This window comes from Nicotiana tomentosiformis, chromosome 7 (genome assembly GCF_000390325.3).
Source record: "Nicotiana tomentosiformis chromosome 7, ASM39032v3, whole genome shotgun sequence".
Taxonomy (NCBI): Eukaryota; Viridiplantae; Streptophyta; class Magnoliopsida; order Solanales; family Solanaceae; genus Nicotiana; species Nicotiana tomentosiformis.
The window spans coordinates 114,696,939-114,841,117 of NC_090818.1; the positions used below are offsets into that span (position 1 = coordinate 114,696,939).

The window sequence follows — 144,179 nt, forward strand, 5'->3', positions numbered from 1 at the left end:
GCGTTCGAATTGCTCGTCCGTCTGAGGGTGAAATGTTGTACTGAACTCTACCCAAGTACCCAACTCACGTTGTACTGCCCTCTAGAACCGTGATGTAAACTGCGTACCCCGGTCAGAGATGATAGATATCGGTATACCGTGAAATCTGACAATCTCGCGAATATAGATTCGAGCCAACTGCTCGGAAGAGTAGGTAGTCACCATAGGATTGCAATGAGCTGACTTGGCCAATCTATCCACAATCACCCAAACTGCATTGAACTTCCTCCGAGTCCGTGAGAGCCCAATAACGAAATCCATAGTGATCCTCTCCCATTTCCATTCTGGAATCACTAACTTCTGAAGCAATCCACTCTATCGTTGATGCTCATATTTCACTTGTTGACAATTTAGACACCGAGCTACATACTCCACTATATCTTTCTTCATCTTCCTCCACCAATAATGTTTCCTCAAGTCCTGCTACATCTTCGCAGCACTCAGATATTTGGAGTACCGCAAACTTTGAGCCTCATGGAGAATCAATTCACAAAAACCATCTACATTAGGCACACATAGCCTGCCTTGCATCCGTAATACATCGTCATCTCCAATTGCGACTTCTTTGGCATCACCGTGCTGAACTGTATCCTTAAGGACAAGAAAATGGGGGTCATCATACTGACGCTCCCTGATACGATCATAAAGAGAAGACTGAGAAACCACACAAGCCAAAACTCGACTCGGCTCGGAAATATCCAAACTGACAAACTGGTTGGCCAAGGCCTGAACATCCAAGGCCAAAGGCCTCTCTGCTACCGGTAAATATGCTAAGCTGCCTAAACTCTCCGCCTTATGACTCAAGGCATCGACCACTACATTGGCCTTCCCCGGATGATAGAGAATGGTGATATCATAATCCTTAAGCAACTCTAACCATCTCCACTACCTCAAATTAAGATCCTTCTGTTTAAACAGATGCTGTAGACTCCGGTGATCAGTGTAGATTTCACAATGGACACCGTACAAATAATGCCGCCAAATTCTTCAAGGCACGAACAATAGCTGCTAACTCAAAGCCGTGGACTAATTTTTTTATTTTTTATTTTTATTTTTTTTTCTCATGTACCTTTAACTGTCTGGATGCGTAGGCAATCACCCTACCGTCTTGCATCAACATCGCACCGAGACCAATACGCGACGCGTCACAATACACAGTATAAGACCTTGAATATATAAGTAATACCAACGATTGTGTCGGAGTCAAAGTGATCTTGAGCTTCTGAGCTTAACTCACACTCGTCTGACCCTGTAAATGGGGCACCCTCTTGGATCAATTTGGTCTTAATAGTTGTTCATAATCAATTACAGAATCGTCATTTAACCTCATGTTAACAAAAATCTCGTTGCAAACCTTCACAATACTGATAACTAGATGCGAGGCATGAAGACTTCATAATTATTTACCCGAATTAACGAGTCACATTTAATACCACCTAGGCGGACACCTACCTCGTAGGTTAAAAATTAATAATTACCACACGAATTTGACAACTATGCACAGAGAATTTCATATAAGAATTTTCAAATAAGCTTAACAGGCATGACTCCCTATTAGTACTATAGTACAAATTTAATTTCACAAGGGAGAACTTAAACACAAGAATTTTCCTCACAAGGATCTCGTCCTTTTATAACTTCCACCGCAGCTCGTAGCCCGGTTTAAACATATCAGTTTATATTAAAATGCGAGGATCTCATCCTCGGTTCTGAATCACAAGTAATATGCACATTGTGCCAATTGAAAATTTCCATTTTCTCCTTTTAAATAATTTCGGTTACACTAAATCACAACACATAATGAACCCCATACCGGTAAGGCATATAATTCACAATTTGAAATTATATATTCGGAATTTGCATCAAAATTTACCGAAATGAGTAACAGAAAGCCACATTTAGCCTCGCAGCTCTTATTAGTGACCAACACGAAATGATAGGCGTAGTTATCTCCATAAAATCTCCCAACAGGGGTAAACACATAAGTAAATTATAGAATTATGAAGCTCACTCATAAGTGGAGCACAATAGGAAGACTCGTTTCGATATTGAGAACCGAATCAACTTAAGGAAATTATTCCTTTATATTAAATCGAGGTCGTACCTGTAACGACACCATCTGATGTAGCGACCTCTGCCATACCGTAAAATAAATATATTAACGGCTGGGTCTCCACCTCTAGGACGCCTTTTACCCGTCTGTCCTCCACCCTTAACTGGTCGTGTGGGTGGTGTAGTAACTGCAATGGGGCACGTAGCCTGAGTGCTTTGATGAAATATGTCTCTCCCAAGTTTGGGATAATTTTCTCATGATGTGCCTAGTATCACCGTATTCATAATAACCCTTTTGCGGGTTAGGCTGCTCATATTGAGTCTGTGCAGATAACTGGAATAACCATTGTAGGAACTCATGTCGGTGGTGCATTAAAAGAACTTACTGGAGCACCCCGAGTAATCCGATGTGCAGACTGGGCTGGATGACTGCCTGAGCCCCTGCCATAATGATTTATACTTGTAGAGTAGAATCTACTGAATCCCCTAGAACCTCGAGACGTCTTGGTCTCCTCAGTTTCCTTTTTCCTTACCCCGAACACGTTCTAATATCTTGGCAATTTGTACAACTAGCAGAAATAAAGTATTAACTTGTAGCTCCCGAGTCATACAAAATTTTACAATCATAATTGAGTTCTTTAATGAGTCTGTGGACTCGCCCTCTGGCTGTAGGAAGCGAAGTAAGAGTATGACGGGCTAACTTATTAAACTTGATGGCATATTCTAACGTCGTTAATGGTGACATGATGCAACCGTTCAAACCCTATGTGCCACACATTACGGAGAGTCTGGGAAACAAACTCTTTCAAAAGCATTTCTGAGAACTAATCCAAGTGGGCGGTGTTGCATTGGCTGGTCTGCCCTCTTCATAGGCTTACCACGAACACCGGTGGTGAATTATCTCTCCCAAGGCAAATCTCTTCTTTTGTTATGCTGACTCAACACTGTTGAGCTGACCCATTTCTTAACACACTCTTCGACTCTTCTTTGGGGTAACCCTTACCCCTATTTATACACAACGATCATAAAAGTAGAGATCCATACAGACAAATCTTGTCATGAACCACATAGTCCAGACTCTCGTCAACAAGTGTACTTACTCCGAAGCACCCCAAAATCCGCAACAGTGACGTCCACGCTGAGTAGACCTTCTACAAATTTAGAGTTGTCCTTTGCTATTGAAGTATAGGATTATTAAGGAGGCGGACATACCGCAAGTCCCAACCTTATCCTCTACAAAATCCCAGGTCTTAAACATGTGTAAATTTTAGGGAACCTTTCAGTACCACATATATACATTTCAGGCCAAAATTGATATAATACATGACCCCGCAATCCACCCATTGGTAGTGGACTCCCTCCACTCGGCGCGAAGTCATAGGTCACAACGTCCAATGATCCTCAATAATAACCTTCACAGCTTGTATAAATCAACCAGAAGACAACGTTCGTTGCACCCCCACATGATTCACTAGGTGATCTCTCAATACGTCCGCATCTTCAGTCGGAACCACACGTTGAGGTAATGTTTGAGCATCTCTGGCTCCCTCATAGTCCATATACGGCATTACGAACCGTCAACGCACAACTGATATCGAGTGCGCAATGTCATACACGAGCGGATACAAAGGAATATAAGATATATGTTTCAAGCTAAATCAATGCCGCACGATAAGGAGTCAAAGAAGTGAATATTTCCTAACAGTTCCATAGCCTCTCGAAGATAAGTACAGACGTCTCCGTACCGATCCACAAGACTCTACTAAACCTGCTTGTGACTCATAACACCTATGAACCTAGTGCTCTGATACCAACTTGTCACGACCCCAAATTCCCTCCGTAGGATGTCGTGATGGCACCTAGTCTCTAAGACTAGGTAAGCCTATCAATGCGGAATAATAATAAATATCTGAAATAAATAAACTACAATTCAAACAATTTCAACTCCCAAAACCCGGTAGAAATAAGTCACAAGCTTCTAAGAATTTATTCTTAATGTCTCTATATGTCAAGGTCTAAATAAAATATAAGGAAGCAACATAAAATGATAGAAGGGGACTCCGGAGTCTGCGGACGCTGGCAGATATACCTCGAAGTTTCCGTGCACAAGTAACTCACTGACGTCTAGGCTGGTAAAATGTACCTGGATCTGCACAAAAAGATGTGCAGAAGCGTAGTATGAGTACACCACAGCGGTACCCAGTAAGTGCCAAGCCTAACCTCGGTAGAGTAGTGACGAGGTCAGGTGAGGCCCTACTGGAATATAATAATGGCATGGTAAAATATTTATCAATGTAGTAAAATAAAATGACATTGAAAATGAATCAAATAGTATGTCACATCTAATGACATCAAATAATTACAAATAATATCTCGTGGAATCAAAACATAATTTCCTTCAACTTTATGAAAATCACAACAATTAATCGAAAGCAACTATGGCCATAAATCAAAATCAACAAGGGTACTCCCGAGGTACCGCCTCGTAGTCCCAAATCATAAATAAATTCACAATATCTCATTTTCTTATATCACCGCGGGAGCCTTCACAATTTATTTAAAGAAAATATTTTTCCCGAAACAGCATCCCGCATTTTAGCCACCCTTATCACACCGCATGACTTCTAGTAGTCACCCCTACTAGCCACGCGTATCAAGCCACCCTTATCTCACCGCATGCGTTTCAACACCCAGACCTTATACCACCGCATGTGTATCAATATCACAATATATCACAATTTGCACCTCAAGTGCTCAAACAATTTAACTTGCCAAAATAACTCAACAACAATATTTTTTCACAATAAAGAGCTCACGGCTCATGCCAAAATAAATCATCAATAATAGTTTTCCACAATAAAGAGCTCACGGCTCATGTCAAAATAATTCAATAACAATATTTTTCCACAATAAAAAGCTCACGGCTCATGCCAAAATAATTCAATCATAATAGTTTTCCACAATAAAGAGCTCACGGCTCATGTCAAAATAATTCATCAATAATAATTTTTCATAATAAAGAGCTCACGCCTCATGTCAAAATAATTAAACAATAATATTCTTCCAGCTCCCTCACAATGAGTATAAAAATATTCAGGAGTAAATAATTTAGGAAAACAATATTTCAAAAGCTTTACTACATTGCTTCAATATCAAGTTTAAAAATGTCAAATACTTCATATTAATAATATTTAATTTTAAAAAAATCAACCTTCAAATAATACACATAATAAAAGAAACCAAGTTTCAACTAGACAGGTAAAACAATTAGTAAGAAAAGATCAAACAAATTTGAAGTATATATCTCAGATCAATGATGAAGAATATAACAAGATAAAATAATTTAATAAATGCGCAACAATGATCTACACAATTTAAAAATATAATCTTTCGCAAATTAACCCGTGTACACACTCGTCACCTCGTGCACATGACTTTCAACACATTTCAATAATCACATCAATACCAATTCTAGGGGAATTTCCCCCCACACAAGGTTAGATAAGTCACTTACCTCGACTTGCTCCAATTTAACCAAGTATTATGCTTTTTTCGACTCCGATCGACTCGTATCTAGTCATAATTAATTCGATACAGTCAACAAAAATTATAGTAATCAATTTCATAAGAAAATATTATATTTTCATTAAAATCCGAAATTAGCTCAAAATTTGCCCGTGGGGCCCACTTCTCGGAATCCGGCGAAAATTATAAAATCCGACAACCCATTCAATTACGAGTCCACCCATACCAATTTTACCAAAATCCGATAACAACTCGACCTTCAAATCTTAAATTTTCGTTTTTGGAAGATTTTGCAAAAATCTTGATTTTTCTTCCATAAATTCACGGATTCATGATGTAAATGAGTATGGAATCATAAAATATAATCAATATAGGATAAGGAACACTTACCCCAATATTTTCCCGTGAAAATCGCCCAAGAACCGTGCTCCAAAAATCCAAAACGAAATGAATGAAATGAGCATTTTTGGTCCTTAAGTTTCTGCCAATCCGTCACTAAAAGTCCATTTTTCGTCACTAAAAGTCTACCAGAAATAGCTCTACCAGTCTTAATTCAATTGATCATAACTTTATGTACAAATGTCCAAATGATAAATGGTTTAACTTTCTGGAAACTAGAATCCACCGACTACAACTTTCATGTTTTACACATTTTCTGATTCCTTATGCATTGCGAGATATAAGCTTTCAAACTTGGCTCCACGCATAGAATTTCTGCAATAGAAATTTCTGCAAACAGAAATTTCCAGCACTTTGTCCGAAATCCATTCCGTTTACCTTCCGAAATCCACCTGAGACCCTCGGGACCTTAACCAATTATTCCAACATGTCCCAAAATACTATACGAACTTAGTCGAGGCTTCAAACTACATCAAACAACATCAAAACGACGAATCGCACCTCAAATCAAAATCAATGAACTTTAAACTTTCACATTCTATATCTTGTGTCGAAACACATCAAATCAATTCGGAATGACTTCAAATTTTGCACACAATTCATAAATGACAAAACTGAGTTATGAAAATTTTCAAAAACGAATTTCGACCCCGATATCAAAAAGTCAACTCCTCGGTCAAACTTCCCAAAAATTTAACTTTCGGCATTTCAAGCCTAATTCTACTATGGACTTCCAAATAAAATTCCGATCACGCTCCTAAGTCCAAAATTACCATACGGAGGTGTTGTAATCTTCAAAATTCTATTCCGGAGTCGTTTGCACATAATTTGATATCCGGTCACTATTTGAACTTAAACTTTTAATTTTTCATCAAAATTCCATATCTCGGGCTAGGGACCTCGGAATTTGATTTCGGGCATACGCCTAAGTCCCAAATCACGATACGGACCTACCAAAATTATCAAAATACTGATCCGAGTCCGTTTGCTTAAAATATTGACCAAAGTCAACTCAGTTGAGTTTTAAAGCTCTAATTCACATTTTAATTCATTTTTCACCTGAAAACTTTCCGAAATTTTTTTACGGACTGCACACTCAAGTCGAGTAATGGTAAATAGTGCTTAGATCACATAATTAATTATTAAATTTAAAGATGATATTTTGGGTCATCACACATGAAAGGATAAAAAATAGAGGACATCAGAGGAAGAAAAATTGGGGAAAGAACAGAGAATGAGAGATTGAGAGACACAAAGAGACGGAGAGAGAGAGAGAGAGAGAGAGAGAGAGAGAGAGAGAGAGAGAGAGAGAGAGAGAGAGCATGAGTGAGAGAGAGAGAGAAAGAGAGAGAGAGAGAGAGCAGGAGAGAGAGAGAATAAGGATGTGGAATAATTGATTCCTTATTCAATTCCTAATATAAAGGGATACTCATTTAATTCTTAAAATGTATGTAATTGGTAAATTATATATGTCTATGTAATTAAATTAAAACTTGAGTAGGGAGGGTAATAAAGTTTTAAATAGTGTATAGGAAGGTAAAAATCCCTTTTTTCTTCTTCTTCTTCTTGTTTTCTTACTTTTAATATTTCTTGGTCTGTTGCTAATTACACACTTTCTACGCCTTCAGGGAAATAAGAAAGATAATAGGCTTTTGTGTAATAATGTATAGAACCACGATTACATGTATTGTTATTTATCTTTTGCATTATGTGCATTTTAATTTTTCTGAAATCGTATTACTATACCAATCACTTTGTAATACTTGTCGAAGTTTGATACTTTATTATACAATGATTAGATAATAATTCAAGTACAATTTAAATTATTTCTACATAGGGTCTACACTTTTTTATTTTAAAAAATATTTGCACCACCAAATTTAAAATTAATTACTATAAAATAATGATTAAAAAGTCAGTTGAAAAATAAGTCGTGTTGTATTTTTCTTATTGTTTAGATTGAAGGATATATGGTTGTATTCTTTTAGTATTTTCAGTTGTGTTAATGTATTGCTTTTTCTTTTTATATTAATCAAAATTTGAATAATAAAACATATTAATTTTATTCCCAAATAGTTGATGAAAAGGTAATTTTTTGGTTCTTTGAAATAATAATCGTGACTTTTAATTATTAAGATTTTTTAACAAGAAAATTTGTATTTTGTTCTAGTTTAATGATATAATATTAAAAATAAATTAATCTCTCGATCACTCTAAATACTAATCAAATTGACCTTAAATTGAAATATTGCAGTTTTTTCTAGTTTCATTTGATACGATTGAGATACTATTTAGGGTATAATATAATTTTCATCACAATAGTTATTTGTTGAGATTTTTTAAAAATAATTAATTGTATATTTATGTATTTTGAAATTTATATAATGTTGAATTCTTATTGAATAGAGGAAGTACCCAACTAATTTCGATCATAGAGGGAGAAGTATAATCATGTATGACGATACTTCTTATACTTCCTAATATATAAAGAAAAAAATTCCACAAATTAATTGTCTTAATTTTTACTTCAGATATTCTCAAATCATATTTTAGAGAGGGGATACTTATTATACAATTTGAACAAATTTCAATATTCTATAATAAAAATGGGACTTGAAACTATATTTTATTCTTAAATATTTTTTCCTAATTTTATAAAGTATTCCAATTGAAATTGCAATTTAATGAGAACTTTGTATAAAATGATATCAATTGATAATAATATAAGAACATCTGAAAGTAAATCTACATAAATTATGACTATTTTTTTAAAATAAAATCTTCTTTACCTGAAATAGTTAATAAATAAAATAATATTTCTTAAGGAGATAATAGAATTGTCATATATAAATGTATGTTATCATAGTATTTTTAATCAGGTGAACATTTGAATTATAAAATTACCAAAAAGATAATTTTTCTAGTTAAAGTATTTATTGAAAAAATAATAATAACATTCAAGTAATGCATTTAATGAATATAGGAAGGTTGAATGGAAAGTGGGGTCCACGTAAATAATTTAATAGCTTATGGCCACGATAGTTTTGGTTGTTCGTGTTATTGAGAACTCACAACCAAACTTTTTAGCCTAGTATACAAGCAAACGATGCACTAATATATTTGAGATGACCATCATGTCCTTGGCCGACCTCCTCTTCTCTCTTCTATATAATAGAATAAAAATTGAAAAGTAAGTGGTGATTTGATAGGAACTGAAATACAATCACATGTACTCCTATTATATATTTAATAATTTCGCCAAATATGTTTGCAAGCCAGAAAATTATTTTCAAAACATATCTATATACTTTTCCCGAGACATTTCAAGCAATTATAAGAATAACATAAAAGGAGGGGAGCTTTGGCGTAATTGATAAAGTTGTTGTCATGGTCACAAGTTCGAGCCGTGAAAACAACTTCTTGTAAAAATATAGGGTAAGCAGGGACGGACCCACATTGGTTAAAGTAGGGTCAATTGAACCCGCTTCGTAAATTTTTTAAGCTATTTTTATGTGGAAACTATTTTTCTTAGAAATTAACTCATATAAACTAAAGGCCGTTGAACCCGCTTGGCCCGCTTGACAAAGGTAGTTTCTTGCTCGGATGGTTCAAGCGGGTTCATAATATGTAGATGATCGAGAGATCGAAACCGGGTCACGTATTGTTCTTGTCTTTGTACTTTTCCTTGACTATTTTGTCCTTTCTGTTTCTTTATTTTCGCATGTGCTAAACAAAGGAAAGCCACATAAAGTCATAAACACCATTGGATCCCCTCCAGTATTATCTTCAATAGAGTGTTTGATATGTGCCATGTGGACAAAAGATAATCAATGGTTTGTATTTTGTTTAATTATTCAGGATGATTTTTTTAGTGTAAATATTCCTTTAAATTTCATACCATGGAAGTTATCGGATTCTATTCCACTTTACCTTAATTCTTTATTTATTGGGCCATTTTCAATACTTTATTTTTTATTTTAATAATGTCAAAATTCATCTAAAATTCTCTCTTCCGACTGAAAATTTAACCAAATAATGAACTTCATTACTTACCAATAAATTCAAAAGCATTAAAGTTAATCAGAATAAAACTATACCCCATTAGTACATCAAAAAATCACATGTTATTTTAGGAGGCGTCCATATCAATTATACAACTAAATTACAATTAAAAACTACTTGGTAATGCATTATAAAAGAAATAAAAATTAAATTAACACTCTTGTCATTTAAAGTTTAAGTTTGCCTTCCATGTTTTATATAAAGTAAGGACGATATTATATTATTCCTTCACTTTGTTAGAATATAATTTTTGATTTTTTTTGTCGTTAATAGAGAGGATTAAGGGGCCATGAATAATAAAATAAAATCCAAACCATTGTTTATTTTTTGTCCACGTGGCACATATCAAATACTCTATTGAAAATTAATGAACAAAAATAGTACTAAAGGGGATCCGATCCCATTATACACCACTTTAACATTCTATTTCCATAATTCTTTGAAAGAATTATATCGTGATTTTTCATGTATTTTTTGGTTTAAGAATGGAGTTATGGAGCTGTTGAGAAGAATATTTTAAAGGACCCCAATATACATAAATTATTCAATTTATATAAATGTATAGTTATATACATAATGATTTTCATTTTTGATTTTTCCTTCAAATATTATTCTATCCAAAATTGACAATCTTTTTGTATGAAACATTTCATATTATTTTAAACTATTTTACTTGCCTCTGTATTATCGAATTGCATCGCTGCTGCTTCTTCTTATTTCTCTTATTATTTATTTTATATTAATTTCTTTTCATAGTTTTGGAACTTTTTATATTGAAATTATTAATTTAACTTAGTTTATAGCTCTCTTATATTATTTTTGATTTATAGTTAGCGCAAATTAAATTATGAGTTTAATATTTTAATATAGATCAAATTGATATTTGTTCTGGTAAAATTTATAAAATAAGCTCTAATAAGTTGTAAAATTTGTAAGATAAATAGATCTGCTGTTAAAATTTAGGTAATTGTTTAAACAAAATTAAAACAAGGCGACTTCGAAACGAAATAAAAAGTAGCGAGCAATTCTTTTTAACGTTTTTTTAAGAACCAAAATAAAGGGAGCAAGGTAAACCTTGTATGTTAACTTAGTGTCGCTTTTACTATTGACTGCTACCGAGGATTTAGTATATATCTGAACCCGCTTGCATAAAATTCTAGGTCCGCCACTGAAGATAAGGCTGCGTACAGTAGACCCTTGTGGTCTGGCTCTTCCCCGGATCCCGCGCATAGCGGGAATTTAGTACACCGGACTGCATAATTTTAGACAAATTATCTAACCCGTGGCCGGTGAGATTCTATTCACACCAGTGTACTGGTACTAATGTTGGTCGTGATCAAGATTTCAACAAATGAGATTCTGGGATGTTTATTACAGCCATATTTTCTAATAGGTTAACTTCTATAACAGCAGTGTAAAAGTATTTTACATGATATAATTATGGGTAACTACTTACAATAAGTGGGACTGATTACATGATTTTTGAAGCTTGGCCAAACAAAATATAACCAAATACAAAATTTCATTAACACAAACACCATTTATGTATATTTAACCGATTGATTATCTTTTATTTGACAACATTTGGCGAAGAATTTTATATCTTTTAGAGGTTACAACTATATTTTGGAGTCAACTAATGAATTCTATTCCTTCCGAAATTGATTTATCAATTATCATTGATCGCGACGTTAATAATATATGCGAACTGTTAACGCCTGAAATATTAACCTTTATGTATATAAAATAGGTTCGTTATCTATAAGTTAACAATATTATGCAATAAAATTTATTTCTTTAGAGGTGAATTAGGACTAGATTATAGAACCAAATGATAAAGCTTATTCCGTTCAAAAATTATGTATAAAAGTAAAATTTGAATCAATAGCATGCTCTGCTCTGGGTCGGGAATCTTTGCTCTTTCTCTTTTGCATTTCCGCTGCACCATAACACTAAGAGGTCGTTTGGTAGGGTGTGTTAGAGAAAATAATACATGCATTAACTTTGTGTATTAGTAATGCTTTGTTTGGTACACCTTTTCGACCTATGTATAACTAATACAAACATTAGTTACACACTTTATTTGGTATTATCCTATGTATAGCTAATGCATAGAAAACCATGGCATTAGCAATACAAAGGCTATTAATGCATGCATTAGCATGGTTAAAGACAAAATTATCCTTAAAGTCCCTTAAGTTAAAGAACATGGAGGGCATTTTTGTAAACAATTAAATTTCTTAAAAATTATGCAATGCATTTTAATTTTTAATACACCACACCAAACAATGCATAAGAAATAATCTCTGTATAACTAATGCTTGCATTACTAAAACCTGCAATACTAATACACCTTATTTAGCATTATTCTTATACGCCCTACCCAGAAGCGGATCCAGGATTTAAACTCTATGGGTTCAACTTTTAAATTTTTTAGCATTGAACCTATTATATTTTTAAAGTTATGGGTTCATCTCTACTATTTTTGTAATTTTAATGATTTTTTACATATAAATTTTACTCCGCATCGAAAGTTATGTGTTCAGTTAAACCCGCGGAGTATATGCTACATCCGCCTCTGACCCTACCAAACGAACCCTTACTTTACTTTCTATTATGTTAGTAAAGCGATAGCAGCCTGCGGAAAAAGCTCTAGAGCCCCTACTCCTAAGTTGGATCAAGAAGCAAGGGATTGAGCGCATCTTTCCCCTTTCTATTAGTAGTGAGGTTATCAAAAGTTTTTGATTGCAGGGAAGCAATAAATAAATTATCCTATCCTGAACTTACAACAACAATCAGAGTGGCGCAGCGGAAGCGTGGTGGGCCCATAACCCACAGGTCCCAGGATCGAAACCTGGCTCTGATATAGACGAGTAGCTTCCCAAGCCCTTAATTTTTCTTGTTTTAAATTTATTTTCGACCTTCACTTTTTGGGCTCAACAAAATGGGCCCGTAAACCATGAATTTTGGGCCACAATATTTTTTAACCTTCGGATATACAACACTAAATCTGGACCGTTCACTTTCTGTCGGTTCAAGCAAGATAACGCTTGATAATAAATAGGAGGAGTATGTTATATTACACATAACTAGAAGGGTCTCGTCTTTTTACAAACAGGGTTTCAAAGAAGCAGCCAGCAGTTTTACAAACGAATTTCGCCCTTCAGGTAATTTTTTCTTTCTTTTATTCGTTAATTCTAAGCTTGTTTCACTCATCGTTTTAAAGATTGTTAGAAAAAAATTGTTTCTTTTTATTCATTATTATGTGGTGTGCCCTTAAATTGTTGTTTGAAAACTGATTCTTGATTTGTATTAGCGAGAACTTGTGGTGGTTGTTTCTGAAATACTTTATTGATTTTTTTTTCTTGGTTTGTTTGTTTTTGATATAGGTTAATTTTTTTGTTGTTGTCAATTTTGTTGAATTTTGGTTAAATGTTAGGTCTAGGTATTTTTTTAGAGGGAAATCTACACAGTGTAGCAGCCCCCCCCCCAAAAAAAAATAATAGCCGTTTTGTATATTGATGTATAATATACATAATCAGTGTATATGTTTTGTTATTGGGTTAGCACCTCTAATTAGTTTTGGCTGACCTGTCAAATGTGTTAAAAGCTCTTTTTTAAACAGTTGATGATTTCTAGCAGTAATATTCTTCTTTTTGGCTGGATGCTGATGTTTCTTGTTGAACTCAATAGAAAAGCTGAAGTTTTTGGCCTTGTGCCCTTAAAATTGTTGATTATGGTTTTTGATTGGGCCTGAATTGGAAAAGACTCATGATTTTCGAGCAATGTGAATTTGTGGTTGTTGGTTCTTATTACTTTGTGTGTTCTATTGGTTGTTTTTTTGGATAGAAAATTTGTTGAGTTTCAATTTAACATGAAGTCTGCATGCTTTTCTCCATTCGTCATGACACAATTTAGTTTTTATTTTCTTTTTTTCTTTTTGGCACTGTATGTACGTTTTGGTGGTGCAAGCTTTCTTTTTGGATAAAGAAGTTATAGTTTAATCTTTTCTTTATAGTTTATACATATTGTGAGCTACTGATTTCAGTTTCTGGGAAGGAGAAATTTGCTACAAGGAATATCTTAGTATCTTTTTATATGGAATGGTTTTGGTACTATGTCTTTTCTTTTTGAGGGTGGGAGAAGGTATCACTTAGGCTCCGCAAATCGGTTGAGAAAATTCAGTATTGTACCTAACTAGTTTTGTCAGCCTCTGCTTGACTTCTGCTAAGTTGTCAGAGTTGGATTATGTCAATTGAAAATGTCAGGTTGGACAGAGTTGATTTTTTCAGTCTTTTTTTTTGGAAATTTTGAAGAGCTTAAACAGACTTGTTTATGTATGATTTATCTCTGTGGATTGGACTTTATCCTTCCAAAAGCGTGTCAGTGAATTCAAGTCCTTACTGGCTCAAATAAGTTTGCCTTTTTGGGTTTACATTAGTTTTCCACATTTTTTTAAAGAATGGCTCAATGTACTAGTTTTGATTTCTTGTTTTTTTTGGGGTTATTAGTCAACAATAGTGCTTCTTTAGATTACCTTTTGGCATGCTTGACTTAATCATTAATCCTCATTTTTTGTTTGTTTTCAGTTTGGGAATTGTGCTGTAAAGATGCCTCGTTATGATGATCGGTCGGGAAATAGCACCCGTCTCTATGTGGGCCACTTGTCTTCACGGACCCGCTCACGTGATCTGGAGCGTGTATTCAGTAAATATGGGAGGTAATCTTTTTTCCAGATTCTTGGTGCATCATGCATTTCTTTGATAAGGTCATCACACTGCCATTTGCTTTCTTACTGCATGTTTGATGTTAGCTAGTTCTCATTGAGTAACTGAAATTGCAGAAATGCTGGGGTAAATAATTATTACAACCATTTTATGTTGTTTGTTGATGTTCCTAGAGAACCTTGGGTAATCTTTTCCTTGTGTTGTTGTCTAATGGAGACTTTGTCCATCTAGCCTAAGTGCAACTTATTCCTACCCAAACTGCTTCAGTGAAGGTGCTTCATTAACTAGAGTGAAAGGATAACTTTCCTTTTGTCCTCGAGATTCTTGGTTCCTTAGTGTTTCAGTTTGAGATCATCCATGGATAACCTTTGCTTGCTAATTTGGAAGAGGGTGCAGGCTGAGATATTTCTGCTCTACTCCTTTTCTCATTTTTCTCGTTTATTTCTTTTCCTTCATTTTTCGCATTGGTCTGTTATATTTTGATCAATTTATATGATATGCTAGATCATAGTTGCCTGCTCTCTGTTCCCATATATTTTTCTGTCATAAAGCTCTAGTTCTGATCTTGGACAATAACTAATGGTCCTCTGTGGGGAACTCCTTAGAATTGCACAACTGGTTTAGCACACCAGCAGGAGTCGGCAGAGGTTTACATTTTTAAGTCTCCCATCTCTGTGTTGGAATTTCCTTCCAAACATATGTATTACTCGGGTATCTTATCAATTATTATATATAAAGGAAAATGTGTTCCAGATGCTTGTGAGTTTAACTTGAATGATCTTGTTGACGGTTTATAGGCATTTGCCTGGCCCGAAGGTCAATCTTGAGAGGGTGGCCTTGGTGGAATTGATGGAAAGTTTTGCCGGGTTTTAGGAGACTTCGGTGATTCTTTCTATAATGGCCTTGGTGGAGTCTTGCCCGGTTTTAGGAGACTTTGGTGGTTCTTTCTATAATGTCTTTGCGTATTTTTATGGAATTCCCAACAATCTCAAACTGGTGTTTAGTTCGTCTTGAGGGGCAAGTGTTCATGCACTTCCTGTGCTTAAGTAAGTAATGATGGCCTTACTGTTTCTGGCAACCATTTCCGCAGAGTACGAGATGTGGATATGAAGCACGACTATGCCTTCGTAGTATGTATCATCTCTCTGATTTCTCTCTCTAATGGTGTTAATGTCTTCGTTACTTTCTATGTTTAACCCCCTAACCATCCCTGCCAAAAAAACTTTTGTTTGCCACACAATGTGTTTCGACAGGAATTTAGTGATCCTCGAGATGCTGATGATGCAAGATACTATTTAGACGGCCGTGATGTTGATGGCCGCCGCATAATTGTGGAATTTGCCAAGGGAGTAAGTATTCTATACTTGTATTTCCTGGATATCTCCTCACTGTCAATTTGCTGTTTCTGAGAAGGGGTCTGGTAAAGCTGCAAGATAACCCCCCACCCCACCCCACCCCACCCACACAAAGAAAAAAACTGAAAAAAGGAATGAGGTAGGTTTTTCTTGTTTCAACACATCATCAGATTTCTAAGTTGTTTAACTTCGCCTCTTATGAATTCTTCGAGCAATTAATTTTCATGAAGTAATCTCTATGATTCATTTGCCAGTTCAGTCTTCTGATAATGGTTTTTCCTCTAGGTGCCACGTGGACCTGGTGGTTCGCGTGAGTATCTTGGCAAAGGACCTGCTCCTGGGTCAGGCCGCTGCTTCAACTGTGGCCTTGAAGGTCACTGGGCTCGAGATTGCAAAGCTGGGGATTGGAAGAACAAATGTTATCGGTGTGGAGAAAGAGGTCATATAGAAAAAAAATGCCCAAATAGTCCTAAAAAACTCAGGTACTTGAACTCTTGGAAAGCATTGCTTCTGTATTTTCATTCCCCTAATATTTTTTCCTTTCTGCTTCTTGACTGTTATGTTCATTGCAGTCGACGGGATCGGAGCTACTCACGGTCACCTGTCAGGTCAAGGTCACGTTCACGTTCTCCTCGTCGTCGAAGTTACAGCAGAAGCCGCAGCTATAGGTGAGTTCTGAGATGTGTTCGCTTTTTGCTCGTTGTTTTACTGTACTTTGCAAGCCTTTAACACTAGTGTTTGCCCATGACCTCACTTGCAAAACATCAGTTTTTGCATGTTGAAGTTTGGCTATCAGTATTAGCAAAATATTGGAACTTTATTAATGGTGAAATATTGAAAATTAGTTTTGAGGTGAAATAACTCACAATGCTTCGACTTTTAAATGATCTGTTTCGACTTCAACTTAAAAAGTTTTTTTTTTCAACTCCAACTAAATATTGTCTACTTAGAAATGTTTCTGAGCTCTTTGCTTTGTTCTTTCAGTCCATCAAGATCTCCTCCTCCAAGGAGAGGAAAAGCTGACCTAGAGAAGAGGTCAAGAAGCTACAGTAGGAGCCCTGAGCCAAGGAAGGAAAGTCCAAGTCCTAGTCCGAGTCCTCCACCGAAGACAAGGAAGCACAGCCCAACACCCGAAGAGGGAAGCCCTATGGAAGCAATGAGGACGACCACCGGAGAAGAAGGTAGCTATAGCCAAAGCCCCAGAGAGAGAAGTGCAAGTCCTTTAAGTCCTAGACGAGGGGATAGCCCTGCACCTGAAAGGGATGAGGACAGCCCTGCTGAAGCTAACGGTGGAAGTCGCAGCCTGAGTCCCAAGTACCAGAGGAACCGTGCAGATGATGACGAGGATGAAGGTGAGTATAATAATCAACGCTCAGGCAGAGAGAGCGAGTCGCCTTGACCTGTGTTGAGGGATTCGTAACGAAGCATCTTCTTGTGGAAATTACTGTATGCAAGCACCTTGGTTGATCTATCTGAATGGATTTTGTCTAGGCTGGACCTTGTGAAGCCCAAATGAGATATACTTAAAAGAATTGGACTCTATCTATATTTGGTATTGTTAGTACAATAGTTGATATTTGATGATTTCCTGTCTCATATGTCATGCAGCTGTTACTGGTGCTGGTACTTTTCATAAAAAATAATGACCTCCTTAACTGCACCATTTGATTGAAAGAGTTTGTCCTTTATTTAGTTATAAGAAATCATGCATATGGTACCTTCCGTGCAGCTTATTAGAATGTTTAGAATTCGATGTTAACATTTACCTTTTACATTTTACATGATATTTACACTCTGTAGTGTAAATATACACTACAGAGTGGAGTTGTGATGAAATTAAACGTTTTGATACTCCTAGAGTCCTCTTTCAATTTGTCATTCTTTCTGAAAACAGTGGAAACAAGAGATTCAACGGTATAAAACCCGTGCAAAATCATATCAAGTCAATTCGCCGTAGAAGTAAAATGGAATAACAAATCCTTTGGTGATTTTGCTAGTGTTACACAATACTCGTTAGTAAAACCTACACTATGCGCCAAAGAGGAGAGCATAAAATGAGGAAATAATTTGCTATGACCAGCTACAATTTAAATAAAAGAAAATAATTTTACTAATATTTCTTGTGTTTTATTACCGATTTTCATCTCCCCAATAAAAATAACTTAGAACATTTAGCACACAAGATTCTCTATTGTTCAATAGTATGTTCAAAATTTTAAAAAATCTAGAAATTGTACTGGATGAATTTTTTTTTTATGACCACCGTTTAATTTTTGAACCAGTTAAGAAAATTCTTGACAAAATAGCCTCCGACTAGAATTTTGACTCACGCTGGTCAGAATTTTGGGAAGCGATCAATGCAATCAATATAATTTTGAAGAACTAAGAATAAGGTCACAGTTAGGGGTGTACATGAGTCGGATTGGTTCGAATTTTTTAATTACCAAACCAAATCAATTATATCGGGTTATTAAATCTAAAGACCAAATCAAATCAATAAAAGTCGGGTTTTTAAATCTCGATTTTTCTCGGGGTTTTCGAGTTGTTTCGAATTTTTTTCCATAAAGTCTTCATAGCACAAAATATAGAATTTGTGTTCCAAATATTTCTTTAATCCTAGTAAGACAGAACTATATAAGGTATTTTTTAATAAAATAACATAAATATGAGATGATTCATAGTATTGTACTAAAATATTCAATAATAAAGATGAGAAAATCACATAAAATAAATATTATTAATAAGCCATAATGAAAACAAACATAATTTAAAATTACTAATAAATTGCTAAAATAAATACGACTAATAAGTACTATTATTTACATGAATAAAGACTAAAAGAAAAATAAGTTATGCATTTTATCTAAACCACGAAAAAACTAAAAAATAGATATCCAACACTATTTCATTTATAGTACAATTGAATTGAATGTCTTTTATTATCATTACTATTGATTTGATTTTGGTTTAGGATTTATTTGAGTTACTAACATTTATAAACTATAAAACTTATTGGAGCATCTAAAAATTATAAGTCCAAGCTTGAAATAATATGTTAAAAGATAAAATTATGAAAAAGTATAAGAAATATTTATAAGCTACACTACAATAAATATTTTCATGTATTAAATATATTTAAAACTTCTACACATATAATGTCGGGTTGGTTTGGTTTTAGTTTGACTATTTTTAGTTAAAACCAAACCAAACCAAATATCGCCGGATTTTTTTTTTTCCAACACTAAACCAATCAAACCAAACTATAGTCGGATTTTTTTTTTTGGTTTAACTCGGATTATCGGGTTGATGCGGGTTGTCGGTTTCATTTGTACACCCCTAGTCACAGTGCTGAAAACATTTGGTGATCATTGTGGCTGAAAATTCTGGTGATTCAGGATTTTGCTACAAATCCTGACAATTATCATATCTTGCTGAAATTTTGGCGAGCGTGCTTTAAAATTTAAAGCCATATTATTTTTGTAAAACTTATGTTATCGCGGTCAAAAAATTAACAATACCACAAAAGTATCTTGTTTTTGTCGTTCTCCCTAAAAAAAAAAAAGACCTATCACCAATTTCCTTGCAATCCAAGTCTACCACAAATATATTGGGCCGATATTTCCCAACATTCCAAGGCGATGATTGTTTAAGAAATTTTATGATATAATTTTTATGGGACAGTCTATCAATATTTGTACAAAATTGTTAAATTGTTCATATTCACAAAAAACAAAAAATGAAAAAAGCACATTAATTTGGACGCTCGCATTTAATCTATGTCAGTTTATTAAAAGAAAATTAATTGGTCGTCAGTGCAAGCAAACTTCGAATAAAACTGTTCCTCCTTCGTTTTTCTTCTTCTTAGCTGATATATAATACGACAGTGTCTTTCGAATTTGTTGGAAAAGCTTGAAAACATTGCAAATCATCCTTATTGTAAGCTTGAAAAGTAGGTCTTGAATTTTGAATATAAAAATTAAATTTAAATCAAACAGGTGTTGTTGAAGTGGTTAGACTTGTAAAAATTTATGAACTTAGGCCATAGTTTAAATAGGGGTCCCAAAATAGGCTATTTATGTACTTCCCCCGATTTTATGTGGCGCCAACGGACAGTCAATCCATAAGAATTCCAATGTCTCATTCGCTAGCTGCGGTGGCTCTGCCGCGTTTCGCCACCGTTCTCACGGCGGCGAAGCAGCCACGACTCAGACCAAACCCTAAACCCCAGAATGGTAAGCAAAAGATAACCACCACCAATCCCAGCAGGAAAACAACGTCAGGCTTTAACAGCAGGAATAAAGAACTCACGTGGCAGTGCATCCAGAACTGTGGCGCATGCTGTAAACTTGATAAAGGCCCAAACTTTCCTTCCCCTGAAGAAATTTTTGATGACCCTTCTGATATTGAGGTTTTCTCTCTCATTATTTTGAGTTTAAATTATGTGGGTTTTATGTTTTCGTAATTTATATAGTATTTGTTTGAATACATTGACAAAATGACAACCCCTTAAACTTGTTAGTATATTTTATTTAAACACTCGATCTAAGGACTGTTCCATTTGAGCATCTGAACACATGATAAAGTGTTCCTATTAGACACTTGTTGGGGAGATTTTGAGAAAAATGGCTCTTGGTTTTTTTCTTTTAACGAAGCGAGTCTTTTGTCTAATGGAGGGAGATTTTTTTTAGTTAATTGGGTTCTTTTTTAACTGAGTTGTCTTATTTTTGTTTGTTATAGCAAAAGGCTTATATCCGATTTGTATAATTAAAGAAAGTAGCATATTTTTAGTGGTTAAACATATCCACATAATGGGCGCTTGAGAACACGCACCAAAGCTTTTCCAAAGTTTGAGCTGGAAGTGTCTAATAGAAAAATTTATCATGTGTTGAAGTGTCTAATATTGATGTATTTTGTCTATTTATTTTTATTGTCCCGGACTTCAAAGGCCGATTCAGGATTTAAACTCTATGAGTTCAATTATAAATTTTTTAGCATTAAACTCATTATATTTTTAAAATTATGGGTTCATATCTATTATTTTTACAATTTTAATGAATTTTTATACATAAATTTTTACTCCGCGTCAAAGTTATGGGTTCAATTGAACTCGTTGCTAATACAATGCATCCGCCCCTGCCGGACTTTGGTGTAGTGGGAAGAGGGTAGCACATGATGTATATGTTAGGCACATACAAAAACTTGGTATTTACGTTGAGAATGATAGAGGGGGCTCATTATTCACCAATTTCGAACCGTGCCCACTGACCCTCGGTGATTTTTCAGCTATTAAAAAATTGCTCCCGGATTTGGTATAGTGGTAAGTGTGCAACAAGTGATGTGTGTATTAGGCGCATGCCAACGGTTTGAACCGTGATGCAGACAAAAACATGGTATATAAGTGGGAAATGATAGAGGGATAGGTCATACCAGTATCGAACCCTGTGACACTAACACTCAGGGATGGCTCGGTTAGTTATGTGGCTGTTGTGAATATGATGGTTTATACTACATTTGTCATATTTTATACAGTATTTGCTTTTATTGTCCCGGGATTTTGATCTAGTGGTAAAAGCGCTGCACGTGATGTGTGTTAGGCACACGACAACTGTTCGGACCATAAGCCTGATATTTAAGTGGATAAGGATGGAGAGATAGGCCCATTATTCACCTGTTTCGAACCGTGCGCTACCAGCCCTTGGGGATTTCTCGGTTATTAAAAAAATAATGTGGGGGTCATGAATATGATGGTTTATACTATATTTGTCATATTTTATATGGTATTTGTATGGACATGGATTTGTCAGTTCGATTTATGTATAATATTTGTAGTAGTAGTAGAGAAAAAGTGCTTAGATATGATTGAATTTATTTAGACAGAAACGTTACAGTTGATTTTAAGAGTTGAATGAGTTCATAAAAGCTGTTAAATTTACATAGAATACGTTATCAGTAGATTTGTGTAAAATATTTTGGACCGTCCAAAATTGAAAGATTGTTATTATTAGTACATTTGTGTGAATATTTTGGGCCATCCAAAATGAAAAGACTATTATATAAAGTTTGGAGCTATATATGTGAATTTTACTTCTCAGTTATTTGAAAGCATGGTGGGTTCTGATGGATGGTGCATACATTTTGAGAAGAGCACAAGAAAATGCTCCATTTATGCAGGTGAAACCATCTTTCCCAAAAGGATTTTGGAGATTTCAGTATTTATCTCTGATGATTTAGTTTTTCCCTTTGTCATATGAGTGGATTTCCTGAATCATTTGTTTTTCTCTTTTCTTTAGATCGTCCATATTTTTGTCGGGTGGAACCTGCCATCTTCGAGACACTGTACGGGATTGAAACGAAAAAGTTCAACAAGGAAGCTTGCAGGTAATCCATTGATGTTGCTCATTTACTCGTTGCCTATAGACTTCGTGAAAGTCTAAGTCTTGACTCTTGACCACTGAATTTCTGTCTGAGACTACTGTTTTAATTGAAAGGATGTCTTGATTGCAGTTCTTGCGTAGACACGATTAAAGCGATATATGGATCAAGCTCGAAGGAGTTGGAGAATTACAATGCTGCAGTATGGAGTTCAACTTAGTTCCACATTCCTTTCTCTGAGGTTGCTTTTCTGTTTCTTTGGAACACTAGATTTTAGTTAAAGGTGCTTAAGTCAGCAGTTGCTTTTATTGTTTGTCTAGATAGGTCTGTGTTGAGGTTTTATTTTTTAAGATGTAATATTCTTAAAATGAGGGTGAATGGGAAATGGAGGGAAAATGAAATTTTGAGTAAAATTTTAAGTTTCCCCCTCTTAACAATGAGACATTGTTCCATATTGGAAGTGGAAGACATTTTTGGTGGGTATATATATAATTGCTCTTCTTGTAGCTCTTAAAGAGTTAAGAAGAAAGCAAGCCTCGCGCCGTCGTCGCTCGCTCGGCTCGGCTTCGGCTACGGCTTCAGCTTCGGCTTCGGCTTCGGCTTCGGATTCGGATTCGGATTTGGATTTGGTCAAATGATCGATTGATTGATTAATTTTTTGGACCAAATTTATTTGTTAATAGTAAATATTAACGTAAGATTATCCGTATTTGTAAACGGATATTTTCCAATCCGTGTATTGATAATTTGGCAGCCGGATAATGGTCTTCCCACCATGAAGTGCTTGCTCCACAAACATGAAGTGCTTGCTCCACAAACATGTAATGCTTGCTCCACCATGAAGGGTGGACGTTTGGTCTTGCACTCCTTCTTGGCTGCTATATATATGAGCAGCAAATGTTGAAGAAAGATACTCAACTCAACATACAATTCGCTCAACAAATTGGCTATACATTGCATTCCTTCCTCTCAGAACTTCCATACGTTTTTCTGAGTATATACTCCTTCGTTCTGCATTGTTTTTTAACTTCAAACAAAGCAACTGTAAGTGTGATTTGCTACCGAACTTTGTGTTCGCCGAAACACTGGGGTTTGAAGTACCGCTACACCAGTGTGTTATTCGTTCTATCCTGGGAGGAAATAATCCATTACCTTGGGTACTAGGAGGGGATTAAATTCCTTAAGGAAACACTGTGAATTCAGTGGGCTCGAATTTATTATTATTGTTTCATTACGTTAACTTATATTTTGCAGAATTAATATTTACAAATACAGCAATATTGACCGGGAATAACAATCTTAAGGAATTTAATATTTATTTCTGTACTTGTGTTATTCTTATTATTCTGCAAACTAAAACCTTTGTGGTTTGTGTACTCCCGTTTTGGAGAGTTAAGCCTTCGTGGCGTTTTGTTGGATATTAAAATCTACGTGATTTTTACTCCAGTTTGAAAACGTGTATTAAACGTTTGTTTGTGTCATTCTTTTCTGAAAAAGATGATGACTGAAAACGAAAACCAAGCTGTTCCGATGGCGACTGCCAACGCAACGACAAGCCGAACACCGGCGTTGGCACCGGCAGAAAAACCCGGAAAATTTTCCGGGATTGATTTCAAACGCTGGCAGCAGAAGATGTTCTTCTACTTAACTACGTTATGTCTACAGAAGTTCATCAAGGAAGATGTTCCTGATCTGCCGGATAAAACTCCAGATAATGAACGCTTTCTCGTGATTGAAGCGTGGAAGCATTCTGATTTTTTATGCAAGAATTATATTCTTAGCGGACTGGATGATAATCTGTATAATGTATACAGTAGCATGGAGACATCCAAAGAATTGTGGAATGCGCTTGAAAAGAAATATAAGACTGAAGATGCCGGGATGAAGAAATTCGTTGCCGCAAAATTTCTGGACTACAAAATGATAGATAGCAAGTCTGTTATTACTCAAGTCCAGGAATTGCAAGTGATTATTCATGATCTACTTGCTGAAGGTCTTGTAATCAACGAAGCATTCCAAGTAGCAGCAATGATTGAGAAGTTGCCTCCGTTGTGGAAGGACTTCAAAAATTATTTGAAACACAAACGAAAGGAAATGTCCCTTGAAGATCTCATTGTTCGGTTGAGAATCGAAGAGGACAATAAAGCTGCTGAAAGGAGAGGCCGTGGAAATTCAACAATAATGGGAGCAAATATTGTTGAAGCTAACAAAAAGAGGAAGAAGGCTTCTGGTCCGAAATACAACCCAAGCAAGAAGCGGTTCAGTGGAAACTGCTACAACTGTGGGAAAACCGGACACAAATCTACGGAGTGTCGTGCTCCGAAGAAAGACAAGAAAAGGGGTCAAGCAAACATGGTAGTAAACCATGATGATGTTGATAACTTGTGTGCCATGCTCTCTGAATGTAACTTGGTGGGAAATCCTAAACTGTGGTGGTTTGATTCAGGAGCCACTCGCCATGTTTGTGCAGTTAGAGAGGCTTTTGCTACCTATGCTCTTGCTGAACCCGGAGAGACAGTTTATATGGGAAATGCTTCAACAGCAAAAGTTGAAGGATATGGGAAGGTATTTCTAAAAATGACTTCTGGCAAGGTCATGACTTTGAACAATGTCCTTCATGTTCCCGAAATGAGAAAGAATTTAGTCTCTACTGGACTTCTTGTTAAGCACGGTTTTAAGTGCGTTTTTGTATCCAACAAGGTTGTAATTAGTAAGAATGGAATATTTGTGGGAAAAGGTTACCTCACCGAGGGCCTTTTCAATCTAAATGTAATGGTTGTTGAAAATAATAATAATATTTCAGCTTCTTCTTACTTACTTGAGTCAAATGATTTATGGCATGTACGTTTGGGTCATGTCAATTATAAAACCTTGCGGAAAATGATTAACTTGGAAGTACTGCCCAAGTTTGAATGCGAAAAATCAAAATGTCAAATATGTGTGGAATCTAAGTATGTTAAACATCCTTATAAGTCAGTTGAAAGGAATTCAAATCCTTTAGACTTAATTCACACAGATATTTGTGACATGAAGTCAATACCATCTCGCGGTGAAAAGAAGTATTTCATAACTTTTATTGACGATGGTACTCGATATTGCTATGTTTACTTACTGAATAGTAAAGATGAAGCAATAGACGCATTCAGGCAATACAAAAATGAAGTTGAAATGCAACTTAACAAGAAAGTAAAAATGATAAGAAGTGATAGGGGTGGTGAATATGAATCTCCTTTTGAAGAAATATGTTTAGAATATGGAATTATTCATCAAACAACAGCCCTTACACGCCCCAATCTAATGGGATTGCGGAAAGAAAGAATCGCACATTAAAGGAGATGATGAATGCGTTGTTGATAAGTTCTGGTTTGCCACAGAACTTGTGGGGGGAAGCCATTCTTACGGCTAATCGAATATTAAATCGAGTGCCCCATAGCAAATCACAATCCATTCCTTATGAACAATGGAAAGGAAGGAAGCCCAACTTGAATTATTTTAAAGTGTGGGGGTGTTTGGCAAAAGTGCAAGTTCCTAAACCCAAAAGGGTAAAGATAGGACCGAAAACCGTTGATTGTGTTTTCATAGGATATGCGACAAATAGTAAAGCATATCGATTTCTGGTTCATAAATCAGAAAATCCCGACATTCATAATAATACGGTTATAGAATCAGATAATGCTGAGTTTTTTGAAAATATATATCCGTATAAAAAGGAATGTGAATCGTTTGGTGAAGGATCTAAACGACCTCGGGAAGAAACAAAAGAAAGTACATGTAATCAGGAGAATCCAAGACGTAGTAAACGTCAAAGAACGTCTACTTCATTTGGACCAGATTTTGTGACTTTCTTATTGGAGAATGAGCCTCAAACATTTAAAGAAGCTATGACTTCTTCGGAATCATTGTTTTGGAAAGAGGCAGTCAATAGTGAAATAGAATCCATATTGAACAACCATACATGGGAATTGGTTGATCTTCCTCCTGGAAATAAACCTTTGGGTTCTAAATGGATTTTTAAGAGAAAAATCAAAGATGATGGCACTATTGATAAATTCAAGGCAAGGCTCGTAGTCAAAGGGTATAGACAACGAGAAGGTCTAGACTACTTTGATACATACTCTCCAGTTACAAGAATTACGTCCATACGGATGTTAGTAGCATTAGCTGCAGTGTATGGTCTTGAAATTCATCAAATGGATGTTAAGACGGCCTTCTTAAATGGAGAGTTGGAGGAAGAAATTTACATGGAACAACCTGAAGGGTTTGTGGTTCCAGGTAAAGAAAAGAAGGTATGTAGACTTGTTAAGTCTCTTTACGGACTAAAACAAGCACCCAAACAATGGCATGCGAAATTTGACCAAACAATGTTGTCAAATGGTTTTAAGATAAATGAATGTGATAAATGCGTGTACATTAAAAATGTTCCAAATCACATAGTCATTGTTTGCCTATATGTGGATGATATGTTGATAATGAGTAATGACATTGCCAACATAAATGCTACTAAGCGTATGCTCAATAGCAAGTTTGATATGAAAGACTTGGGAGTTGCTGATTTAATTCTGGGAATTAAGATCAATAAGACTCCTCAAGGTCTGGCATTGTCACAATCTCATTATATTAAGACAGTACTTGAAAAATTCAAGCACTTGGGCTTTAAAGTTGCAAAGACTCCAATTGACGTGAATCTTGCATTAGCAAAGAACAAAGGCCAAAGCATATCACAATTGGATTATGCTCGTGTATTGGGATGCTTAATGTATATCATGAATTGTACACGACCAGACATAGCTTGTGCTATAAGTAAACTGAGTCGATATACGAGCAATCCAGGCCAATCTCATTGGATGGCAATGAAACGAGTTTTGGGATATTTAGAACATACCCAGAACTTTGAATTGCACTACAGTAATTTCCCTGCGGTGATTGAGGGATACTGTGATGCAAATTGGATCACCGGTTCAACTGATTCTAAGTCCACGAGTGGATATGTATTCACTATTGGTGGAGGAGCGGTATCTTGGAAGTCGTCCAAACAAACATGTATTGCCCGCTCTACAATGGAGGCTGAATTCATAGCCTTAGATAAAGCCGGTGAAGAAGCTGAATGGCTCCGGAATTTCTTGGAAGACATTCCATTTTGGCCCAAACCGTTGGCACCAATATGCATACATTGTGATAGTCAAGCGGCAATTGGAAGGGCTGGGAGCGTCATGTATAACGGTAAATCTCGTCATATACGACGAAGACATAAAACCGTTAGGCAATTACTCTCTAGAGGAATTATCACAATTGACTATGTAAAGTCAAGTGATAATGTGTCGGATCCACTTACAAAAGGCCTAACTAGAGAGGTAGTTGAGAAATCATCAAGGGGAATGGGGCTATGGCCGAGAACAAGTCATTGTGGCGGTAACTCTACCTAGAAGACTGGAGATCCCAAGATCTAGGTTCAAAGAGATCAAACAAAGTCATTAATGACGGTTCAACATTGTCAAATAAAATTTTAGTCCATTCTCGTGATGAGACAATGTTCAGTACCAAGGATAAAGCATTAAGGCTTTTTAATGATTTCTAAATTTGATACGGGGTATATCAAATAGTGTATCTACAGGATGACACGTTTAGGAATCACCTATTTAAGTGTGAAGTGTGAGCCGCTTCAAGGAGAACTTTGTAAGGCCAGTTCTCTACGCACTTATGAAACCAGGCGGTGTTCATGGCTGAAACGAACACAACAATGAGAACCAAAGACGGTTAAGGGTTGATTGTGTGACTTATGGTTGTCTAGGTATACACCAAAGATCGACGGTTCAAAGATATCAAATCTACCGATTGACCGAGTATATCCGACATAAGTTTACTACGGAAAGTTCAAAGGGAAACCTACTTATCCAGATGCAATTAATCCTTGCTTGTAAATCACACAGTTTTTCATGCATACTTCCGTGATATATAGCCATTCCCCATTCATGTGGGGGATTGTTGAGGTTTTATTTTTTAAGATGTAATATTCTTAAAATGAGGGTGAATGGGAAATGGAGGGAAAATGAAATTTTGAGTAAAATTTTAAGTTTCCCCCTCTTAACAATGAGATATTGTCCCATATTGGAAGTGGAAGACATTTTTGGTGGGTATATATATAATTGCTCTTCTTGTAGCTCTTAAAGAGTTAAGAAGAAAGCAAGCCTCGCGCCGTCGTCGTCGTCGCTCGCTCGGCTCGGCTTCGGCTTCGGCTACGGCTACGGCTTTCGGCTTCGGCTTCGGATTTGGATTTGGATTTGGTCAAATGATCGATTGATTGATTAATTTTTTGGACCAAATTTATTTGTTAATAGTAAATATTAACGTAAGATTATCCGTATTTGTAAACGGATATTTTTCAATCCGTGTATTGATAATTTGGCAGCCGGATAATGGTCTTCCCACCATGAAGTGCTTGCTCCACAAACATGAAGTGCTTGCTCCACAAACATGTAATGCTTGCTCCACCATGAAGGGTGGACGTTTGGTCTTGCACTCCTTCTTGGCTGCTATATATATGAGCAGCAAATGTTGAAGAAAGATACTCAACTCAACATACAATTCGCTCAACAAATTGGCTATACATTGCATTCCTTCCTCTCAGAACTTCCATACGTTTTTCTGAGTATATACTCCTTCGTTCTGCATTGTTTTTAACTTCAAACAAAGCAACTGTAAGTGTGATTTGCTACCGAACTTTGTGTTCGCCGAAACACTGGGGTTTGAAGTACCGCTACACCAGTGTGTTATTCGTTCTATCCTGGGAGGAAATAATCCATTACCTTGGGTACTAGGAGGGGATTAAATTCCTTAAGGAAACACTGTGAATTCAGTGGGCTCGAATTTATTATTATTGTTTCATTACGTTAACTTATATTTTGCAGAATTAATATTTACAAATACAGCAATATTGACCGGGAATAACAGTCTGTAGATTTCAATTAGCTTATTGATATACTCAAGTGGGAACAGTTTTATTATCTGCTATAGTCGTTTCTGCAAGATCTAGATTGTCTGATGTTTCGACAATATGATTCACCTAGTTGTAGAACATTTTAGGACAATCAAATATTTAAATTCCACCCAAATTGATAATTTGCTAGTTTCTTTTGTGAGCGTGTCTAATTTGCTAATATCTCTAGTCTCACTTTCAAGCTACTGATATTGACATGAGAATTGTAGGCTCTAAATCAGGTTTATATGCTATGAGTTTCAGGTGAATCGTTTTGATTGTTTTTCCTGTCAATCAAGTTGGTGGCGTTTGCAGCCTGTTGCAGTGGCTAAGCAGAGTTGATGAATCGTCGTAGTTGTCAGATGATATATAATGTTCTATCACGAACAGTTCTATGCATGCAGAATGAACTGGTGCTGCTGCAACTGAATTTGGAACACTTAAAATCTGACGGGGAAGCACAAATCAAAGACTTGGGATCTTTTGGTTGGAAGATGTAGTTACTAATTTATTGTAAAGTGAGAAATATGGACTGTAGTTAGTGAATTATTACCTGATAATCTTCTCTAAATAATTAGAATACACTGATACATTAGCTTCTATGAGTAGACACTTATGTTTTCTAATGTCAGATTTCATTGTATGGCTTATCTTCACCAGAATATGTGGGAGGAGACATGATCATGTTTCCTTTGTATCATAAAAATTCAGTTTATTCATCTTTGTATTCTTTATACATCTACATTGCTGCTATCTTTGTATCCTTAGCAGGCTAAAATGTTTTTTGATCATTGTGTTTCCTAAATTCGGCGTCTCTTCTGATTAGTTTGAAGTTCTGTACAATCTTAACCGTGTTTATGCAGCTTTTGAAGACAACTTTCAAACAAACAAAAAAAGTGTTTGGGACTGAGGCATAATAGTTGTTTTTTTCTGCGGTAACGATCTTTCTACTAAGTATAGTGGTTTTCAAGAGACTTCTATTTCTCAGTTGAATGACATCAGATACTTATGGAACAGGTTTTACCACAGCGAACAAATACAGGAAAGCTCATCCAGCCAGAGGAGCCGATGTACAATTAATCTGTTTTGACATGAATGGATAAATCTATATATCTGTAACTCATGTTTTAGCCAAGTGTGAGATATTGCCTTTTGATTTACCAGAGAAGGTTCCTACTATAATTCTTACATGTATGATTTCAATATAGTTGGAATTCCGTTCATAGTCATCTTTGGTCTTAAATCTGTATATTTACTTTTATTATAAGCGGTACTGAGAATTACTGTGTTGGTTTATTTACGGTGGGTGGAACCAGAGGCGAATCCAAGATTTAAATTTAGTGGCTCAATTTTTAACATTCTCCGTATTGAATTCATTGTACGGTTAAAATTAAGGGTTCAGATCTAATATTTGTTGAGATTTAGTAAATTTTTACATATAAATTTACACTTCAGTTGAACCCGTAATCTAAAGGCTACATCCGCCCCTGGGTGGAACCCGAACTGGGTATCGATTATGCAGATCAATGCTGATGACGTTTTGGTTGTGGTTTTCTCATCTTCTGGTGCTAAAAATGAGAAATGGTCAGGACAATTCCCATACTATTGCCATTTTCCATGCGTAGGATTCGTTTTCGTTCGAATAAGATGCTTTTGCAAGCTATTCAGCGCCTTTCCGAAATCAGATACCTAATCCTATCCTTCAACTTTTCCCTTTTCCCTTTCATGGTAATTTGCCTTTTTTTCATCTTAAACAGATACCATACAAAAAGAGTAAAAGTAGGTTGCAGTTGCTTGACCATGTCATCTTCATTTTTGCAAAGAAATAGTCCCACTCTCATTTTTTATTTTTTTTGGTTTCAGAGGATTCAGTATCTCAACCTAAACTAGTTCAATAAATAAAGAGACTGTTTTCAGAAAGAATGATTCATGGAGAAAGCAATATCCTCCTCCTGGCCCCAATTTTCTTCAAGAAGGTCTTATTCCAGGCAAAGCTAGTACCATAATACTAGTTTCATCAATGTAGCTGGATAGCCTTCTAAAACCACCGAATATATATATGTCAAGGCAGCATCAAGAACACAATGATTCTTCTGGTATCTTATCTCACCGTCTTCACCCTGATTTTTCTTGACTGTAGAAAAAGGGGCTATCCATCAAGAAGAGAAAAAGGGGCTATAATGTATGTAACATTATAGGGACGGGTTCAATTGAGATTGACTGTATTGTAGAACAAAACTAGATCTCCTCACTAAGTTCTCCACAATTTTAGCCATTTGTATCCCTGTATTGGTACTATAAAGTATGAATATCTGCTTTCTGATGGAATAGGATCATCTCTTTGCACTCATACAGTTGTTCTCAAAATGGTCATCCATGATGTATGCCAAGAAGAATCTACTTCATATCAGTGCAAGAATCTCATATCTACTACACATTACTATTCTCGGGGTGAATACACTTGGCAGATAGGATTATCCCTGTTAGACTGTTCCGCAAAGGTTGAACAAATGACCAATTGTCTCCTACTATGGTCTTGAAAACCCTTAGCTCATGAACTAACTTTTGGAGTTGAGTTAAGACTAAGATCTATTTTCTTAACATGGTATTAAAGTCAGACTCATCTCTGTTCTTGGTTTACCCAATGTTGGACCTCCATGTTATGTTGTGCACGCTCCAGATGTCCTGGGTATGAGGGGGGTGTTAGACTGTAGGTTGAGGGAATTACCTGTTGTCCTCTTATATGGTTTTCGGCAATCTTCGCCTAATGAGCTAGTTTTTGGAGTTGAATTAAGCTCAAGGTCCATTTTCTTAACAATCTCTTTGCACTTATGCTGTTGTCCCAAGTCAAAATTGTTATCCTGACATATGCCAAGAAGAATCTTAGCTCATATCAAAGCAAAATTGCACATCTACTCTACATTACTATTCACTGGAAAGTTTCTTCTACACCAAAGCTTCTCATGTGATCCACCAAAATATCCACCAAACTAACAATTGATTTAATATGTCCCATAGATATGTCTTCAGCAGTAAAGCGAAAAACTTGACTTTTAATCTCAATCCAACTATAACCAGGATCCCTTTTAAGTCCATTGTCTTTCATCAACTTCTGCACTCTCGCTGCCTGATCCCAGTATCCTAAACTAGCGTATAAATTTACCAGCTGCAAGTGGGTAGAGGTGGACCATGGTTCCAGCGTAAGCCTATTCTCTGCAGCCTCGATGCCCAACCAAAAGTTCCCCTGAAGCCTGCACGACATAAGCAATGAACCCCAGATGACACCATTTGGTTGAACTGGCATCTTCTTGATAAACTCCCATGCCTCTTCTAGTAACCGTGCTCGTCCGAGAAGGTCTACAATACATGAATAATGATCCAGCTCTGGCTTCACACGGCAATCAACCATTGAATTAAAGTAAAACATGCCTTCTTTAACAAAACCTGCATGGCGGCAAGAAGATAACACCCCAAGGAAAGTAATGGAATCAGGTCTCACTTTTCGCTGCTTCTTCATTTCCTCAAAAAGTTCAATAGCTTGAATTGCATGTCCTTGCTGTCCATATCCACAGATCATCGAGTTCCATGACACCAAATCTTTGCTCTTCATATTTTCAAAAATGTGAAAAGCATCCTTTACTTCCCCACACTTACAATACATTGATAAAAGAGCATTTGCAACATGTATATAGGAATCAAAACCCATATGAATTATTTGGCAGTGAACACTCCTGTCATGACCAAAACACCCACTACCCATACACGAACTCAGCAAGCTCGTAAACGTGAACTCATTTGGTTTCAATGTCAAGCCCATCATACCTTTATACAATTTCAAGCACATATCGACCTCATTCTCTTGTGCAAAACCATTTATCATAGCACTCCAAGACACAACATTCCTCACAGGCATTTCGTCAAACATCTGGTAAGCATCCACCACTCCTCCAAAATTACCATAAAAGGTGATCAAAGAACTGCCAATATAAACATTGGACAAAAACCCATTTACAATCACCAAGCAATGAACTTGAATCCCTACCCTAAAATCTCTCTTTGACGCACATAAACTCATAGCATTTGACACTAAACTCACCCCAATTTTAGACCCTTCTTTATGAAACTTAAAAAGCAATGAGATTGAATCTTCCATTGAATATGGAAAAGACAGTTCTTTATGCAATGCGTGTTTTGTACAATTTTGTTCAGAATTTGTTTGAAGAAAGTCCTCAATGAGGTTAAGATATTTTTGATGATTCTTGGTCACATTTGGCTTTGGTGCTAAAATATCAAGGAATTTCTGGCCCTTGAATTGGCTCTTGGTTTTGTTGACCGTTTGGAAGGGAAGTGATGACTTTTTTCTTATGCCATAACGAAAAAGGAGCTTGCTCATTTCTCCACCAAGTTTTAGGACGACGCAAAAATTTACGTACTTTTTTTAAGTGTCAGCATATCCTTCAACAAACAAAACAAAGTAATAAGCACGAGATCATAAAAGCTGCTTTTTCTTTTTAAGTGTCAGCATATTCTGTCTATGTAAAGTTCAGTTTTTAATGACAAAACCCGAAGCCAGAACTCTGACATACTAACCTTGTGACAAAACTTGATTAACTGTTATTTCGAATCAATAAATGTAAAATATGTACTTTCTTCGTTTCACTTTATGTAAAATATTTGATTAAATAGTTTAAGAAAGAAAGATATTTAAATTTTTTAGTCTAAAATATATATTTTGGGTACGTAGGCGTATAAGAGTGGGAGGATCGAGGGGGCTATGCGTAGGATGAGTAGGGTTAGAGCGATCGGGCCAGATGAAATTCCTGCAGAATTCTGAAAGAGCACGAGTAGGACATGCTTGGAATGTCTCTCTGAGTTGTTTAACGTCATTTTAGAACGAAGAAGATGTCTCAAGAGTTGAGGTGAAGTACGATGATTCTGTTGTACAAGAACACCGTGATATCTAAAATTGCAACAACTATAAGGGTATCAAGCTGCTAAGTCATATGATGGAAGTTTGGGAGAGCGTGGCAGAAGGGAGACTGGTGAGGAGTGTGTCTATTTTCGAGAACCAGTTTGATGTTATGCCGGATCGATCAACTACAGAAGCCATGCATCTTGTGAGGAGATTAGTGGAGGAGTATATGATAATAAAGAAGGACTTATATATGGTGTTCATTGACCTAGAGAAAGCATACGTCAAAGTCCCGAGAAAGGTTCTATGGAGATGTTTGGAGGCTAAAGGTGTGCATGTAAGCATACATTAGGGTAATTAAGGACATGTATGATAGAGCTAAGACATAGGTACATACAGCAAGAGGAGACTTAGAACACTTTTCGGTTGTGATGGGGTTGCATCAGGGATCTTCGAATATACAAGACTTCCAGTGTTCCAATTCGCATTCTTCGCATTTGAACACTGGGGGATGATATGAGAATACAACAACACTGAATACCACGTCAACCGGGGAATGAAAATCCGGGAACATAATACATCATGGGGACCGGAGACTACGCAACCAACCCCGTAGAAACAAGTTGTTCAAGATAGCCACAAGTCATGGCAATTTCTTTTCTGCATAGCAAAATGCTTATGTACTTTTGAAAATAGAAGGAATTAAATGAAATGCAATCCTTTTGTTTTTATCTTGTTTCTTGTTTGAACGATGAGTTAATTTTGCCATTTGAAAGTTAAACAAGTACTTCAAATGTTAGTGCCGTAATGAGTAGGAGACGTCCTCTTCAAGAGCACTGTAAATATAGGAGGGCCCTCTCTTATAAAAATCCTCACGTTAAAGGGTTGGTTCCGGAAGAATCAATGCCCGGAATCTAGAATGCCATCGGGAAAAAATACACCCGAAGTCGCATATGAAAAAGACGTAAAAAGCAAATTTGCGCAAATACTCATGAAAACCCTCACGAAAAAGGTATAATACTCAGAACCAAAATGCCTCGAAGGAAAGGCATCCGAGATTACACTTAATTATAACACCCCAGAAAATTTCAAAGTACTTAAGTGTAAAACCTCATAAAATTTCGCAAATGAATTTGTAAGGCCCCGTTAAAATTTCCTAATGATTTAAGATTTTTAAAGTGCGGCAACGGTATTCGGGAATAACGTATTCTAGTATTAAAGGAGACCCATGGGATTTATGATCAAGTTTGAGTTTTCTTTTGTATTCGACCTCGAATCGGAGTTTTGATAATTCCGTTAGGTCCGGATGGTGATTTTGGACTCGGGCGTATGCCCGGAATTTAATTTGGGTATTTCTAGGATGTTTCGACGTCACTTCTTCGAGTATATGTGGTATCAAAATAACCAAATGAGCTCCAAATTCAGTTTTTATTGAATCATTAGATCCGTATTGAAATTTAGTCGTAGCAAAAAGAATCGTCGAATTCGGACATCGTATGAGAGAGTTATACCCATTTTCGGGAGAAATAGAAAAGATTTCCCATCGCCAGCGCCCAGGGTAGCGTGGGGCGCTAGCCCTGGTGCTGGGATTTTTGAGGTTCTGAAAATTGGGCCACAGGTAGCGCCCCACAGTGCTTGTGACGCCCGAAACGCTATATACTCATTCGGGGGTCATTTTACCCCATTTTTCTTGGCCGAACTTTGAGGTTTTCCTCCATTCTATCAAGACTTCCAACTCCCCCTATATTCAAGGTGAGTAATCCCTACTAATTTTATGTTTCATTCCATCAATTCCACCCTAAAATTAACTCAATCCTCCATAAAATACATAGATCTTCAAGAAAGTTCTTCAAGAACTCAAAGGAGGGTTTTACAAGATTTCTTCCAAAAGGTAATCCTACACCCTTAGACTTACATGTATGGATATATTATGGGAATCTGGGTATAAATTAAGTATTGGAACTTATGGTATGGTGATTAGAAGCCATAAGTTCCCAATTTAAATACATATCCATTGTAGAGATTGAAAGGTGATTAATTGATGGAATTTTATTGGTTGGGTGTGGATGGATGGTCATGTATGTGATGTTGGAAGTTATGAATTGTTTAAGAATGATGGTGGGATAAATTGTTGATAAATGGTAGTAGTTGGATGAACTAATTCTATGGGTAAGAGATGTAGAGATTCATACCTACTAGGTATTTGATAAAATGCCTAAATGGCCTAAATTATGGAATTTGTTACTATTATTGGTCCAATTGAATTATGTTGATGTAGATTGAAGTTGTAAGAGTAGTAGGTGGTTTTAGTAGCACTAAAGAGCTTCATCAAGGTATGTTGGCTAAACTCTTCTTTAAGAGTTGGAATTCTCAATATCCTTGTGAGTTCTGAGCTGTTGATTATAAATCGAGTATTCCGATAAGTTTTGTGATGAAGATATATGTCCAATTCGTATTTCAAATTCTCTTATCATATTGCATTATGAATTGAGGATGTATCCCAAACTATGGATTACGTATCCACATGTTATAATTTCTAGTTGTGATTTATGTGAAATGTATTATGCCAAGTTGTGTAGAGATTGTGACTGTGATACACCTCCACCCGCATACATTGGGGTGAGGCGGCATGACCGCTTTGTGAGGGGATTATGGTATAGAGATTGTGATTGTGATATACCTCCACCCGTATATATATTGGGGTGAGGCGGCAAGACCGCTTTGTGTAGGGATAATGATATTGTGGGATTGCACCTCCACCCGCTTACATTGGGGTGAGGCGGTACGACTGCTTTGTGTATAGTATTGGTATTGTTATGGCACCACCACCCGCATACATTGGAGTGAGGCGACAATGCCGCTTGATTAGTGTTGTGGTATTATACGTACACCTCCACCTGTATACATCGGGTAAGGCGGCGAGGCCGCTTTGTGTGAAGATGGTTACATAGGATCTCATCTTAAATCCTATAAATGTTAATAGCTTTTGATAAGCTTGCTATGGTTGAGACATTTATCTATATTATTCTATTGCCGCACTGGTTCATCATAATTATCTTGTATTTCTAAATTCTTAAATTGGTGTTTAGTTTTTATACTAGTACTATTCGACGGTACTAACGTCCCTTTTTTCGGGGGTGCTGCATGTTTAAATGGATGCAGGTGGTTCCACAGCAGGAGACATTGATCAGTGATAGCAGTACACCTTCTTCCCAGTTGACTTGGTGAGCCCCACTTCATCCCGGGGTCATGTATCTTTGATCTTTATGTATCATGGTTGAGGTATAGCCGGGGCCTTATTGCCGGCATTATCATTGTACTCTTATTTATCTATAGAGGCTCCGTAGACATAGTGTGGGTTGTGTATTGGTGCTGGGGAAAGACAAACTATGTTATGTTGTAGATGTATTACTGTCCATTTGAGACTTTAAAAATGATAAAACAATTGGAAATGAATTGGTAATTGCAGACATGACCACTTTATTAAAAACATATATTTTCTTTATTCATGAATGAGTTTGGATAGAAGGAATCTAACATGCTTGCTTGGTCGAGTTCACTCGGTTGAGCGCCGGTCGCGCTCCTCGGTTTTGGGGCGTGACAAGAATTGGTAATTGCAGACATGACCACTTTATTGTTTAATTTAGGAAAATATATATTTTATTTATTCATGAATGAGTTTGGGTAGAAGGAATCTAACAGGCTTGCTTGGTCGGGTTCACTCGGTTGAGCGCCGGTCGCGCTCCTCGGTTTTGGGGTGTGACAATAATAAAGCGCGAATAGAACAATATGCGCAGAATACTTGAGCAAGCACGAAAGTTAAAGACTTGCATGAACATTCAAACGAAAGTAAGACTCAAACGATACTTAAGCAAAAAATATGCTTTTATTTATAAGAACGCATCAAAATGATAAAGGTACAAAATAGAAAATGAAAGAAAAAGTTAAACTACAGCGTCTCCGGAATCAGGAGGAAGAGAAATATCCGAATCCCCGGGCGTAATAGATGGTTCCACTGATGGCTATCATTTTCCCCAGCATGGTCTTCGACATCATCGCCTTCCGATCCTTCTTCAGTTTCCGAAAAATCAAAATCGGAATCAGAAGAACCTGGAGCGTCAGACTGCGCCGAGAGTCCATTTATTGCAGCCAACTGAAGCTCTCGGGCCTTAGCAATTTCAGCATCAATGTAAATGATACCAGTCTTGGCCTCTTCCAAGGTTTTTCTCCTCATGCTATACACAGGAAAAGTTTTTTCAACAATGAGGGAGGCCACTCGATGCTTAAGTTCTTCTTTGAGTTGAGTAACCTCGGCGGGAAGGTTTTCCTGAGCGGACCTAACAGATTTGAGACTGATGTCGAGCTCACGGATAGTAGAACCAAAGAGCCTATTATGCTCGATAGTTTTCCTGTACTTCTCTTCTAGCTGGGCATGTTTCGCCACCACACGAGCAAGCTCTTCACTTTTGGAGTTTAAGGCTGCCTCCAATTTTATCACTCTCTCAGCGGAGGCAGCCTAACGATCGGTTGCAGCAAGAACAACGTTCTGGACTTCTGCCCATTTAGTCTTGGCTTCATCAAATCTAACCCTCAGCGGCCCAATTTCTTGGATAAGGGTTACCACTTTTTGCTCACTTTTCTGCAAACGAGCCTCCAAAACAACTGCCTAGGGAGCATTAGTTTCCAGTTGCAAGAGGCGAAAAACAGTCTGGTCCCGTTCCGCCAAAATCTTATCCCTTTCAGAAGTAAGTTCTTCCTTCTCACGAATCAGCCTCTGAAGGCCCTCAGAAGCAAGAATGTTGGCCTATAAAACAAGAAGAGATAAAACATAGAGTACATTTGTTCGAAAGTAGAAGAAATAACAGAAGAAGAAAGGAACGTACCGCTGCGGCGTTATGCGTAGCATTGTTCAACAAACATTCCCCCGAGAGTGTCTGAATCTTCTCCCAGTCTTTTTCTGAAGCCAAAGGCTTCAGATAGTTAGCAAGCTCCACCAGCCTCGAAAGCAAGTTGCACCCGGTGGAGACCGAATGGGTAACACTCCTCCTCCTTTGTGGATCTTCAGAATGGGCTGCATAATTTTGCCCCAAATTCCCATAAACTGGGGTTTGTGGAGGAGGTACACCTTCTTCATGGTCAGGTGCGGTCGATGGAGATGATGTAGCAACCGTTGTTGGAAGAGTGGATGACGATGGAAATGATGCAGCAGTTGCTGGTAGTGGTGAAGATAGAGATGAAGCTGATGGTGTTGAAGAGTGAGAAGTAGCTGCATCAAATGTAGTGCTGGTTATTTAATGCTCGCCAACCAAAGACGGCACAAACCCGGTACTCAGCCTCGTGGTACCGGTTCGTAGCAATTGGGGCTCGGAAGAGGGAGTTAGCATATTCAACTAAATCAGATTCTCCCTAAAGTGTTGAGATGTCATCGTCATTTGGTGCAATTATCTCAACAGGTCAAGCATCATGTTGAGATGATGAGGATCGTATCCTTCTATATAAAGAAGATCCTTCATCACTAGCTTCTTCATCATCGTCGATCATCACAATGTCTATGATCGTCCTTGAAGGAGGACCAGTCACCATCGCTATTGGAAATAACTTGGGGGCATCAACCTTTGCTCTCTTATTCTTTTCCCCGGCCGTAGAGGAATGTCTTCTCTTTGGTTGCTTGTTCTTTGGCCGGGGACTCCGTAAAGAAATGTTTGCGCCCGTAGCAGGCCCGGAGATGCTTGTTCGAGTAAGTGCCTCCTGAAGCAGCCTCGCCGCATCAGCATTGTCATCCAAAACATCCTCCTCGGGGACATCAACTAAGCCCGTAGGTAGACCTAATTTCATGAACAAGTCAGAAGGGTTCAACCAATTTCTTCATGTATAAAAAATGGAAACAAGGTAATTTAAAGTTACCATAATTTTTGGCCTTCCACCCGTATTTAAGGGACACCTAGTTCCACAAACGAGTTTCAGGCATTGTGATGTCCAAGATATTCTGAACCCACCGGTCTAAGCCTTCTATCATCGGTGGGATCCATCGGGTCGCTATAACAAACAAAGGTTGAAGGATCAATACGAGCATGCAAGAATAATTAGTTGGTAAAATTTTATTAAAGGGAACTTATGAGAGCGGTTCCAAGCAACCGGAAAGGATGAAGCCGTTGTTTGAATAATGTCACTGGTGGAAACTGCAACGAACCGTTCCATCCATCCACGGTCGTTGTCGTCATCCATGTTAGACAATAAATCATGGTGGCTATGTTTTCAAAGGTTTATCATTCCCCCACAGAAGATTTTGGGGGAATAGAGACTCATTATATGAGCTAGGGTTAGCTCATCTACAGTTTCCTGGCACAAACGCCGAAGGAAGGCGATTGTCCTCCACACTGAAGGACTTATCTGTGCCAAGCACACCTCGTATCGAAGACAAAACTTTGCAATTACGGAATCATGCTCTCCTCTCAAAGAAAACACACCCAAAGTAAAGGGATACGTAAAGAAATATGTAAAACCTCCCTTGGGAAGGGTCACTCTCTCCGATAAATCAGGAGCAATAATATCTAATTCAGGGCAGCGACAGTCCTCCTTCACAGCAGGAATACTGGAAGGGTGAATGGAAGAAGGGTATCTACTAACAGCCCATGTACGAGGGTTAGCAGTAGGAAATTTCTCTTCAAAATCCTTCGAAGTAATAAGCCTTCTTGGGATGATGGAATCCACTGTTGGAGGAACGGAATCCTCGATTTTGTTCTTTCCCTTTGAAGAACTAGCACGTTTTGAAGATGAATCCATTGGAATAGAAGGAAGGAAAATTATTGGTTCGAAGAAGATCAGAGAAAAGTTGGGAAATAAAGATGCAAGTTAGAAGTTTGAGAAATTATGAAATACATAAGAGGAGGGTGATGCGTATAACTAAATTTTTGGCGGCTAAATTCATAGCCATTATTACCTCGATAATCGGCAAAAAGCTATGTTGAATAGTGGAATGACGTGTGTTCGGGGCATTAAATGCGGATAGACATGCGTCTAATCAACCGTCAGTGGCCTTTAAAAGGAATTATAGTAATTCCCGCCAAAAGAGTGTTTCTACCAACTTTCCGGTAACACAAAGTTATGTCACCGGAAAGCAGAGGGACTATCTGTATAGGAAAAAATACGACATGATATGTAGCCGCTTAAAGGAAGGACACGTGGTACACAAGTTGGAGATAGCCACCGAACATAGTTATTCCGCTTGTCACCGTTTAAAGATGATGGACCGTTACAAGGAATTTGGCTATGTCTAACGTTACATCTCCATCAATGGCCCTCATAATTGAAATTAAATAAGGGCATGATCCTAGACATAGTTATAAATAGAGAGCTTTGTTATCATTGTAAAGGGGAATTGTTTGGCTAACTTACACTACATTATATACAGCATCTTAATATAATTTTATTCTTTCGCTTTTAATCTCATCATTGTCGTTCTCGAAAACCCTGTTTCCGGACTTATTAGCTTTGTCATTCCATCTACATTTTAAGGCTAAGTATTTTATATTTCCTCTCTTATTTCATTATCTTTTGGATCAAATTAACTCACTTGTCTAGAAACCACTAATAAATTCAACTGTACCGTTTTACGGGCAAACAGTTTGGCACCCACCGTGGGGCCTAGACAGCCGTTCGATTAAATTGATCCTTATCGTTTTTACTAACGTGTTTTGATTACTTTGTCCTAACAAAAAATCACCAAAAATGGCGGATGACACTGTTAGCGGCATGCACAACCCTGGAATTCAAGGGGAACAACGTCATTTTGAGGACTCAATCAGTGACACTCGCAATGAGGGAAACGACGCCACACCGATACATGACAGACGGTACCCTCGACTGGTTCGGGAGGCAACTCCTGATGATGCTGATGAAGAGCATGTAGCTGATGCAGTAAGGGTCCTGCAAGAGTAACATGCAATCATTCTAGGCCATCTCACGTGGCAGGATCAGGTTATGACAGAACTAAAGCAGGATCGGGTACCTCAAATAATGCAAACATGCGAGATCCAATTCCTCCTGATGTTCCCGCGAACCAGACGACGCAGAGAGTTGATAATAACACTCCTAGGGGAGAATTTGGCTCCGACAGGGCTGGGGGAAGTAGTTCCGGCCTCAACAACGAGAACGATTCATTCAAGGATGAACGTTTACGGTTCATGAAGGAAGTAAACACCCGCATGGATCAAATCCTGAGCACACCACCAGTACTAAATGGTCCAAACTCGAAAAAGTATATTCAATTACCGTATAAACCAAGCGCAGCCCCGGAATTAATCCCGAAGCGGTTCAAAATGACCGAAGTGCCAAAGTATGACGGAACTTCAGATCCACAGGATCACATTACCACCTACACAACAACAGTGAAAGGAAATAATTTGGCTCCTCAAGAAATTGAGTCTGTGTCGCTGAAAAAATTTGGTGAGACTCTCACGAGGGGAGCTTTGACGTGGTATTCATTATTGCCCGAGCATTGCATCTATTCCTTTGAGATGCTCATATATTCTTTCATCAAAGCTCATGTCGGTGCCAGAAAGGTACAAGCCCAAAAGGCCGACATATTCAGGATCGCGTAGGGAGAATCCGAATTATTACGAGAGTTCGTTACCCGGTTCCAGAAGGAAAGGATGTTATTACCGGCAGTACCGGATGAATGGGCAGCTGAAGCGTTCACCAAAGGTTTAAATCTGAGAAGTTCAGACGCTTCCCAGAAGTTGAAGAAAAGTTTGCTCGAGTTTCAAGCGACGACTTGGGCGGATGTCCACAACCGGTACGAGTCGAAAATAAGGATCGAAGATGATCTGGTTGGCTTTCCATTGTCGACCAAATGATGGGAGAAAAATAGAGAAAAAATGAAAGATGATATTGACACTGATAGACAGACTTTGAGGGGCCGATTTTTGCCCTACGAGCGGACAAAAGGTCGTGGCAGGAGCTTCCGGACAGCAGACCAGTTCACTATTGATAGAAGGACCAATCTTGGCCGGAACAACAGATCGCTACAAGATAGAGAAATCTCGGGGGCGCGAGATTCTTCTTACCCAAAGTTGTCGGAGTATAACTTCAACGTCAGTATGGTGGAGTTGGTATCAACCATGAGAAATATCAAAGAGGCACGATTCTCAAAACCTATGAAATCTGATCCCAGCTAGAGGGATCCCAACTTATGGTGTGAATACCATGGCACTAACGGCCACCGGACTGGGGAGTGACGACACCTCCGGGAAGAAGTGGCAACATTGTTAAAGAATGGTCACCTCAGAGAATTCTTGAGTGACCGAGCAAAAAGAAATTATGGTCGGAACAGGGGCGACGCGGAAACCTCGAAAGCGGAAGAAGAACCCCCATGCCAAACGATCAACATGATCTTCGGAGGAAACAAAATTAACGGGGTCACCTTTTCGGCAGCGAAGAAGACAAAAGTATCTATAATTCATAATAAAAGGCTCCGGGAAGATGATATCATATTTACGGATGAAGATGCAGATGGATTACTGCTATCGCAAAATGACGCACTGTTAATTTCTTTAAATGTGTTAGATTTTAAAATTAAACGTGTTTTAGTATATCCAGGAAATTAATATCATACAATTGAGAGTACTGGAGCAAGCTAAACTCACCGGAAGCATTATCTCGGCAACGAAACTCCTCACTGAATTCAACCTTGCAAGTGTGACAACCCGGGGAGAAATTTTGCTGTGACAACCTTGCGAGGGAGTAATGAAGGCAACTTTCTTCGAAGTGGTAGATGGAGACATGGGGTATAACATCATCTTGGGAAGACCATGGTTGCATGAGATGAAAGTTGTGCCTTCAACATATCACCAATTGTTAAAGTTTCTGACACCTGACGGGATAAAAATGATAAGGGGTGATCAACCTGCAGCAAGGGTGATGATTGCAATTTCGGTCTCCAGTAGCAAAGGAAAGGAACGTGCGGCAGAGCAATTACTGGAACCGGTACTTTCCCCCGAACCAGAGGAAGATAACCCGGGGACATAAGAGTAGGAACAATATCAGGTACCGAGGTATTTTCAAGTACCAGAAGAGACGGACGCCATGAAGTCCACGGCAGAAGAGCTGGAGCAAGTTGTGTTGTTCGAAGAATTTCTAGAGAGGAAATTCCATTTGGGAACAAGACTGCACTCAGAGCACATGTCTGTTTTTATTGAATTCCTTAAAACTAACGCTGATTGTTTTGCATGGTCGTGCGAGGATATGACAGGAATCCCAACGGAGATAGCCGTACACAAGTTAATCTCGAATCCCAATATGCTTCCGGTAAGGCAAAAGAAGCGCCCTATTGCTGAAGCAAGGAATAAATTCGCCAACGAAGAGGTAAGATATCAAGACTGGCTAGCCAATGTAGTAGTAGTTCCTAAGAAAAATAATAAATTTCGCCTTTGGGTCAATTATAATGATCTTAATAAAGCATGCCCGAAAGACTCATTCACATTGCCAAGTATCGATCAAATGATTGATGCCACAACCGGGCATTGGTTAATGAGTTTCCTCGATGCTTATTCTGGGTACAATTAAATCAAGATGAACCCAGAAGACCAGGAAAATATTTCGTTTATAACAAATTTTGGTACATATTGTTACAATGTAATGCCCTTCGAGTTAAAAAATGCCGGAGCCACTTATCAACGACTCGTGAATAAGATGTTCGAAAAATAAATAGGAAAGACTATGGAAGTATATATATAAACGATATGCTCGTTAAGTTTTTGAATGCATATGAACACCTGAAGCATTTGCAAGAAACATATGACATCCTGAGGGAGCATAATATGAATCTTATCCCCGAGAAATGTGCGTTCGGGATCAGTTCGGGTAAGTTCCTAGGATTCCTAGTCTCACAAAGGGGAATTGAGGTAAATCCCGATAAAATGAAGGCCATAGAGGACATTCCGAATCAATTTTCTAACGTAAAAGAAGTCGAGAGGCTCACAGGAAGATTGGCAGCTTTGATCAGGTTCATTTCCTGTTCATCGAAAAAATGTCATCGCTTATTCGCACTACTCAAAAAGAAAAATAATTTTGAATGAACACCGGAGTGTCAGCAAGCCTTGAAGGAGTTGGAAACATATTTGTCAAGCCCCACGTTGCTCTCAAAACCAAAAGAAGGTGAAATGTTGCTAGTCTACCTCGCGGTTTCAGAAGTCACGGTAAGTGCAGTTTTAGTCCAAGAGGACGAAGGTACGCAATCTCCCATTTATTACGTTAGCAAAATTTTAACGGGAGCAGAAACTCGCTCTACACATCTGGAAAAGCTGGCCTTAGCTCTCGTAGTCGCCGCTCAGAAGCTGAGGCCCTACTTCCAATGCCACCCCATAATTGTGGTGACTACTTTCCCTCTAAGGAATATCCTCCATAAACCCAAGCTCTCGGGTAGATTGGCCAAATGGGCCGTCGAAATGAGCGAAATCGATATAGAATATAAACCGAGGACTGCAATTAAGTCGCAAGTCTTGGCTGACTTCGTGGCCGATTTTAGTCGGGGACTATTGCCTCTGGCAGCCAAAGAGGCAATAATGGTGTCAGAATCGACATGAGCAGTTTGGACCTTACTTACGAACGGCGCTTCAAACGTAAAAGGGTCCGGGCTCGGAATAGTCTTGATCATGCCTTCGGGGGGAAACTTTAAGGCAAGCCATCAGAACGATTCCTTTAACTAACAATGAATCAGAGTACGAAGCTTTGATTGTAGGGCTCTAATTGGCTCGAGGACTTGACTCCGAAGTCATCGAAATGAAATGTGATTCGCAGTTGGTGATGAATGAGGTCTATGGAGTTTTTTACACCAAAGAAGAACGTATGCAACAATACGTGGTAAAAGTTCAGGCTTTATTGACACGATTCCGAGAGTGGTCAATAACTTATATCCCGAGGGAAGACAACGTCGAAGAAGATGCATTGGCAAATTTGGACTCATCGACTGAAATCCAGGGATCGAAATCAGAGATGGTAGTACATTTGATGAAATCAGTTTTGGACACAGATTACTATAAGGTAAATTCGATTAGTTTGGTCTGGGACTAGAGAAACGAAATAATCGATTATCTCGAGCATGAAAAGTTGCCCGAAGACTCCAAAGCATCAAGAGCGTTGCATGCCAAACTGCACGTTATAGCTTCAAAAAGGCCAATTGTACAGAAAATCCTTTCAAGGCCCGTTGGCCCGGTGCTTAGGAGCATCAGAAGCTAACTATGTCATGAGAGAAATCCATGAAGGGATATGCGGCAACAACTCAGGTGTAGATTTTTTGGCGCAGAAATTAGTTCGGGCAGGATATTACTGGCCCCGTATGGAACAAGATGCTAAAGACTTCGTACGAAAATGTGATAAGTGCCAACACTATGCATCACTAGTACATCAACCGGCAGAACTCCTACATTCGTTTTTGTCCCCGTGGCCGTTCATGAAATGGGGAATAGACATCGTCGGACCGCTACCACCGGCTCCTAGAAAGGTAAGATTTTTTTTAATTTTGACTGACTATTTTTCTAAATGGGTGGAAGCAGGTCCTTATCAGAAGATCAGAGAACTTGAAGTGATCGATTTCCTGTGGGAAAATATAATTTGCAGGTTTGGGATACCAAAAGAGATTGCATGCGACAATGGGTTGTAGTTTAGGGGAGGTATTTACAGGCGAATGAAGAATCGAACAACGAAGCAATACTAATCAACTTGGAGTTGCTCGAGGAACGTACGGACTTAGCGCATGTCAGAATGACGGCTCAAAAGCAAAGAATGGAGCGATATTATAATCAAAGAGCCAACCTTAGTTATTTCAAAGTAGGAGAATTGGTCTTGAAGAAGGTAACACAAAACACCAGGGAACTTAACGCGGGCAAGTTAGGCCTAACATGGGAAGGCCCTTACCGGGTTTCAGCTATCACTAGTAAAGGATCGTATGAGTTGGAGAACCAGAGTGGAGACAAATTGACCAACAACTGGAACGTGGCTCACCTTAAAAGATACTACTGCTGACAAATAATAGTCAAACAGAAAATACGTGCTGCACTCTTTTTCCCTTCGTTCAATGTTTGTCCCAATTGGGTTTTTCTGGCAAGGTTTTTAATGAGGCAGCGACGGAAAGCATACTACAAAGACAACAGTGATAAGACCTTTCACAACAAGGCAAACGAACAAGTTTCCACTCGGGGACGATTAGATAATCTTTGCTTCGATAGCAAATTCCCACTAGGAAGTTAAGTTTGCTACCGAATGGAGGTTACCCGACCGTTCACGAGCACAAACCACTAGAGGACTGTTAGTTATTATTTCGCTCGATAGCATGGGTTCCTAAGGGGAAACAAGATATGTTTCCAGGTGAAGGATTACCTAGCAATTCATTGGTGGGATCTTCGAATATACAAGACTTACAGTGTTCCAATTCGCATTCTTCGTATTCGAACACTGGGGGGGATGATATGAGAATACGACAACACTGAATTCCAAGTCAACCGGGGAACGAAAATCCAGGAACATAATATATCATGGGGACCGGGGACTACGCAGCCAGCCCCGTAGAAACAAGTTGTTCAAGATAGCTACAAGTCATGACAATTTCTTTTCTGCATAGCAAAATGCTTATGTACTTTTAAAAATAGAAGAAATTATATGAAATGCAATCCTTTTGTTTTTCTCTTGTTTCTTGTCTGAACGATGAGTTAATTTTTCCATTTGAAAGTTAAACAAGTACTTCAAATGTTAGTGCCGTAATGAATAAGAGACGTCCTCTTCAAGAGCACTGTAAACATAAGAGGACCCTCTCTTATAAAAACCCTCACGTTAAAGGGTTGGTTCCAAAAGAATCAATGCCCGGAATCTAGAATGCCATCGGGGAAAAATAAACCCTAAGCCGCATATGAAAAAGACGCAAAAAGCAAACTTGCGCAAATACTCATGGAAACCCTCATGAAAAAGGGATAATACTCGGAACCAAAATGCCTCGAAGGAAAAGGCATCCGAGATTACACATAATAAAGCGCGAACAGAACAACATGCGCAGAATACTTGAGCAAGTACGAAAGTTAAAGACTTGCATGAACATTCAAACGGAAGTAAGACTCAAACGATACTTGAGCAAAAAATATGCTTTTATTTACATGAACGCGTCAAAATGATAAAGGTACAAAATAGAAATAGAAAGAAAAATTTAAACTGCAGCGTCTCTGGAATCAGGAGGAAGAGAAGTATCCGCATCCCCAAGAGTAGTAGATGGTTCCACCAATGGCTCAACATTTTTCCTAGGTTGGTCTTCGACATCATCTCCTTCCAATCCTTCTTCAGTTTCCTAAAACTCAAAACCGGAATCAGAAGAACCTGGAGTGTCAGACTGCGCCGAGAGTCCATTTTTTGCAGCCAACTCAAGCTTTCGGGCCTTAGCAATTTGGGCACCAATGTCAATGATACTATTCTTGGCCTCTTCCAAGGTTTTTCTCCTCATGCTATACATGGAATAAGTTTTTTCAACAATGAGGGAGACTACTCGACGCTTAAGTTCTTCTTTGAGTTGAGTAACCTCGGCGGAAAGGTTTTCCCGAGCGGACCTAATAGATTTAAGACTGACGTCGAGCTCACGGACAGTTGAACCAAAGAGCCTATTATGCTCGATAGTTTTCCTGTACTTCTCTTCTAGATGGGCATGTTTCGCCACCATATGAGCAAACTCTTCACTTTTGGAGTTTAAGGTTGCCTCCAGTTTTATCACTCTTTCAGCAGAGGCAGCCTAACGATCGATTGCAGCAAGAACGACGTTCTGGACTTCTGCCCATTTAGCCTTGGCTTCATCAAATCTAACCCTCAGCGGCCCAATTTCTTGGCTAAAGGTTACCACTTCTTGCTCACTTTTCTGTAAATGAGCCTCCAAAACAACTACCTAGGGAGCATTGGTTTCCAGTTCCAAGAGGCAGAGAATAGTCTGGTCCCGTTCTGCCAAAAGTTAATCCATTTCAGAAGTAAGTTCTTCCTTCTCACGAATCAGCCTCTGAAGTCCCTCAGAAGCAAGAATGTTGGCCTATAAAACAAGAAGAGGTAAAACATATAGTATATTTGTTCGAAAGTAGAAGAAATAACAAAAGAAGAAAGGAACGTACCGCTACGGCGTTATGCATGGCATTGTTAAACAAACACTCCCCCGAGAGTGTCTGAATCTTCTCCCAGTCTTTTTTTGAAGCCAAAGGCTTCAGATAGTTAGCAAGCTCCACCGGCCTCGAAAGCAAGTTGCACCCGGTGGAGACCGAAAGGGTAACACTCTTTCTCCTTTGTGGATCTTCAGAATGGGCTGCATAATTTTGCCCCAAATTCCCATGAACTGGGGACTGTGGAGTAGGTACACCTTCTTCATGGTCAGGTGCGGTCGATGGAGATGATGTAGCAACCGTTGTTGGAAGAGTGGATGAATATAGAAATGATGCAACAGTTGCTGGTGGTGGTGAAGGTGGAGATGAAGCTGATGGAATTAAAGAGTGAGAAGTAGCTGCATCAAATGCAGTGCTGGTTGTTTGATGCTCGCCAACCAATGATGGCACATACCCGATATTCAGCCTTGCGGTACCGGTCATAACAATTGGGGCTCGGAAGCAGGAGTTAGCATATTCAACTAAATCAGATTCTCCCCAAAGTGCTGAGACGTCATCGTCAGTTGGTGCAATTGTCTCAACAGGTCGAGCATCGTGTTGAATTGATGAGGATCGTACCCTTCTATGTAAAGAATCTCCCTCATCACTAGCTTCTTCATCATCGTTGATCATGATAGTGTCTATGACCAGCCTGGAAGGAGGACCTGTCACCATTGCCACCGTAGATGACTCGAGGGCATCAACCTTTGCCCTCTTATTCTTTTCCCAGACCGTAGAGGAACGTATTCTCTTGGGTTTCTTGTTCTTTGGCCGGGGACTCCGTGAAAAAATATTTGCGCCCGAAGCAGGCCCAAGGATGCCTGTTCGAGTAAGTGCCTCCTGAAACAGCCTCGCCGCATCAGCAGGGTCAGCCAAAACATCCTCTTCGGGGACATCAACTGAGCCTGCAGTTAGACTTAATTTTATGAACAAGTCAAAAGGGTTCAACCAATTTCTTTATGTACAAAAAATGGAAACAAGGTAATTTAAAGTTACCATGATTTTTGGCGTTCCACCCGTATTTAAGGGATATCTCTTTCCACAAATGAGTTTCGGGGGTTGTGATGTCCAAGATCTTCTGAACCCACCGGTCTAAGCCTACTATCACCGGTGGGATCCATCGGGTCGCTATAACAAATGAAGGTTGAAGAATCAATATGAGCATGAAAGAATATTTAGTAGGAAAAAGTTTATTAAAGGGAACTTACTAGAGCGGTTCCAAGCAACCAGAAAGGATGAAGTCGTTGTTGGAATAATGTCGCTGGTGGCAAATGCAACTAACCATTCCATCCACCCACGGTCATTGTCGTCATCCATGATAGACAGTAAAGCATGGTAGTCATGCTTGCAAAGGTTTATCATTCCCCCCGCGGAAGAATTTGGGGGAATAGAGATTCATCATATGAGCTAGGGTTAGCTCCTCTCCAGTTTCCTAGCACAAATGCTGAAGGCAAGAGATCGTCCCCCACACTGACGGACTTACTTGTGCCAAGCACACCTGGTAGCGAAGATAAAACTCCGCAATTACATAATCAAGCTCTCCTCTCAAAGAAAACGCACCCAAAGTAAAGGGATACGTAAAGAAATATGTAAAACCTCCCTTGGGAAGGGTCACTCTCTCCGATAAAATAGGATCAATAATATCTAACTCAAGGCATCGACAGTCCTCCTTCACAGCAGGAGTACTGGAAGGGCGAATGGAAGAAGTGTATCTACTAACAGCTCATGTACGACGGTTAGCAGTAGAAAATTTCTCTTCAAAATCCTTCGAAGTAATAAGCCTTCTTGGGATGATGGAACCCACTGTTGGAGGAACGGAATCCTCGGTTTTGTTCTTGCCCTTTGAAGAACTAGCACGTTTTCAAGAGGAAGCCATTGGAATAGAAGGAAGGAAAATTATTTTTTCGAAGAAGATCAGAGAAAAGTTGGGAAATAAAGATGCAAGTTAGAAGTTTGAGAAATTATGAATTACATAAGAGGAGGGTGATCCGTATAACTAAAATTTTGGCGGCTAAATTCATGGCCATGATTACCTCGATAATCGGTAAAAAGCTGTGATGAATCGTGGGATGACGCGTGTTCGGGGCATTAAATGAGGAGAGACATGCGTCTAATCAACCGTCAGTGGCCTTTAAAAGGAATTATAGTAATTCCCGCCAAAAGAGTATTTCTACCAACTTCTCGATAACACAAAGTTATGTCACTGGAAAGCAGGGGGAATATATGTATAGGAAAAAATATGACATGACACATGGCCGCTTAAAGAAAGGACACGTGGAACACAAGTTGGAGATGGCCACCGAACATAGCTATTTCTCTTGTCACTGGAAGGAATAACGATCATAAAAGGAGTATTAAATTCTTTACGTCCGGTAACATTTAATACCGAATATTTTACAACATTAAGGATGATGGCTCGTTACAAGAAATTTGGCATTTATGTCTAACGTTACATCTTCATCAATGACCCTCATAATTGATATTAAAGAAGGGCATGATCCTAGACATAGCTATAAATAGAGAGCTTTGTTATCATTGTAAAAGAAATTTTTCTGGCTAACTTATACTACATTCTATCCAACATCTTAATATAATTTTATTCTCTCACTTTTGATCTCATCATTGTCGTTCTCGAAAACCTTGTTCCCGGACGCATCAGCTCTGTCATTCCATCTATATTCTAAGGCTAAGTATTTTATATTTTCTATGTTATTTCATTATATTTTGGATCAAATTAACTCACTTGTCTAGAAACCACGAACAAATTTAATTATACTATTTTACGGGTAAACAATTTACAAATGACATAATTCTGATGAACGAGACGCGAAGCGGTGTTAACGAGAGGCTGAAGGTTTGAAGACAAACTCTTGAGTCTAAAGATTTTATGTTGAGCAGGATCAAGACCGAATACTTGGAGTGCAAGGTTAGAACGTTACCCAGAAAGCGAACATGGATGTGACGCTTGATACGTAAGTCATCCCAGGAGAGGAAATTTCAAGTACCTTTTGTCAGTAATACAAGATGATGGGGTGATTGATGAGGAAATCACACATCGTATCAGAGCAGGGTGGATGAAGTGGATGCTCGCTTCTGGTATCTTTTGTGATAATAATATTCTTCCACTGAAACTTAAAGGTAAGTTTTATAAAGTATTGGTTGAACCGACTATGTTGTATGGGGCATAGTGTTAGCCAATCATGAACTCTTATGTCCAGAAGATGAAAGTAGCTAAAATGAGGATGTTGAGATGGATGTGTGGGCATACCAGATTAGATAAGATTAGGAATAAAGTTGCTTGGATAAGGTGGGAGTGGCCCCCTTAGATGATAAGATGTGGGAGGCGAGGCTGAGATGACTCGGACATGTTTAAAGGAGAAGCACAAATGCCCCAGTTAGGTTGTGTGAGAGATTAGCTTTGGTGGGGTAGAAGTAGGCCAAAAAAGTCTAGGGGCGACGTAATTAGGCACGACATGGTGCAATTGGAGCTTATTGAGGATATGACCCTTGATAGGAGTGTGTGGAGGTCGGGGATTAAGGTAGAATATTAGTAGATAGTCAAGCGTTTCTCTTTCTCTTCCTTAGTTCGATAGCATTAGTATTAATATGATATCTTTTTATTAACACTATTACTACATATCGTTTAATTGCTATCTTGGCTTCAATCTTCGTAATATCTTCTTGTTATTACTACTTGTTGCCATTGCTTCTTTTCATCTTTTCTTTAGCCGAAAGTCTATATGAAATAGCCTCTTTGTCAACCCATGGAAGGGATAAGACTGCGTACATCATATTCTCCCCAAATCTCACTAGTAGAAATTTACCGGATATTGTTGTTTTTGTTATAGTCTAAAATATGTCATAAATATTTTTATTAAATAACTAATATTAGTTTTATCCTGTTGAACATTACCCTTTAATATTAATTTTATCCTGTTGAACAGACCCTTGAGGATACTGGAAAGTCAACAAACAAAAAAAAAGAATTATTTCCATATTAATCCACTCATAAGATAAGACTATCCTTAAATATACTTGTTCGCATCTTCCAGGTCTATTATTGTTCAAAGTTACATCTATCCGAAATTAAGTATTTTGAGGACCTTTTAATAAAAATTTAGAAAACGTCAAAATATGAATATTATAGAATTTATTAAAATAAAACATTTGAACTACAAACTTAATATGTATTCTTTATTTCAGATAATTGCTGTGGCAAAAGGAAAAATCGCGAAAGGTTAAAAATGAGGCCCATTATTTTTCAATTCCAAACTTTTTCGATCATGTTATGGTACCACTTGTTTGGATGGTTATTACCTATTATTGTTACTTTAAATACAATATTTATTTTGATTGTTACTTAAATTTTATTGTATCGTATCGTTAAATCCGTCGTTACGTAACAACTAAAAGTGTCACTTTATGGAACGACGGATTTGGTGTGATAGCGTCGTTATCTTGCTTTTTTTCGTCCTTAATATGTATTCTTTAATTTCAGATAATTGCTGTGGCAAAAGAAAAAATCGCGAAAAGTTAAAAATGAGGCCCATTATTTTTCGATTGCAAACTTTTTCGATCATGTTATGGTACCACTTGTTTGGAAGATTATTACCTATTGTTACTTTAAATACAATATTTGTTTTGATTGTTACTTAAATTTTATTGTATCGTATCGTTAAATCTGTCGTTACGTAACGACTAAAAGTGCCCCTTTATGGAACAACGGATTTGGTGTGATATCGTCGTTACTCGTTATCTTGCTTTTTCTCTCGTCTTGTCCTTATTATTAAATAATCATATTTTATCCTTTACCCTTCTTTTTTATATAATAATTCTACTTTGTATCCTATTTTTTTCTTAGTAATATTGCAAGTTTATTCTTCTTATTGTTGGTGTGTAACATCATAAAACGACAACAAATGATTCAACCTGTCCAAACGTTGCATTCATCAAACAATATAGTACAATACGATAAATTATAAAACGGCATGTAAGAACAATCCAAACAAGCTAAAATGGTAGGAAAAGAAAAACTTGAAAACATATTTGGATTATATAGTGTGTATGAAATAGACAATTAGCTAAATGGGAAGTATTCCAATTACAGAATCAAAGAAAGTGTGAAGAATTTTTAAAAAAAGTTACACGAAATAAATTTGAGAGATTCTCAAATATATGAGATCTAATAAATCATCCGAATGTAAATAGTGTCAAAAGAAATAAAGCAAGAAAGCTGTTTACACTTTATCTTGAATATTTTATTTTTTTTGAAAAAACGCTAATTTGCATTTTAAGGAAAAGGCCGTTTTTCATTTTCTTCAATTTTTTTTCTGTTTCTTTTATGGAACTTTCAGCAAAGTTATTATAGGCAACATAAGAATAACTTTTTTATTTTCTCCAAACTTGTCTTAATTTTTAAGAGATTTATTTTCTAAAATGGTTTTTTTTGTTGCTCTTTATGCTTATTTGCAGTTTATCTTCTATGCCATAAACTATCAAATCCACATAGTTTCTTTAGGTTTTAATGACCAAAAGATTGTTTAGTGAGCATCGTGTGAATTGACAAAGTAGGCATATGGACTTTAACCAATAAATTCTAGAATATGTCAAAATTCTATTTCTATGAAATGCATTAATTACCTGCAAATTGTCAAGTTTTCTCCTAGCTCATAATTTCTATACTACTTGAAGCACCATTAGTTCATCACAATGATGCTCATAACTTTTAGTCAGCACTATAATGCTTTTAGAAAGAACCCTTTTAATTAAAAAGTTGGCTAATGTATTACTACTTTACTAATTACTAATTAAGATGTTGAACCTGTGGAGGCAATTTTCATTACAAGCTTGACATGTGACGTGACACCTCTATTTAGGCACGAATTAACTTATATATATTGCCAATGTAAATAATTTGTACACTATTGCACTTTTTAGGTTATCAATTTCGGAGTTATATAAACATTTGCTTATTGTTGTAAATCACCTTAGTTTAATTATGTAAACAATTATGAATTGCCAGTGTATAAAAGTTAAACTCATCATGAATTTGCTACATTGCTACCAATAAAGTAGCGAAATGACAAAAGTTAGACTGTATTCAGTTTCTTTGTGACAACACACTTCAGCAACACACCATACATTTATGACTATTTCTTATTGTATAAACAAAGGCTAATACAGAAGTTAATGTCTTTTTTTTCTAACGTCCCATTGACTAATGACAAAAAACGTCAATAAAGTAGTTAAAGCTCATCAATAAGATACAGACTTTATTATGCAAATGTAACGCCAAAGATTTTCTGTTTCCCTTCTTGTTTTATTCTCAACCTCAAACTAAATCTTGATTTCTTTAATTACTACTTTACTAGTGTTTGATATCCAAAACCTTTTAACATCCAACCGGCCAGCCGGCTGCAAGTTTCCATCTGCATAAGGTAATCAAGAACACATAATATATACAATTATTTTTAATTTAATTATAAAAAAACCAGCAACTTTAGGCATTCCTAATTTGTTCTTTTATGTTGAAACTTGGGCACTGTATGTTTTCTCATGTTTTGTTCTGTGAATTTGAAGCCATGAGTTTTAGTAGAGTTGATGATCCTGAACTATATCCTCAAGTTTTATAAACAATAATCTGCATATTTGGGAGTCTGATATTATCATATATTAAGAAGTTTTAGCCTTCTTTTCTTCTCCCTAAAGTGAGATTAACAGGGCATTTTTGATGGAAACACCAAAGTTGAATCATCAACGAAGAGGGAGTATACCTCCTTTCTTGATGTCTCAAACACTGTGGTCAAATGAAAAGCTATGCAGAGATTCGCGATCAAATGACGAAAAAGGGGTAAATGTGAAAGTTATATTGCGTTGCAGGTATGAACTAGTTAAATTTGCCATTGCTTATTCTACATGTTCTTACAGCAACTACGCCTTAGTCCCGATCAAGTTGGGGTCATTTATATGAATTCTCATTGTCCATGTCGCTTCATTTAAGTGTATTTTGTATTGTGAGGATTCATTATGAGTGACGATTTTTATGTTGGTTGTCAGCCTACCACAACCTTCTCCTTTTATCTAGGCTTGGGACAGTCAATATGAGCAAGCCCACACATAGTGGAATTCTAAATGTTCTTAATATTGAAAAAAAAAATGTATTCAGGTAGTCTGGATAATCAAGCTCTTCGTTTTTGACCAGACAAATTCGAGCTAAATAATTTTTGTCTCACATGATCATTCGTTACTGAGAGGTTAGAAGTATATAACACCAAAAGCAAGACGTGTAGGTAGATCGACTCATCAAGTTACCATTGAAACTTACTAGCACGTGACATATTTGTGTTTCAGGCCTCAAAATGAGGATGAAATGAAGGTGAAAGGTCCCTCGGTGATCTCGTGCAACGACCTGAAAAAAGAAGTTACTGCAAATTTGAACACAGCTACTAAGCAACTAAACAAAACCTTTGTCTTTGATAAGGTTTTCTTCTTATAATGTCAGCTTAAATCTGTTCTCTACATTTTACATTACTATGAAAATTTGTGTAGTTATAAACTTGAACCCCTTTGGTGCCACAATGTTTGTTAGGTTTGTGGTCCATCATCTCAGCAAAAGGACTTCTATGATCATTCTGTGGCTCCTCTTGTTAATGAAGCTCTTGAGGGATATACTTGTACTATTTTTGCTTATGGCCAAACCGGAACAGGGAAAACATACACAATGGAAGGGGAAGCAATTAAAGAGAAGGTTTTCTCTGATTCTCTTCTTTTATTTTGTTTTTCTCTCTCAAATGTAACTGGTAAAGTTGTTGTCATGTGACCAGGAGGTCACGGGTTTGAGCCGTGGAAACAGTCTCATGCAGAATAGACCCTTGTGGTCCGACTCTTCTCTGGACCCCGCGTAATAGCGGGAGCTTAGTGCACTGGGCTACCCCTTGAATGTAACTGTCATTTTGTTGGCTTATCATTTTTTATATCCATTTCAATGTTAATGCTTGTAGAATGGGGAGTTCCACAAGAATGCTGGAGTAATCCCAAGAGCAGTCCAGCAAATTTTTGACATTTTGGAGACTCAAAAGGCTGAGTACAGTATGAAAGTTGCATATATAGAGATTTACAATGAGGAAATAACAGATCTTCTTTCCCTTGACGAGGAATCAAAATCGATAGATGAGAAGCCGAGGAAGCCATTAGCCCTTATGGAAGATGGAAAAGGTGCAGTTTTCATCAGAGGTCTAGAAGAGGTGACAGTATCAACCGCAGATGAAATATACAAAATTTTGGAGAAAGGCTCTGCAAATAAGCATACAGCTGAGACGCTTCTTAATAAACAAAGCAATAGGTCTCATTCAATATTTTCCATCACCTTACAAGTTAAGGAATGCACTCCTGAGGGACTAGAGCTGATAAAGTGTGGAAAACTTAATCTTGTTGACCTAGCTGGATCTGAGAACATTTTACGCTCGGGAGCAAAAGAGGTACAAAACTAGTGGAACTTCTCCGGTCAATATTCTCCTCAGCATTATCAAAAGTAGTTATTATGCCATTTCAATTACGAGTTTAACTTCTATACACTGACAATATAAAATAAATGCACTATCAAGTCACCTGAAAGATAACTACAACTAACTGCCCATTATAAGTGGAACTAGTTACATAAAAATAAAGCAGACAACCGATTATAACCGATTATAACAAGTTAAAGTACACTGACAGTAGAAAAAATCTTTATGCTGTCAACGTATACAAGTTAAATCCTTCACTTTATTACAGTGAGATTTGAGGGTTGTAATGGAATTTACTTCTCTAAAATCCAGGGAAGAGCAAGAGAGGCTGGTGAGATAAATAAGAGCTTGCTTACCTTGGGCAGGGTCATCAATGCTTTGGTTGATCACTCTGGACATGTTCCATACAGGTATAAAACTCGTTTAATCATTATATAAACATTCTAATAGATGTTATAATACAGAAGCAACTGTTGAAAATGAGTGTTCGGGATATCAGGGATAGCAAGTTGACAAGGTTACTGAGGGATTCATTAGGAGGAAAAACAAAGACATGCATAATTGCCACAGTTTCACCGTCCATTCAGTGCTTGGAAGAGACTCTCAGTACTCTTGAATATGCTAACCGTGCCAAGCAAATTAAAAACAGGCCAGAGGTTGTTAATTTTATTCTTAGGAAAAATTTGTTTTTGAATAATGTTATCCACCATTAATGTCATCCTCAAGTACTATTTCCAGGTCAACCAGAAAGTACCCAAATCTGCACTAATCAAAGATCTGTATGTGGAGATGGACCGCCTAAAGCAAGGTTATAATGAGATCTGTACTTTGAGAAATAATTAATTTATGTGGTGATATAACAGTAGGCATTCTTCTTTTCTCTGTAGAATTACACGCAACGAGGGAGAAGAATGGAATCTACATACCACAAGACCGCTACTTGAGTGAAGAGGCAGCTCACAAGGTGCTTTTCCCATCAATATATCTGGAGTGCAACTCTTGATCTGTAAAATAGGAAGAAAGTTAATTGCTCAAATGCTTTTCTTTTTCCCCTTTTAGGCAATATTTGAGAGACTGAAGTTCTTAGAACTTGATTTAGAGTCCAAAAATAAGGTAAGTATCACCTGGTCTGTCGTGTAGGCAGCTTATGCAAGTCCTAATTTATTGCAAGATCATTGAGAAGTCAGTTTCTGAGCAGAAACTGAGAGAGCTTCAGGATCTTTACGATTATCAGCGACAACTGACAGCAGATTTAACCAAAAAACTTGAGAGAACTCAGGTGGAATGTTACTTGAACAAGTTACTTCCCATATCTCTTTTTTTATTACCAAGATAGCTAGAAAGTTGAAGATAACTAAACTTTCCAGCCTCTGTTTTATGGCAGAGAGAACTCAAGGAAGCTGAACAAGCTTTCAATGATCTACAAGCTCAAAATAGTCGAGCTAAAGAGACGGTTCAAGAGAAGGATCATCTGGTATCTAATCTCATTAAATCTGGTGAGTTAAACTCTGTAATGTGTCCCCCAAGCATCTCATGGAAATACAAAGATGAATCAAAGTTTTCCTGAATCCTACACCATGTAGGACTAAAGATATGTCCATTAATAGCAAATTGGTATCTTAAAGTTCATTCTTGAAAGTACTGAAATCTGCAAATTTTACCTCTCGTCATTTAGAAAAGGCAATGACTGACAAAGCACTTGAGCTTCGAGCTGAAGTAGAGAATGCAGAATCAGAGATATCCACCTTGTTCGCCAAAACTGGTTCGTCTTACTATTTCTTATGGTCTTTATCTGGCTAGCATCTTTCTTCTTCTAACATATGTTTTTTATAAAATAGAGAAAACCAACAATAGGGAGGAGAGAAACAAAATTCTCGTGCAAAATTTCCGCAACAAATTAACTCAGCAGCTTGAAAGTTTAAAGAGAAACACTGCAGTTTCTGTAACCAAACAAGAGCAGCAATTGAATGTAATATTAGAAGATACACAATCCTTCTTAGCTACTAAAAGAAGGGTATAGTAAAAAATCTTTGACATATGGTACTTTCATTATATGCGACCTGCAAACAGTACCAATCTTTCTTGAATTTAACGGCAGGGTACAGATGAGTTAAAGAGTCAGCTCCAGAAGCTGAAAGACAAGTATAGCTCTGATATTCAGAATTTAGCTATTTCGGCCCAAGAACTTAATGAAAACTCTCAGTTAGCTTTTAGTGAAGTGCATTCAGAAGTATCAAAGCATTCTTCTTTCTTTATGGTTGTAAGTAAAGATCCTTCCTTCAGTTAGTGTTACTTCCTTTACACCCTTTCATTACTCAATTTTTCCTGATTCCTAGTGCAGTTTGTTGCAAAGATTTCTGCCGATGTTAATGCTATACTCAACGGTCTGCAAGGTAACATTACGGAGCTTGAGGTGAAAATAAGTGCTTTTGTGCAAAAGGAACAACAGGTATATAAGCATGCTACCAGAATCTTTTTTTTTTTTTTTTAATATAGTAGCTTTTGTGCTAACTTTGTTTATTCTTTCTCCATCTGTCAGAATCAAACAAGAAGATATCAAGGAATTCAATTAACCTCTGAAGTTCTCCTCAACTTTTTCAAGACATTAAATTCATACATTTCAAAATTGAGACTAATGGATGAAAAATCGCAAACAATTAATCATCAGCAACTCTGCACCCTTGAAGAGAAGTTTGAGGTATTTTTTTGCTGTTCTGGATCCACCTTAGAAATGAAGAGATCGATCCTTCTTTTCACCCTTTGAATTAATTCTTTTAGGAGCTGGCTGCAAGTGAAGAACGACAACTGATAGAAAAAGTTGCAGAGCTTATGTCAGCTTCTAATACTAGGAAGAAAAGGCTGGTATGTGCTTCTTCATTGCAACTTCTACATACCTTTTATGGTTTTAGAATTTAAACTAAATAATCACAGCTTGAGAATGCTATTTCATAAAGATTTATAATGTGAATGGAACTTAACTCTAGTATCAAAGCCCTTTCATGGATTTTCTTATTCCTAAAAGCATGGAATTTCAGGCAGAGTATTATCAAACACTTCCATTTTTCCTTTTCTTTAGGTTCAAACAGCAGTAAATGACCTTAGAGAGTGCTCTAGTATCAAAACCAGAAATCTAAATGCTGAGTTCTCAAACATACAAGGTTGCACTAATTCTGCCTATGAAGAATGGACAAGCTACGTTGAAAGCACACAAGCCCACCATATCGAGGATTCAACTAGATTGGAGTTTTGGAAAAGTAGTCTAGCAGGGCACGTCGAATGCTGGTTGAGTTTGTTTATGATGATATACATTTATAAGAATTATATTTTGCTTTTGGATTGTATACCTTGAGAAAGCATTTAAATTTTTCATCTTAAATTTCAGCTTGGCAAAATCAAAGGGGGTCCAAGATGGATGGAGAAATGCCGAAGAATCTCTTCTTAGACAACAAACAAGAAATATCAACTCAATTGATTGCATTATGAAGTAAGTTATCATTTCATGAATCAACTACTATCTTATCGGAGAACCTTATTTCCTTTTTCCTTTTTACCTTCATATCTTCAGGAGTGCAATGGAATCAAATGGAAAGACCAGCACTCAGTTTTCCTCTACAGTGACTTCTATACTTGAAGAAACAGCTATTTCCAAGAGGAATCTTCTTTCTGCTATGGAAAGTATGTAGCCTGTGAATAAATAGTAGTTTTTCTTCCTCTGATGTTGCAAGAGCCAAGAGGACATTCTCGACTCTTATTGCCACAGCATCATAAAGTTGAAATTGCTGCAGGTTTGCTGAAACTTGATCATAATGAATGTGAGAAGATTTACTCATTTATTCATCCTTGTGTTGAGGATATGAAACAAATGAAAGACAGTCATTCCTCCAAAGTATCAGAGATTGCAGAAAATGCAGGAAAAGTATTGACAGATGAGTACAAGGTAAAAGCTCAGAAAACCATCCAAGTATAAATGATTTTTGCCATTAACACTTTAATACTCAGTCAACTTACACATTATTACTAGTAGAATATATACTTTCAGATAGTTAAAAATTTCTCTTCATTATATAGAGAAAAAATTCTATTAAAAAGATCTAGCGCCAACTCTTGTACTGAGGACCGCTGGAATAGGCAAGACTACCATTTCGATGGAAAATATCATTTGGGAATTTCCATCGAGATACCTGAACAGGACATTGGTTATTCTCAAGTTCTTGACTCGGGGGATGTTGAGTTTATTTGTTCACCTTTTTTACGATAAACCAGAATTTCTGCCAAGAAGATAATTAATGGTCATCTATTAAAGATTTTAGGTTTCTTAAATCTTATTATTTTACCATTCTTCACATCCTATCTTCAACCAAGGTCTTTCTGCTGACATGAATGTTATACTAACAATATATTCTTTTGTTCTCAATAATCAGGTCGATGAACCATCATGCTCAACTCTGAGAAGGAAAAGAGTTAGCGTGCCAAGTAGGGAATCTATCGAAAATCTCAGAACTCCTTTACTCGAGGAGTCACTCAAGTCATTTCAAGGCAATGGAATAGCAAAGCGAGCTAACAGAATGTAAATCCAACCAGAGGGGCATGAGGATGTTGAGTTGAACTACAAATGTTCTTTTGAAGTAGGATAACCAATTTAGAGATTGATCAATCGATGTTTATATCTGTTGAAGTGTAGTGTTTTAGTAAAAGATAAAAAAGCATGTCATCTGGTGAATTGGAACCTCAGAAGATCAGTGTTTCTTTATTTTTAAGTGTTATAGTCACATTAGAATACTTAGATTAGAAACTTCACATTAATATGCACCACAAAATTACAATATGTAAGTATCCATTCCATTTCAAATACTTTGGCACCCAAGGGTGTGGCCTAGCGGTCAATGAAATAGGTTAGAACCATGAGGTCTTAGGTTCAACTCCCAGCGGAGACAAAAAACACTAGGTAATTTCTTCCCATCTGTCCAAGCCCTATTGCTGGTGGAAGGCAGCAGGTATCCCGTGTAATTAGTTGAGGTGCACGTAAGCTAGTCCGGACACTACGGTTATCAAAAAAAATAGTTGAGATACTTTGAGATAAACAAGGGTCCTGGAAATCTAGAACTGATGTATTACATCTATAATAACATCCTTACACAGGTTGATGAGCCATTTCCACCAGAAACAAAGAACATGTTGGGCAAAAACTCACAAAAGTCATATGGATGCACATGCATTAACCCAGATAGCCACCTGAGGTCATTTCAGTCTAAGGCCAAAGCTTCGAAACAGTTTGAGCAACTAGTTCTAATATCCTTCTGTTTGCAATGAATTTTCTGAAGTTAATCCGCAGTGCCCCTCGTCCTACTCTTTACAGACCATGTGATGTCATACTGGAAAAATCTGTTTCTTATGGATGACCATGAAAGTAGGCCCAAAGATGCAATTTCTTCTAAAATTTACGCATTAACCACTCTCTTAGAGCAAATGGTCCAAAGTTTCACTTACAATTTAGTGAACCTCCAAACCACAACAATTAACTACGAGTCTAACCAAAGAGAAGACATCAGCTTTGATTTGTACACCCCCAGGCAATATAGGTGCTGCATCTCTTACCAAACAGTAATGAGGTGTCCATTTGTGCTTGAGAATACGGTGAGCATGGCCTTCCCTTGATGCCTTTCTGCTATACCTATATTGAGGAGCAATAGCATATTTCCAACCATAAGGGGCTGCATATGAGAAAGCCCCATTGGGTATCAAGTACCTCAGAGTTGCTTCTCTGTGGAAATAAGCTTTTACTTCCTCAACACAGGGGAGCTAATGGTCCTGAGAGTTCTTACAGCTCGTGATTCGTTTAATCTGTTTCTTAAGGTGGTACACTGCATCAATTCCTTAGGTGGTCTAGGAAGACTACAACTATTGGAAGTGTCTCTTGGCCTTTTTTTTCAGTCAGTAAACAAAGAATCAACAAATTTCAGAAGAGTTTTGCCTGAAAGGCTGCCTCAGGAGATGCTTCTTCCTCAACATGGTGACCATTTAGTGAGAAAGGAGTGGACCTACCCATGACTAGCTTTTGCTGTGACCTTCATACAGTGCAAGGCCCTTACATGATTCTGCTCTTACTAGTGATGTTCTTGATGTGAACACTCTCAGAACTCTACTGATCAAATCCTGAAGTGGCTCCTTGGTTTTCTAATATACCAAAGTTTCGAGGAGCGGTAAAATAGCTTCCTTAAACAAGGATTCATTCACTCCTTAAAAGCAGTAGAGCCGTCTTATATTTCCTGAGATCTAAGTTCTAACGTTTGATCGCAATTCCACTTTTCTCCCTGTTGCTATCTTCATCTCTTTCTCTATTCCAAATTGGCAACCATCTTCCGTGGTGTCTTCAGTTAATCTGCAATCTGATAATTGAACTACATCTCTATATGAAACAATGGCAACTTGTTCTTTGGAAAACAGCAGACTGCTTTGACCATTTCACAAGAATATTTGCTGCTTCCCTGTTTCTCTAGTCAAGCTTGTCGCAAATTTTTCGGATCTTCACTTTCCAGATCTCCTAATATTTAATAAAACCAACTCAAAACACCTGCATAAGTAAAATGTGGTTTTGTAAGGGTGCAACTCCACAATGTGGACATTGCAAGAAGTGTATATCCATTACTCATCTCGTCCAAATGTTTTACTCCTAAATATGAAGGGGCAAATAGTCGTCATCCAGCATCTGTAGCCACAGTTCATCTAGCATGGAGTATATTCTGTCCCTTTCCGGGTGCATACAGTCCTCAGCCAAGAAGACATGGATCCGGTCCTTGACTTCAATCCAGCTTTGACCTGGAACCTTTTTGACACCTTTTTGTCTCATCAGACCCCTCAGTGATGCAACATCCTTCCAACTTCCAGTAGAAGCAAAAATGTTACAGAGTAACACATGTGCAGCAGAATTCGAGGGATCAATCTCCAAAATTTTCTTTGCGGCTCGTTTGCCCACATCAAGATTGTTACGTGTCTTACAGGCAGCTAACAAAGTTTTCCACATCACAATATCAGGATCAAGTTCCATTTGATTGATAAAAACTTCTGCTTCTTCTATGCAGCCAGCTCGGGCAAGCATGTCAACCACACAGCAACAATGCTCTCTAGTTGGTACAATACCAAACTCCGTTTCCATGGCTCTGAACAACAGCCACCCTTCTTTTACTCGTCCAACATGACTACAAGCAGTCAAAACCCCGACGAAGGTAACTTGGTTTGGCTTGACAGCTAAATATCTCATCTTCTGGAAGAGATCTAGAGCTTCTTCTCCGTATCCAAACTGAGCATACCCCACTATTAAACTGCTCCATGAGACCGCATCAGGGTTATCCATACTATCGAAGAGCTTCCTAGAGCTTGTCATATTTCCACATTTCACATACATGTCAATTAAAGCATTCATGACACATATATCTTCAATTAGCCCATTTTTCATGGCATAGCAACAAACTTGGTCTCCTACTTCCAAAGAGGCTACTTTTCCAGAAGCCCCAAGCATATTAACTAATGTAATATGATCAGGCTTATTAGAAGAAAGAATCATCATTTTAAATAATGAGAAGACTTCTCCAGACTCACTCTGTTGTAGAAAAGCGGTAAGAATGGCATTCCACGAAACTAAATCTGCCTTCTTTTGTATCTCATTGAATATTTTATATGCATCTGGAAGATCTGAGCAGTTGGCATACATTGAAAGTAATGTATTAGAGACGGAAATCTCTAAATCAAAGCCACTCTTAATAACATAGCAGTGCACTTGCTTTCCTAGAAAGAGAGCAGATGGACTTACAAAGGCACAAAGTAAAGAACGAATTGTGACATCATCTGGGGTCAACCTCAAAGTTCTCATTTGAGAAAAGAGAGATATAGCTTCCTCGGGATCACCTCCGTATGCAAATCCCGCAATCAGAGCATTCCAGGATACAAGATCAGGGTTTCCTATTTGGTAGAATGCAGTTCTTGCAGAATGCAACCATGCACATCTGGCATACATGTCAGTAACAGCACAACCAACAAAAGCATCAAAACCGAGCCCAAATTTTAGACTTAAACCATGTATTTGTCTTCCATATTCTGCTTGTGCAAGACTTCGACAGGCACTAAAGACGCTTCCAAAAACGAATTCATTCAGTTTGTAGATTCCCCGACTAAGCATCTCCCTGAAGCAGGACAAAGCTTCTAATTCGTAGCCAAGCTGTGAATATCCAGCAACCATTGAGCTCCATGAAATTAAATCCTTCGATTTAATACGCAAGAACACTGCCAATGCCTCATTAATTCGACTAAACTTTGTATACATCGCAATCAGTGCATTCTGAGCAATAAGGTGGGAACCATGTTCTGATTTAATGACATGCCCGTGCAACAGCTTCCCTAACTCCACCTGATTCATATTCGAGCACGCTTTGATTACGCTACCAAATGTAAACTGGTCCGGTGTAAGACCCCACTGTCGCATTCGAAAGTAAAGATCTACAGCTTCATTCTCCTGACAATTCTGCGAGTACCCAGCAATTATCGAAGTCCAAGAGACCAAATTTCGTTCGAGCATTTCATCAAACACCTTTCGAGCATCGCTCAACGACCCACATTTACCATACATATTCAACAAATGATTTTCAAAAATCATGTCTGGTTGATAATTGGATGATAATATATGACTATGAACCTTTCTTGCATACTGCAGGGATCTAAGAGACGAGCACGCGGATACTAGCTGAGCATACGTGCTTGGATACAAATTGTAAGATGTGTTCCTTTGTAACAACTCGAATGCCTCTAGTGCTTGTTTGAATAACTTTTGCTTACATAAGAAGATTATATGATCATTACTTGACTGTTCATTGTTGAAAGAAGGATGTACGCTGTGATTGACATAGCTCCGGATTGAAATTAACCTTTTTATCATTGTGAAAACAATTTGCATAAGCAATTGGACAATGTACGCATCAATGAATCATTCAACTAACTACACATCAATCCCGACCTAGTTGCAATCCTCTATATCCACTCCGCTTCATTCGGCTCTTCATTCCAATACTTTCATTCTGCAAAAGCAAATAGAAAATGAAATATATGAAACACACAAGACAATTTGCACGTTTTCGAGTGAATATCACTTCTAACAAGAGCAAAAAAAAAAAAACTGCTTAAAAATGTATCTTTCACGTAATAAAGAACAACCTCTGAACTTAGATGTGACTGTTAAGAATATATTACTTACAGTAAGATGTCGCCGGAGAAGAGATTGGACGGAGAACCAGATACAGTAACTCCGACGTCGTTTGAAATTGGCGGGCCAAATGTCGGGTTGCCTGACCGGACGAAAATAACACTGTGTAATTGAGCACATTTGACCTTAATTAATACTTTACCTCAACAATACCCTTGCCGTCACATAGATGGTCCCTTAGAATCACACAGTTGGCTCATATATGTCCTTTTCGAAACGAAATACACCCAAACTAATTAGTTCTTTCGTTAATTGTATTAAAGTGTATTATAAACACTATTTTAATAGACCATATGTTTGTCAATTTTTTAATTTTTACTGAACATATATTTAGTTATAAAAAATTTAACAAAGTAAGATTGAAATAATATTTATGTAACAAAAAATCCGAAAAATCCAACAAACCCGAACCAATCCAAACTGATATAATTGGTTTGGTTTGGTTTTGATAAAAACCGAACCAACCCAGTCCATGTACACCCTTAATTTACATAGTTAATAAAAAAATAGAAAATGTTCTGCTGAAAAAAGATGAAAAAAGACTAACAACTCAAATTTACAACACTAGAACTTGAACTCTGGCTTTTAATCATTAAATTATCTTTCTGGAAACAATTTAAATATTTTGGTCTTTTGAGTATTGTTAAAGGTTGAGATATTTTTATTATTTTAAAGTTTAAACCATAATTTTTGGATCAATTTAATTTCGTTTATTTAGAGGGCTAGTGAAATTGGAACTTGATTACCTTATGGGAGAATTTTCTTAGTAATTGGAATTCATGAGTTTTGTCAGGTGAAATTGGTGACGAAAATGGAGAAGACATTAGCAACGGAGGAAATTGGATAAGGGAGAAAGAAAAAAAAAAAGAGAGAAGAAAATAAAATAGAAGAAAGAAAAGAGAAATGTAAAGAAAAAAATGTACTAATAAAAAGGAAATAGTGTTTGTTATACTTTAATACAACTAACGAAAGAGCTAATTAGTTTTGGTGGATTCTGTTTCGAAAAGGCATATATGGGCCAACTGTGTGACTCTAAGGGCATATATGGACCAACTATGTGACGGTAAGGGTATTTTTGAGCTAAAGTATTAATGAAGGGCAAATGTGCTCAATTTCGTATAGTACAAGGGCATATTTGGACCTTTTCCGTACTTATAATAAGTCTAACCTTCGTAAATGCGCTCAGTTTTCTCCATAAACGCCCTACGCTCAGCTTTCTCCATAAACACCTGCGTTCTCCTCCTATTTCACCATAAAATCACAGAAGATTATCCAAAAAACAATAAGTTCTAATCAATTTTTTAGCTTTTAATCAATTGTGTGCATCTAATCTAGGGAAAGTTTTCAAATATCTCTATATGCTTTTGTGTGTTTGGGGACAATATGTATTCGATTCTTTTTTTTAGTAATAATAAATATTCTAAATTTATTTTTGGTATAAATATCTGTTAATTTGATGATAGAACAAACTTAAAACTTCATTATGTAATATTAAGTTTGAAGTGTGTCTTGAATTAGCACCTTCTATTAATAAACTGTAGGACATCGTGTCCTTAAGTTGACGAGTGTTGTATAAATATTAAGTTCAAAGTGTGGTACGAATTAGCATCTTCTATTGATAAACTTTAGGATATCGTGTCCTTAAATTCATGAGTGTTGTTGCTAAACTTTAGGACATCGTGTCCTTAAGTTCATGAGTTTTGTGTAAGTATTAAGTTCAAAGTGTGTCTTGAATTAGTACATTCGATTAATAAACTTTAGGACATTATGTCCTTAAATTCATGAGAGCAGTGTAAATATTACGGACAAGTGTCCTGAATTAGCACCTTTTATTGATAAACTTAAGGACAGCATGTCCTTAACTTCATATGTGCAGTGTAAATATTAAGGACAGAGTGTCATGAATTAGCACCTTCTATTTATTAAAAAAAATGCCTTGTAAGTTATCAAACCTTATTATCAAGTACATAGTTACTGTTTGAAAGCTCAAGGAAGAACATTTTGCTACTGATTTTTTGAGTGTACAGTTTGTAAGGATTCTTTCTCACACCATTATCCTCAGCATAAATATCATTTTTTCCCATGAAAATTAAAAATAATATCAAAGTTAGAAAGCTCAAAAATTTAGGATAGTTAGTCCTCAATTCCTAATTAGCTGCTTATAAGTTCAGAACATTTAGTCATTAACTTAAAGTTAGAAACTCAAAAATTTAGGACAGTGAGTCCTAAACTTAAAGTTAGAAGGTTAAAAGATAAAAAATTCAGGACAATCAGTCATCAATTCCTAATTAGCAGCTTGTAAGTTCGGAACAATTAGTCCTGAACTTAAAGTTAGATGCTCAAACATTCAGGACAGTTAGTCCTCAATTCCTAATTAGTTATTTATAAGTTCAGAACAGTTAGTCCTGAACTTAAAGTTAGAAGCTCAAACATTTAGGACACTTAGTCCTAAACTTAAAGTTAGAAGCTAAAAAATTCAACACAATTAGTCCTCAATTTCTAATTAGCTCCTTATAAGTTCAGGACAGTTAGAGCCCGTTTGGATTGGCTTAAAAAAAGTGGCTTTTAAAATGCTTGAACTTGTTTTATAAATAAGCAGTTACGTGTTTGAATAAAAGTGTTGATGCTGAAAAAAAGTTGTTGAAATGTTTGGCAAATAAGCACTTATTTCTGTTAAAATGACTGAAATATCCTAAAAATTGTTAACATTATAAAAATAATGATTATTATAATATTTTATTCTAAATTGATGCATATACAAGTAAATTATAATTTATTTCACTTTTAATTTAAACTGATTACCTAAATATAAATTATTTATTTAAATAACATGCAATAATTAATTATTTGATCAAAAAAATAATTTGTCGCTCGTAACTTCAAATTCTAGGGTAACATGTAAACTCATTGAAAGATTTTAATTTAAAATATAGTTTCACCAATTAAAAAAATGGATTCAACATCAATTTTTTTTAAATGTTATGGAACCAAAACAAAAACTAAAAGAATAATATTTACAAAATATTAGAATCTGTCAAATATTTTATTTATAAAGCTAATGTTGGCTTACGTTTAAGACATCAACGAAATTGACAAATTTTGGAATATGACAGCAGAAATATTGAAAACAACGATTAGATGGTACATGGATTTAATTAGTAAGGGAAAGGTAATTTTGGGGTTTAGAAAAAGTAAAAGGGATAGTAGGGTAAATTACTTGGACAAACATAAGGAATTTGTAAGCCAAAAAGTAATAAGTTGGGGTGACCCCCTAACTTACTGCTTTTGATTTGTTTTGAGTATTTGTAACGACCCGACCAGTCGTTTTAAAAAAAATGTAGCCTCGTTCCTCTATTTACTGTTCATTATGTGTTTTATAACTGTTATGTGACTTGTCGGGGTAGTCGGTTCGGGTCCGGAGAGATTTCGGAATGAATTCAGAAACTTAGTCTCAAGGTTGAAAGCTTAACTTGAAAAGGTTGACCGGATGTTGACTTATGTGAAAACAACCCCGGAATAGAATTTTGATGATTCCAATAGCTCTGTATGGTGATTCTGGACTTAGGAGCGTGCTGAGAAAATTATTTGGAAGTCCGTAGTAGAATTAAGCTTGAAATGACGAAAGTTGAATTTTTGGGAAGTTTGACCGGGAGTTGACTTTTTGATATCGAGGTCGAAATCCGATTCTGAAAATTTTTATAGCTCTGTTATGTCATTTATGACTTGTGTGCAAAATTTGAGATCAATCGGAATTGAATTGATAGGTTTTCGGCATCGAATGTAGAAGTTGAAAATTTTAATTTCATTAGGCTTGAATTGGGGTGTGATTCGTACTTTTAGCGTTATTTGATGTGATTTCAGGTTTCGACTAAGTCAGTATGATGTTTTAGGACTTGTTAGTCTATTTGAATGGGATCCCGAGTGGCTCGGTGAGTTTCGGGGTGAGTTTTGAGCGAGTCCGAGCATTTCAGCACTCTAATGTTATTCTGGAACTTTTAGAAAAGTGCGGACCGCATAATTTTGAGTGCGGCCGCACTTCAGAGGAGAAGTGCGGACCGCACAATTTTGAGTGCGGCCGCACTTCAGGGGTTCTACAGGTTCGATGGTCAGACTTCGGAGGCTTATATCGTTTAATCTACAACAAATTTGGAGATGATTCAAAAATAAAAATTGTAGCCCTTTAAATCTAGTTTCCAGAAAGATATAACATTAATCATTTGGACATTTATATAGAAAATTATGGGTATTTTACTGAAGCATGGTAAGCTATCACTGTGAAGTGCGACCGCACAATTTGGACTGCGGTGGCAGAACTTGAAAATGTGCGGACCGCACATTGGGAGAGCAAACTTGGTACTATATAGCCGAGGGTTAGGGTATTATTTTATTTTTGGACTTTGGGAGCTCGGTTTGTGGTAATTTTTCGCGGGACTTTCAGGAAATTATCAGGGAAAGTGATTCTAACTCAAATTTGGTTAACATACATGAATATATCATTGTTTTCATCATTTAATCAATATTTTGAAATAGAAATTTGGGGGAAATTGTAAAAATTTCATAAAATAATTTTTGGGGATTTGAATATCGATTCAGAGTCGGATTTGAGTGAAATTAGTATGGTTGAACTCGTAATTGAATGGGTTGTCGGATTTTGTGAGTTTCGTCGGATTCCGAGACGCGAGCCCCACAGGCGATTTTCGAGTCAAATTTTGGATTTTGTTGAAAAATTAATATTTTCATATGGAATAAGTTCCTATGATTTGTATTGGCTGAATCGAATTAATTGTGACTAGATACGAGGCTTTCAGAGGCTAATTCACGAGGCAAGGGCATATCAGAGTAAAGAATTACACAAGTCGAGGTAAGTGACTTGTCTAACTTTGTGTGGGAAAAATTTTCCTTTGGATTGGCATTGATATGATAATTCTGATGCTTTGAAAGTCGTGTACATGAGGTGACGAGTGTGTACACAGACTAAATGTAGAAGATTATGTCTTTAAATTGTGTAGATCACTGTTGCATATTAATTAAATTATTTTATCTTGTTATATTCTTCATCATTGATTTAATTTCTATACTTTAAATTTGCTTGACCTTTTCCTGCTAATTGTTTTACCTGTTTAGTTGAAACTTGATTTTTTTTATTTTGTGCATTATTTGAAGGTTGAATTTCGTTAATTTAAATATTATTAATACGAAGTAATTGATATTTTTAATTTAGTATTGAGGTAACATGTTAAAAATTGTGAAAATATTATTTTTGCTGAGTTATTTATTCCCGAATATTTTGTGAGATTTTTGTACTCATTGTGATTGAGTCGTGAGCTCCCTATTGCAAAAAATATTGTTGTTATTGATTTATTTTGGCAATTTGAAATATTTGAACACTTGAGGTGCAGATTGTGATATATTGTGATATTAATACGCATGCGGTGGTATAAGGTCTGGGTGTTGAAACGCATGCAGTGACATAAGGGTGGCTTGATACGCGTGGCTAGTAGGGGAACTACTAGAAGTCATGCGGTGTGATAAGGGTGGCTAAAACGCGGGATGCTATTTCGGAAAAAATATTTTCTTTAAAATTAAATGTCAAGGCTCCCGCGGTGATATAAGTAAATGAGATATTGCGAATTTATTTATGAGTTGGGACTATGAGGCGGTACCTCGGGAGTGCCCTTATGGATATTTCTTTATGGCTGCATTGCCTTTGGTTATTTTTGGTGTTTTCCTTAAAGTTGTAAATTTCTGTTTCCCTTCCGCAAGGTGTTAATTACCCTTATTCTGTGTAGTTAAATTGTGACATACTACTTACTTGATTTATCCCCATTTTCATTGTTGTTATTATATTGTTAAACTTTTCTCCCTGTCTTTTATTATTCCAGTAGGGCCTGACCTGACCTCGTCACTACTCTACCGAGGTTAGGCTTGGCACTTACTGGGTACCGCTGTGGTGTACTCATATTATGCTTCTACACATCTTTTTGTGTAGATTCAGGTACTTCCTACCAGCCCAGATATCAGTGAGCTACCTCTGTACGGAGATTTCGAGGTATATCTGCCAGCGTCCGGAGAATCCGGAGTCCCCTTCTATCCTTATTATGTTGCTTCTTTATTTTCTTTAGATTATGATATATAGAAACATTGAGAAAAAATTCTTAGAAGTTTGTGACTTATTCCTACCGGATTTTGGGAGTTGTAATTATGTGAATTTCAGATTTATTTATTTCAGACTTCTATTGTTATTCTGCATTGATAGGCTTACCTAGTCTTAGAGACTAGGTTCTATCACGACATCTTACAGAGGGAATTTGGGGTCGTGACACGTTGGTATCAGAGCTCTAGGTTCATAGGTGTTATGAGTCACAAGCAGGTTTAGTAGAGTCTCGCGGATCGATACAGAGACGTATGTACTTATCTTCGGGAGGCTATGGAACTGTTAGAAAAATGTTCACTTCTTTGATTCCTTATCATGCGCATTTGTTGACTTCGAAGTTCTAAACCATTGTCTTTCTATTCTCTCACAGTTGGTGAGGGAACACACAACTGGATCCGATGATTAGACACATGCGCCCCCTGTTAGAGCCACAAGAGGCCGGGGTCGGGTCAGAGGCCGTGCTAGAGGCCGAGGAAGACCACGTGGTGCAGCCAGAGCACCTGCAGAGGAGCCACCAGTAGCTCCAGTTGGATAGCAGGCACCTGAGATGCCTGTTACTACTCCTACACTTCAAGGGACTCTTGCCCAGTTTTTGAGCATGTTTGGCACTCTAGCTTAGGCAGGGTTGATTCCACTTGCTCCTGCCACATCTCAGGCCGGGGAGGAGTACAGACTCCCGCCGCCCGTACCCTAGAGCCACGGGCCCAAGTTGACCATGCCCCAAAGGTTATACCAGTGCAGCCAGTTGTCCCAGTTCGGCCCGAGGCTAGGACAGCAGTTTCGGAGAGGGAGCAACTCAGGCTCGAGAGGTACAAGAAGTACCACCATCCCACTTTTAGCGGTTTGGCTTTAGAGGATACTCATGGTTTTCTTGAGGAATGTCACCGTATCCTTTGTACTATTGGTATTGTGGATTCCAGTGGGGTTTCTTTCATGGCATTCCAGCTTAGAGGAGCGGCATACTAGTGGTGGCGGGCATACGACTTGGATAGTCCGGCTGAGGCAGCTTCACTCACTTGGACTCAAATTTCAAATGTGTTCTTGAGGGAGTATGTTCCTCAGAGTCTTAGAGATGCATGGCGCGCAGAGTTTGAGCAGTTGCGCCACGGTTCTATGACCATGTCAGAATATGCGGTCTGATTCAGTGATTTGGCTAGGCATGCACCAGCCTTAGTTGTTACTGTTCGAGAGCGGGTTCATCGATTTATTGAGGGGCTCCACCCTAATATCAGATTCAATATGGCCCGAGAACTGGAGATGGACATCACATACCAATAGGTGGTGTCAATTTCTAGGAGATTGGAGGGTATGCGGACTCGGGAGAGAGAAAAGAGGGGAGCTAAGAGACCCCGAGATTCCGGCACATATAACAATTCTCGTGCCCTAGTTACAGCATGTCATGGTAGAGGCTATGCGAGCCATCCTATTCATTCAACACTTCCAGCTTCCAGTGGTATTCCGGCTACTCCCAGACCTCATGTTCCATATTATGCACCGCCAGTGTCTACTCTACCTCCTGTACGGGGTGCCTTCAGCAGATAGTCTAGTCGATCAGGCCCGAGCCAGTCCCAGCAACCACCTCCTCCGAAGACTTGTTTTGAGTGTGGTGACACTCTTCATATCATGAGGGATTGCCCCAAACTTAGGAGGGGTGCACCTCCACAGATTTCTCAGTCCCCACCCATTCCACAGGGCCCTTAGGCTTCTCAGGCCATGATCACTGCACCAGTTGCCACTCCACCTGCACAACCAGCTAGAGGTGGAGGTCGTACATGTAGAGGTCGCCCTAGAGGGAAAGGCCATGCCAGATATTATGCCCTTCCTGCTAGGATAGAGGCCGTTGCATCTGATTCTGTTATCACAGGTATTATTCTGGTCTGTCATAGAGATGCACCAGTCTTATTTGATCTAGGCTCCACTTATTATTATGTGTCATCTTATTTTGCCCCGTATTTAAGCGTATCCCATGATTTTTTGAGTTCTTTTGTTTATGTATCTACACCCGTGAGTGAATCTATTATTGTGGACCGCATGTATCAGTCGTGTTTGATTGTTATCAGTGGTTTTGAGATCAGAACTGATTTGTTATTGCTCAGTATGGTGGATTTCGATATTATTTTTGGCATGAACTGGTTGTCGCCCTATCACGTTATCCTTGATTGTTATGCCAAGACAGTGACGTTGGCTATGCCAGGTCTACCACGGTTAGAGTGGAGAGGTACCTTGGATTATATTCCTAGCAGTGTTGTTTTATTTCTTAAGGCTCAACGAATGGTTGAGAATGGCTGTGATGCGTATCTGGCCTATGTGAGAGATGTTAGTATTGATACTCTTACCGCGGAGTCAGTTCCTATAGTAAGGGATTTTCCTGATGTATTTCCAGCTGATCTTCTAGGTATGCCACCCGACAGGGATATTGACTTTGGCATTGATTTGTTACCGGGCACTCAGCCCATTTCTATTCCAACATATCGTATAGCCCCAGTAGAGTTGAAAGAATTAAAAGAGCAGTTACAGGAGTTGCTTGATAAGGGCTTCATTCGGCCCAGTGTATCGCCTTGGAGTGCTCCTGTCTTACTTGTGAAGAAGACGGATGGTTCTATGCGGATGTGTATTGATTACCGCCAGTTGAACAAGGTTACAGTAAAGAACATGTACCCATTTCCACATTGATGACCTATTTGATCAGCTTCAGGGTGCCAGAGTGTTCTCTAAGATCGACTTACGTTCAGGCTATCATCAATTAAAGATTCGGTAGCCATATATCCCGAAGACTACTTTCAAGACTCGGTATGGTCATTATGAGTTCCTTGTGATGCCTTTTGGGCTGACCAACACCCCAACAATATTTATGCACTTAATGAATAGTGTATTTTAGCCCTATCTTGATTCTTTCATCATTGTGTTTATTAACGACATTTTGGTGTATTCCCGGAGTAGGGAAGATCATGAGCAGCACCTAAGGAGTGTGCTTCAGACTTTGAGAGAAAAGAAGTTATATGCAAAATTTTCGAAGTGTGAATTCTGGCTTGAGTAAGTGGGATTTTTGGGTCATATAGTTTCGTGCGAGAGGATCCCGGTAGATCCAAAGAAACTTGAAGCAGTGCAGAGTTGGTCCAGACCGTCCTCAGCTACGGAGATCCGGAGTTTCCTTAGTTTGGCAGGGTATTATCGCCAATTTGTAGAAGGTTTCTCTTCTATTGCTGCACCTATGACCAAATTGACCCAGAAGGGTGCTCCGTTCAGGTGGACCGAGGAATGTGAGGAGAGCTTCCAAAAGCTCAAGACAACTTTGACTATAGCCCCAGTATTGGTATTGCCTGCAGGTTCAGGGTCTTATACTGTGTATTGTGATGCGTCGCGTATTGGTCTCGACGCAGTGTTGATGCAAGACGGTAGGGTGATTGCATATGTGTCCAGACACTTCCCAGGACTGTTCCAGTTATGCCGCCAGTGGGTCCAGCAGAGAACCCCATTGTTGAGGAACAGGATGAGGTGCCTGTGGAAGAGCTAGCTCCGGTGGATTTCACATCTGCACCGAGATTTCAGGATGTCATGGGTCGTATGCTGCGATTCATGGACAATATGACTCAGGCCAGTTTATTTTTGGCAGACCCAGCCACATCTCAGGCGGGCGGGGGAGCCCAAACCCCTACAGTGCAGGCTCATGGACATGCAACTGTTATATATCAGACGCAGGGTGCACTACCCGTGGGTGGAGCCCAACCAGTGGCAACAGCTACACCTGAGCCCAGGCCAGCTGTAGCTGCTGATCCTCAGAAACTATTGGACAAATGGATTAGACTACATCCTCCTGTCTTTGGGGGTGAGTGACATGAGGATCCACAGGACTTCATTAAACGTTGCAGGGACAGACTACACAATGTGAGGATATTAGAGTCTCATGGGGTTGACTTCGCTATTTTTCAACTAGAGGGCAGGGCTCGTAGATGGTGGCAGTCTTATGTTCTTGGCAGACCATCAGATTCTCCTCCTATGACTTGGGAAAGGTTCACCCGTATCTTCCTGGACAGGTATATTCCACCCTCCCAGAGGGAAGATTTGCGATTTCAGTTTGAGCAGCTCCAGTAGGGTCAGATGTCAGTGAACGATTATGAGGTGAGGTTTTCTGAATTATCTCGCCATGCACTTATGTACATGAGAAGAATTATCTTGTCCACGACCTTGAGTTAGCAGCTATTGTTCATACCTTGAAGATTTGGCGGCATTATTTGTACGGTGTCCATTGTGAGGTCTACACCGATCACCAGACTCTACAACATCTCTTTAAACAGAAGGATCTTAATTTGCGACAACAAAGATGGTTGGAGTTGCTTAAGGATTATGATATCACCATTCTCTATCATCCCGAAAAGGCCAATGTAGTGGTCGATGCCTTGAATCGTAAGGCGGAGAGTTTGGGAAGCTTAGCATATCTACCGGTAGCAGAAAGGCCTTTAGCCTTGGATGTTCAGGCATTGGCCAACCAGTTTGTCAGATTAGATATTTCCAAACAGAGCCGAGTTTTGGCTTGTGTGGTTTCTCAGTCTTCTTTTTATGATCGTATCAGGGAGGGTCAGTATGATGACCCCCCCAATCTACTTGTCCTTACGGAAACAGTTCAGCACGGTGATGCCAAAGAAGTCACTATTGAAGATGATGGTGTATTACGGATACATGGCAGTCTATGTGTAACCAATGTAGATGGCTTGCATGAGTTGATTCTCCAAGAGGCTCACAGTTCACGGTACTCCATTCATCCTGGTACTGCAAAGATATATCAAGACTTGAGACAACACTATTGGTGGAGCGGATGAAGAAAGACATAGTGGAATATGTAGCTCGGTGCCTAAATTGCCAGTAGGTGAAGTATGAGCATCAACGACCGGGTGGATTGCTTCGGAAGTTAGAGATCCCAGAATGGAAATGGGAGCGGATCACTATGGATATTGTTGTTGGGCTCCCACGGACTCAAAGGAAGTTCGATGCAGTTTGGGTGATTGTGGATAGATTGACCAAGTCAACTCATTTCATTCCTGTGGTTACTACTTACTCTTCGAAACAGTTGGCTCAGGTTTACATTCGCGAGATTGTTAGGCTTCATGGCATACTGGTATCTATCATCTCTGACTGGGGTATGCAATTTACATCACGGTTCTGGAAGGCCGTACAACGTGAGTTGGGTACTCGGGTAGAGTTGAGTACAATATTTTACCTCAAACGGACGTACAGTCAGAGGGCACTATCCAGATATTGGAGGATATGCTTCGTGCGTGTGTGATAGATTTTGGGGGTGCTTGGGACCAATTCTTACTACTTGCGGAGTTTGCCTAATACAACATCTACCAGTCGAGCATTCAGATGGCTCCGTATGAGTCCTTGTATGGTAGGCGGTGCCGGTCTCCAGTGGGTTAGTTTGAGTCGAGTGAAGCCAGGCTATTGGATACGGACTTGGTTCAAGATGCTCTGGAAAGGTTAAATTGATTCAGGATCAACTTCGTACAACCCAATCTAGACAAAAGAGCTATGCAGATCGGAAGGTTCGTGATGTTGCATTCATGGTTGGTGAGCGGGTCTTGCTCCAGGGTTCGCCCATGAAGGGTGTTATGAGATTCGGGAAGAAGGGCAAGTTGAGCCCTAAGTATATTGGGCCTTTTGAGATTCTTCAGATAGTTGGAGAGATGGCTTACAGACTTGCACTACTACCTAGTCTCTCTGCGGTTCATCTAGTGTTCCATGTTTCCATGCTCCAGAAGTATCACGTCGATCCATCTCATGTGTTAGACTTCAGCTCAGTCCAGTTGGACAAGGATCTATCTTATGTCGAGGAACCAGTGACCATTTTGGACAGACATGTTAGAAAGTTGAGATCGAAGAGCATCACCTTAGTAAAAGTACAGTGAAGGGGTCATCCGGGCGAGGAGGCGACTTGGGAGACCGAGCATGATATGCACATTTGTTGTCCTCATCTTTTAACCACTCCAGGTATAATTCTAAACCCGTTCGAAGACGAACGTTTGTTTAAGAGGGGGAGGATGTAACGACCCGACCAATCATTTTAAAAGAATTATAGCCTTATTCCCATATTTATTATTCATTTTGTGCTTTATAACTGTTATGTGACTTGCCGGGGTAGTCGGTTCGGGTTCGGAGAGATTTCAGAATGAATTGAGACACTTAGTCTCAAGATTGAAAGCTTAAGTTAAAAAGATTGACCAGATGTTGACTTATGTGAAAATGACCCCGGAATAGATTTTTAATGATTCCAATAGCTCCATATGGTGATTATGGACTTAGGAGCGTGTCCAAAAAAGTATTTGGAACTCCGTAGTTGAAATAAGCTCGAAATGGTGAAAGTTGAATTTTTGAAAAGTTTGACCGGGGAGTTGATTTTTTGATATCGGAGTCGAAATCCGATTCTAAAAATTTTCATAGCTTCGTTATGTCATTTATGACTTGTGTGCAAAATTTGAGGTCAATCGGAATTGAATTGATAGGTTTCGACATCAAATGTAGAAGTTAGAAATTTTAGTTTCATTAGGCTTGAATTGGGGTGTGATTCATTTTTAGCGTTATTTAATGTGATTTGAGATTTCAACTAAGTTTGTATGATATTTTAGGACTTGTTGGTATATTTGAACGGGATCCCCAGTGGCTCGGTGATTTTCGGTGTGAGTTTTGAGCAAGTCCGGGTATTTCAGCACTCTAATGTTGTTCTGAAACTTTTGAAAAAGTGCGGACCGCACAATTTTGAGTGTGGCCGCACTTCAGAGGAAACGTGAGGACCGCACAATTTTGAGTGTGGCCACACTTCAGGGGTTCTGCAGGTTCGATAGTCTAACTTTGAAGGCTTATATCTTTTAATCTACAACGAATTTGGAGATGATTCAAAAATGAAAGTTGTGGCCCTTTGAATCTAGGTTCCAGAAAGGTATTGCATTACTCATTTGGACATTTGTACAGAAAGTTATGGGTATTTTACTGAAGCCTGGTAAGATGTCACTGTGAAGTGCGGCCGCACAATTTGGATTGCGGCCGCAAAACTTGAAAATGTGCGGACCGCACAATGTAATGGGTAATTGAAAGAAAGTAGATTAGAGTCACTTACCAATGAATTTAGGAATAAAAGCTCTTGGAAAAATCGCCTTTATGGTATTTAGGGTTGAGAATTTGAGATAAATGAGCTAATTCCCATTTTTTCCTTCTATTGTCCAAGCGCAGATGTCGCAATTACGACCTAGGGTTCGCAATTGCAAATGCGAGAAAGCCTTCGCAAATGCGAAGATCCCCCATCTCTGGTGCCATCGCAAATGTGATAGTTTTGTTCGCAAATGCAAATTTGTACTTCCGTAATTACGACCATTTGATCGCAAATGCGAACCACCCTCCCCCAGTACCACTTCGCAAATGCAAACTACTTGTTTGCAATTGCGAACCTAACAGAAGACATGAACGTTTGCAAATGTGACACTGACCTCGCAATTTTCGGAGACCTGCACCAGAAACAGCAATTTCCTTAAGTCCAAAACCACTTCGAAGCCTATCCGAAACTCACCCGAGCCCTCGGGTCTCCAAACCAAGCATGCACACAAGTCCAAAAATATCATACGAACTTACTCGCGTAATCAAAGCACCAAAATATTACCTAGAACTACGAATTGGATACCAAAACGAGTGAAATTTTCAATGAAACTTAAGAACATGCAATTTTTCATCCGGACGTCCGAATCACGTTAAATTAGCTTCCTTTTGCACCAAAATTTGCAGACAAGTCATAAATAATGTAATGAACTTATACCAAGTTTCAGAATCAAAATCCGGATGCGGTAGCAATAAAGTCAAACTTGGAATTTCTTTATATCTTTAAACTTCTACTTTTTTGACAAATTATGATAAATCAAGTTAGGGGCTTCCGAATTCGATTCCGGGCATACGCCCAAGTCCCAAATCACGATACGGACCCACCAGGATCGTCAAAACACTGATCCGGGTTCGTTTGCTCAAAACGTTGACCGAAGTCAACTCAAATAAAATTTTAAGGCATAATTTTTTATTTTAATCAATTTTTCACATAAAAATCTTCCGGAAAAAGACACGGACTATGCACGCAATTCGAAGAAGGCTAAAGGGAGCTATTAGGGGTTTCGAAACACAGAATTGAGGGTTAAAACTATAAATGACCTATCGGATCATCACAAATATCGATCCCACTTGTGACTTGTGAGAATATACTGGTATGTTGCTATTATTGTCGTTGTTGTGATATAAGAAATTGTAAAATCTTAAGAATTTTTATTCTGTATCTTACATATCATGTCATACAGGAACAAACGTAAAGTGTTGATGATGAATTCAATTGAACCCATAACTTTCGATGCAGAGTAAAAATTTATATGTAAAAATTCATTAAAATTACAAAAAAATAAATATGAACCCATAAATTTAAAAATATAATGGGTTCAATGCTTTACCTTAAAAGTTAAACCATCTATGGATCTACGTCATACTGATGAATATTTTAAACTCTAATGTGATATTTTCTCTATCAAACTAATTAATTAATTTTCCAATCATTTTAATATTTTCTTGCACTATTTTACCAAAAATATAAGTTAAAATATTTATTGTATTCCGTGGGAAGCAATCCGAGATGGAGAGAGCATTTAGATTTTCAAGTAATGATCAAGTCGTATGAATAGAAAGTTGTACTAATTAGCAAAGAGATGGGCTATTTAAACTCTCAAATTAGCGCGCCAAATCCAATTGAAAATCTCTACGTTTCAAGGAAATGAGGTTCAAAGCAGCTACCACCAATGGGTATGTTAGCGAAGCCTATGAAAATCTCCTCCACAGACTCAAAAGCTATAATATTGACTACTCATTGTACGGTCATCTCTTACAACTATGCAAAGAACATTGCCTGATTCGTCAAGGCAAGCAGCTCCATGCTCGCCTTATCCTCTCCTCAACCATTCCCAACAATTTCCTTGCATCAAAGCTCATTAATTTTTATGCGAAAACCAAACACCTCAAAGAAGCCCACCATGTGTTCGACCAAATACCCATGAAAAATACATTTTCTTGGAATGCCCTTCTCATCGGTTACTCCTCCGAGAATCACCACGTAGAAACTCTCAACTTGTTCTCTTCATTTTTGTCTCAGAATTTCGGCTCTGCTGACGTGAGACCTGATAATTTCACAGTGACTTGCGTGTTAAAAGCTCTTTGTGGGCTGTTAGTGGATTCTGGTTTGGCTAAAATAATTCATTGTTACGTTGTTAAAACTGGGTTTGATTTGGATGTGTTTGTATCGAATGGTTTGATCACTTCTTACTCGAAGTGTGGTGATATGGTATCGTCGAAAAATTTGTTTGATGAAATTCCTGAAAGGGATGTTGTGTCATGGAATTCAATGATATCGGGTTATTCTCAATGTGGGTTTTACGAGGAATGCAAAGGATTATTTAGAGAAATGTTGGATTCAGAAGGTTTTAGACCTGATGGGGTCACGGTGGTGAGTGTTCTACAAGCTTGTGCACAGTCAAATGATCTTATTTTGGGAATGGAAGTTCATCGGTATGTTATAGAAAACAGGATTGAAGTTGACATTTTAGTTTTTAACTCTATTATTGCGCTGTATTCAAAATGTGGTAGCTTGGATTACGCCCAAGACCTTTTTGAAGAGATGGGTGACAAGGATGAGATAACTTATGGTGCAATGATTTCAGGCTACATGAATTATGGATTTGTTGATAAAGCTATCAGTCTTTTTCAAGAAATGGAGAAACCATGTTTGAGTACTTGGAATGCTGTGGTATCAGGTCTAGTTCAGAATAATCTGTACGAACGAGCTTTAGAGTTAGTTCGTGAAATGCAGTTATCACGTGTTCAGTCTAATGCTGTGACCCTCTCAAGTATTCTTCCAGCAATTTCTGATTTATCATTTGCAAAAGGAGGGAAAGAAGTCCATGCATTTGCGATTAAGAGTGACTGTAATCAAAATATATTTGTTGCAACCGGAGTTATTGATACCTATGCAAAACTGGGGTTTATCCAATCAGCACAGCAAGTTTTTGATCACACAAAAGATCGGAGTGTGATTATTTGGACAGCAATTATCTCAGCATATGCTAACCATGGAGATGCCAAGGCAGCACTTGATCTATTTAACGTGATGCTGAGTCATCGCATAAAACCAGATACCGTCACATTTACTGCTGTATTGGCAGCTTGCGCCCATTCAGGACTGATTGAAGAAGCTTGGAGAATTTTTGAATTGTTAGAGAAGTATGGAAGTCAGCCTTTGGATGAACATTATGCTTGCATGGTGGGGGTTCTAAGTCTAGCAGGAAAGCTATCTGAAGCAGTTGATTTCATCAGAAAGATTCCAATCGAACCCAGTGCAAGGGTGTGGGGTGCACTACTTAATGGAGCTTCAGTTTATGGTGACGTCGAAGTTGGGAGATTTGCATGTAGTCATTTATTTGAAATGGAGCCTGAAAATACTGGAAACTATACCATCATGGCAAATTTATATTCAAAAGCTGGGAGGTGGGAAGAAGCTCAAGATCTTAGAAAGAACATGAAAATTTTTGGATTGAAGAAGATCGCTGGTAGTAGTTGGATGGAAACATGTCAAGGCTTAAAAAGCTTTGTAGCAACAGATGAAGCAAATGAAAAGGTTGGAGAAGTTTATGGGATATTGGAAAGATTGCTTGGTTCGATGAGGGATGATGGTTATGTGATGATGGGTAAATTTAACGAGGAAACCATGTGACAATTCTGCTGCTGTGAGGAAGAGGTTGCACTGAAGTAGTAGTTTATGGGTTTCACGCAAGCAAGATTACGTGACCAGGAGGTCACGGGTTCAAGCCGTGGAAATAGCCTCTTGCAGAAATGCAGGGTAAGGCTGCGTACAATAGACCCTTGTGGTCCGGCCCTTCCCCGGACCCCGCGCATAGCGGGAGCTTAGTGCACTGGGCTGCCCTTTACGCAAGCAAGATTACAGGGTTTCCACCAACTCTGAGTATCATTAATCAGAAGTATTGGGTTCCTTGTTATTCTGAGAGGAACAGGAAGTTGTTTACAGCATTAATACTCTCGAATATTGCTTGCGCGAAGCCATTCTGCGGGAACTGAAGATGCAACATTTGAGGCCATAGGAGTGCTCCTGAAAGAATTGGCGTATGGTGTAAATAGTAAGTGACGAGACATGTTCAAAGCAGAAATTGAAGCCAAAGGGTACTTTTATGCAAGCAGATATATGCTCCCCTTGGGACAATATTTGTCGTTCAATTGACGAAATACTTAAAAGAGAGGATCATCAGCTTACCAAAGTCCTTTTTGGAGGTATAGCGCCACATCTTTTGTTATTTTGGCAACAACTATTGTACTAAACAATGTCAATGAGTAGTAACAACCTTCTTTGATGGGATTTGACATTTCAATCTTGTACAAAATTGTCTGCTGATGGTTTCTTTTGTATCAGAAGTATAACAGACAGAAACCAATGTAAAGTAATATGAACTCCAATTTCTGTTATGGTTTCCATGTTTCCCAAGTAACATGCGATCCTACAACTGTTAGGTTAATAGGGGACATTTTTGAAGCAGGAGCTTCATCTACTCTTTCCGTGAGACTAGTCCATGATTTCTTTACTATGATCACAAGTAATATTAGCTCGCAATTAATAGAAAATTTGTTATGATGCATGTTCAATGTCCTTCCTTTTTTTCTTTGGGGGGAGAGGGGGGAGGGAGGGGGGAGTTTGTTACAATCTATGTTTCTTAGCTTGTATGGCTTTTTGTAATGTTCAAGATATTATCAGTATGCTCATTTATTTGATTCACTGATCTTGGATAATTTAATGTACACAAGTTGCTTGACCTTGGTTTATACTACTCGAGTATGTGAAACTTGATTATCCTTCAGAATCTCACATAGGGAAATTCTTCATTGCAGTTGCTGCACCGCCATGCATATCCCAACGATTAAAATCATTCATCCAGTTGGCTGATGCTTTAGACTGGATGCGCCCCATGTTCGCGATCCCAAGCTTTTGTCCCTAGCAAATATACAGAACTCAATACTTAATTTTTGATGCAGAGAATGTTCACAAGTTGTCTCCGTGTGACCTATTGATTACGGGTTCGAGCCATGGAATCAGCCACTGATGCTTGCGTCAGGGTAGGTTGCCTACATCACATCCTCTTGGGGTGCGGTCCTTCCCCGGACCTTGCATGAACGCGGGATGCTTTGTGCACCGGGCTGCCTTTTAAGGTTCACAAGTTCTATTTACCATTGTTTATCACAACAGAGTGCACAAAGCCCAAAAGGCAGCTGTGAGATATGAAAAGGGGAGAATGTAACTATGGTAAGTGACAAGAGCCCTGGATAAGTGCAGGCTACAGTGGGGGAACAACTTACACCAAAACTAAATTATTACTTATGACTTTGTTTGTAGGGCCAAAGGGTGTACATATTTTCCATCAATGGGCCAAATTGATATTTTTCCTCTTCTGCTTGTTCTTTTTCACCATGTTGTTAAACAGAGATAATGAAAAGAAAGGAATTATTGTAGTTGTTTAAACTGGACACATGCTTCTGGACAAAGGCCAATATTCCCAGCCGTTCCCTTCCATTCTACTCTACCTAATACATCTCCCTAGACTTTTCCAAAAACCACACCTCTGTCTCCCATACATTCACTTAATAATGCATCTTTCATTTCTAACCATTTTTTTTTAGCTTTTTGTCCTTCTGTCACATAATATCACTGGAATTATCTAGTCCTTCTTTACTATGAACACACTATTTACAAGGTCATTTATTTTCTCTGAGAGCCTAAATAGAGTGGAATGAATATAGATGTTTATATAGCTGAACTCGATTAGTTTTTTAATTGAGACATAATTGGCTGATCGACATTGCATTTTCGCCGGGAAATTGACTATAATGGTGAGATTTAATTAGCTGGTCGCAAGGTATAGAAATTTACAAGTACTACTTTCCCCCAAGGCCCCTTAGAGCAACGGTCAAGTTGTCTTCGTATGATCTATAGGTCACGGGTTTGAGTCGTGAAATCAACAAATCATGGTAAGTTACTTACATCACACCTCTTTGGGGCGTGGCCCTTCCCCGGACCATGTGAAAACGCGGAATGCTTCGTGCATCATACTGCCTTTTTTTACTTTCCCCACAAAAAAGCCAAAAAAAAAGAAGGGAAGTTACACATTTGGCCACTAGATAAAAATATTTATATTTGCTAGTCAATATACACATATTATACTTACTTATACATATATTATACAACTAGCTATTTTGTTGGAAAGGCAGCTATACAGTGTAAAAATTCCAGGAAAAAAAAAGGATTATGAAACTAGTACTACTTGGGATCTTCAATTGATTGTTGTGTAGCCCACAGGTAGTGTTACTCTATTTTAGTCTAAAGTGATTATTGCACCACTGTGGATTCCTAACCCCGCCACTCTTTTTCATTTGCTTTCACTTTTTCCTTTTCTATAGAACTCTTTTGATTTCCCTTTTTGTTGCTTTTAATTCTCTTTAGAAAAAGTTTACAAGAACAACTTTTGTTACTTGACCCTGGAATTCCTATCATTGCAAGAGTTGTGAAACATTGATTCTTCAGTTTTTTCTGAAAATAATTATATTTTAAAGAACTACATAAGCAGTATTAGTAAGCACTAAAAAATAGTTGGCAAGTAATTTTGGGTTTTTTTTTGTTGGTATTTTCACAATATGATGATAATATATCAATCAATTATAAATTTCAAACTAGTTAGAACCGTTTATATATTTGATTATTCATTCTAGTGTATTCAAAAGAATTATAATAATTATATTATTTTTATAATACTTTGCAAAATTCAGGTATATTGAGTCCCTCATTGTCGCTTTCTTTTACACTATGGATTAAAGGAATGAATGTTATTAAATGGAACAGCAAATGGGTTACAACTTACACGTTCTACTTATTAGAGGCGAAGGTTAGGAGAGTCGGTGGCCCTAGTAACTTCGAAAATAATATATGTGTATATATCTTAATAACATGTATATATTTTGATTGACAATTTAAGATTCAAATCATAGACAACTGCACTAGTCGACTTGGGAGGCACAACTTGGACTTTTAGTACGCTGCCTGATTCCAACTTTAGTACCATTTGCTTAAATTTTTATTTGACGGTGCCCCTCATTCTCATTTTCAAATCCTGGGTCCGCTTGTCCTGCTGCGTCGAGAAGTGAGGTGCAGATAGTGATGATCACCTCGGGTATCCCCTAGCGCCCTGGATGGACACTCCAAAATCCAAGAATACTCAAGTATAATAACACATTAAATTACATTAATGATAATAAAAAATAATTGCATTATATTTCACTTTGATCTATGATGATAAATAGTAGGAAAAGAGTGTTTTGCGTGATTTGGCAACCAAACTCAATGCCTATAAAGCCCACACGTTCTAAAAACTCCTAACTTTCCCACTAAAGCACATGATCCCATAATGAAAGATCAAAGACCCTTAGAATCCATAATCATGTCTGCACTTTCAACCTTTACTCCTCCTCAACTCTCCGATCTAACACTTTACTTCTCCGCCCTCTACCACCGCCATCACCGCCGTATTTTCTCTCTACTCTCTTCTCCCACCCTCTTTTCCCTCACCTTACACCACCTCCACTCTCTCTCCCTACACCACAAGTCTCTCCTCATAGCCAAACACCTATTATTTAAACTTGCAATATTCACTCATTTCATGCACAATAACACAATCTTGCCACAACCCTCCACCACCTCTATGAAACTCCGCGATTTAGACGCCGTTCTCCTCCTCCTACTACTCTGTGAACTCCGCCAACATGATCCAGAAGCACTCGATCTCCCTCCATCCAGGTGCACGTTAGATAGTTTGTAATATATATATTAAGTAATATAGGGGTCGTCTGGTTTGAAGACAAGTTATACTGTAATTAGTTATGATGGATCAATTATCCTAATATTATTTATTATCGACGGTTTAGGGGTCGTATTAATCCTGAGATTGTCAATTTTACTGTTTTATCCTGGGATTACTATTTTATCCTTTGGTGGCAGGTATAAGTTATCCCGGTACTATTTTTAATATTGAGATTACTTATCCCAGAATTTGTAACCAAACAAGGGATAAGGCAGTAAATTTTTATCACATAATTATTTTTGCTTATCCATCATACCGAGGCTTAATTTATGCACTAAAATACTTGATATTTTAATTTTTTTTAAAAAACTTGAATCAAACTATGAATGTACATTTTATTTCCAAGAATCATGAAATATGATGACATGTCTGATCAATAACCTTCTTCCAACTCTATAAATTCCTGCCTTTTACGAGAAGTAGCTAAGTCAATTTGCCGTACACAAACTTATCTGTATATTTTTTCCAAAATAGTGTTCTTGTTTTGATTCTATCTTTTTATATGTTTTTTCTAATAGGTGGCGCCTTGTTCTTTGTCAATACATAGCCAAAGACGCGCTAAAACTTTCTAGCATTAGGGGCTCTAACAGAGAAGTCATAATGAAGTTCATTGAGATGGTGGCAAAATGCAAGAACTTTATCAATGCCATGAATGATACAGGTAATCTGTAGTTTACCAGGATTTTCTTGTAAACAGCGTCAATATTTAAAGAATTGAACAAGTGAATATATCATTATAATGACAAAGCTTTGTCATTTTTTATATTTATACTCAGTATTTTTATTTTGTTTATTATCTATATATATATATAAATTTAATAAAATATTTCGACGAAATGGTAATCCGTGACACTGCTTGGGACAAAGTATGTCCGTAAAGTAGCAGCGGATGCATAGTTTGAGGCATGGGTTTAATTGAACCTAGAGGCGAAGCTAGAATTTACTAAATTTTATGGGTTCGAAAGTACAGATTATTTAAGTTTTTGGGTTCAAAAATAATAATTTATATATATTTAATAGATTTACTAAGAAAAATACATAATTCAATCGAACCCGTATCCCGCATGCCAGCTCCGCCCTTGTTGAAATATATGTATGTGTATTCTATTTTGATATTCATATTTTCAAAGAACTCAAAATCATGTAAATTCTGAATCCGTCTCTACTAATGCAGGTGGTAGTGGAGGAAAAGATAGGAAGGAAGTGGCGACGTCAGTGGCGATAGTGGTGGCGCTACCGTCAGTGGAAGTGAGTGGCGGCGGAGGGAGGGAGTGTGTTATATGCAAAGAAGAGATGAAAGAAGAAAGAGATGTTTGTAAATTGCCATGTCATCATTTGTTTCATTGGATATGTGTTTTGCCTTGGTTGAAAACGAGGAACACATGTCCATGTTGCCGGTTTCAGTTACCGTCCGATGATGTTTTCGCCGAAATCCGACGGTTGTGGGAGATTGTGGTCAAGACGAGTGATAGTGCAAAGTTTGTAGGAGTTGTTTAGTTCAGTCATGAAAATTGCAGGGATCAAATTTTAGTAGCAATTGTTTATCAGCCTATAATCAATAGCAAAGAGTTAAAAAAATCTTGCAAAATATAAAATAGTTCTCATGGTATTTTCTTGTGATGAAATTATGTTGCAATCTACCATCAATATACCATTATCAATCAATATATGTCAATCAATTATATTTCAGTTCCAAATTATTTAAGCGATTACGTTTTTCATTAAGTTCATGATGGCACATGACTGGGTGGACATATTGTATTAGTGGGAAAAAAGGCATGACACATGGACTATTATCAAGATGACAAAGCATGATACGTGGACCATCAATACATCGAGTGGCATTCTTAATTAGATGAGTTAAAGAATGCAAAAAGGCACTAGAGGAACACCCTCTGGTTTACACTGAGAAAAGAATCGAACCTGACAGCTGTAAAAAGAGAAACATGAGCGGAATGGATAAAGACCGTTAATAAGAGAAGATGCACGAACCTGTCATAAATAAGGAACGGAAATCGATATATAATTACGGTTACGGGAAATCCTCAGCCATAAATACTTCCGTTATAATTATATATGGTAATGGGTAATCAAGGCAATTAATATCATTAACAAGCCCGAAATAAGTAAGAAAACCGTTATAATTGCATGCTCCTATATAAGCACTTAGACCTCATTTATAATAGCATCTGATTTTTTATTGAAGTTTATGCAATCATTCTTTACTTTATTCACAAGGTTCTAACCGCAATTTTGGGAGTAATTATAAATATGTTTCATATTTTCTTTCTTTGTGAATTATTTTCCTTATTTGCTTTATTCTTCAAATTATTGAAAGTGAAGTGAATCTTGGTTATGAGTAACCCGATTTCTTCTTGATATTGACTTTGACCGAGAAATCTATTTTTGGGTTAAACAAATTGGTTCTGTTACCGGGAACCTGATATTCTGTTCACTTTCGAAACTTCATTTTTAACGACCAAATATGTCAACCACTAACGAGAACAACCAGCTGAACCAACAAGGTGGAACTCCACCACATCACACCCCTACGGGATATCCTCAGCAATCTCGTGAAAGTTCACCTGAAAGGTCCGCTTCGTACACTGATGGTCAACATGGAGACGACCAAACAGTGGAGAGGATGACCTAAAATAATTGATTGCAGAACACGTGAACAACGCACTGCAGGATTTTGTCAGAGGATTACCCAACGCAGCGCAAACTCCTCCGCCAGTTAATACAACAACTTTGGAGAACTCGCGTTCGGGGCTTGACAACTCTAGAAGTGAAGAAATTCCCAATGAATCTCATGATCGAGGGTCAGGTACACCGAATAATTCTAGTTTACAAAGTTTAGTGCTAACTTTGCAGAAACAGCTGAAGGAGCAAAACGAGCGTATAGAGCAAATACCTGGCGTGCCTCCCGTGATCAAATATTGGCAAGTATTCATGGCAACCCTGGAAGCCAAGTGCAAGACCTTTACCAATTCCCAAAAGGTTTAAAATGCTTGATATTCTCAAATATGATGGAACAACCGACCCTCGGGATCACGTAACCGCGTTCACTACCGGCGTGAAAGGCAATGATTTAACCAAGCAGGAGATCGAATCAGTTTTGGTTAAAAAGTTTGGTGAAACACTCACAAAAGGAGTGTTAACAAGGTGTTCTTTTTTACCTGAAAATTCCATTGATTCTTTTGCTGAGCTTGCAGATTCATTTATAAAAGCACATTCAGGGGGCTCAAAAAGTTAAAAAAAGGATGGAAGACATCTTCAAGGTTAAAGAAGAGAGTACATAATTGCTCAAGGAATTCGTAGATAGATTCCAACGAGAGAGGATGATGTTGCCTCGAGTACCTGATAACTGGGCGTCTATGGCATTCACAAGCTACTTGAACGAGAAAAGTTCACAAGCCACAAGGAGATTGAAAGAAAGTTTGCGAGAATTTTCTGCAACAACTTGGAACGATGTGTACAATAGATATAGTACGAAGTCGCGGATAGAAGAAGATACGGTCGCACAGCCAAGGGTTGAAAAAAGACCAGGTTCGAGACACTCAGAATCAGAAAGGAGGTCTGGTAAAAATAGGTACGAGCCATACATGGGACCTGCGGGATGAGACTTTCGATCTAAACAGGAGAATGCACCAATATCAAGACAACTTATTTGTACCTCTTCATCCAGGTTAAAAAAAGGAGCGGGATGCCCGAAGCAATGATTCCAGTACACAAGCAAGAATAAGGGATTATAGCTTTAACATTAGCACATCCGAATTGGTGGCAGTTTTAATAGGTATGGGAGATAAGGTGCGATGGCCAAAAGAAATGAGATCAGATCCAAACAAAAGAAACGCAGATTTTTTGTGCGAGTTTCATAATGATCATGGCCATAGAACAGCAGATTGCAGGCTTTTGCAAGACGAGGTTGAACATTTATTGAAGCAAGGCTACCTTATTGATTTGTTCAGTGAGAAAGGGAGACAATCATACATGAAGAACAGATAAGAACCCCCAAAACCTTCATCACCAAAGAGAACAGTCAACGTCATAACCGGAGGAGATGAGGTCAATGGAGTAACATGCACAGCCGCAAAAAAGACATCAAAAGTTACTGTCACTCATGGAAAGTGAGTCCGCCAAGTCTTGGATGGTAACAATATAACATTTGACGATGAAGACGCGGACGACTTGATGATTTCTCATAACGATACACTGATAATATCTCTACTTATACATGATATTAATGTAAAATGAATTTTGATTGATCCAGGTAGCTCAGTGAACATCATTTTACTGAGAGTGGTAAATGAAATGCAAGCTAATTATAAGGTCATACCAAAAGCACGGTCCTTGTCTGGGTTTGATAATTTAAGCGTTGTTACGAAAGGGGAAGTTGTACTTGCCACATTTGTAGAAGACGTCATCAAGGATACAAAGTTCCAGGTGATAGACACGGACATGACCTGTAATATAATCTTGGGAAGAACATAGATCCATGATATGGACGATTCCTATTCACGTTGCATCAAGTTATCAAATTCCCTTCACAATGGGAAATCCGACAAATCCGCGGAGATCAACAAGCTTTACGAAGTATTAACTCGGTGGTGATTTCAAGCACAATAGCCAATGATGCATATGCAAAATAGCAATTACAGAATTCAGTTGAGGACACTATTGTTCATACCTCAACTGAAAACACACAAGGGCAGACTGATGTCGACTCGAGACCCGATGTGATTCAAGAGCCAGAGGAAAATGAGAACATTAAAACAACCATCGAGGAGCTCGAAGCCGTAATACTATTTGTCCACTGGCCAAACAGAAAAGTTTACATCGGAGCAAATTTGAGCCCAGAGATGAAAGGTAAGTTGATTGAATTTTTACGTGCTAACGTAGATTGCTTTACTTGGTCGCATTCAGATATGACAGGTATACCACCGGAGGTGATAATTCATAAGCTGAATGAGGATCCATTACACCCACATGTCAAGCAAAAGAAAAGGAAGCAAGGGTCCTTCAAAAATCAAGTGATCCAGGATGAGGTACAAAAGCTTTTGAAAATTGGTTCAATACGAGAGGTAAAGTACCCTAACTGGTTAGCTAATACCGGTGTGGTTCCAAAAAAGAATAGAAAATGGCAAGTTTGTGTAGACTATATTGATTTAAATAGGGCTTGTCCTAAGGATTCATTTTCTTTACCGTATATAGATCAATTAATTTATTCTACCGCAGGTCATGAGATTTTAAAATTTTTAGATGCATATTCAGGTTATAACCAGATAAAAATGGATCCTCTAGATGAGGAAAAACTTTGTTTATCACAGACAGGGGGACTTACTGTTATAAAGTTATGTCATTTGGCTTGAAAAATGCTAGAGCCATATATCAGAGATTGGTGACTAAAATATTTCAAGAACACCTGGGAAAAACCATAGAAGTCTACATAGACGATATGTTGGTAAAGTCAACACAGGCGGGGGATCATTTTCAACATTTGTCTGAGACCTTTGAGATTCTCTGCAAGTACAACAGGAAGTTAAACCCGGAAAAGTGCGCTTTTGGCGTGGTTTCAGGTAAGTTTCTAGGTTTTCTTATTTCTAATAGAGGTATTGAAGTAAATATACCAGATATACTCACGAGCAAGAAAGAAGTGCAGAGATTAACAGGCAGGATAGCAGCTCTGGGAAGATTTACATCAACATCAGAAAAAGTTTTTTAATTCTTTTCAGTGTTGAAAAAGCAAAATCAGTTTGAATGGACTGACGAGTGTCAACAAGCTCTGAAGGACCTAAAGATATATCTATCGAATCCACCTCTATTAGCCAAACCAAAAGACGGAGAAAGATTGCTTATTTACCTCGTTGTGTCAGAAGTAGCGGTAAGTGTGATATTGGTACGTGAAGATAAAGGTAAACAATCTCCAATTTATTATGTTAGTAAGTTTTTGCTAGATTCTAGGACACGATATTCACACCTAAAAAAACTTGCTTTAACTTTAATTATGGCTTCAAGAAAGTTACGACCTTACTTTCAGTGTCATCATATTTCTGTTATAACTGCTTTCCCACTAAGGAACATACTGCATAAAAGGGAATTATCAGGTAGATTAGCTAAATGGGCAATAGAACTCAGTGAATATGATATCATATATCAGTCTAGAATTTCAATAAAATCGCAAGTATTAGCATATTTTGTAGCGGATTTTAACACGCACCTAGTTCCTGAAGCAGAAAAAGAACTACAAGTATTTACCGGAGCTAATCCGGGGACTTGGACCCTATTTACTAAAGGTTCCTCGAATGTTAAAGGATTAGGTTTGGGTATTGTTTTAATTCCATCCTCGGGTGAAGTCATAAGACATGCAATAAAATGTTATCCAATCACTAATAATGATGTAGGGTATGGAGTTGTGATTGCAGGCTTGGAACTGGCAGAAGAACTTGGTATCGAACAAATTGTGATCAAAAGTGAATCACAACTGGTAGTTAATCAAATGCAGGGGACTTACGTAGCGAGAGAGACACGAATGCAACAATACCTCAAAAAGGTACGAGAGTTGATTAGACAATTTCAGACATGGAAAGCAATGCAAATACGCAGAGTGAGGTAAATTTCAATAATTTAACTTGGGATTGGAGAAACGAATTTGTGAACTTTTTGCATTATGGTATCTTGCCGGGAGATAAGAAGAAATCCCAGTTGTTATGGTTGAAAGCTGCAGTACTGCTTAATTCATAGGAATTTATATCGCAAAATATTTGGGGACCTTTAGCATAGTGCTTCGGACCATCACAAATGAAATATGTAATGAGAGAAGTACATGAGGGGCATTGTAGCAATCACGTCGAGCGAAGATCGTTGGTGAAGACATTAATAAGGGCATGATATTATTGGCCAAAGATGGAAGAAGAAGTAGAAAACTTCGTAGCCAGGTGTGATAAATGTCAACTATATGCCAATAACATGCATCGACCAGTGGAACTGTTGCATTCAGTTATATCACCATGGCCCTTCATGAAATGGGGCGTGCACATCGTTGGGCTTTTGCCTCAAGCTAAAGGAAAGGTATGATTTCTGTTAATTTTAACGGATTATTTCTCAAAATGGGTAGAAACAGGTGCCTTTAAACAGGTGCGAGAAAAGGAAGTTACTGATTTCATTTAGAAAAATATTATATGTCGATTTGGAGTTCCAAAGGAGATTGTTTGTGACATTGGCCCACAATTCATAAGCGTGAAAGTCACTGAATTCTTCCAAAGTTAGTAGATTAAACGAATTACTTCCGCACCTTATCATCCAGCGGCCAATGGAAAAGCTGAGTCGACAAATAAGGTTATCATCAATAACTTAAAAAAGCAATTGGAAGAATCAAAAGGCAAATGGCCAGAAGTACTACCAGGGGTGCTCTGTGCTTACCGAACAACGACAAAAACTAGTACGGGTGAGACTCCATTTTCACTTGTGTACGGAACAGAAGCTTTGATTCCGGTAGAGATAGGTGAACCAAGCATGAGGTACACGCATACCACTGAAGCAACAAATGAGGAAGAGTTAAGGGTAAATTTGGAATTAACAGAAGAAAGGAGAGAAGCAGCACTAATTCGAATGGCGGCTCAAAAGCAGATGATTAAACGATATTATAACAGGAAATCCAAAAAAACAGGGGCGGTAAAACCATCCAAAAATTGTCCAAAAACACAAGGAGATTCCGACCAAAAACCAACAAACAAACACTTTCAAAAGTCAGGAAAGGAGAGAGCTAAGGAGCATCATTTACGGGGGAAGAAGGATCAACTTGAGGAGAAGAGGGTTGAACATCGGCTTCACCAGGAGCAAGTCCATCTCCGTCACCCTTAGAACCTTCATCATCGGGTGTAGAGAAGCTTTGACGCTGCTGAGTCTATTCAATTGTTTCTCTAGCTTTCGCAATCTCAGCATTAAGGTCAAAACCTTCCTGGTTGGCTTCAATTAAATTCTCGAAGCAGGTGTTCAAAAAATCCCAGCTAATGTCAAGTGATGACTTATCTTCAAGGGCTTCATATCCTTCTCCCATTGCTCAATTTCAGCTTTCAATTCTTCTTTGTCTGTCTCCGAGGCTTCATAAGTTGTCTTCAAAGGAGCAAGAGAACTTTCAAGGAACTGAATCTTATTTGTAGAGGCATAAAGATCTTCTTGAGCTTGGGTAAGCATCTATACCAGATCACGCGCGTAAACCTCTTTTTGGTTAAAAAGTTCTTTCAAACTCCTTATGAGTAGCCTTGGAATGTTGTTCAGTAAAGGAAGATTTCAGTCTGTCCTTATCCTTCTCAACTTGACTGGAAGAAGATTTTAAAACCGCTAACTTAGCGGAGACCATCCTCAGTTGTTGCTCCAAAGCTTTTTTCTCCTCCGCAAGAACGTCTTTCTCCAATTGAAGGCCTTCAAATTGTTCTTTTCAGTTGTCAGCATTAGTGCATAACTCAATTACATGCTTGTCAGTCCATGAAATCCTTTTCATAAGCTCGGTACCTGTCAAATTAATCTACAAAAAGACAAAAGGATAAGAGTTGCGAATGAGAAAAAAGAAAGGAAATGAAGATAGGTAAAAATATACCTTAAGAGAAGAGTGAATGATGTCATTCATCAAGGTCAAAGAACTGTGACCCTCCAACTTCTTATTTTCTAGGGGTCCTAGTAACGGTTTCAGCCACACATTAGCTTGTCCAGATTTTTTCAACAAATTACCACATTCGGGGACTTCAATCACAAAGTTTTTCATACCCCGACTGCTGCTAGAAGGCTCAGCTTCTACACGAGGAACAGCAGCGGGGGAAACCATTGGGGAAACATTAGGCAAGGAAACTGAGGGGTTAACAGTAGGTGTAACTGACAACACCAGAACGGAAGCAAGTGGCAGCTCCTCGAAAACAGGCCCAAGTCCTTCTTCACCCTCAAAGCCATGGGCGAATAACCTTTCAATGGGACGGGGGGGGGGGGGTCTAAGTTACCAACATCTTCATCTGAAATTTCCAAAGGGACACTCTCCGGCTCATCAACGAGTCTGAAGGGAATTGAACTTGATGGGGGATCTTGAGAAACACGAGTTTCATCATCTGAAATCATGCGTCCTTTGACACGCAGTTTTCTCACCAAGGAACCTTCTTCGGCATCCTCTTCATGATCAGACCCACATGCTTCAGTAGTTTTTCTCTTGGAGGAAGAAGCACTCAAAATCCGCTCTTGTGTAGAACTTACAGAAAGCCTAGTTGTGGGAACAGTTGCGGAACTGATGCCATGAATGGCAAACCATAATTAAAAAAGGGATGATGAAAAAAGTTATATATGAACAAGTAAAGAGAGAAAGAAACGGAGAATAAAAAGGTACCGTGAGTCTTCACTTTCCAACCAAATTTCTATGAAAGAAATTTTCAAGATCTTTTGTCCATGGAGCATCGGTCAACATTTTTTCTACCCAAGCACGGAAGTGAGGAATTTCTTTGAAAATTTCCATGGTTGCTGAAAAAATAAATATATGGTTATGTAAAGGAACTCAAGACATCAAAGAAATAAAAAAAAGGAAAAAACACTTACATGCAAAATTCTATTTTTCTGGAAAAGGCATGTTTTCTTCACCCACTAATCCACTGGTGGGGACAGTAACAAATCGGGTGTACCATCCACGGTCACAGTCATCCTCGGGGCTGACTAAAACCCTTTTACTTCTAGCCACGAGAGAAATGACACTTTCATGAAATAGCTTTGGAGAGTAAATGTGAAGTAAGTGACGGAAGGTAAAAGGAGCGGAAACCAAATTCGACAAATAGCGAAGGCAAACAACTGCCCTCCACACGATGGAACCGGTTTGACTAAGGCAAACATTAATATCACGACAAAACTCAATGATCACTGGGTTAATGGGAGGTTTAAACTCTAAAGTAAAAGGATAAGTATAAACAAAAGAGAAGCCAACACGATAAGAAACGATTCTTTGGTTTGCACCAGGAACTAAAACTGAGAAATCTAGTTTCCAATGATATTCACGTCGAACTAAAGAAAGTAGACCAGGAGTGATCAGACTTGGGTAGTGCTCAGTAGGGTTAAGGAAAGCTATGGAAGATACTTAATTTTTCATGGCTTCACGATCTGACACAAAGGAAAATTCTTGAGGAACAATTTCAGAAACTGTAGGCTCACGCATGAGTTCATTCTGATCCCTACTCTTAGAAGAAGATCTAGGGTTTAAAGGGGCTCTAGATCTAGAAGAAGATGGTTTGGCAGAATTACTTTGAGAAGTAGAACTGCGAGTAGATAACGAACCAAGATTGCAGAGTCTGCCACCTCTCCTACTCCTAGTAAGGGCAGTAGAAGGAGCAAGCCCATCGACGATCACAACTTTACGAGGGTCTAGTGTTGAAGAAGATATGTTTAACAAATAAAATACATATGAAAGATAGAGGAATATGAAGGAAGGTTAAGGAGATGAATACAGAGAAGAATGAAGAGTATTTTGAAAAAATCAAGTGAGATGAAGTATTTATAAGGAGAGACAACCGTCATCAAAATTGATAATTATGAAGTGTCATAATAGAACCGTCACTTCGTGACTGATGCAGTCACAGGAAAACCCTAAAAAAGCTCTGAAAAACTGCAAAACCAATCAAGTTAAGCCACGTGGTATGGGCATTAAATGGATGTGACGTACATCGCATCAACTGTGTAAAGAAGTGTAGTATGAGTATGCCATAGTCAGTACCCAGTAAGTATCAAGACTAACCTCAATGGAGTAGAGACGAGGTACAGTCAAGAAACTCACTAGTCTAATAACCTGTGCAATGTAATATACAAAATAATAGGAAACAAATAATAATAAGGGCAGGATAAAACAACCAGTTATATGCATAACAGACAACAAGAATACCATTAATATCACTCAATAATTAATAAACACAATTACACCCAATTAAATCAAGTCCTCCAAATAAATGTCTTTCACATATAATTCTTCCAGATAACTCTCTTTTATATACAATTTTCTGAAATAATTATTTTTCAAATATAATTCTTTCAATAAATCTTTTCAAATATAATCTCCTCAAATAAATATCTTTCCAATACAATTATTTCCTATAATACTTTCTAAGTAAAATAAATCCTTCCAAATAAATATTTTGAATATAGTTCTTTCAAATAAAAAGTCACCATGTGACACCTCTGTAACGACCCGGCCGGTCGTTTCGAGAGTTATAACCCCATTTTCCCCATTTCTACTACTCTTTTTGTGTTATTCAGCTATATTATGTTATATCGGGTTAGTTGGTTCGAGTCCGGAAGGAACTCGGAGTGAAATGAGACACTTAGTCTCATAATTGAAAATTTTAAGTTAGAAAAGTGGACCGGATATGGACCTATGTGTAAATGACCTCGTATTTGAATTTTGGTGATTCCAATAGCTCCGTATGGTGATTTTGGGTTTAGGAGCGTGTTTGGAATATTATTTGGAAGTCCGTAGAGGAATTAGGCTTGAAATACCGAAAGTTTTATTTTTGAGAAGTTTGACGGTTGACTATTTGATATCGGGGTCGGAATCTAATTCTGAAAATTGAAATACCTCTGTTATGTCATTTAGGACTTGTGTGCAAAATTTGAGGTCAATCGGACGTGATTTGATAGGTTCCGGAGTTGTTTGTAGAAATTAGAAATTTCAAAGTTCAGTAGGCTTGAATTGGGGCGTAATTCATGGTTTTAGCGTTGTTTGAGGTGATTTGAGGATTCGACTAAGTTCGTATGATATTTTAGGACTTGTTGGTATATTTGGTTGAGGTTCCGAGGGCCTCGGGTGAGTTTCGGATGGTTAACGGATCAAAAATTGAACTACAACAGCTGCTGCAATTTCCTTATGTTGGAAATTTCTTCTACCAGATTCGAGCCCAGAAATCTCTCAGAATCGAGCCCAGAAATCGAGCCCAGATGTGAGCCCATATCGAGCCCAGGGTCGAGGGCCACAATCGAAGCCATGATCGAGCCCAGAGTCGAGGGCCACGATCGAAGCCATGATCGAGCCCAGGGTCGAGGGTCACGGTCGAAGGCCGGGTCGAATACATGATCGAAGGCCTAGGATCGAGAACTAGGATCGAGGGCCAGGATCGATTTCTGGATCGAGGACCTCGATCGAAGGCCAAGATCGAGGAAGAACTGAGGTTGTTTGGGCAGAATTATAAAGACACGGACTTCGTCCCATTTGCCATTTATTTTTGATAAATTGGAGCTTGAGGAGAGGCGATTTTGATGTATTTTCAAGGAAAACTTGAGGTAAGTCCCTTGTGATCATTTCTACTCCATAATATTGAATTATCATCGAATAATCCGACTAGATTACATGATTTTGAGGTGTAAATCGGAGATTGGAACTTAGAAATTTGGAAATAAGATTTGTAGATTTGAGGATCGAGTTGAGGTCGGATTTTGGTAAAATTGGTATGGGTAGACTGGTGGTTGAATGGGATTTCGGATTTTGTAACTTTTGTCGGGTTCCGAGACGTGAGCCCCACAGGCGATTTTTGAGCTAAATTTAGGATTTTTATGAAAAATTATATTTTCTTATGTAATTCATTCCAATAAGTTTTATTGACTGAAATAAATTATTTGTGACTAGATTCGAGGCATTTAGAGGCCGATTTGTGAGGCAAAGGCATAGCAGAGTAAAAAGTTTCACGTTTTGAGGTAAGTAACGGTTGTAAATCTAGTCCTGAGGGTATGAAACCCCGGATTTCGTATCATTTTACTACTTTGAGGTGACGCACATGCTAGGTGACGGGCGTGTGAGCGTGCACCATTGGTAATTGGTGACTTGGTCTGTCCCGTAGCAACTGTAAAGTTGCATATTTTGTTGAAACTATATGATACTCATATATTTTAGAAAGAGTTTTTGTAAATTGGGCTGAATGCCATGTTTGGGCCTTGCGCCAGTGCTGTTTGGACCCTTAGGGGCTGTTTCTTACCATCCTCTCACTATTTTTGATTGAAAATCTATACTAGTCATGTTTATACTTGTTTACCGCATAACTCAGTTGTATGACTCTATTTTGATGCATATAAATATTTTGGGCCGAATGCCCTGTTTTACTAAAATGCCCGAGTGGCTTGAGAGGTTTATGACAGAGTGAGGCCGAGGGCCTGATTTGTGAGGATGATTGTGGATCGGGGCTGCCCGCCTGCAACATATTTATGACTGAGTGAGGCGGAGGGCCTGATTTGTGAGGATGAGTGTGGATCGGGGCTGCCCGCCTGCAACACACATTATTATTTTGGCACGTGAGTTGTCCATGCAAATTATAGCGCTTGGGCTGAAGGAGCCCCTCCGGAGTCTGTACACACCCCTAGTGAGTGCAGGTACCTACTGAGTGCGAGTGCCGAGTGCCGAGTACTGAGTGATTGGGAGGCATGGGCGATTGTGAGGTATGCCCGAGTGGCAAGAGTGATTGTGAGGTATGCCTGAGTGGCACGAGTGACTGTGAGGTTTGCCCGAGGGGCTGTATATGAGTGATGTTTTGCCCGAGGGGCTGTTTATGATTTCATCATTTTTGCTCACTTTTGCATTGATCCTTTGTTTGAAAAACTGTTGGAAAAATATCTTTAAATGATTTTTACTGGAACTGGGTTTAAACGAGATGTTTGATTCAAATCCTGATTTTAAAAAATGTGGTATTTTACTGAGATTTCCTGATATGAACGTTATATGCTTTATTCCTCGTCACTACTACTCAGTCTTTATTTATTGTTGTTACTTACTGAGTTGGCGTACTCACGTTACTCCCTGCACCTTGTGTTTAGATTCAGGTATAGCTGGACACGGTAGCGGTTATTGAGTGTTCTGGTTACCGATTTTCTTGGAGATAGCAAGGTAGCTGTTTGGTGATCGCAGGCCCTACTCTTCTCCCTCTTATATTCCTCTAGTTGTATTTAGCTATTTTTCAGGCTGAGTTAACCTTGATATTGTTAGACAGATTGTAGAAGATGCTCATGACTAGTGACACCCTGATGTCGGGCTTTTCTTTTCCGCACTTCTAATTTTTTTCTTTGATTTGAACTCTTTTAATGGAGGTTTTATGTCAAATAACCTTTAAATTATCTTTAAAATGAAAATATCGGTTTGTTTTGGAAATGAGTCGGCTTGCCTAGTTCCACGATAGGCGCCATCACGACAGGGGTTAGTTTTGGGTCGTGACCGATTAGTATCAGAGCCTAGGTTACATAGGTCTCACGAGTCATAAGAGGATTTAGTAGAGTCTTGCGGATCAGTACGGAGATGTCTGTACTTATCTTCAGGAAGCTGCAGTACCTTTAGGAAACTCCACATTCTTGAATTCTTGTCGTGCGAATCTGTTGATTCTAGTAACTAAACCTCTGTTGTTTCATTCTCTCACAGATGGTGAGGACTCGTGCTACCGGTCAGGAGGGCCAGCTACCAGTACCACCAGCCAGGGCCGCGAGAGACCGAGGCCGTGGTAGAGGCCGTGGTAGAGGCAGAGGTACATCCCGTACAACAGTTGGGGCAGTACCTACAGATCCACCGGTTGTCCCAAATCAGGACCAAGTTCCAGTTGTTGATGCACCAGCTCATGCACCACTTGTGCCTATTGTGATTCCAGACCTTCAGGAGGCCCTAGCTCAGATTCTGACAGCGTGTACTGGCCTTGCTCAGGCGGTCTCTATTTCGATGGCCGCAACCACTTCTCAGGCTAGGGGAGGCACTCAGACTCCCGTCGCTCGCACACCCGAGCAGGTTATTCAGGGACTTCAGACACTAGAGCTACCACCAGCCCAATCAGTTATTGTTGCTCAGGATTATGTGGTTCCTGCTATGCCTGAGGATGATCAGCGCAAGTTGGAGAGGTTTGGGAGACTTCAGCCACCACCTTTCAGTGGCACAGAGAGAAAGAATGCTCAGGACTTTTTGGACAAGTGTCAGAGGATACTCCATACTGCTGGTATTTTGGAGACTTGTGGGGTCTCATTCACTACCTTTCAGTTTTCTGGGGATGCACTCAGATGGTGGGAGACTTACGAGAGGCGTAGGCCTGTTGGCGCAGCACCCCTTATTTGGCAGTAGTTCTCTGTGGTCTTTTTGGAGAAGTTCGTGCCTCGATCCCGCAGAGAGGAGCTGCGTAGACAGTTTGAGCAGCTTCGCCAGGGTGATATGTCTATGACGCAGTATGAGATGCGGTTCTCTGAGTTGGCCTGTCATGCTATCTGGTTGGTTCCCACGGAGAGAGAGAGAGAGAGAGAGAGAGAGAGAGAGAGAGAGAGAGAGAGAGAGAGAGAGAGGATCATGAGGTTTATTGATGGCCTCACTTATCAGCTACAGTTGCTCATGACCAGGGAGCGGGTTTCGGGCAGATTGAGATGGTTCGCGGTCAGGAGAGGGTTGAGAGGGAGGCCAAGAGGCCCCGTGGTCAGGGTGGATTCAGCGGTGCTCCTTTTGGGGGTCAGTTCCAGCACGGTAGAGGTTGTTATTTCAGACAGGCTCAGTCAGCTCGGCCATTTCATCGGGGTGAATCATCTAGCCATAGTTCTCACAGTTCTCATCAGGGCCACTTATCACTTAGTGCCCTTCCAGTTTAGAGTTCGTCCCGTTCTCCACCTATTCAGGGCTCTTCCATGCCAGGTTCTTCTACCAGTCATCCCGGTGCTAGGGGTTCCCTTCAGTTTCCGCCGCCAGCACTAGAGAGTTATTTTGAGTGTGGGGAGCTTGGGCATATGTGGAGGCAGTGTCCTCGTCGCCATTGAGGTCTATCTCAACAGAGGAGTCAGTCTCCGACTACAGCACCAGCTACCTCACCACCTGCCCAGTCAGCTCGGGGTGGAGGTCAGTCAGCTAGGGGTCACCCTAGAGGGGGAGGCAGATCAGGGGGTGGTCAGGCCTGTTTCTATGCTCTCCGTGCCAGAACAGATGCTATTGTTTCAGATGCTGTGATTACATGTATTGTCTCAGTTTGCCACAGAGATGCCTCAGTATTATTTGACCCTGGTTCCACGTATTCATATGTTTCCTTGTATTTCGCCCATTTTTTGGATATGCCCCGTGAGTCCTTAGTTTCATCTGTACATGTATCTACTCCTGTGGGCGATACTATTATTGTGGAGTGCGTATATCGGTCATATGTGGTGACTATTGAGGGTCTGGAGACCCGAGTAGATCGATTGTTGCTCAGTATGGTTGACTTTGATATAATATTGGGTATGGATTGGTTATCTCCATGTCATGCTATTCTATATTATCACGCTAAGACGGTGACGTTGGCTATGCCGGGAATTTCGAGGGTTGAGTGGAGCGGTTCTGTAGATTATGTACAAAGTAGGGTGATTTCATATTTGAAGGCTCAGCGCATGGTTGAGAAGGGTTGCCTATCTTATTTGGCTTTTGTGAGGGATGTTAGTGCAGAGACTCCTATCATTTATTCTGTTCCGGTGGTACGTGATTTTTCGAATGTGTTACCTGCAGACCTACCGGGCATGCTACCTGACAGGGGATATTGACTTTGGTATTGATTTGGTGCCGGGCACTCTGCCCATTTCTATTCCACCGTATCGTATGGCACCGGTGGAGTTGAAGGAATTGAAAGAACAACTTCAGGAACTCCTTGATAAGGGGTTTATTCGGCCTAGTGTGTCACCTTAGGGTGCACCGATTCTATTTGTGAAGAAGAAGGATGGTTCCATGAGAATGTGTATTGATTACAAGCAGTTGAACAAGGTCACAGTCAAGAACAAGTATCCTTTGCCTCGCATTGATGATTTATTCGACCAGCTTCATGGAGCGAGGGTGTTCTCAAAGATTGATTTGAGGTCCGGTTATCACCAGCTAAAGATTCGGGATTCAGATATTCTCAAAACAGCTTTCAGAACCCGATATGGCCATTATGAGTTCTTGGTGATGTCTTTTGGGCTGACCAATGCCCCAGCACCCGTTCATGCATTTGATGAACAATGTATTTCAACCCTATTTGGACTCATTCGTTGTTGTATTTATTGATGACATCCTGGTGTACTCCCGTAGCCAGGAGGAGCACGCTCAGCATTTAAAGATTGTATTACAGAGATTGAGGGGGGAGAAGCTTTATGCAAAGTTCTCTAAATGCGAGTTTTGGCTCAGTTCAGTAGCATTCTTGGGGCACGTGGTGTCCAGTGAGGGTATTCAGGTGGATCCGAAGAAGATAGAGGCGGTGCAGAGTTGGCCCAGACCGTCCTCAACCACGGAGATTAGGAGCTTTCTTCGTTTGGCGGGTTACTACCGTTGCTTTGTGGAGGGATTTTCATCTATTGCATCGCCCTTGACCAAATTGACCCAAAAGGGGGCTCCATTCATGTGGTCGGATAAATGTGAGGAGAGCTTTCAGAAGCTCAAGACTGCTTTGACCATAGCTCCAGTGTTAGTTCTGCCATCAGCTTCAGGTTCTTACATCGTGTATTTTGATGCCTCGAGGATAGGCATTGGTTGTGTTTTGATGCAGGAGGGTAGGGTGATTGCCTATGCTTCGTGCCAGTTGAAGACCCATGAGAAGAACTATCCTTTCCATGATCTTGAGTTAGCAGCCATTGTTCACGCCTTGAAGATTTAGCGTCATTATTTGTATAGGGTTCATTATGAGATCTATACTGAGCACCGGAGTCTGCAGTATCTGTTAAAGCAGAAGGATCTTAATTTGCATCAGCGGAGATGGTTGGAGCTTCTTAAGGACTATGATATCACTATTTTGTACCATCTGGGGATGGCCAATGTGGTGGCCGATGCTTTGAGTCGCCGGACAGAGAGTTTGGGGAGTTTAGCATATCTTCCAGCAGCAGAGAGACCTTTGGCATTAGATGTTCAGACCTTAGCAGGCCAGCTTGTCAGATTGGATATTTCGGAGCCTAGTCGGGTATTGGCTTGTGTGGTCTCCAGGTCTTCTCTTTATGACCATATCAGGGAGCATCAGTATGATGACCCTCACTTGCTCGTTCTTCAGGACAAGGTTCGAAGAGGTGATGCTAGGGATGTGACTATTGGTGATGACGGGGTGCCGAGAATGCAGGGCCGGATATGTGTGCCTAATGTACATGGGCTTCGAGAGCTGATTCTTGAGGAGGCCCACAGCTCGCGGTATTCCATCCATCCGGGTGCCGCGAAGATGTACCAGGATTTGAGGCAGTACTATTGGTGGAGGCAGATGAAGAAGGATATAGTTGGGTTTGTGGCTCGGTGTCTAAACTGTCAGTAGGTTAAGTATGAGCATCAGAGACTAGGTGGCTTGCTTCAGAGGTTAGAGATCCCAGAGTAAAAGTGGGAGCGGATCACTATGGACTTTGTACTTGGGCTCCCATAGACTTCGAGGAAGTTCGACGCTATTTGGGTTATTGTGGATCGGCTGACCAAGTCCGCGCACTTCATTCCAGTTGGTACTACTTACTCTTCAGAGCGGTTGGCTAAAATTTACATCCGAGAGAACGTTCGCCTGCATAGTGTCCTAGTTTCTATCATTTTAGATAGGGGTACTCAGTTCACATCGCAGTTTTGGAGGGTCGTGCAGTGAGAGTTGGGTACTCAGGTTGAGTTAAGCACAGCTTTTCACCCTCAGAAGGACGGACAGTCCGAGTGCACTATTCAGATATTGAAGGACATGTTGCATGCTTGTGTCATTGACTTTGGGGGTTCATGGGACCAGTTTCTGCCACTCGCTGAGTTTGCATATAACAACAGTTATCAGTCGAGTATTCAGATGGCTCCGTATGATGCTTTGTATGGGAGGAGGTGTAGATCTCCGGTTGGATGGTTTGAGCTGGGTGAGGCTAGGCTCTTAGGTACAGACTTGGTCCAGGACGTATTAGATAAGGTGAAATTAATTTAGGAGCGGCTTCGTATGGCGCAGTCCAGGCAGAAGAGCTACGCGGATAGGAAGGTCTGTGATGTGTCTTTTATGGTTGGGGAGAAGGTTTTGCTGAAGGTATCACCCGTGAAGGGTGTTATGAGGTTTGGGAAGAGGGGAAAGTTGAGCCCCCGGTTCATTGGGCCTTTTGAGGTGCTTCAGAGGATAGGAGAGGTGGCTTATAAGCTTGCCTTGCCACCCTGCTTGTCGAGTGTGCATCTAGTGTTTCATGTTTCCATGCTTCGGAAGTATATTGGAGATCTGTCCCATGTTTTGGATTTCAGCACGGTTCAGTTGGAGGGTGATATGACTTATGATGTGGAGCCGGTGGCTATTTTAGATCGGCAGGTTCGAAGGTTGAGGTCAAAGGATATAGCTTCAGTGAAGGTGCAATGGAGAGGTCAACCTGTGGAGGAGGCCACCTGGGAGACCGAGCGGGAGATGCAGAGAAGATATCCATGCCTATTCGAGACTCCAGGTATGTTTCTAGACCCGTTTGAGGATGAACATATGTTTAAGAGGGGAAGGATGTAATGACCCGACCGGTCGTTTCGAGAGTTATAACCTCGTTTTCCCTATTCCTACTTCTTTTTATGTTATTCAGCTATATTATGTTATATCGGGTTAGTTGGTTCGAGTCCGGAAGGAACTCGGAGTGAAATGAGACACTTAGTCTCATAATTAAAAATTTTAAGTTAGAAAAGTGGACCGGATATGGACCTATGTGTAAATGACCTCGGATTTGAATTTTTATGATTCCAATAGCTCTGTATGGTGATTTTGGATTTAGGAGCGTGTCCGGAATATTATTTGGAAGTCCGTAGAGGAATTAAGCTTGAAATGCCGAAAGTTTTATTTTTGAGAAGTTTGACCGGGGAGTTGACTTTTTGATATCGGGGTTGGAATCCGATTCTGAAAATTGAAATACCTCTGTTATGTCATTTAGGACTTATGTGCAAAATTTGAGGTCAATCGGACGTGATTTGATAGGTTTCGGAGTTGTTTGTAGAAATTAGAAATTTAAAAGTTCATTAGGCTTGAATTGGGGCGTAATTCATGGTTTTAGCGTTGTTTGAGGTGATTTGAGGATTCGACTAAGTTCGTATGATGTTTTAGGACTTGTTGGTATATTTGGTTGAGGTTCCGAGGGCCTCGGGTGAGTTTCAGATGGTTAACGGATCAAAAATTGAACTACAACAGCTGCTGCAATTTCCTTCTGTTGGAAATTTCTTCTACCAGATTCGAGCCCAGAAATCTCCCAGAATCGAGCCCAAAAATCGAGCCCTGATGTGAGCCCATATCGAGCCCAGGGTCGAGGGCCACGATCGAAGCCATGATCGCGCCCAGAGTTGAGGGCCACGATCGAAGCCATGATCGAGCCCAGGGTCGAGGGTCACGGTCGAAGGCCGGGTCGAATACATGATCGAAGGCCTAGGATCGAGGACCAGGATCGAGGGCCAGGATCAATTTCTGGATCGAAGGCCAAGATCGAGGCAAAACTGAGGTTGTTTGGGCAGAATTATAAAAACAGGGACTTCGTCCCATTTGCTATTTTTTTTTACAAATTGGAGCTTGAGGAGAGGCGATTTTGATGTATTTTCGAGGAAAACTTGAGGTAAGTCCCTTATGATCATTTCTACTCCATAATATTGAATTATCATCGAATAATCCGACTAGATTACATGATTTTGAGGTGTAAATCGGAGATTGGAACTTAGAAATTTAGAAATAAGATTTGTAGATTTGAGGATCGAGTTGAGGTCGGATTTTGGTAAAATTGGTATGGGTAGACTGGTGGTTGAATGGGCTTTCGAATTTTGTAACTTTTGTCGAGTTCCAAGACGTGGGCCCCACATGCGATTTTTGAGCTAAATTTCAGATTTTTATGAAAAAATAATATTTTCTTATGGAATTAATTCCAATAAGTTTTATTGACTGAAACAAATTATTTGTGACTAGATTCGAGGCATTCGGAGGCCGATTTGCGAGGCAAAGGCATAGCAGAGTAAAAAGTTTCACGTTTTGAGGTAAGTAACGATTGTAAATCTAGTCCTGAGGGTATGAAACCCCAGATTTCGTATCATTTTACTACTTTGAGGTGACGCACAAGCTAGGTGACAGGCGTGTGGGCATGCACCATTGGGAATTGGTGACTTGGTCCGTCCCGTAGCAACTGTAAAGTTGCATATTTTGTTGAAACTATATGATACTCATATGTTTTAGAAAGAGTTTCTGTAAATTGGGCTGAATGTCATGTTTGGGCCTTGCGCCAGTGCTGTTTGGACCCTTAGGGGCTGTTTCTTACCATCCTCTCACTGCTTTTGATTGAAAATCTATACTAGTTATGTTTATACTTGTTTACCGCATAACTCAGTTGTATGACTCTATTTTGATGCATATAAATATTTTGGGCCGAATGCCCTGTTTTACTGAAATGCCCGAGTGGCTTGAGAGGTTTATGACAGAGTGAGGCCGAGGGCCTGATTTGTGAGGATGATTGTGGATCGGGGCTGCCCGCCTGCAACATATTTATGACTGAGTGAGGCGGAGGGCCTGATTTGTGAGGATGAGTGTGGATCGGGGCTGCCCGCCTGCAACACACATTATTATTTTGGCACGTGAGTTGTCCATGCAAATTATAACGCTTGGGCTGAAAGATCCCCTCCGGAGTCTGTACACACCCCAGTGAGCGCAGGTACCTACTGAGTGCGAGTGCCGAGTGCCGAGTACTGAGTGACTGGAAGGCATGGGCGATTGTGAGGTATGCCCGAATGGCAAGAGTGATTGTGAGGTATGCCCGAGTGGCATGAGTGACTGTGAGGTTTGCCCGAGGGGCTGTATATGAGTGATGTTTTGCCCGAGGGGCTGTTTATGATTTCATCATTTTTGCTCACTTTTGCATTGAGCCTTCGTTTGAAAAACTGTTAGAAAAATATCTTTAAATGATTTTTACTGGAACTGGATTTAAACGAGATGTTTGATTCAAATCCTGATTTTAAAAGCATGTGGTATTTTACTGAGATTTCCTGATATGAACGTTATATGCTTTATTTCTCGTCACTACTGCTCAGTCTTTATTTATTGTTGTTACTTACTGAGTTGGCGTACTCACGTTACTCCATGCACCTTGTGTGCAGATTCAGGTATAGCTGGACACGGTAGCGGTTATTGAGTGTTCTGGTTACAGATTTTCTTGGAGATACCAAGGTAGCTGTTTGGCGATCGCAGCCCCTGCTCCTCTCCCTCTTATCTTCCTCTAGTTGTATTTAGCTATTTTTCAGGCTGAGTTAGCCTTGATATTGTTAGACAGATTGTAGCAAATGCTCATGACTAGTGACACCCCGATATCGGGCTTTTCTTTTCCGCACTTCTATTTTTTCTCTCTTTGATTTGCACTCTTTTAATGGAGGTTTTATGTCAAATAACCTTGAAATTATCTTTAAAATAAAAATATCAGTTTGTTTTGGAAATGAGTCGGCTTTCCTAGTTCCACGATAGGCGCCATCACGACAGGGGTTAGTTTTGGGTCGTGACAACCTCATTTCATAATCATAAAAATACGGGTCTCACCCTATTTTCATATTTTTCGTAAACACGGGTCTCAGCCCATTTTCATATTTCCATGGCACCTCGTGCCCATAATTAAGTCATCATATTTCTCCAGCACCTTGTGTCCTCATTTCATCTCACAACTGCACGGACAATTCACGTGCCAAATATCATTATCATTTCATCACAGCACCTCGTGCCCACATTTCATATCACAACTGCACGGATAATTCACGTGCCAAATATCCTCATTATTTACTCACGATATCTCGTGCCCACATTTCAATTTATAATCCGTCTGGCAATAGCACATGCTCTCAATTTCAACATAAATCAGATTGTTATTAATTTACCAACAATAAGACAAATTGCACAAGGTATAAAAGTAAACACAAAAAAATCACAACATCACATGAAAATTATCAACACCACAACCCCACATCATCACATATCGTCCCTGACAATAGCCATCATTATCTCTCCTATTGCCACCCTTATCACTCATATAGCCACCCTTATCGCTCCGCCTAGACAATATCAATTAATTTCACAACAAATAGCTCAAGGCTCCACACAATGTATATAACACCGAAAAATAATCAATAGAGATAGAAATTACTTAGCATAAAGCAAAGCCTTCATTAATGCAAATTTAGATTATTATATTAATACTTCTTCTTAACCTTGCTTAATTAATTTTTTGCAGAGGAAAAATCCATAATAAAATTAAATTTCAAGAAATATTAACCATCAAACTCACGAAATTCACATAAATATACAAGTAATAATTTTATCAAATTGTCATATAAAAACAAATTCAACAACAAGGATTTAGTCATGGCAAACAGATGATTTAATAATTATCCACGATTATTCAATTTACTACACCATAATGCCTAAGACTTTAATCCAATAAAAATTTGCACATATAAGCCCGAGTATGTACTCGTCACCTCGCGTACACGGCTTTTCACATTTTACAAATGGCACATAAGACTCAATACCTAAGGAAAAATTCACCCACTCGAGGTTAAGCAAGACACTTACCTTTTTTTGAAGTTAGGCCGATATTCCAAAATAGCCTTCTTGCTTGAATTGACCTCTGGACAACTCAAATCTATCTAAATTAATTATATAACTTCATTAAAATTCATCAAAAATAATTCCGGATAATAATACGTCGACTTAAAAATTTATTCCAAAAAGTCAACAAAAGTCAACGCGGGGCTCGCCCCTCGGAACCCGACATAATTTTCATGAAATCCGAACACCCATTCCGATATGAGTTCAACCATACCAATTTTATCGAATTCCAATAACAATTCGACTTCCAAATCTTAAATTTTTGTTTTTGAAAGATTTTACAAAAATCTTGATTTTCCTCCATTAAATCCGAATTAAATGATGGATTCAAAGACATAATCATGAAAATTAATCAAAACTGGATAAGAATCACTTACCCCAAACACCCACGCAAGAATCTCTCCGGAAATCGCCTTCTACCGAGCTCCCAATTAGATTTTGAGTTATGAACTCAAACCCCCATTTTAGGACTTTTAGTTCTGCCCAGAAGTGCCTTCATCGCGTTCACGACCATAGCTTCGCGTTCGCGAAGCACAAAAAATGTGCTGCCCAGATTCCTTCTTCGCATTCGCGATATCCTCATCGCGTTCGCGATGCCTTCCGACCTCTACCCTTTGCGTTCGCGAGACACGAGTCGCTTTCGCGAAGGCTTAACGCCAGGCAGGCCCTCAACTCCCCTTGCTCTTCACGTTCGCGTCTGCCCACTAGCGTTCGTGTAGGCTTTCCTCAGATCCCTTCTTCGCGTTCGCATCTTCTTCATCGCGTTCGCGATGGGCAAATCCCAGCCTCCAAAATCCTTCTTCGCGAACGCGTGAGATCCTTCGCGTTCGCGAAGAAAAATACCATATATCAGTTCCAGCAGTTGCAAAACAAAGAAAAATGATCCAAAACCATCCCGGAACTCATCCGAGCCCCCTGGGACCTCAACCAAGCATACCATCAAGTCTCAAAATATCATACGAACTTAGTTGGACCTTCAAATCACCTCAAACAACTCTAAAACCACGAGTCATACCCCAATTCAAGCCTAATGAACTTTGAAATTTCAAATTCTATATCTTGTGCCGAAACATATCAAATCAATCTGGAATGACTTCAAATTTTGCACATAAATCATAATTGACACAATAATGCTATTCTAATTTCCAGAATCGGATTCCGGCCCCGATATCAAAAAGTCAATCCCCCGGTCAAACTTCCCAAAAATTTGATTTTCGACATTTCAAGCCTAAATTGGCTACAGACCTCAGATTCACAGTCCGGACACGCTCCTAAGTCCAAAATCACCCAACGGAGCTAACGAAACCGACTGAACTCCATTCCGGAGTCGTCTTCATACAGTTCCAACTGCGGTCAAAATCTTAATACTTAAGCTTCTATCTTAGGGACTAAGTGTCCTAAATCACTCCGAATCATCCATAAATCAAACTCGACCATAGAAGCGGGTCATAATACATATTGCGAGGCTTCTTGAGACCTTAAGTCACTGAACGGGGCATAAATTTTTAAAACGACAAGTCGGGTCGTTACAGTGGACCATCAATATAGCGACAAGTGACATTCTTAATTAAACGAGTTAAAGAATGCAAAAAAGGCACGGGAGGAACACCGTCGGGGTTACACTGAGAAAAGAATCGAACCTGACAGTTGTAAAAGGAGAAACATGAGTGGGATGGATAAAGACCGCTAAGAAGGGAAGATGCACGAACCTGTCATAAATACGGAAGGGAAATCAATATATAATTACGGTTACGGGAAATCCTTAGCCATAAATACTTCTGTTATAATTATATATGGTAACGGGTAATCAAGGCAATTAATGCCATTAACAAGCACGAATTAAGTAAGGAAACCGTTATAACTGTATGCTCCTATATAAGGACTTAGACCTCATTTGTAATAGCATCTAATTTTTTATTAAAGTTTATACAATCATTCTTTACTTTATTCATAAGGTTTTAACCTCAATTTTGGGAGTAATTATCAATCTGTTTAATATTTTCTTTCTTTGTCAATTATTTTTCTTATTTGCTTTATTCTTCAAATTATTGAAAGTGAAGTGAATCTTGGTTATTGACTTTGACCGAGAAATCTATTTTTGGGTTAAACACATGTCTAACGAAATTGTTGTTTAGGAACAACAACAATAATAAATTTAGTGTAATCTCACAAAGTAGGGTCTGGGGGGGAGGGGGTAGAGTGTACGCAAATCTTACCCCTACCTTGTGAACGTAGAGGCTATTTTCGATAGACTTCAGGATCAAGATAAAAGTAAAAATAAGCAGATACAACACGTAAAAACATAAACAAAATAAGACGATAAGGAGACAGAAAGATAGAATAATCGAAGCAAAAGGATAGATTGGGTGTAAACACCGGTACGGGTCAGCTTTTTCCGTAAAATTTCATATGTTTCGTGTACAGTCAAATGATTATGTGTACGATTGTTCTTCTTTAATGTTCTTTCTCTTGTATCACTCGTGTCAATGGCAATTATCCGAGATAGCTTGTTAAGCATGCTAAATATCTAGCTTCCTAGTTATCGACTCTTTGATTAGTGTGTTCGAAGTGTCAGGCCAGATTATGCACAACATATTATTATGTTGTCTATTGAAACGATCAATCATTGTTTCTCTAAAGCCCCTTGTGTCTTGAGAAATCTATTTCTACGGGTCTTTGCTCTATATCATGTTAGGGTCGGGAACTCGAGTAGTGCGCAATTTAATCAAACAACGTTATAATGAGAATAACAAAAATAGTGCAAGTTGATAATAATGGTAATTAAAGAAGATAAAGAAGGCACAAAATTTAACGTGATTCGATCAAGGTGACCTACGTCCACAAGCGGAGAGAAGCAATTTCACTATAACAACTGGTACACAAAAGAGAGTACAAAATTAGAGATGAAACTCTAATTATCTCAAAATATATCCCCAAGAGAATAAACTCTGCAATCACTCATAAAGAAGAGGTTAACTCAAAGTGTTTTCCAATACTAACTTTATGGGATATAACAAAACTTTTATTCAAAATAAGTTTCTATTCAAAATGTGGGATGATTCAAATAAAGTAAGATGACCAATATTTATAGGGCAAAGTTCTTGGTCCCCAAGTAAAGAAAAAAATAAAAGAAAATAACTTTTATTCTTTGGCTCCAAGATTGAATACTTTGGCTCCAAGATTAGCCATGAACAAATTTAGACCATGTCTTACAAATCTCCACATTGGCCTAAATTAGATGATATAGTTATTTTACTCCACCTCCAAAAAAACCCCAATGGACTTATGTCAAAAATTTAGTGCCATCAAAATCAGAAAAGTTGTCTGATACCGAAACTGTAGTAGTGCCTAAGGGTGGTAAGTGGGTCGGTTCCGGACCTAAACGGGCTAAGTGGGCCGGTCCAAACGGTCCCGGTCTCGGACCGGTCCCAAATTAAACGGGCTAAACGGTCCCAGACTAAGTGATCTTTTTGTAGGGATCGGTCCGGGACCGGGACCGGGACCGTTTGTTCCCGGGCTAAACGGTCCCGGCCCACGGGCTAAATGGGCTAAGTGGGCCCAGCGGATTAAAAAAAAATAATTTAAATAGATATTAGAGACAAAAGGATATTAAAAAAAATATTTAAGGTAATACTTTGTAAATTTTATTATAGAATTGTAACCTAAATTTTATTTAACATCCTAAATTTTAATATTCAATATTTAATTATGAATATAGCTTATATATATATATATATATATATATATATACACACACACACTTTTTAGTAGTAACATGAAAGGACCAAAGTATGGTACTTTTTAGCTGGTATAGATATGGGATGATGGAAGATCAAGTTTTAGCTCAACTCAGATTACAGTTTTAACTAATTTCCCACTCTTAGATATATTATCCTCTCTATCCACTAGCTACACCAGTAGCATAGCTAAAAGATATACAATCTTATATCGTATTATACTATATATAATATGGCTAATGGGGTCACCAGCTGCCAAATTCTCTGCTGTGATTTTAATCGACATTATATTTAGCTATGTTACCGGTGTAGCTAGCCGATAGAGAGGATAATATATCTAAGAGTGGGAAATTAGTTAAAACTGTAATCTGAGTTGAGCTAAAACTTGATCTTCCATCATCGCATATTTATACTAGCTAAAAAGTACCATACTTTTGTCCTTTCATGTTACAATAACTAACCTGATAATGACAATAACAAAAATATTGCAAGTTGATAATAATGGTAATTAAAGAAGATAAAGAAGGCACAAAATTTAACGTGGTTCGGTCAAGGTGACATATGTCCATAAGTGGAGAGGAGCAATTTTACTATAACAACCGGTACACAAAAGATAGTATAAAATTAGAGATGAAACTCTAATTATCCCAAAATATATCCCCAAGAGAATAAACTCGTAATCACTTACAAAGAAGAGGTTCACTCAAAGTGTATCTCAACACTAACTCTATGGGATATAACAAAACTCTCTATTACAAGAATACTCAAAATAAGTTTCTATTCAAAATGTGTGATGATTCAAATAACGTAAGATGACCAATATTTATAGGGCAAAGTATTTGGTCCCCAAGTAAAGAAAAAAAATAAAGAAAATACTTTTATTCTTTGGCTCCCAGCTAGAATTCTTTGACTCCAAGTTTGAATACTTTGGCTCCAAGATTAGCTATGAACAAATTTAGGCCATGTCTTACATATCGTACGGACGAGAGTCTTGAACAACTTATAATCTCTCTCTTCTCTTTTTTTGAATAAAACCAGCCACATTATTCGTGTGTAGCTAAAATAATACCTGTGGTGATCAGTTCAACAATTCTCGCGCATTAATAATTTTATGATAATTAATGTTAAATTATGTTGGTATATTCTCAAATATTATTAAGACTAAAATTCGTAGTGGGCAATTAATCATTATATATAACACACCTCTTTGGTTTGCACTATGGATGTTTCCTTTTTCTTCATTTGGCATTAGTACGAGAACGAGAAAGATGTTAAAATTTCGCAATTTAATCCAAAAGTATACATCTGTTATAAAAGATATCAGAAGAAATAGGTTGAACTCGTATTGAAGTTCAGAGTCGAGCGAACTCTTTTACTTTTGTGTAACCATACTCTTGCTCGGGCTTGGATTTCCCTGAAATAATTGAGTTGAGTTCAAAATGTTTCAAATTAAATTAAAATCTGTAGGAGATCATCATTTATTGCCAATAACCTTTTTTATGATATTAACTAATCCAACATATTATACCGGAACTTTCCGCGTGTTGGAGTTCTAACATAATATGCTGAAAGTTTATGCCTAGGAACTCCATAATCCAGCATATTATGCTGAAACTTTCCGTGTTTCAGCAAAATAATAGCTATTTTTCAATGACTTTACAAACGCTAGTTATTTTCAATTACTAGTGCGAAAGCTGGGTAGCCCGTGCTATTTTAACCAACCAAAATGGGCCTCTGACATGGACTTGGACCAATCTAGGCCCAGTCTGGATTCTAGGCCCAGTACGGGCACATCTGATTCCCTTGGGCCCATTGGAAATCTTATAAATCAACGATGTGCTAGTGAGATCTTCATAACCCTAAAGCAATAAAAAGCTGAAACTATTCCCTTTTTTGCTTTTTCAGTACAAAAAGATTACTGGTTCATTACTGATGAAAGAAAAATTAATCAAGGTTAAAGAAAGGAAAATAAAGGAGAAAAGGGGAGAAAATCTTACAAGATCAATCAGGATTGGCTCAGGTTTGTTTAGAAAACGTGATCATGTGAAACAATTCGGCCAAAATTGATATCGACATCTTAGACTTTGGTAACCGTAACTCCATTAATAACTACTTATGAATCATTTTTCCGTTTACACCCATTATCTCAAGTTTTTGATTAGCAAATTTATTGACGCAAGTAGTTGATGGGAGAAAATTAAGGTATTTGATTTTGGTGATCTCCACTTTCTTATTTCCTCTTTTCTCTCTTTTTTTTTCTTAAGCCAAAGAGGGGAATGGAAAATATAATAGGAGTAGCTATAACTTCTTTATAAATCTTCCATAATTTTCTTGTAATAATTTTATCTCAAACTGACATTTTGTCTATTTCTCAATATTTCAAAGATACTGAAAGAAAGGCATTTGCTTTTTGAATGGGTTATTGGATACTAGGAAAGAAAGGAGACAATGTTCCAATTAATGTGAGGTAATGGGAATAATATAATTTTTTTTTAAAATGTCAGAAAATAATTGGAATATTTATTGTTGGGTGAATTTAATTCCTCGATGGGATGGCGATAGGAACCAAAAGGTCCAAACCTTAGTCCCCATTTGGTGGGGCAAGTGCACATATAGCCATTTCCAGATATGTTATTTAGAAATTAGGTACTCTTTCCGTCTCTTATTAACAGTCGTGGTTATTAAAAATAGTTGTCTCAAATTATTTGTCATTTTAGAAGTTCAAGACGAAACTCATTATTTTTTTTCTTTTTTACCCTTAGTAATAATTGTTCTTGAACATGAAGATAACACATGAATAGAATAAATATTCAATGAAAAGAGATTATATCTTATAACATAAATAATGGTAGAATAGTTAAATCCTTTTCCTAATTAATATTCCTTAAGGGACATGTAAAAGAGAAACACGACACATAATATGAGACAGAGGTAGTGGTATTTATTTTGTCCTGAAATTTTAAACTAAAATTTTTAACTTCATGATAATTCAGTATATTTTTGTCCCAAAAAATTGAGCTGAAAAACTAAAATTCAGGATGCACTGACTAATTCTTAAATAATAGCCCTTTAGAGTGGCTACATGATGTCATTTCTACCCATTTGGTACTTCCGGGGATATAAAATTCACAAGTAATGAATTTTTATTTTCCGTAATTGAAAAATAGCTATTTGTTATGGAATTTCAAATTATATATCAAGTGAAATTTGAAATTTTATAACAATTTACTTATGAAATTTGAAACTCTATAACAACTGTTTTTTCAGTCGTGGAGCTATAAAGTTATTAACTCTCGCTATCACTACACTCTATAAGTGCATATTTAAGATATTCATTGGTTCTCTTTTTTCCCCTTCTGGTATACATTATTTAATCACCTATAAGCCGCCACCATTTCGTTTCTTCTACAGTGCAATTACTTTAATTGTTTACCACAAAAATTACTTCCAACTTACTTGCACTCGATTGATTCAAACTGTCCTCCAAATTCCAACTGTAGTGGAATTGGAATTGTGGTTTAATATTTATAACTTTATCTTGCAGCATTCCAATGGTACAAATTTAAGGTTACCTCTTTCTTTTCTTTCACAAATTTTTTTTTTTTAAAAAGTACTTTTGAGAAAAATATACTTAACATCACTTTTTAAAGTTTCGCCAAATATTAATTGATGTTCAAAAGTATTTTTCAAATTAATTAATCAAATACAAATTGTTTCTTACCAAAATTACTATTTTAAAAGACACATTTGAAAAAAAAAACCACGTTTCAAAATAAGCTGATTTAGGACTCGTTTGGCCATAAAAAAAATTACTTTTTTTTCGGAATTATTTTTTAATTTTTTTCATAGTCGGTGTTTGGCCATGAAACTTCAAAAATCTAACTTGAAGTGAATTCCAAAATTTGAAAAATTATAAAAAATTATTTCTTAGAATTTACACTCTAAATTACTCACAAAAATTCAAAAACAATTCCAAGTTGAAAATGGTGCAGCTAGAGGAGCAGAAGAAGCTTCATTTGAACTTCCTTCACCAAAAATTCAAAAACAATTGCATTGAAGTTTTGTTCCCGTTGTGTCGGCAAGTTGATGTGTTACGGTGTTACCTAAGTGAGAAGGCAGACACGAGCAAAGAGTGAAGCCAAAAAAGGAAAGGGACAAACGCACGGAAAATCATGTGACGTCTAGCCAACAGTTTCCTCAGTAATTTTAGTAGGCGTTTAGACACAAAAATTATAATTTTTGAAAAGAAAAATAGTATTTGGAATTAAGTTGAAAAATGGTATTTACCGGAATGTTTGCACATATATTTCACTTGAAAAAATATTACAGTTTTATGAGTGGAAAAAAAAATTCTGAAAAGTTTAAAAAAAATTCAAAAACTTGCAAAATTTCTTGGATAAACACATTTTTAATATTCTTGTTCTTTCTTCAAATTTCAAATTCAAACATGAGTTGAAATGAGCAGGTTAGAAAGTCCCTAATAAATTAAATTTAGAGAAAAGAAATATGTTCCACGTTAGAGCAAATTAATAAAATGGTTGTTTTCTTACCTAACCATCTAGTTAATGCATAATATAAAGGTTTGCAGTCTGCAGAAGAGTTTTGCTCCAACATTCACATTTAAGCAGTACTTACAATAACAACAATAAATTTAGTATAATCTAAGTGAGTATGTGAAAGGGCAATGTAAATACAAGCCTTACCTGTAACCTGAGTCATTAGAAATATTATTTCCGATAGACTTCGACTCAAGAAAAAATATATTTTAGCAGTAGTTGTTAGTAGTAGTTTGTTAGTTGCATACAAACCATTTGCTATTATATCATTCAACTAACTCATTTGAATGGTGCGAATCGTCATAACTAAAAGGCTAATTAAAGTAAAAGTAGTGGCGGAGCTCGAATTTTTATTAAGTAGAGTCAAAATATAAAGAAACAAACTCACCAAGAAATCAATGAATGTCATTATATAGTATACATACATATTTTAAAAAAAATTACCGAACTAAATAATGTAATTTTATGATGAAGGGGTGTCGACCCTTGGGTGCATGTGGCTCCGCTACTGAGTGAAGACAATTTCATTAGTAATTTATTTTGTATTGTAACACATCATAATATGCTGCTGATCCTTTACTCACTTTTTTTGAGTGCTTAAATCGTCAATCAGCTTGCACTTCTTTGACCCTTAAATGGTACTGCCTCATGTTTATATTATTTACGATTTTGACAAATTAAATTTGTTTTAAAATAATTGACATTTTTAAAGAAATAAAAAATATTTTTTCCAGAATAATAGAAGTATTTAATAGTAGTATTAATTAAGTGACAAGTTTACCAAAAATTTTAAAGTAATTCTAGAAAATACTTTTATAAGGCTGTTTTTTAAATTTAAAAACAAAAACTCCTACATATAGATCCGCGAAAAGCAGATATTTATTGTCGATAAGACAATTACTTTTACATATTTGAATTTTTTTAATAGCGGGAATAGAACATAATGTTGCATTAATGACCACTTAAAGCTTACTGACACTAAGGTTGGCTATAACTTTAATGTGAAGTTACAGAAAAAGACAATTTATTGTGGGGTAACTGTCCAAAACTCTGTCTCTAATTCTTTGAAGTTTTTTTCAAAAAGTTAATCTCTAGTATTTTCAGTAAACAATCAAGTTTTCTAGGAGTATTTCTTATAAATCCCTCACCTTTTCTCAAATGTTTTGCACTGATACTGTGGCCATTTTTGTTAAAGCAAAAGGTGTTCTCCTCAGTTTTCCTTTGGAATTTTGATGTTTTACTAATTTATGTGTGTCCTTTGATTAAAAGTTCCCAAAGCTACAACAGAATACTTTCTTGGTTTGACTGGAGTGTACAAGAGAATCGATAAGAAGATGACATGTGAATCAAATGCAGATGGAAAATTGAGGTATTTCCCCTTATTTCTTGTTCATTCTTGAAACTACTCAAGTGTAGTGGCGTAGCACTTCGCTGAATTCTTTTAAGTATACATACTATATGTTGAATTTAAGTACACACTATAAAGTTGTGACTCATAGGTCACGGGTTCGAGTCGTATAATCAGTCACTGTTTACATCAGGGTAGGCTGCTTATATGTGTCATTTTTCCGATCTTGCGTGAATGTGAGATGCTTTGTACATCGAGTTGTACTTTTTCTTAAAGGTAGGGGTGAGATCTGCGTACACACTATCCTAATCGTATCCTTCCCAGACTCCACCCCTGCGATTACACTGGATTTGTTGTTGTTGTTATTGTATACTATATATGTTGATTTTCTTGATTTGATAGTGTTTTAGTAAAAATCCTGACTCCGCGAAGTCTAAATTGGCCCTTTTCTTCTTGTTTCTTGAATTTTGACACATTTCTGATTTGTTTTTTTTATTTTTCTCAGTGAGAAGAAAATGGAAGAAGAAGATAGTTTAAGAACAGTGGAATGTCTAAGAGGGAGATTGCTTGCAGAAAGAGTGGCTTCAAGAAATGCAAAAGAGGAGGCAGAGATTAAGGGAACCAAGGTTCTTATTTCCATTCCTCTGTTTATTTAGTAAAAGTGCACGCAGTCTTGGCGTAACTAGTTAAGTTACTATCCATATAAGTAGCGTAACTAGTTAAGTTACTGCCCATACAGTGGCGAACCCACGTAGATTCGTCAAAAAATAATACTGTATATATATATAAATTAGAATTAAAACTGTGTAAATTTTGTATAAATATTTTATTTGAACCCACTTGACAACTACTATTTTACGACTAAAGGTATGTACTTCTAAAATTAAACCCAATTGCACAAAATCTTGGGTCCTCCACTGCTGCCCATATAACTATGAGGTCACGGGTTCGAGACGTGAAAACAGGCTCTTGCAGAAATACAAGGTAAAACTGCGTACAATAGATCCTCGTGGTCCGACTCTTTTCCCGATCCCGCGCATAGCTGGAGCTTAGTCACCGGACTGCCCCTTATTTAGTAATAGTGCTTATGTTGTTGGTTCAAATTTTTTTTTAAAAAAACTTTAGTTTTTTTTTTCACTTGGAGTAACATGGTGTAATTCTTTGAAAATTTACAGCTGATTGAGCTGGAGTATAAGTTGAGAGAAGAGACTAAATCAAGGAACAAAGCAGAAAAGAAGCTTAAATTTCTGATAAAGAAGCTTGAGTCAAAGAATATATCTTATGTTTCAGATGAATCAGAGAATTCAAGCTTTTAAAGAGTGAAATTTCATCTCTAACATCCACAGCTTGTAGCAGTGCCAAACAATCAGAAGATAGAGATTGTCAAGAATCAGTTGGGAGTACAAAATCTAGCTATGAAAATCTTAATTGTTCAGAGCTCATTCAGAAGAGAAAATCTGAAGAAAAGTCGATCAATTTAGAGAAAGATGGTTCACAAATGAGAATTTCTATCCAAGATATTGAGAATCTTTCAGCAAAAGAACATTCTGCTAAATCAAGTGAATTTGAATTCTCAAAGACAGATCCCAATAGGTATGTATACTCAATGGATTTAACTTGTATACACTGATAGTATAAATATTTTTTTATAAGAAGTGTATTTTAATTTGTCATAACGGGCAACCTCCATTATTTTTTGGGTTTCGAATCACAACTTTTGTAAATGATACTTGTAATTATTTTTTAGGTGACCTAAATTTGTATATAGAAGTTAAACTCACACTCCATTTGCAGATAAAAGATACTCCATCCGTTTTAGCTTATGTGTCTAAGTTTGAGTAGACACGGAGTTTGAGAAAATAAGAATTTTTTTTAAATCATGTGGTCTTAAACTAAAGATGTGTGTAATGTACTACCATAATGTCCTTAAATCTTATAATCTTAAATACATCACGTAAAGAATTGGAGTTAAAGAGTTACTAAATATAGAAAGAAATATTATTTTTTAACAAACTAAAAAGGAAAGTAAGACACAAAAACTAAAAAAAGGGAAATAGTAATATTATCTTTTCTAAGGTCTTTTATTCATGTGAAACCATCCAATATTCTTGTACTAACATTTTTGTTATTACGGTTCTAGTTTGAAATCTTCAGTTGAGGAGGAAAACAAAAATGGAAGAAATGAAGTGGATTTTCAAGAGGACAATGTGGACAATTCATTGGCATTAGTTCCTATGGATCTACCAAAGACAAAGCAAACCATTGATCCAGTTGTTCTTGATGCTACAGTGAGAGAAGTTCTTGATGCACTGAGGCATGCTAAAGAGAAACTTCAAACTCAAATGCAAAGAGGGAAAATGATTAAAGCTAGTTAAGTTTTAATGACCATTGATTCATTTGCTTTCTAGGTGTCATACTGCATAATGTAGCTCATGCCCCACCAAAGTCTATTTCTGGTTTTGGCAACAGACATCATAGGTATATTTTCCTTGGGTTGGGGGAGAGGGGTGGGGAGGGGAGCGAAATCAAAGAACATATAGACTAGTAAAGACCCTCTACGTAGTTGTCTATCTAGGGCGATCGATCTACATCTTTCCCCATAGCTCTGGGTTGAAGCATGCAGAACTGATTAGGTAGAAGATGAGGTCGCTGGCTAAATTGGGGGGGGGGGGGGGGGACAGGGGGACAAAATCAAAGAATATATTCTATGTAGTTGTCTATCTAGGATAATCGATTTACATCTTTCCCCGTAACCCTGGGTTGAAGCATGCAGAAATTGATTAGGTAAAAGATGGGGTCACGGGCCGAATAGGGGTACAGGACCAGTGGCGGATCTAGAATATATGCAACCAGTTTGACAGAATTCACTGTGACTAGCTCGGACTCTATATGTGTGTATAAAAGATAAGTTATATGATTTTGTGCCCTTTGATTGCTAGGCATATTGGTAAGTGTATGGTGCAAGAATTTTGAGGGTGATGGTGGTTATTTTATTGTACAAATTGCTCTAATAGGCTAATGAAGCATTTGAGTTTGATTGGTAGTTAGTTCTTACTAATAAATTTGAATTGGTTTCTGCCTTTCAAATTTTGAGTTTGGTGTACTTTTTCTTGTAAATAGAGGTTGACAGCTGCCATGTATTATTCTCGTAATTAGGACAAAATTTTGTGATTATCTTCCTATTCCAATGTGTCTAGACAAAAACAGTAGTGAGTAGAAACACTTGCCAAACCTGTGATAGAATGGCCTCTCTAACTATAAGAGTCCTTATTTTGCAATAATCCCCCTCATGTCAAGTTGTTTTCTGTATCTGGAGCTGTGTTAAGCGATAATTAACAATCTAAGGGATCGTTTAGTGCATGGGATAAGAACAATATTTTTAAAAGGCGAAGACACGACTCGTGAGGCGGGGCGTTTTACTTAACGTTGGGTGAGGCGTAAGTCCCATGGATCTTTAAATTTTTTAATTTATAAAATAGCAAAATAATCACACAAAAAAATATATATAATACATTAAAATTTTAAGAAAATTATAAGGTATTAAAAAACTCATAAAAATAAAATATCTAGCATATTTTATTAACATAAATAATAAAATAGTGTTAAAGTTACTATGAGATAAAAAATCAACTAAAACGTTTTATCTTTCAAACGATTAAAAAATCATAATGTGTTTAAAAATATTATCAAACTACAAAGTTTACCTATCTGAAAGGTAATAATCACTAAATTTTATTAAAATTGTAATTTAAAATATTACTCCTTTTGAATAAATATAAAAATACTTTTAAATAGCGAAATTATAAAAGTATGATAATTTTAAGACACATAGAACTAAGGTACGAAGACCTATAGCAAGTGACGATATAAATTTTGACTCTTCAAATGATACTCGCCCTCACTATATTCTCAATTAGTAAATATGTAATAATATGACTCATTATTTTGAGTTACTCTCAATTTCATATTTTTATAGATGAATAGAACTTTAGTCATTCATTTGTTAAAGAATTTTGAGGGTCAACAGTGCTAATTGGGTAACTAGACGCATAATTTATGTTAGAAACTATTAGGCGAGTCCCGAGCATTGAGCGTTAGGCGTATTCGGGCGCCTAGTCGGGCACTTGGGACGTAAGCCTCATAGAACTAAGCCCGATACGTGAGCCCCTGTGCATTTTGATAGTGCTCCATCCCCGGACGAGCCCCGAGGCGAGTCCCACAAACGTCTTTTAAAACACTAGATAAGAATAATAATTTCGAGATAATGGCTGAGATTAACTTTATCCCATGTTTTGTTTGGGTATTATTTAATCCCTGAATAACTTTTACACTAAAATGTTGGGATTAGTTATCCCATATAGAAGGTGGGAAAACAAATCCAATGGGATATCCCACCATTGTACCAAACGACTCCTAAGATACTACTTTATCCGTTTCAATTTAGATGACACACTTTCCTTATTAGTCCGTTTCCAAAAAAATGACAGATTTATATATTTAGAAACAACTTAACTTTAAACTTTTTATTTTACTCAGTTTACCCTTAATGAAAAACTTTTATAGCCAAATAAATGTCATGGCCCCGCAAAAGCTTTTGCTTCTTAAGCTTTTAGGACCACATATTTTTAAAATTTTATTTTTTTCTTAAACTATATATTAAGTCAAATTAAATCATCTAAATTGAAACGGATGAAATAATTTTTTTCTTCTATAGTCAATAGGAGAATAAAGAAAGTCAATTAGGCAGTAAAAACGAGGCCGTTGAAATTTTGAACTCGTAGAACTGTGATTCAAATTTAATGGGCTCTCTTCGCAGCTGAGGTGTATCCAAGATGAAGTACATCTTTTCTGTTTCTTTTTTCTAGAATGGGTTTTGTCTTTATTCAAAATTTCAGATGTCAAAAATCAAGCAATGTATGAAGAAGTCCTCCACCACAGTTCGTTTTCAGTTCTCGGCTTCGAGCATTGAAAATGAAAAAAATTCTCATAGAGAATATTTTTTTCTTTAATGGATCTTATGCAATGCGAATTTATATTTGTCCGATTCTAAAAACGAACATTGAACATCGAATATAAAAAAAAAAAAAGTCTCTTTTGCACAAAGAATCAAGAAAAATAAAAAGAAATGGGAATGGGCATGACATGCCCTATGAGAACAATTAACTGAACTAGCAGTCCATATCAGTTATAAATTCTAAATAAACCTATTTTATTTTTATAACTCATTTTAAACGTCGTACACATCCTTTTTACTTTTTTTAGCCAGTCAAGCTAGTTGACAAGTTAGCCTGCAGGGATTGTGATTTGAAATCACTTAATTTTAGGGATCATAGGGGATAAGGCACCTATATGAAAATATACGAATCTGATACCCAACAAAAAAAGTTCTCTTTTATTTTCTATTTTGGTCTCTCTCTTTCGGTCTCTCTCCCATCGCAACGAAGTAAAGAATTTGGTTTCTCTCTCCCTTCATTCCCTCATTTTTGCTCAATCTTTCTCATTGAAGTGAAGGTTTTTGTTCCCATTAAAGTGAAGATTTCTATTTCTCATTGAAGTGAAGATCCGGAAAAGGTACAATACACTGTTGTGGGATAACGGACGGGCGAAACAAGAAGATAATTTAGTCGAAGGTTAAATGATTGTTAATCAATCGGAGAAATTTGAAGATGAAGTAGCGTTGCTAGTACTTGAGTTTTAGTTATAATTTTATTTATCTTTTTTGGGGATTGTTTTTCTGTTGATGTCTTATCAATTGGTTTATTTTCAATATATGCAATTTATACATATAAAACAAAGCATTAATGAATCTGCTTTTATATAAAAAATTTACACTGCACACATTATACATGCAAACAGAGTTATACAACTACACATTCATTATTCAATGATAAATGAATATTGAATCTGCAAGCTCGAATAAATATATAACTATTGCATTTATACAACAGAGTCATACATAGATTATACATGCAAAGGAAAACACATATCGCTAATAATATAAATTTTACACACATCTACACATGGATTATATATGGTACACGTACAAACATGGCTATATACATCTATACATTCATTATTCAACGATGAATGAATAATCAATATGCAAAATCTAAAATATTCATCTATCATATTTATACATGATGTAAACAGAATTATCCACAAATTATACAAGTAAAGGGAAATACATGTAGCATATAATAAAAAAATGAGACACAACTACATATGGTTATACACACGCATGGCTAGTCACATGTAGGGAATGTTTTCTTTTTTTATTTGCTTTCCGCTCAGTATCCACGTAATTGTAGGGAGCAAACTTTTCGCCTATTTTCTGTTATACAACGATTTTTATCCGACGCTCCTATTTGGTATGGCTACCTATTTTAGGGTTATTTTCTTAAACTAGTTTTTAGGGCTAGGAGGAGTTGTAAAGACTAATGGGCCCTGATGATAGGTTCAGTCCAACGAGCCCAAATTTAGCTTGGGCCTTAATAGAAAGTGGCCGGAACAGAAAGCCTCATATAGAGTTGGACTTCTACAATGAGCGAAATTGGTGAAATTATGCTCGATGGACCTTTTAAAAAAAGGATTTAATCCAAATAGACACCACCCAACTGCTTAAACTAAAAATAGCCGGTAGAGATATAATATACGTATACTTTGTGTACTATATGTGTATAATCAAATGTACAATCTATGTGTATATTTAGAAAAAATAAACACTGAATATGACCGGCTATTTGTGTAAAGATATATATAGAATTTTGAAGCACCAAGAGTCCTGACATCACCAGAATTTTCAGCCACAACATGAAAAATTCTGGTGATTCGTCAGAATTTTGTATCCAATTGCACAAAAAATACGGCAACCGCTCAGAATTTTGTGACAATACCATAACTTGTAAAATTATAGCAAGGAATCACCATAAGATTTGCCTAAGAAAATCTGACCAGTATACTTTAAAATTTTGACCGAAGACTGTTTTTCTTAATACTTTTCTTACCGAGATCAGAATTTAAATGATGGAATCAAAATCTAATGCTTGATCCCCATGTATCCATAGTGACCAAGTCTATAAGACACAATCCAAGTAGGATAAAGCAAATTGGCAACAATTGCGCAACTCACGTTATGTGAATAATAAAGAGGTTTGATGTTTACTTCAATAGGTTTAATTTGCACAGTAGAAGCTTCTTAACAACCTCTTGAAAAAAAAAAGTTCACTTTTATTGAGTTGACTTCATTTTATTCAATATGAAAGAGTTACTTTTGCACCGGCTTTCTATTGTTAGATAATTAACTAGGCGAAAGTAGTTGTCTTTAAAGTTATTTTTTACGTCATTTTGAAAGGCCCCTTCTTATAGAGGCAGAATCAGAGTTTAAAGTGCGAACCGGTATGCGAAGAGCTAGCTCCGCCCCTGCCTCCTTATGACTTCCGCGATCGACACCTTTCAAGCTAAAATTTTTGTTGAGTGCATAAGTGCATAAGATTTGGATTAAGCCTGGTAACAAATTACACATAAAAAGATCACTGAAATGCAATGTGAAGAAGGTAAAAATACATGGTAAAAAAAGTCCCATCTACCTAAACCAACTGTGTTCCCAATTGGTAAATTTCCTTTGGGCAAGGAGGATTTTCATCAACTGAATTTGGACATAAACAGGAATGTCTGTTATTCTTTGTACAGTATATATAATGTGCTCTTTACACATCCACTGAATGTTATCCAATTACAGAAACATGTCACCATCACTCAACTCTCTTTCAACCCTTTTTGTAGTGGTCCCAATTTTAGTTATCATTGCTTTATTGATTTCACGGGTTTGAGTCGAGGAACAATCTATGATATAAGACTGCGTACAATAGATTTTTATGATTTGATCCTTTCTCGAATCTCGCACATAGACGACAACTTAATGCATCATGTTACCCTTTTATTGCCTTATTATTTTCCTAATTTGTTACTACACGTACGACAATTTTGGTAGCTAGCTACTACTAGGGTGAGTGAATAAGATTTGGTAACTTGTTTTGCGAGGTACAATTAATGAATTGAAATTATCTATTGACAAGCTCAAGCCAGCAATAAGCAACAACTATAAAACTATGTTAAACATATTACTATAAGTTACTAGTTGACAACTTTCGCCTGGACTCTCATATCGTCTTACTTCTTAATTACTCTACTTATTTTGCGAGGTAGAATTAATAAATTGAAAATATCGATTGAAAAGCTCAAGCCAACGATAAGCAACAACTAAAAAAGACGATCATCTGAGTGATGACATGCCCATGAGGAATTCATAATGTAGGTAGGATCGGAGCTTTGCCAACGAACAATGCTCAGTAGAATATTCTTTGCTGAAAAATTATATTACTTATATAGGTTAAGTATTATTTTTTATACATAATTAAATTCTTGAGTACCTTAGAGAAATTTCTGATTTCTCCACTAATGTTAGGGGTTTATTGTCCTGTTTATCAACTATTTTACTTAATTAATATGGACTCTGTGTTGCAAAAGAATGTAACTAATAAGGTTAATGTGGTTGGAACTAGGAAGAAAACACTTTATTATATGTCTACTGCAATATCATTTCACTTCCTTTAATGGAATAATCGGCTGAATATTAAGTATTTAATTAAAAGTTAACAGTGTAAAAATGTATTGATAATGTGAACTGTATAGGGTAAAAATTTATTTATATTAAATGATTGAATGATTGCGTGACACGTGGAACCGGAGGCGGACGAAAGATAAATCGAGTGAAAACCATCACCGAGGACAATATCTTCAGTTAATACATGATAGATCCCGAAGGGAACGCGGTCAACGGAAGCAAATGAATGTTTGCCACCGGATGACATTTAATGAAAAATATTCCTCAGTATTAAATATGCAGTCGTTTCAAATAATTTTGGCATTCATGGCATGCCGTTACCTATTCATCAATGGCCCCCTTAATTGTTATTTAAGAGGAGCTTGATCCTAGGATCTTGTTCCCTATGTATAGCTATAAATAGTGACTTCAACAACCATTGAGGACAAGAAATCTCTAGCAAAACTTATGCTATATTTTATTCTCAAGCTAAATAATATAACTTTACTTTCTATCTAGTATTGTTCTTATCGCTGTCTTCGGAAGCCTTGCTCCCGGGACCAGGCTTGCTATTTATTTACCCTAAAAATGAGTAACAAATAAATTTCTACGCGGTTTAAAAGATACGTGATTTAATTCAATACGAATAGTTAAGAATAACAGGTAAATAAATTAAGGACGAAATAAACGATTAAACCACTAGCAATGTAATGACCAAGCCTGATCTTAGATTTAACAGTGGGACTCGTCCTCGATTGGACCCTCGATACAAGCTCGATCGCGAGTGAAGAAAAGAACAAATGAGCAATGCCTTGAACAATAGCTAGAAGACAAAAGTAAATTTTTATTGTTTTGAGTTGCGTGTTACAATGTGCCAGAATAAAGAAAACTTTTCCATTTATATAGTAGAGGAATTTCAATCCTAATACACGTCTAAATTAGGTAAAAATCTTATTTTTTCGGTAAATCCCGATCTACGGTTGATATTGGACGGGATTCGCGTCGTGATATCCGGTTGAGGCCGAGTATTATGGTCTCCTACTCGCCATGCATAACCATTCTTCGTGTTTCTCGAGGTCCTGAAGCATACTCGATCTAGGTCCGTTATCCCACCGTGCCCGGTCTCAGAGTCGTCATTCATTCCTCCCGGGTTTCGATATGAGAAGTTCTAGGGCCTTGATTTTGATCACGATGAGCCGTGCTTCCACTTTTGTTTCCTAATCGGGAAATTGGGAAAATCTCTGCCCCCAATTTTACCCGTATGCATATAGTCCCCTCATTTCCCGGAGGGTAGATTTATCGAAGCAACCGGAGGCGATAAGTTAATCCCTGGTTCCTTCTTCCGTACGCTTCAACTGAGTTGACGGGTCAGCGAAACGTCCTATCAGTTATATTGCTCTGACTTCGGACACATGTCAGCCGCCGGTTGATCGTCCCTGAATGCGAAACGTCACGCATTGATTACCATTTCGATATAAAAGCTCCGACCTATTTTTCACTTTTTCACTTTCCGATTCTATAGCTCATTGACTTACCCTCGAATCCCTCACTTAACTCTAACCTCTCCAGATCCTCATATATTATTTTCAAGATCTTCATATCTTCATCTTCAAATCTTCATGCACTTTCTTTAAATCTTCAAGTTAGACCTTAATATCTTCATCCATATCTTCAAATCTTCATCTTTATCTTCAAACCTTCATCATTACTTTCAAACCTTCATATTTTCTAGAATCCGATGGTAAAAGCTTCCAAATACGTGCCTCAACAGATCGCCCCTTTAGCTTCCAACCCGGCTAAGAATGCCGAGGTGGCCATTCCTGAGGTGGCCCCAGAGCCTCCTTTGAAGAGCTTCAAAGTCGAGAAAGCCTCCAGTAAGCAAGACCGAGGTGAGGGGGTATGTAGGTACATATCCTCTATTACCGAAGATATACTCCCCACAGTCCAGGTGGACTGTAACCGGGAGGGCAAGGATGTGGTTGTCCCCGAGCCAAATAAGGACATTACTACCCACGAAGAGGGGTATCTAAGTGTTTACAATTACCCCTTCACACTTGCCCCGGTAGAACCTGTAATCATTAGTTTCTGCAAGAGGTACGAGGTCTACCTTAGAAAAATTCACCCGTCTCTCTGGAGGATCGTAATCCTCTTCCGTCATTTTGTCAACAACACCGAAGCATCTCGTTTTATCCTCGACCACCAACTTCGTCTCTATAGTCCCCGAGTTTTTCGAGGGGGGTTGATCAAGCTCGTCCGCCGAGCAAGAAAAGCTCTGTTCTCAAGCATCGATGAAGATCGAGATCTGGGTTGGCAGAGGAGGTTCGTTCGGGTGAAGACCGAAGATCTCGTTCCCTCCCTAGTTTTTACCGTTCCCTAAAAACTGGAACTTAGCTCATAAGTTTTATTTCCTTCCTTAGTATTCTGGCGCTTTCTTCGTTCTTTTTCTAATTGCATGTGCCTATCATTGTGCAGCGATCGCCAAGTTCCCAATGCAGTCCCCCGCTTCAAGAAGTGGATCGAGGGAATTTACAAACAAATGTCATATTTTGAGCAATGCCGCAGTCTTTGAAAGGGCAAGTGAGAGGCTCGTTCCCATGTTGATTCCTTCTTCTGAACAATTCGACTTTCATACATGACCTTTGTTCCTACTAAATCACTTCATTTTTTTTTAGTTTTTCCCAAGACCACTAAGCTTCAGCCATTGGATGAGGATGCGGCCCCGTCCTCACTTGTTGAACCCTCTACTTTGGAACATCCTAGAGTTGCCGCACGGGAGGAGAAAAAGAAAAAGAGGAAATCCTCTGGCTCCTTGGACGCCGAGGTCAATAAGTAAAGGGTAGCGATCCAGGCCTGGAAAAGCACCAATAGGAGAACCTGGACTAGGGCACCGGGCTCCGAATCTCTTTTCCGGCTCAAGGAATACCCTGAATATGACGACTTGGAATTCGTCGTCCATGGGCCGGTCACCGATGAGGAGGAACAGATGGCTACTGGAGAGAGCGGCCGAGAGGCCAATCCTTCTTTATCCTGGGGACGGGATGGAGAACCAGAGGTTGCGGCCTCCCGAGAGGCTATTCCTGCTCCGAGGAGAATAGCCGGTGTCATCGACATCGCGGAATCGCCGTCTCATACAAAGTCTATGTTTGATGAGGCTTGAGCTGGCAAAGAGAAATCAAATGAGACAGCACGAGGCACGGATGAAGCCTTCAACATGTTTTTTGACGGCATGGACATGGGCGCATTGGAGGATTACTCCGGGCTAAGTCACTTGGAGGTCCCAAAAAAGGACATGCCGTCACGAGCAGGCAAGCCAAGCTCGAGTCCAAAACTGGTGAGGCAGTTCCCTGCTCCGAGTGTGGATCCCGACCGTAAAAGAACGGTTGTTCTTATTATCCCGGTGGACGCCCAGATGTTGTCCGCTTTGGTGGGTGTGGCCAGCTATTGTCACTACCTGGTGACTGAAGAGGACCAGACAAAAATGAATGAAGTAGGCATATGAGCCTCTTCAACGAGGCACAACAGGAACTGAATCGGGTAAGCTTCCTATTCCTTGCACCCTTTGCGAATCTTTCTTAGTTTCATCATGTTCTAACGACCTTAACATTTTGTTTTTCAGGCTTCGGTGCTTCATCATGAAAGCTTCCTTCGATCTCGTATGGAGATCAGTTAACTTGTGTTCAAGATCAAAGAGCGAACCCGACAGAAGGACATGTATAAGGTCTTCAATGAGCAAAAAGATGAAGCCCTCTATGACCTCCCCATTCTCCGAGCGAGCTGGAAAAGGCTCAAATGGAGGCTATGTCCGTGAAGCGGTAGCATGCTAAACTGGTTGAGAAGGTAAGGATCTTTGAGGGTAAAAATGAGAGGTTATGCATGGAGATTAACGATACAACTTCGCAGGTACAAGAGAAGATAGACTTGATTGACCAGCTCCAAGGCGAGATGAACGAGGTCATGACTATGACCGAGGCGCTAAGGAGTATGATGGATCTGGTGGCCTCAGAAAATGAGGCTTCAAAGGAGGAGATGGCATCGGTCAAGGACCAGTTCCGGGTGACAAAGGACAAAGCTAACAAGTGGTCTCGACTAAATAGTGAACTCCAGGCACAATTGGGTTCAGTCGTCTCGGAACGGGACGATCTTGGCCGGGAATACACTGTGTTGAAGTCCAAATTAAAGGCAATCTTGGTTGATTCCTCCAAGGTGGAATAAATGTTATCCCAGTAGAAAGATGACGTGGAGATATCCGAGGCCCGTTTAAGAATAAAGACCGAATATGTAAAGCGATTGTCCCGGAGGGAGACCCTCGGGGAGATTCATGCCCGGGGTTTTGATCTGTCGGCCAAAATTGAAGAAGCTAAGAGGCTCGAGGCCGAGGCAAAAGAACTTTATGAGCCCGAAGGTTCTAAAGGTTTTGAAGGTTCTGAAGATTCTGGTGCCGAGTCGAGCTCTGGTGAAGATCAGGTGTAAATATTTTTGAGATATGTATATAAAATATTTCCTTTGGTAACATCATGTTTTTACTTTTTAGCATTCGTCTGCCATTTGTTTTATTTTCATATCGTCCCTAATGCTTTAGCATAGAATTAAATGTAATCTGGAGCATCCGTTCCTCAGAAGTCTGAATGGGGCTCGATTTCGATGGCAACTCCGGATTACTCGTGGCTTTGGAATTTCGTTAAAATCGAAAGCCTTTAAGATGCTAAGTGTTTTAGTCATATACGATGATGTTTTTCCCGAGGGTAACCCTTTAATAGGTTTTGATTATAAGTAAGGACCTTACTTTCTTTGTACGGACTTCGTATGTCTCCGAGCCGTTATAGGGCGACCGTAGCCTTTCATATTTGGGCACTGCCTAATAGGCTCGGTGCCTCCAAGATTCGAAAGCCCAGGCAATCTGATTTTTTATCGGATGACAGTCTCCGAGTTGGGGTAGCCTGTGGGCTTTAGGATTTAGGATCCGTTACGAATCATCGATGAAGCAAAATGTGTAGTAATGAAGTATGCAGGATGGGTACGGTTCATTTGACCGTTTGACCCTCATCCAAACCTGGGCGGCTTTCTGCCTTTCATCCAATAATTCCAGGCTCGTGGTCATGGCCTCACCGTTTGACATTTCGATAGCATACTGGAACCTGAGGCTCTATTTCCCTACCTCGATTGGTATTAAGGCCTCCGCTCCATAGACTATAGAGAATATGGTCGCTCCGATACTCGACTTCGAAATCATACGGTATGCCCACAAGGCTTCGAGTAAGATTTCCTTCCACTTTCCCTTTGAATTGGTCAATCTCTTTTTCAGGTTTTGGAGTATAGTTTTGTTCGTCGATTCTGCTTACCCTTTCCCACTAGGTTGGTAAGGCGTTGATAATATCTTCTTGATCTTGTGGCCTTCGAAAAACTTACTTACCTTGATGCCGACGAATTATTTTCCGCTGTCACAAATGATCTCGGTCGGTATCCCAAATTGACTTATTATGTGATCCCAGATGAAGTCGATGACTTCTTTCTCTCGGGCTTTCTCGAATGCCTGAATCTCGACCCATTTGGAAAAATAGTCGGTCATGAGTAACGTGTATTGGGCCTTACGTGGCGCCCATGGCACGGGACCGGCGATATCCATTCCCCACTTTATAACGGCCATGGCAACATGACCGTGTGAAGCATCTCTCCTGGTTGATAAATCATCGGAGCGTGTCTTTGACACTCATTGCATTTCTATACATAGTCTTTCACATTATTTTCCAATTCATTCCAGTAGTAGCCGGCTTTTATTAGCTTCTGAACCAAGGATTCTGCCCTCGAATGGTTCCTTCAAGTACCGTCGTGGACTTCTCTCATGACATATTCGGTCTCTCCCGAACCTAAGCATCTAGCCAGTAGGCCTAAGAAGGACTTTCTGAACAATTTCCCTTCGACTAAGCTAAACCTAGCAGCTTTGGTGCACATGGCTTTCGATTCCTTGGGATCTAATGGTAATTTTCCTGTCTTCAAGTAGTATATGTATTTGTTTCTCCAATCCCAAGTCAAGCTTATTGAGTTTACTTAGGCGTGACCTTCTTCTACTACTGAGTTCATCAGTTGCACCACTGCTCCCGAGTCGAATTCATTGGAGTCGACAATTGACCCCAAGTTGGCCACTGCATCAGCCTCACTGTTTTGATCTCGAGGTACGTGCTGCGGAGTCCATTCCTTGAATTGGTGTAGGGTTACCTACAATTTGTCCTGGTACATATGCATTTATTCCTCTTTTACCTCGAACGCTCCGTTGACTTGATTTACAATAAGGAGGGAGTCACATTTTGCTTCGATCACTTTGACCACGAGGCTCTTAGCCAGTTCTAGACTTGCAATCATTGCTTCATACTCGGCTTCATTATTAGTTAATTTTCCAGTGCTAATGGACTGTCTAATTATACTACCCACAAGTGGTTTTAACACGATACCAAGCCCGGACCCTTTCGCGTTGGAGGCACCGTCCGTGAATAGGGTCCAGATCTTCGGATTAGCCCCCGAAGTAAGCAAAAATTCCCATTTGACCTCGGGTATAAAGGCCGGCATAAATTCAGCCACGAAGTACGCCAAAATTTGAGATTTTATGACAGTCCGGGGTTTGTACTCGATATCGTACAGCTGATCTGTGCGGCCCATTTGGCCAGTCGGCGTAAGATCTTGGGCTTATGCATGACATTTCTCAGCGAGTAAGAGGTGACGACACATATGTGGTTGCATTAAAAGTACATTTTTAGTTTCCTGGAAGAGCCTAGTAAGGAAGCCTTAACTTTTCTAGGTGAGGATACCTTGTTTCGGCATCTCCTAGGGTTCTACTAACATAATAAATAGGAAATCGTGTACGTTATTCCTCCCGGGCTAGGACACCACTTACCGCCACCTCGAAAACCGCCAAGTAGAGGTACAAATATTCGTCTGCCTTCGGAGTGTGCAGCAAAGGGGGGCTCGATAGGTATCACTTGAGTTCTTCCAAAGCTTGCTGGCATTCCGGAGTCCAAGAAAATTTGTTCTTCTTTTTCAATAGTGAGAAGAACCGATGACCCTTATCCGTTGATCTCGAGATAAACTGGCCCAACGCGGTTATCCGCCTGGATAGTCTTTGAACTGCCTTGACGTTGTCGACTATGGTGATGTCATCTATGGCTTTTATTTTGTCGGGGTTGATCTCTATTCCCTGATTAGATACCATGAACCCAAGAAACTTGCCCGAACCGACTCCAAATGCACACTTCTCTAGGTTTAGCTTCATGTTATATTTCCTTAATATGTCGAAGGTTTCTTGCAAATATTTCAAATGATCCTCTGCTCGCAGGGACTTGACCAACATATCATAAGTATAAACTTTCATTGACTTTCATATTTGTTCTTCGAACATCCGGTTTACTGGGCGTTGGTATGTGGCACCAACGTTCTTTAATCCGAACGACATTACGTTATAGCAGTAGGTGCCAAACTTGGTTATGAAAGAAGTTTTTTCTTAATCGTCCGTGTCCATCCGAATTTGGTTGTACTCGGAGTAGGCTTTGAGAAAACTGAGTATCTCATGTCTGGTCGTCGCGTCGATCAATCGATCGACGTTAGGCAAAGGGAAAGAATCTTTTAGACATAACTTGTTTAGATCCTTATAATCTACACACATCCTTAGTTTATTTCCCTTTTTAGGTGCTACCACTATGTTAGCTAATCAATCCGGGTATTTAATTTCCCGGGTGGAATCTATTTTTAGAAGTTTGGATACATCATCCTTGATTAACACATATTTAATCTCGGACTGTAGCCTTCTCTTCTGCTTGACCGGATGAATCTTCGGATCCAAACTCAACTTTTGAGTGGTTACCTCCGGTGGGATCCCTGTCAAATCTAGATGGAACCAGGCAAATCTATAAGTTTTTTCCTGAGCTCAGGGGTTAACCTCGTGCCCTGGTATACTTTTTGATCTGGAAAGTGCCCGATTAATATAACTTGCTTCAACTCTGCATTGGTAAAAATAAATATTACACGTGAAATTAAATATGTGGCTGATATGGCAAGGCACGTGGATCACTAAAACAACGACAGCTGGAGAGATGCATTAAAAGAGACACGAGTCATAACAGATACGAGCAAATCACCCACGAGATGAAAGGATATGGTCGCTCGAATCTAAGTAGTTTAATGAAGAGGCACCGGCGGAATGAATCAAGACAGTAAAGAGGGAAGATTCATGAATCATCAATTAATGAGCGTGAATGATCATAAACGTTACAGAATCTTCATGAACAGTTACGATTACCAATTATAACGTCTCATTAATATCATTAATGCTCATAATGATTCGGTCATAAAAGGGAAAAGATGTTGTACTTATAGACTCCTATATAAGGGAAGGAGATGCCACTTGTACAAACACGCTCTGATTATTATTGGAATATAATTACTTTCTTGTGCTTTCTATTGATTATTTTGTCATTTCTTATTCTAATTTCCTTTCTTATTTTTGAGAGAATATTGAATTTCTTGATTATAAGTAATCCGAGTACTTTTAAAAATAGGCTTTGACTGAGAATCTAATTCTTTGGTTAAACAAACTCCTCGACCGTTGATTTGGTGGCATCGGTATTATCAGGTGCTATTAATGATCTCGGGATACTGTAATTGTCCTCATCGTCCGCTCCTTGTTCTTCCTGTTTCTCTTGTTCGGCTGAGGCTGTTATCATTGATTGCTATTTAGTTTCTTATTTTTTGGTTGGTTCCACACTTCTTGATGTTGAGACCGCGGGCACCGGGATCACTTTATCGACATCAAGCATTTCTCTTACGGTCGACTGTTCTCCGTAGACCGTTTTGACTCCCCCCGGCGTAGGAAAGTTCAGCGCCTAGCGAAAGGTCGAAGGTACCACCCTCATGTTGTGGACCCATGGCCTTCCAAACAAAGTGTTGTACCTCATATCCCTTTCGATCACGTAGAATTTCGTTTCTAGGGTTGTCCCGGCAGTGTTTACTGGCAAAGTTATCTCTTCTTTCGTGGTCTCATATGCCATATTGAACCCATTCAAAACCCGGATTGTTGGTACAATTTGATCCTGTAACCACAGTTGGTCCACGACCCTCGATCTGATGATGTTGGTCGAGCTACCTGGATCAATCAATACACGTTTAACCTGAGATTTAATGATAAGTACAGATATTACTAGTGCATCGTTGTGAGGCTGTACAATGCCTTCGGCATCTTCATAGCTGAACGAGATAGCTCATTTTGGAACGTAATCCCAGGTGCATTTTTCCCTTATAATAGACACTTTAATGCATTTTATCATCGACCCTTGGGGGACATCGATTCCCCCATTGATCATGTTGATTACATGTTGAAGCTCCTCTTGTCCGTCCTACTTATTGGTGTCCCTATTTCTGAAGTGGTTTTTGGCTCGCTCGCTTAGGAATTCTCAGAGGTGCCTATTGTTAAACAATCAAGCAACTTCTTCTCTCAACTGTCGGCAATCTTCGATCCTATGGTCGTGCCGTGATATTTACACATCAAAGTAGGATCTCTCTGGGAAGGGTCAGACTACAATGGTCGGGGCCACTTGCTTTCTTTTATGCACCCTATGGCCGACACGATACTTGCAGCGTCCACGTTGAAATTGTACTTTGATAATCTTGGTGCTTCCCTACTCCCGAGCAACCTGTCAAACCCGCTCTTGCTCATCACGTCCCGGCTGCTCGGCCCTCAATTACTTCTCTTCTGGTTCCAAACTGAGTGATGCCCGGATCTGTTTCCCCTCTGATCCGCGCTGTATGGCTGATATTGATCTCGGACCGGCCCTGTCTCTTGATTAATGGCTCTCTTAGATCTATCATCGGCTTTGATGGGGTAAATAGATCCAGTAGGTCCCCGAGTTGGTCGTCTTCGACCCTAATCTTCAATTGGTACTTGTTGTGGACGTCGGCCTAGGTTACTGCTGGGTACTCCACTAAATTTTGTTTTAGCTATTGAGATTCCACGGAATTTCGGGGGTTGAGCCCTTGAGTGAATGCCTGAACGGCCCAATCATCTGCAACTGGTAGCAGATCCATCCGTTTTATCTGGAATCTTGACACGAACTCCTTGAGCATCTCGTTATCCCTTTGTTTGACCTTGAAAAGGCCTGACTTTCTTGTCTCAACCTTGATGGCTCCGGCATAGGCCTTTATGAAAGCATCTGCAAGCATAGCAAACGAGTCAATGAAATATGGAGGCAGGTTGTGATACCATATCAATGCCCCTTTGGATAAAGTTTCCCAATACTTTTTCAGCAACACCAACTCAATTACGTCATCTTCCAAGTCGTTCCCTTTGATCGCGCATGTATAGGAGGTTACATGATCATTTGGATCGATGGTCCCATTATCTTTGGGAATGTCGGGAATTCGAAACCTCTTCGGGATCGGCTTCGGTGCCGCGCATGGGGGGAAGGGCTTATGATATATGTTTTGGAGTCCGGTCCCTTCAATATAGGAGGTGCTCCCAGGATCTGAATGACCCTGGAGTTGTATGTTCCCACCTTCTTGTCGTTGGCCTCAATCTTTTTCTCGCTTGACTCCGCCCATTTTGTTAATGCTTAGAGCATCTTCATTACCTTTGAAGTTTCTCCGGGCTCGGTTTCACCCGGTCTTACAGCAAGTTGTTCATCTCTCCGAATATTTTTCCAGGATTGTTCGGGCTCGACCCTTTTAGGGGCATGGCTTTGGTTCTGCAGCTGTGCTATTGCCGATTGTTGAGCCTACAACATTTCAAAAATCAATCGTAGGCTCACCCCATCACCTTTACCTTCGAGCACTTCTCGAGTCGTTGGTCGGGGTCCCCGACGAATACTGATTTCGGGATCAGTTAGCAAATTGATGTTGATGCCCACCTGTGAGTTAGCATCGACCGGGTCGGTGGTTGGGACACCATTGGGATCGGCAGGAGGTACATCATTACTGGGCACCACATTATTATTCTCGCAGTGATGGCCTAATTCAGTGTCAACGTTCAAGTGAGCAGACCGAGAGTTTGACATTTTTTAGGCTGACCTGAAATTAAGATTTCAAAGAACAAGCATAAAATAGGGTGTGTTATGGAGATTCGTATCAAATCACCACTATTATCCTTAGCCCCACGGTGTGCGCCAAACTGTTTACCCCAAAACTGAGTAACAATTAATTTTTTTAATCTAATATGAATAATTAAGAATAACAGGTAAATGAAATAAGGATGAAATAAATGATCAAACCAATAGCAATGTAATGATCAAACCTGATCTTAGATTGAACAGTGGGACTCGTCCTCGATTGGACCCTCGATACAAGCTTGGTCGCGAGTGAAGAAAAGAACAAATAAGCAATGCCTTGAACAATATCTAGAAGACAAAGGAAAACGTTTATTGCTTTGAGTTGCTTGTTACAATGTGTCAGAATAAAGAAAACATTCCCCTTTATACAGTAGGGGAATTTCAATCCTAATATAAGTCTAAAATAGATTTTTTAAAAATTCGGTAAATCTCGATCCATGGTAGATATTGGACGGGATTCGCGTCGTGATATCTGTCACGACCCAAAATCCGCCACAAGCGTCGTGATGGCACCTAGTCTCTAATACTAGGTAAGCTGATTTCAATAACATTTTTTGAAGCCATTTTTTTTTTCTTATTTATTTAAATAAGCAACCAAAACTAACAGCGGAACGAATAAGAACATACAACCTCCCAAGACTGGTAGTACTGAGTCACGAACTCTAGCTGAATACATGGAATGATCACGAGGACCAAATATACAATACTATTTGATTAAAAATTAACAGTACAATGAAATGAACAGACTCCAAGGGACTGCGACGACCAAGCAGCTCTACCTTGAATCCTTGCGATCACACTCTAACTCTGTCCGGGTCCGATATCTCCAATACCTGGCTCTGCACAAAAATATGCAAAAGTATAGTATGAGTATACCACGGTCGGTACCCAGTAAGTATCAAGACTAACCTCAGTGGAGTAGAGACGAGATACAGTCAAGACACTCACTAGTCTAATTGTCTGTGCAATATAGTATACAAAATAATACTGGAAAATAACTAGCAATGATAACAACAAGATCAACCAGTGATATAACAACAATGCAACAAGAACAACATAATTATTGCTCAAACGAATAAGGAACACAAGTACAACCAATTAATCAAGTCCTTCAAATATAAATTCTTTCGCCTATATGTTTTTCAAATAATAATCTTCAGGATATAATACTTTTCAATAAATATATTTTCAAGTAAAAGTTACCATGTGACACCTCATTTCACAATCATAAAAATTACGGGTCTCATCCCACTTTCATATATTTTCACGGTACCTCGTGCCCATATTTCTATCACCATCACACGGACAACTCACGTGTCAAAATATCAATGTATATAAGATCCACATGATCAATTTATTTTCACTAAAGTAAGGTTAAAATCTTTAAATCAAGTAAGAAATCAACAAAGGAATGAATTTATTTTAGAAATCATTTGGGTAAAGAAAATGACATTTAAATTAAAATGAAGCATCCGATGACTACTAATTTGGATGTAAAATTTATTAAATTAAAACATAATAGCAATTTATTTTATTCGAAACAACTCAATTCTCGAAAATCAGTAAAAACCATAAACACAAATCTGCAGAGTCTTGTACAAAGAGCCAAAACCAACACGATACAACAAGGAATAAAAAACACATAATAAAATCAAATAATACATCACGGAAGAACACAAGAATTTACATATCACGGAAAAATAAAATAACCAAAGGCAAGTGCACCCATAGAAAAATATCAATAAAAGGGCACTCCCGAGATACCGCCTCGTAGTCCCAAAGTAAATACGCAAGACGGGGGGATCTCCCGGAATATCGTTCCGTAGTCCCAAAGTAAATATGCAGGGTAGGAGGATCTCCCGGAATACCGTTCCATAGTCCCAAAGTAAATATGCAGGGTAGGGGGATCTCCCGAAATACCGTTCCATAGTTCCAAAGTAAATATACAGGGCAGGGGGATCTCCCGGAATACCGTTCCGTAGTCCCAAAGTAAATATGATTTCAAAAACTACACATCAAGTGCTCACATATCACAAATGGCTCATCAAGTGCTCAAATTTTACAACATATCACAAATTGCACATCGAGTGCTCAAATATTTCAATTTGCCACAGAAATCAATAATACATCATTTTTTTACAATAAGGAGCCCATGGCTCGACCATAATGTGCACAAAATCTTAACAAAAATATCCGGGAGTGAACAACTCAACAAAATAATATTTCATATAAATTCAAGGTGGCAATCACACCAAATCATCATAGAAAAATAATTTTAACAAATAAGGATCTAAGCATGACAAATAGAGGATTTAATAAGTTATAAAAAATTTCCAACTTAATACTTAAGGGCGTCTACGAATTTTAACCGATATAATTTACATATATAAACCAAGTACGTACTCGTCACCTCGCGTACATGGTTTTCAATTACACAATTTTCATATAAGACTCAATGCCTAAGGGGTAATTCCTCAACTCGAGGTTAGGCAAGATACTTACCTTTTTGAAGTTATGCCAATATTCCATAATCGCCTTCTTACTTGAATTGACCTTTTAAACACCTCGAATCTAGCCACAAATAATTCGATTCAGTCAATAAAATTTATTGGAATTAATTCCATAAGAAAATACTAATTTTCCAACAAAAGTTCGAAATTAGCTCAAAAATCATCCGTGGAGCCCACATCTCGGAACCCGACAAAAGTTACAAAATCCGAAAGTCCATTCAACCACGAGTCTAACCATACCAATTTTATCAAAATCCGACCTCAACTCGACCTCCAAATCTTCAAATCTTATTTTCAAATCCCCAAGTTCAAACCCTCGATTTACACCTCAAAAATATTTAATCTAGTCGGATTAGTCAATGATAATTC

At 38.3% G+C, this 144,179-nt stretch overlaps 8 protein-coding genes and 1 long non-coding RNA gene across 15 annotated transcripts; 6 read left to right on the plus strand and 3 right to left on the minus strand.

Annotated features, from left to right (window-relative positions):
* The first annotated feature begins 13,113 nt into the window (after nt 1–13,113).
* LOC104090271 (serine/arginine-rich splicing factor RS2Z33) lies at nt 13,114–17,743 on the plus strand. 2 transcript variants are annotated; one of them, XM_009595334.4, is made up of 7 exons: nt 13,114–13,244; nt 14,667–14,797; nt 15,895–15,934; nt 16,058–16,153; nt 16,445–16,641; nt 16,732–16,827; nt 17,144–17,743. In XM_009595334.4, exons 2-7 carry the CDS (start codon nt 14,688–14,690, stop codon nt 17,556–17,558), a joined length of 954 nt encoding a protein of 317 aa, XP_009593629.1. In that variant the 5' UTR covers nt 13,114–13,244; nt 14,667–14,687; the 3' UTR covers nt 17,559–17,743. The 2 variants fall into 2 exon arrangements, with proteins under 2 accessions (XP_009593629.1, XP_009593630.1); XM_009595335.4 differs by having other exon boundaries at nt 13,163–13,244; nt 15,602–15,934.
* A 2,489-nt stretch (nt 17,744–20,232) lies between these two features.
* LOC104090272 (uncharacterized) lies at nt 20,233–30,223 on the plus strand. The gene is made up of 5 exons (XM_009595336.4): nt 20,233–20,567; nt 22,252–22,330; nt 22,450–22,537; nt 22,664–22,772; nt 29,769–30,223. Exons 1-4 carry the CDS (start codon nt 20,235–20,237, stop codon nt 22,749–22,751), a joined length of 588 nt encoding a protein of 195 aa, XP_009593631.3. The 5' UTR covers nt 20,233–20,234; the 3' UTR covers nt 22,752–22,772; nt 29,769–30,223.
* A 691-nt stretch (nt 30,224–30,914) lies between these two features.
* Nucleotides 30,915–33,949, minus strand: LOC104090273 (pentatricopeptide repeat-containing protein At2g37320). The gene has a single exon (XM_070181859.1). The coding sequence runs from the start codon at nt 33,895–33,897 to the stop codon at nt 32,434–32,436; it is 1,464 nt and encodes a 487-aa protein (XP_070037960.1). The 5' UTR covers nt 33,898–33,949; the 3' UTR covers nt 30,915–32,433.
* A 21,884-nt stretch (nt 33,950–55,833) lies between these two features.
* Nucleotides 55,834–62,874, plus strand: LOC104119525 (kinesin-like protein KIN-5D). 4 transcript variants are annotated; one of them, XM_009631047.4, is made up of 23 exons: nt 55,834–56,008; nt 56,280–56,450; nt 56,922–57,051; nt 57,160–57,318; nt 57,572–58,048; nt 58,388–58,485; nt 58,575–58,731; nt 58,814–58,883; nt 58,963–59,039; nt 59,135–59,188; nt 59,274–59,354; nt 59,460–59,571; nt 59,751–59,837; nt 59,914–60,089; nt 60,174–60,335; nt 60,417–60,524; nt 60,615–60,773; nt 60,854–60,937; nt 61,152–61,342; nt 61,458–61,559; nt 61,641–61,750; nt 61,861–62,012; nt 62,497–62,874. In XM_009631047.4, exons 2-23 carry the CDS (start codon nt 56,302–56,304, stop codon nt 62,644–62,646), a joined length of 3,045 nt encoding a protein of 1,014 aa, XP_009629342.1. In that variant the 5' UTR covers nt 55,834–56,008; nt 56,280–56,301; the 3' UTR covers nt 62,647–62,874. The 4 variants fall into 4 exon arrangements, with proteins under 4 accessions (XP_009629342.1, XP_009629341.1, XP_009629339.1 ...); XM_009631046.4 differs by having other exon boundaries at nt 60,174–60,332; nt 61,152–61,357; XM_009631044.4 differs by having other exon boundaries at nt 55,835–56,008; nt 61,152–61,357; nt 62,497–62,809.
* Nucleotides 58,753–59,857, minus strand: LOC138896566 (uncharacterized). Its single transcript, XR_011409928.1, has 2 exons — nt 59,737–59,857; nt 58,753–59,645 (listed from the first exon to the last, which is right to left on the minus strand). It is a non-coding gene; the product is annotated as an uncharacterized lncRNA (long non-coding RNA).
* Nucleotides 62,875–63,133: 259 nt separating the features above from the next.
* Nucleotides 63,134–68,566, minus strand: LOC104119526 (pentatricopeptide repeat-containing protein At3g53360, mitochondrial). The gene is made up of 3 exons (XM_070181861.1): nt 68,467–68,566; nt 67,317–67,427; nt 63,134–67,140 (listed from the first exon to the last, which is right to left on the minus strand). The coding sequence occupies exon 3, from the start codon at nt 67,017–67,019 to the stop codon at nt 64,746–64,748; it is 2,274 nt and encodes a 757-aa protein (XP_070037962.1). The 5' UTR covers nt 67,020–67,140; nt 67,317–67,427; nt 68,467–68,566; the 3' UTR covers nt 63,134–64,745.
* A 13,540-nt stretch (nt 68,567–82,106) lies between these two features.
* LOC104119527 (pentatricopeptide repeat-containing protein At2g37310) lies at nt 82,107–86,068 on the plus strand. The gene is made up of 2 exons (XM_009631049.4): nt 82,107–84,828; nt 85,441–86,068. Exon 1 carries the CDS (start codon nt 82,268–82,270, stop codon nt 84,254–84,256), a length of 1,989 nt encoding a protein of 662 aa, XP_009629344.1. The 5' UTR covers nt 82,107–82,267; the 3' UTR covers nt 84,257–84,828; nt 85,441–86,068.
* Nucleotides 86,069–87,926: 1,858 nt separating this feature from the next.
* LOC104119528 (E3 ubiquitin-protein ligase SGR9, amyloplastic-like) lies at nt 87,927–90,154 on the plus strand. Its single transcript, XM_009631050.4, has 3 exons — nt 87,927–88,393; nt 88,976–89,118; nt 89,632–90,154. The coding sequence occupies exons 1-3, from the start codon at nt 88,005–88,007 to the stop codon at nt 89,952–89,954; spliced, it is 855 nt and encodes a 284-aa protein (XP_009629345.1). The 5' UTR covers nt 87,927–88,004; the 3' UTR covers nt 89,955–90,154.
* A 31,167-nt stretch (nt 90,155–121,321) lies between these two features.
* On the plus strand, nt 121,322–124,087 carry LOC117274266 (uncharacterized). 3 transcript variants are annotated; one of them, XM_070181862.1, is made up of 4 exons: nt 121,322–121,638; nt 122,123–122,243; nt 122,793–123,210; nt 123,758–124,087. In XM_070181862.1, exons 3-4 carry the CDS (start codon nt 123,116–123,118, stop codon nt 123,990–123,992), a joined length of 330 nt encoding a protein of 109 aa, XP_070037963.1. In that variant the 5' UTR covers nt 121,322–121,638; nt 122,123–122,243; nt 122,793–123,115; the 3' UTR covers nt 123,993–124,087. The 3 variants fall into 3 exon arrangements, with proteins under 3 accessions (XP_070037963.1, XP_033509401.1, XP_033509399.1); XM_033653510.2 differs by having other exon boundaries at nt 123,758–123,966; XM_033653508.2 differs by lacking the exon at nt 123,758–124,087 and having other exon boundaries at nt 121,381–121,638; nt 122,485–122,851.
* The last annotated feature ends 20,092 nt before the right edge of the window (nt 124,088–144,179 follow it).

Excerpts from the sequence above, each read along its gene's own strand:
- LOC104119525 (XM_009631044.4), top strand. The coding sequence starts at position 56,302 with ATGGAAACACCAAAGTTGAATCATCAACGAAGAGGGAGTATACCTCCT. Across the intron at positions 58,732-58,813 it reads AAATTAAAAACAGGCCAGAG|GTCAACCAGAAAGTACCCAA; the intron begins GTTGTTAATTTT and ends TACTATTTCCAG. Across the intron at positions 59,040-59,134 it reads GTGAAGAGGCAGCTCACAAG|GCAATATTTGAGAGACTGAA; the intron begins GTGCTTTTCCCA and ends TTCCCCTTTTAG.
- LOC104119528 (XM_009631050.4), top strand. The coding sequence starts at position 88,005 with ATGAAAGATCAAAGACCCTTAGAATCCATAATCATGTCTGCACTTTCA. Across the intron at positions 88,394-88,975 it reads CTCGATCTCCCTCCATCCAG|GTGGCGCCTTGTTCTTTGTC; the intron begins GTGCACGTTAGA and ends TTTTTCTAATAG. Across the intron at positions 89,119-89,631 it reads CAATGCCATGAATGATACAG|GTGGTAGTGGAGGAAAAGAT; the intron begins GTAATCTGTAGT and ends CTACTAATGCAG.
- LOC104119526 (XM_070181861.1), bottom strand. The coding sequence starts at position 67,019 with ATGCAAATTGTTTTCACAATGATAAAAAGGTTAATTTCAATCCGGAGC.
- LOC104090271 (XM_009595334.4), top strand. The coding sequence starts at position 14,688 with ATGCCTCGTTATGATGATCGGTCGGGAAATAGCACCCGTCTCTATGTG. Across the intron at positions 16,642-16,731 it reads AATAGTCCTAAAAAACTCAG|TCGACGGGATCGGAGCTACT; the intron begins GTACTTGAACTC and ends TGTTCATTGCAG. Across the intron at positions 16,828-17,143 it reads AGCAGAAGCCGCAGCTATAG|TCCATCAAGATCTCCTCCTC; the intron begins GTGAGTTCTGAG and ends TTGTTCTTTCAG.
- LOC117274266 (XM_033653508.2), top strand. The coding sequence starts at position 121,604 with ATGACATGTGAATCAAATGCAGATGGAAAATTGAG. Across the intron at positions 121,639-122,122 it reads AATGCAGATGGAAAATTGAG|TGAGAAGAAAATGGAAGAAG; the intron begins GTATTTCCCCTT and ends TATTTTTCTCAG. Across the intron at positions 122,244-122,484 it reads CAGAGATTAAGGGAACCAAG|GTATGTACTTCTAAAATTAA; the intron begins GTTCTTATTTCC and ends TTACGACTAAAG.
- LOC104090272 (XM_009595336.4), top strand. The coding sequence starts at position 20,235 with ATGTACTTCCCCCGATTTTATGTGGCGCCAACGGACAGTCAATCCATA. Across the intron at positions 22,331-22,449 it reads AAAATGCTCCATTTATGCAG|ATCGTCCATATTTTTGTCGG; the intron begins GTGAAACCATCT and ends TCTTTTCTTTAG. Across the intron at positions 22,538-22,663 it reads TTCAACAAGGAAGCTTGCAG|TTCTTGCGTAGACACGATTA; the intron begins GTAATCCATTGA and ends TCTTGATTGCAG.
- LOC104119527 (XM_009631049.4), top strand. The coding sequence starts at position 82,268 with ATGAGGTTCAAAGCAGCTACCACCAATGGGTATGTTAGCGAAGCCTAT.
- LOC104090273 (XM_070181859.1), bottom strand. The coding sequence starts at position 33,897 with ATGAGCAAGCTCCTTTTTCGTTATGGCATAAGAAAAAAGTCATCACTT.